General features: G+C 37.4%; 1 protein-coding gene and 1 pseudogene across 6 annotated transcripts; both read right to left on the bottom strand.

The window, feature by feature from the left end:
• Nucleotides 1-1716: 1716 nt before the first annotated feature.
• On the bottom strand, nucleotides 1717-3405 carry LOC308499064 (centromere protein L-like; annotated as a pseudogene). Its single transcript has 4 exons — nucleotides 3172-3405; nucleotides 2832-3025; nucleotides 2249-2450; nucleotides 1717-1788 (listed from the first exon to the last, which is right to left on the bottom strand). The product of its transcript is annotated as a centromere protein L-like (transcript).
• Nucleotides 3406-33441: 30036 nt separating this feature from the next.
• EPC1 (enhancer of polycomb homolog 1) lies at nucleotides 33442-121592 on the bottom strand. Of its 5 annotated transcripts, none has more exons than XM_081049929.1 (15): nucleotides 121299-121592; nucleotides 59830-59989; nucleotides 50966-51111; nucleotides 50288-50494; nucleotides 49765-49913; nucleotides 48737-48896; nucleotides 47981-48157; nucleotides 47810-47899; nucleotides 47577-47725; nucleotides 45690-46039; nucleotides 38421-38539; nucleotides 38254-38340; nucleotides 37283-37424; nucleotides 36812-37175; nucleotides 33442-35020 (listed from the first exon to the last, which is right to left on the bottom strand). In XM_081049929.1, exons 1-15 carry the CDS (start codon nucleotides 121299-121301, stop codon nucleotides 34948-34950), a joined length of 2376 nt encoding a protein of 791 aa, XP_080906055.1. In that variant the 5' UTR covers nucleotides 121302-121592; the 3' UTR covers nucleotides 33442-34947. The 5 variants fall into 5 exon arrangements, with proteins under 5 accessions (XP_080906055.1, XP_080906056.1, XP_080906053.1 ...); XM_081049930.1 differs by lacking the exon at nucleotides 121299-121592 and adding an exon at nucleotides 118934-118984; XM_081049927.1 differs by lacking the exon at nucleotides 121299-121592 and adding an exon at nucleotides 92788-93233.
• Nucleotides 121593-121896: the final 304 nt, after the last annotated feature.

Raw genomic sequence — 121896 nt, forward strand, 5'->3', positions numbered from 1 at the left:
GACACCTATGTACTTATCTCTGTAAAAACTCAGTACAGAGCTCCTTTAACATAAGAGAAGTAATTATTAACAACCTCTGAATATAGGGAAATATTTCACACTTGCACAATTAGAGGTAAAGGCTATTCTAAATTATAGACATAAACACAAAGAAAGCTTATAGCTTCGGTTGTATGACTTCAGCCATGGATCAAAAGTAAACACAGAAATACAAAATCTCACCTGTCCTAATCTCAAAGAGTTCCTTCACAGTGGGCATCAAATATTGGGTTGATTGAATTGAGCTCACAAAGACACAAACAAAAAGACAGACAAAACAGATTCTCTGTCATCTGTCATCCGATAGAGAATAAGTCTCTGTCATCCATCCAACAGAGATCCCCAAATTACCAGACTACATCAGTACATTTTCCAGCTATTGCTGCCATTAGTGGAGAATAACTGATTGGCCTTGCAAGGCAGTTTAATTGCTTGTTAGGTAAGTCCACTTGGACATCTCAACAGAATGACCTCTGAAAGGGCTAAAGTAAGTTTTCAGAAAAGTAAAATCTTGATTCTCTCTCAAACATAAATTCATGCCGAAAATATTATTAAACCCATTAGTTGATGAGATTAATAAGATGTTAAAATTGGCTCAAGGAGCATTTGAGGAGCTGAGATTTATAAGCAGCTTAGTATCTCGCAGGGCCATCAACTATAACCTTTGGCATTCTCTTTTCTGCTGGACAGAAATCATACACATCTGTACTAGACAAAAACACCACAAGTTAATCCGCCCCTATGGAGCTGTAAAATAGTGCAGTCAATACAGAATCGATCAAAAGTGCAAGCCCAGAGCTGCTTTAAAAGAACACTTACAAATCTTTGCCTATTTCTATGTTTCCATGTTTTGTCTACCATGTTTTTCTTTGTTGTAAGACTAGGGTGACAAAAACAAGAAGTTCTCATTTATCATTTATGGTAATAGTACCTTCAGTTATTTAAAATACTTTTCCTTTCATTGTTATTGAAGCTGAGTACTTTTGTAGATTTTTTGTTTTTTGTTTCCCCCCATGTAAACTCTTAATTCATCTACTCTAAAATCGCTCCTAGAATGAAATCTGGGCTTTTTTTTTTTCATTATAAAAGTGAATATTTAATTCAACATTGCAATAAGAATTGAATAATATTAAAAATAAACATATTAGTGGCTTAAAAATGTGTACTAATCCTTAGTTTCCTTTGGAGAGGATTTTTTTTATTGCTAGTTCTGTACAGCAAAAGTTTGCTAGGGAAATATATTTAGAAGATAAAAATTCACTCTGAATACAAGTCTAAACTGCTTAAAAGGGAGTAAAGATTTAAAAAACCCAAATCAGGAATACTCAATATAAGTGATATCTCATATGAATCCTAAAAGTATGACCTAACAAGCATTACATACTTTTTAGAAAGATGTTAATTTTTACAAATTAACAACTCACCATTTTCTGGAGACTGGCATCCCAGATCATCATGACTATTACATGAGCACCTGGCTGCAGTATATCCGCTATTACCTTCTTTGTTCTTCTAGGTCCTTTTTGGCTTCCATCTGGGCAACTCCAAAGGCACGTGAGGAAAACAGATGCAGAGATGGATGCCCATTTCTCCTGCAGTCCCTCTCAGCATAGCAATTAGGCAAATAATCAATGAGAAAAAGGTATATAATTCATACCTTACAGTCCTCACAAGGCTTCACTCAATTTGAAAAATTACCAGTTCTATCAAATATGCCAACACTCCAATAAGGTATTTATGACACAGAACCTTTATTTTTCCATTAGTATGTGCCAAAGCTACAGATGTTGAACCAATCCTGTGGCTGATAAATTTGGAAATGTGAATAAAGGCAGCTCATGAATAACTCAACTTCCTCCTGGCTAACTTCCCCAGGTGTTTTGCGGACACTGTTCCATAAAGCTTTTGAATCCTCTGCATGTATGGTATAAGATACGTCCAGACACTGAGGGGTACAGGATACAGACCAAAGAATTTCAGTAGCAGCGCATTGATTGCTAAAAGACTTAAATAACAGTCAAAAGTTTTCTGAAACCAGGTTCCAACTGTGGCTGTATTAGTCTGCTCCATTTGCAAGGAATAAGGGTAGACAGGTGAAATCTTGTGAAACAGTCTCCAGAAGACTGTCTCCAAAGATACAGCAGAAACAACCAGTCCACGACACTTTACTTTCTCTGTTCTCCGATGGCAATTGAGATTTTGACAGTATTTGGACAAGAAAAGCTTCATGATTTCTTTCATTCCTAGGAGAGAAAATTATTTTGATGTTGAAGTCTTCTCCCACTTTCACAGCAAGTCATTTTTGCTTTTCAGCAGCAATAAATGCACTCAAAAGTTTAGAATACTCTTTGAGATCAGTATAGGAAAATTTATACAGAGGAGCTAAACTATATAAAGTCCATTGCTTATGTGGAAGGTGTCGCACAGGGGACCCTGCTCGCTGCGCCATTTGTCGTGCAGGGTCTCCGCTCCTGCTCCCCACATAAGAACGCAGGACATGGTAAGGCCAAAAAGGAACACCCACGGAGCCATAAGTAGGGGAGTCATATCACTATATTCTCACCGGCGGCATCCGCCTCTCTGCAATCCGCTCTTGCTAGCCCCCAATCTTTCTGCTAGTGTAGCCACAGCAGTTATATTAGTGGCCAATGGCTTACGGGTTACAGCTGACGGCCAACAAGCCACAGCTGATGGCCATCTGATCACAGTTGATGGCCATTTACTACCCGAGCCAGCATCTTTCTATGTGAGGCCGAGAGCCTGGAAACTGTTTTTTGGGGCTTTGTCCCCACAGAAGGAATGCCACCTTTTGAGAAGCAACATCTTCCTGCAACTGTGAACAATGGGGAATTTTCCTTCCCGATGGAGTCAGGACAAATGGAAGTCCCGTTTCCTGACTGATTCTAATCGTTTCTACAGAGGGGTGGCACCTATAGTCTTTAAGGCTTGAGGATGCACTTTGTCTGGGAGTCGATTCTGGCGCATCCTAAGAATCTATGGTCAATAAAATGCTGTGATGACGCTGTCACCCATTCCGACTTCAGAAATCATTCTGCAAGTCTAGATCCAAAACTATGTCGAGAAGTAAAAAACCTGCCCAAATGGCAGCGAAGAGAGGGACGGGAGGCACACCTGGCTCTCCCAAATTCCCTCGTGCTTCACAACAAGCTGGTTCACGAAGGACGCAAACGTGCGCAGTAGAGACCTCGGCTCCCCCAGCGCGAGGCGGACGCCCGCACCCTGGGAGGGGCATTTCCGCCCACTCAGCCGCTCAGCTCTGCGACCCTCGCTCCTGGCTACTCCTCGCGCAGGGGACGGGCAGGGGACGGTGTGTCCCAACTCGCCCTCTCCCCCTGGGCCCCACATGTGCCAAAGCCAGCTGCGAAGAGAAGCGTCACTTTATCCCTCCGCCGCCACAATATTAAACCATTTCCAACTCGCTTTGTGGGCCGACGCAGGAAGCCTCCCTGGCGCCGGCTTCAAGTCAGTGAAGCAACTAAGGTCGCCATGTTAAGTGAGGGCACGGTCAAGCGACCTGACAACCATCGCCCATTTCTTAAGCGCGCGGCGGTTGCTCCACAGCGCTTTTCTACTGGCACAAAGCTTTCCTTCCCACTTCCGCCCGTAGTAAGCATGGCGGCGGCGCCTCGGCTCTGATTGGCTTAATGCCTTCACCGTAATCTTGGGCGCTCCCTGGCAGAGGAGCCCTTGGCTTTTTATTGCCCCTGGCGAGCGGCAGGTGGTTTCGTGCCGTCAGGACTGGAGATTCGAGGTTGGCCGCCAGGTCTGGGAGATTTGAAACGCGAGGCTGAGCTCCTCCCTGTTTTCCGCTTCTGCCGGTTGGGAACCTTCGGGGAAGCGTGGAAGGAAGGGAAGGGCGCGCGTTTGATGGCCTGCCCCTACTGTATCTCAGGGCATTTAATAAACGCTTTCGGTTCTGTTATTTGTATGTTCTTAACAGACAGCTTTTGTCACGTGTATTCTCACAAATGTAGTTTCTTGACTGTTACTTTTCTTGTGACATATGCAAAATGTGCCCCATTATGCAATTATAAATTTTAAAAATATCCAAACATCTTAGGACAGATAATATCTTTCATGTTCTTCATAAGTTTCTCTTTCCCAGTTGGATGAGCTAGTGCTTTATAAATTGTATATGCTGTAATACTTTAGTAATAGTTTGCTGTTTGGGGAGTCAAAACAGTGTTGTGCATCTGCTACCCACCTGTAGACTTCTTTCAACAGCATTAATTAAACAGTTTCCTTTTCCCCTCTGCTATACTAGTCCTGCTTTATAATTCATTAAGTTCATGTAATTGGTGAAGTTAATTTATGGAGTCTTGTGTAGTTTTTAATCCTGAATTTAAAGTAATTTTCTCTTTGTAGTACTCATTTTAATTAAAATTACCAGAATATTTTTTAGAACTTAATAAATTTGTGATGAGGATTATCCAGAAAAATAGCTCTATATGTTTTAATGATGATGTACTCAAATAGTCTCCACTTTGATTTTGCAGTTTTCATTGATTAGCTCTCTTGCTTCCTAAGCTAAATTAATGCCCACGTGTTTTGAGTCTTGTTTTAGCAGTGGTGGGAGTCATTATTGTAAATGAAATCTTACTTTTTAATTATATTTTGTAGCTGTATTTCATTGATACACAGAATGTGGTAGGATTTCTGGTTTCTCATACAGGGGACTCTGCTTATGGCATAAATTCCAAAATGTGACTCCAGGCCCTAAGGTCACCAAGCATCTCCTCCCAGTTAGAGGCAGTATAGAAAAGCAGGAATCCTGAGGTCTCAGTCCTGACTCTGCCACTCCCTAACTGAACTTCAGCCAGTTAATTAACTTCTCTGTGCCTTGGTTTACTCAGCTAAAACATGTATGTAATAATAGTACTTGCCTCATAGGATTGTGAAGAGGATTAATTGAGGTAATATACGTAAAGCTCTAAGACCGTACCCGGCTTATAGTAAACACTCAATAAATGGTGGTGGTGGTGGTGGTGATGGTTTTTGTTGTTAAGGATTACCTAACCCTTAAGTTAGGTGAGGGCAAAGAAATGGCCAAGTATTGCAGAGGATGGGATTGTGATTGGCCCTGAACAGCCAGGTTTGTCTTGAGTATTTAATGTGGAAGATCTACACATACTTACAAGGCACCAAATTGTCAAAACCACCTTCCCCAAATCAGAAAACCTTGACTAGGACCCTTTATGTGATCCTTATTACTGTTTCCATAACTCCATAACCAGTGAAATTTTACTTTTACAATGCAAATTTAGTAAACATTCCTTATTTTGTTTTATGCATTCCACTTTAAAAAAAATTTGCCACGTGTTCCAAGAAGAAAACCCAATTATGTACTCCATGTGCAAGCTGCTGTTATAGTCACTAGTTTTGCCAATGTTTATTATGCATTATGTTTTGATTTAATTGGCATAATTTCATGCTACATTAGCCATATGAGGAGGATTTATGGCAGGTGATATCTAACTGTTTCAATTACCAAAGCTGCCAGGTGTGTGGTGTTAGAAAATCATACTGGGAAGATTCTAACCTTGTTCACAGAGCACCCTACTTACCCAAAACATTATTTTAACATCTGTTCAACTCACATTCATCAGCAGGCATTTGCAGTGTAGTGAATGGAATACTGATTTCCAAAGACAAGGCAATCAACAGTTGCTTGATTTGAAAACTAAATGGTTCCTGTTATTTTACATAAGAGTGTCAGAAAGTGGCTGCAAAGAATGCTGTTCTGGTTTCACTAAGAGAAAGTGGAACTGCCTGCAGGATTATCTAGAAATCTGGTAGGTTTGTGGCGACGGCTGGAGAAGACCTTCCCTTCCCCTCCACATGCCATCCATCCCCAAGTCTGGCTGACTCTTCTGCCTGCCCATTGCTCCGATCTGCCCATCCTCTCCATCAGCTCTGCCCTGGTCTGGTCTGCGCCAGCTCTCACATGGGCTATGGCACAGCTACCTACCACTCTTCTGCCTCTAACCTTGTCCTCTTTAATGGGTTCTCCACATTGCTCCACTTTAGTGATTTTTCTAACACACAAATCTAATTATTTTACTTCCCAGATTAAAGTTACTCAGTGACTCCCTGCTAGCCACATGATACAGCTGAAAGGTTTTTGCATTGCGTACAAAAGTCCTCAGAGTTGCCCCCGCCTTCCTGTTAAGCTCATCTCCCTCTGTCCCCTTCTATAAGCTTCATCCTCTGGAGTATAGAACTGCTTTTGGGTCCCTTCACTCACCCTTGACATTTCTGCTCAACTGCTTTCTCCTGTAAAGAATTCCCTGACGCTGCCATGCAGACCTAGAGGATCATTCTCTGTGCTCCTATAATATCTTGTATATCACTCCACAATAAAAAATAAAGCATTATGGTGTTATTGGTGTTTAATATCTCTCTCCACTAAAATGATAGCTCCTCGAAGTAGAGTCTATTTCCTTTTTTTCCCCCATCTTTGAATTCCCAGCGTCTGGCATGTATGGACAGGCAATATCTGCATACTCGTTGAAAAAAATTTTAATTGTAAAATAAATAATACAAATGTAGAAATTCACAATCATTACATAAAAATATAAGTAAAAGTGTTTTTAAAATAGTAACTATTGAGAAGTCGTATAACTTAAGAATATAAAGAAGAAGCCACTGAGACTGATAAGAGAGATGGAGACATGAAACGGGCCAGTGCCACACCTGTATGTGACAGTTGAGAATTGGGAGGGACATCTTGGCTGTGGAGGTCCCCTTGGAGGAGTGAGCGAACCCAGACCCACACCAGGCTCCACAGCCCGGAGTACTAGTGCCAGAAAGAGGAGCCCCCCCAACATCTGTTTGTAAAAAACAGTGGGATTCCGATTGTCTGGGTGAGAAGGATGCAGGAAGCACAGACGTCATCTTAGAGGGTCTGCGCACACACTCATCTACAGGCACTCACCCTGGGCTCCCGTGGAGGGACAGTGAGTTGGGAGGAGTCAGAGACATACAAGGAGAGACTGACTTGTTTGGCTCAGGGCAAGGGCTGGAAGGACAGTCATCACTTTCCCTGTATAGAATCCTCTTCCAGGGCAGCCGGGAGGCAGATGCCATCTTTCTTGTGTTGAGTCCTCCCCCACATGGCCAAATCTGACTCTGCATTGGCCTAGTGAGCTCTACTTGCTCCACCATGGTGACTCCTTGGGACCCTGCCGTACCCAAATTGTGCGATGCTGGAGGCACTTTTGTAGCCAGTAGCAGCTCCGCATGCACTGCACCTGTGCTTGGACAACTCCTGGGGATCCATGGGCCCCAGATGGATAGCAGCTGGCCTCAGTGTGCTCTGAAACTTTTGCTGAGTAGCTCCAGACTCAGCAGTGGCATCACACCAGAATCTACACTAACTTGGTGAGCACCAATCACTCTCCCACCTTGGTGACTCCCTGAGACCTCACCTCACACAACTCGTGTACCACCCAAGGCTCCATTAGCAGCTGAGCCTTATGGGAGTTGGCAGGCAGCAGCAGCCCTCAGAGTTCCCTGGGCGTTTTGTGGAGCTACCCCAGGCCCAGTACTGGTGGCAGCCATTCTTAGTTCACAGAATGGCCTCTCCCACAGGCTTTCAGGTCCAGAACAGGCAACGACCAATTGTGGATCACTTTGTAGCTCCTACCAGGTAGTCCCCAGCTGGTTATAGGCAGTGGCTGACCTGGGCCTGCCCTGGAGCCCCTCCCAAGAGACCACGAACCAACATACACAGAGGGCTTCAGACCATAGCAGAGCACCACCCAATTAGCCCCATAAGCAGCACACCCAAACGGCGATCTCATCAGGCACCAGAGCCCGCTGAGGTGAATCCTGCTTCACAGGGTGAGCCTGCATAGCAGCCCATAAGCTGTGGACAAATTAGTACAAATAAACAAAATATGAGTACAAATAAACTAAATAGAGTCTAAAAAAATAATACAAAAGATCAATGAAACCAAGAGCTGATTCTTTGAAAAAATAAACAAAATATAGAAACTTTTAACCAGACTAATCTAGAAAAAAGAGAGGATCCAAATAAGTATCAGAAATGAAAGAGGAGAAGTGACAACTGACATCACAGAAATACAAAGGATTATAAGAAAATATTATGAATAATTATATGCCAACAAAAGGGACAATCTGGAAGCAATGGATAAGTTCCTAGAAACATACAGTCTTCCAAGACTGATTCAAGAAGAAACAGAAAATCTGAACCAATACTAGCAAAATCAAATTGGTAATCAAAAAACTCCCAGCAAACAAAAGTCCTGGATCAAACATCTTCACCAAACATTTAAAGAAGAATGGACATTTATCTTTCTCAAACTATTCCAAAAAGTCAAGAGAAGGGAAAGCTCCCAAGCTCATTTAATGAGGCCATCACTACCCTGATTCCAAAACCAGAGAAAGACACCATACAAAAAAGAAAATTATAGGCTGATATCCCTGGTGAACATAGATGCAAAAATTCTCAACAAAATATTAGCAAACCAAATTCAGCAATACATTAAAAAGATTGTGTAGCATGATCAAGTGGGATTTATTCCTGAGATGCAAGCTTGGTTCAATATTTGCAAAATTAATGTGATAAACCACATAAACAAAATGAAAGAGAAACATCATATGATTATATCAATAGATGCAGAAAAAGCGTTTGACAATATCCAGCATCCATTTATGATAATAATTCTCAGTGAAGTGGGAATAGAGGAAACATACTTCAACATAATACAGGCTATATATGACAAACGCACAGCTAACTTTATAATCAGGAGGGGAAAGCTAAAAATGTTCTCCTTAAGATCAAGAACAAGACAAGGATGGCCACTTTCACCACTTTTATTTAACATAGTATTGGAAGTCCTTGCCATGGCAATGAAACAAGGAAAAGAAATAAACGGCATCCAAGTTGGAAAGGAAGAAGTAAAACTGTTATTATGCAGATGACATGATACTATATAGAGAGAACCCCAAAAGTCCCAATGAAAAGCTATTAGAACTGATGAATTAATTCAGTAAAGTAGCAGGATACAAAATTAATATTCAGAGATCAGTTGTATTTTTACACACCAATAATTAACTGTCAGAAAGAGAAATTAAGAAAACAATTCCATTTACAATTGCATCAAATAAAATTTTCTAGGAATAAATTTAACCAAGGAGGAAAAAGACTTGTACTTGGAAAATTATAAGACATTTAAAAAAGAAACTGGAGAAGATACAAATAAATGGAAGTACATACTGTGCTCATGAATAGGATGAATTAACATTGCTGAAATATCCACACTACCCAAAGCAATCTATAGATTCAGTGCAATCTCATCAAAATACCAAAGGCATTTTTCACAGAACTAGAACAAATAATCTTAAAATGTATATGGAACCACAAAAGACCATAAATAGCCATAGCAATCTTGAGAAAGAAGAACAAAATTGGAGCTATCATACTACCTGATATCAAACTATATACTACAAGGATATATTAATCAAAACAACATGGTACTGGCATAAAAGTAGACACATCAATGGAACATAATAGGGAATCCAGAAGTAAACCCATGCCTATATAGTCAGTGGGGTAAAGACAGTCTATTCAATAAATTGTGTTGGGAAAACTTGACAGATACATGCAAAAAAAAAGAAACTAGACCACCTTCTTACACCATCTACAAGAATAAACTCAAAATGAATTAAAGACTTAAGTATAAGACCCAAAATCATAAAACTCCTAGAAAAAAACATGGGCAATAAACTCTGTGAAATTGCTTTTAGTAATATTTTTTCTAATCTATCTCCTTGCGCAAGGGAAACAAAAGAAAAAAATAAACAAATGGGACTACATCAAACTAAAAAATTTTTGCACAGCAAAGGAAACCACCAACAAAACAAAAAGACAGCTTAATGAAGGAGAAGACATTTGCCAATGATATATTTGATAAAGGGTTAATAACCAAAATTTATAAGGAACTCATACAATTCAACACCAAAAAAAATAAACAATCCAATAAAAAAATGGGCAGAGGACCTGAACAGACATTTCTCCAAAGAGGACATACAGATGGCCAATAGACATATGAAAATATGTTCAACATCACTAATCATCGGAGAAATACAAATTAAAACTACAATGATATACCACTTCACACCTGTCAGAATGGCTGTCATGCGGGGTCTCTGGTCCCTCTCCCTGCATAAGAACACAGGATATGGTGAGACCAAAAAGGACCACCAATGGAGCCATGGACAGGGGCTTCATACCACTATAGTCTTGCTGGTGGCTGTGTTGGAGATACGGGAAGCAGGCTCCACATGATGCGCAATCTGCCGTCCACTTCTCTGCCAACCAACCAACCCCCTAGCATAGTCATGGCAGTTATATTAGTGGCTAATGGCTAACTGATTATAGCTGATGGCCATCTGATTACAGCTGATGGCCATCTGATAACAGAGCCAACACCTTTCCATGTGAGGCCGAGAGCCTGGAAACTGTTCTCTGGGACTCTGTCCCCACGATGGCTATCATCAATAAATCAACAAACAACAAGTGTTGTTGAGTATGTGGAGAAAAGGGAACCCTTGTGCACTGTTGATGGGATTGCAAATTGGTGTAGCCACTATGGAAAATGGTTTGGAGGTTCCTCAGAAAATTAAAAATAGAACTACCTTATGACCCAGCAATTCCATTCTGGGTATTTATGGTCTCTCACAGTGCATTGGCACAGATTTGGAGTTGAATAAGTAATTATGGAACGCATGAACAGGATTCAGAGCAGCAAGCAGTGACATCCAAAACACTAATTCATAAAGATATATGCACCCCTACGTTCACTGCAACACTATTTACACTATCCAAGATATGGAATGCCCATCAATAAACGATTGGATAAAGAAGAGATGGTACATATATATAATGGAATATTACTCAGCCATAAAAAAGAGTGAAATCTTACCATTTGTGACAACATGGATGGATCTAGAGGGTATTACGCTAAGTGAAATAAGTCAAACTGAGAAAGACAAATGCCATATGATCTCACTTACGTATATGTGGAATCTAAAGAACAAAATAAGGAACAAACCAAACAGAAACAGGCTCATAGATACAGAGAACAAATTGATGGTTGCCAAAGGGGAGGGTGGTTTGGAAGCTGGATGAAAAGGGTGAAGGGATTAAGAAATACAAAATAGTCTTGGGGATATGAAGTCAGCCTAGGGAAGATAGTCAATAATGTTGCAACAACTTGTATAATGGCAGGTGGCTACTTCACTAATTGGGGGATCACTGCATAAATTATATAAATGTCTAACCACTATGCCATACACCTGAAATAAAATAATATTGACTGTCAACTGTAACTGAAAAAAAATTTTTTTAAAATAAAACAGTTGCTATCTTTTATCACGTATATACTATTTGCCAGGAACTTAGGCAAATACTTTTAATTTTATGTCAGTGTTTCCCAAATTTCAGTGTACACTATTTTGTATAATTTGACTTATTTTTACTAATATAAATGTATTTTAAAAGAAAAAATTTGTGTTATTATGCAGAAAAATAGTATCACTTGCCATAATGGAAATAAAGAAGTAAACCATGTAATATAAACAGTGGTATATTTAATCAATTTACCAAGATGTTCTCTAATGAGGAGAAACATGTTTAAGATCATTTAGGAAACAAAGATATTTAGCTCAACTTCACATGGTTTAAGGAAAAAAATAAGAGGATCTACACTTATGAGAATGTTTTAGTTTTGATGTAAATTTGCACCAGGAATTCTATTCATGTGCATTCATAGTTTGAGAGGTGATTACATATAATTTACTCTTTTGACAGTTCCTAACAAAGGTCATATAAATGATACTTGTTCAAAAAATTTTAGTTTAAAGAAACTATCTGAAGAGATTGTTAGAACTTGTACTTGTGCTGAGTTATTTGGCAATGACGCCCAAAATGACAGAAAAACAACAACATTCCTTATTCACTCGAGGCTGCCAATGAGATTGGAAAAATACTTATGAGAATCTTTTTTATTAAGTCATTTGAGGTCTTTTTAGTTTCAAATTCTCTCAGCAAGATATTTGGCTGAGTTCAAAACAATTTGTTCAACTAACAAAAGGAATCGAGCACACCATATAATCAAAGAATGCCCCTCCCCAGATCTAGTTTTATTGTTATTGGGTACACTTTGCCTCTCCTGTGGAATACTACTGCTTTGTAGGAATAAATTCAAGTTGTTCAGATGAACAAATGCATCTGCAGGTTATGCTCATGTGAAAATTCATCCTATTAAGCCTATTAACTCAGAGAATAATGGCTTTTTTCAAAATGGCTTTCTCCTCATGATTTGGAAGGACACTGGGAAAATGTAAAAGTTTCAATGTGAAAGAGTAGCTGTTTGGAGTCATTGATCATCTCTACACAGAACTGAAAACAAGTGGAGAATTCAGTTAAAAATGGACAAATTTAACAATGTAAACAGCTTTATTAAATACCTAAGTACTTCTCTTTCTCTTCAGACATTTGAGGGCTTCTCTGTGTTTCGAACAGTGGATACATTTAAGATTTTACTTTTGGAATGATAGCTTCAGTATACAAAACAGTATAACAGAATAAATCCTCTTGGATTTAACCTGTCTGGGTTGAAATGTAATCATTGACATAACAGGTCACACCAGTGAACCGGATCCATTGTCTTACACTCTTACACTTGTAAACAATTATGGCAAGAGATTCAGTTATTGAAGGTTTAAAATGTATCCTGTGTGGTGGGCAGAAACGTGATCTTTCAAAGATGTCTGCATGTTAATCCCAAGAACCTGTGAATATATTACTTTATATGGACAAAAAGATTTTGCAGATGCGATTATGGTTAAGGACCTTAAAATGAGAGATTGTTTGAGTGGGTCCAGTGTAATCCCCTGAACCCTTAAAAGTTGGGAAACTTTTCCGGCTGTGTTCAGGGAGAGATGTGACAAACAAAAGAAGGATCAGAGATGCAATTTTGCATAGATCTATGAGACTTGACCAAAAGAATTTTTGATTACTGATTATTATCAAATTATTACCAAGTAAGATAAAGTAATTAAGCCAATAATAATTACCACCCTTTATTCCTCTTAGTTTAAGAGGAAATAAGCCAGTTAAAGTTAATGTAATAGCTTTAGAGGAGATGGACTGAAGTTGAAGGTCGGGAGCATTTTTAAAGAAATGATGCCATGACATCCATCTCACTCACTTTCACCCTGTGATTTCTTGCTCCTCAAGGAGCTGGGGAGCTCAGAGTAGTCAAGACATGGACTAGAAGGAACCATTAAAATCCTCAGCTGTCACCAGCCATACCCACCTGAAGTGAAAAATGCCCGGATTATTCATATGACAGTTTTGGGGTTTGGGACTAGGGGCGAGAGAACAGGGATAGAGGGGGGCAGGGAAGATGCGAATGGTTGAATGTGTCAATTCTTTGTTCACAGTTCCCAACAAATTGGTCTCTTTCCTTTTACAAGGGCTTGGTTCCGAGCTGGACACATTTGATACATGTAGCCAAGTCAGGGAGAATTAAAATAGGCTGTGTATAATTCTGGCTAAGTTGTTCTGAAGTGAAAATGTATTCTTTTAAAAGTTAGAAAATAGCAATAAATGTTTCCAGTGAAAAAAACAGAGTAAGTGGGGACGAAGAAATGGAAAAGGTTGTTATGAAAAAAAATGTATTGTCCCCGCCCCCTTAGGATTTAAGAAATGTTGAGCATATTTATTTATTTAAGAGAAGAAACCAGTGGAAAGGGAGCAATTGAAGACATAAGAAAAAGAGGGAACATTTGAAAAGCCACCTATGAGGAGACAGGGAAATAGAGCCCAAGCACATGAGGTGGGTTTAACCCTAGATGGAGGAGAACCAGCTCTTTTAGAGAGGGCAGGAGCAAAGAAGTTCTGTGTGGGTACAGATACAAACCATTCTGTGGGTCAGGGATGAAGAACTTGTATTCCTGCTTGAGAGACTCCAGTTTCTCTGTGAATGAGTACAACGTTCTAGCTGAGAGCACAGATGGCGAGAATGGCTAGAAGACGTGTGGAGAGGTCTGAGGGTAGAGGTGGAAGGAGCTGAGTAGGAACAGGAAGTAGGATTGCTGAGTTGGGCTCACAATTCGGCTGTGATTATAACCATAGATGTGAGATGTGTCTACATCAGTCAGGACAAGAAACTGTTCTACTCAAACAGCTTCATACTTCTGAGGAGTGTGACAACTGTAGACATTTTATGAAAATTATGAGACTTTGATATACAGTAGTCACGATGTCCTTGAAATTGCTGCTGATTTATTTAGTACTCTTCTGAGTTTTTTGAAACCTCCTTGATGGCGTCACCAAAGTCTGACGATACAAAACTGGGCTGCAACCATAAAAATGGTTGAAGAACTAAGAGGCTAGCATGTTAGAAGTGATACTTACAGGAAATCTCTGAGGATAATGTCTGGAGTTGGAGAGGAGATGATCAGCAGTCTATGAATGAGGGAAGGAAGATAGTGCAGCTGTCAGACAGTGTGGGTCTCAAAAGCGGCTGATTTTTTTTTTTTTTCCATAAAGGTGTAATAGAGGCTGGGAGATGTTTATTGTTTGCCAGCCCCTTGATATGAGGAATGGAGGAAGAGAATATTTATTTAATTTTTAGTGAATCAGAGAGAAAAGAGTGCTATTTGGGTTATATTAATATAGCCACTCCAGCTTTCTTTCAATTAGTTTTTGCTTGGTATGTCTTTTTTTGTTTTTAAATGTTTAACCTGTCTGTACCTTTATATTTAAAGTCAGTTGTATATGGACACAATATTTTTGGGTCTTGGTTATTTTATTCAATGTGATAATCTCTGCCTTTGTCCTAACAAGTTCCAGGGTCCATCATAGGCAGATCTGGCAGGTGAAGAGCCACTCAGTGGGCAGCACAGAGGCAGGACGAGAGATGCTGAACACACTTCAGAGAGAAAATGATAAAATTCTCCCTTTATGATCCTGACAAGGTCGGCCCTGTGTTGAGGGGATATGATGGGGCCATGGAACTGCATGTCAACATGTGTCCATGGCTCAAGAGTCTAAGGAACATATGGTGGGTCCTCAAAATATTAAACGTAGAGGGTTGGCCAGATGGCTCAGCTGGTTAGAGCACGAGCTCTCAACAACACGGTTGCCGGTTCAATTCCAGGATGGGTTGGTGGGCTGTGCCCCCTGCAACTAAGATTGAAAATGGCAACTGGACTTGGAGCTGAGCTGCGCCCTCAACAATTAGATTGAAGGACAACTTAAAGCTGATGGGCCCTGGAGAAACACACTGTTCTCCAACATTCCCCAATACAAATTAAAATATATATGTATGAAACATAGAATGATCATTTGATCCAGCGATTCCACTACTGGAAATATACTGAAAGCAGGGACTCAAACAGATACCGTGTTTCCCTGAAGATAAGACCTAGCCAGACCATCAGCTCTAATGCATCTTTTGGAGCAAAAATTATATAAGACCCAGTATTATATTACATTACATTATATTATATTATTATATATAGTAAAATAAGTATATTATAGTAAAATAATATACATAAATATAATATAGTATAATATAGTAAAATAATATACAGTACAATAGTATATTATAGTAAAATAAGACCGGGTCTTATATTAATTTTTGCTCCAAAAGATGCATTACAGCTGATTGTCCGGCTAGGTCTTATTTTCGGGGAAACATAGAACCTGTACGCCAATGTTCACAGCAGCATTATTCACAATAGCTAAAAGGTGGGAAAAACCCAATGCCCATCAATGGATGAATAAATAAACAAAATGTTCACTTATACTCATACATTGGAATGTCATTCAGGCTTAAAAAGAAATGAAATTCTGGTACATGATATATAACAGAAATGAAACTTAAAGACATTATACTAAATGAAATAAACCAGACACAAAAGGACAAATATTTTATACTTCCTCTTATTTAATGTTTTAGACTTAATTGTATACTCCCAAAATTCACGTTGAAGTCCCAAACCTCAATGTGAGTATGTTTGGAGATAAGACCTTTATGAAGGTAATTAAGGTTAGATGAGGTGATAAGGGGGAGGCTCTGATCCAATAGGATTAGTGTCCTTATAAGAAAAGACACCAGAGAGTGCTCTCGCCACATCCCTTTCATCCCTCCCTCCTCTCTTCCTCTCTCTCTCTCTCTCTCTCTGCCGTCTTGCCATGTGAGGACACAGTGAGAAGGTAGCCATCTGCAAGCCAGGAAGAGAGCTCTCAACAGAAGACCCATGCTGCCACCCTGATCTCAGACTTCCATCCTCCAGAACTGTGAGAAAGGAAAAAGTCTGTGTGTAAGTTACCCAGCCTGTTGTATTTGGTTATGGTAGCCTGAGCTTACTAAGACATATGAGGTACCCAGAGTAGGCAAATTCACAGAGATAGAGAGTAGGAGAGTGGGTATCAGGGGCTGTGGAGAAGAAGCAGGAATGGGAAGTTACTGTTTGATGTGTACAGAGTTTCAGTTTGGGATGATGAAAAAGTTCTGGACCTGGATAGTGGTGATGATTGCACAACGTGAATGTACGTAATGCCACTAATCCATACACTTAAAAATGGCTAAAATGGTTGTCATGTGGGGTCTCTGGTCCCACTGCCTGCACAAGAACGCAGCATATGGTGAGGACAAAAAGGAACACTCACGGAGCCACAGATAGGGGAGTCATACCACTATAGTCTCTCTGGCGGCTGGGTTGGAGACACAGGAAGCAGGGTACACACGATACGCAATCCGCCATCCACTTCTCTGCCAACCAACCCACCAACCAAGCTGTCTGCGCCATGTGTCATGCAGGGTCTCAGCTACCACTCCCCGCACAAGAACACAGGATATGGTGAGGCCAGAAAGGAACAACAACTAAGCCATAGATAGGGGAGTCATACCACTCTATTCTCGAAGGTGGCTGGTCGAGACACAAAAGCAACCATCTGCCAGTACCCCAACAAGGTGTCCTCCTGCATCCCGATCTCTCGCTGGCGGCCAGGCGAGGCACAGGAAGTAGGATCAACAGGATCCGCAACGTAATCTGCTTGCTAACCGCGCTTGCTAACTGCAATCCACAGGCCGCTTCTCTGCCTGCCTGCCTGCCAACCAACCAACTCCCTAGCAGAGCCCACCAGCAGTTATGTTACTGGCTAATGGGTAACTGGTTACAGCTGATGGCCATTTACTACCCGAGCCAGCACCTTTCCACGTGAGGCCGAGAGCCTGGAAACTGCTCTCTGGGACTCTGTCCCCACAATGGTAAATTTTATGTTATGTATATTTTAACACAATTTAAAAAACTAAATTTTAAAAAATAGGAAAAACTCCAACAACAACAACAACCAAAATCTAAGAGACGTCTTATGGCCTTTCTGAAACCCTGATTCTGTGTGATCATCCTAGGTCAAGTTACCACTTCTCCCATCAGCTCCTACGGGACAGGTGACAATGTCCCTTTACCAGGGCCTTTGGAACACACACAGTGCAACAGATAACCTGGAGAACATTTTAAGTTCTCTCTACAGGAGTGAGCTGTAAAGTTCTGCTGTCACTGAATTTAAAAGTCTTTTTCCCAGGAGGGAAAGAAAAATCAAGAAGGAAAAATGTTCGCAGCTGGAGCCTGAATTTGCAGTTTTGTCTCCAAAGACCGGAAAACACCTGGTCCCAGCAGACTTTTTATTGGATTGTATATGGCTTTCAAAAATAGAGTAATTCTTAGCTGACTGGCAAGATTTAGTTATGTTTGGTTGTGTAATAATTTTATCTAAGCTCAAGCAATCACACAATATTTTATTCTATTTTTTTTTTAGCAGGGAGAAGAATGTACAAAATTACCGTCCTATCTTTCCTAGATGGAGTCATAGTTTTGATAACTCAAGAAGCTTATAACAGAGCAAAGCGCGTTATTAGAGAACATACAAATCAGGGTGAACAATTGTAAGTCTTCATACTAAAGAGTCCTGCAGCTCTGGCTGGTTCTCTGACCAGCAACATTAGCATATTCTCAGAGCTTGTTAGAAATGTGGGATCTACCACCCCTACCCTACTGCAGGCCCGACCTGCTGAGTCAGAACCTGCATTTTAACAAAAGCCCTAGGAATGCTGATGAAAGCTTGAGAAGTGCTGCTAGTATAGAGCCCTGTGTCCCAGCGGGTGGTCTTTAGACCTCCCTCAGCAGGATTGCCTGGGAATGCTTATCACAAATGCATATTTCTGGGGCCTGCTCAAGACCTATGAAAATCAGCCCATATGATTTTTAGGCAAACTGGTTTTGAGAACGATTGCTCCAAAAAAAGGTAGTTAAAAAAGCTGCTTAGATGATTTGGATACTCTCCCCTACACCCAACAAGGCTCTCCCTTGGGAAATATGATTCTAAGAATGTGAGATTTCCCAATAACCATGCAACGGAGAAGAGAGAAAGAGAGAAGTGAAACTCCCTGTGTCAGTGGGATTTGAGACGATTTAACTCCACACACCCATTTAGAATGGATTTTTAAAAATGTTTCTATCTTTCTCATTTCATTCTCTCAGTCTCAATTTCTCTGCCTCTCTGTCTCTGTTTCTCTGTTTCTCTGTTTCTCTCTCTCTCTCTCTCTCTCTCTCTCTCTCTCTCTCTCTCTCTCTCTCTCTCTCTCTCTCTCTCTCTCTCTCATACACACACACAATGGGTTGAGATAAAGGGAGTCAGAGGAAGACAACCATTGCATGTAAGTCTTCTGAGAGATAAACTCTAAACTGACTCTGGGGACAGAGCCAGGAGTGCAGTTTCCAGGTTCTCGGCCTCACTTGGAAAGATGCTCACTCGGGTGATGGCCATCAGCTGTGGCTAGTTGGCCATCAGCTGTAATCAGTGAGCCACTGGCCACTAATATAACTGCTGTGGCTACGCTAGCAGAAATGGAAGCTAGCAAGAAGATGGTGGCTGGCAAGCTCGGACTGCAATTAGCACGGCGGAGTGCGGGTTGCAGATTGCAGAGAAATGGATGGCAGGTTTCAGATAGTGTGGCTCCTGCTTCCTGTGTCTCCAACCCAACCGCCAGTGAGACTACAGTGGTGTAACTCCCCTATCTATGGCTCCTTGGGTGTTCGTTTTTGGTCTCACCATGTCCTGCGTTCTTATGTGGGGAGCGAGACCAGAGACCCTGCATGACACCCTGCATGACACTGACACGAGCCTCAGACCTTTCACCATGCTTATCTCTGAGTAGTTGCCTGAAGCATGTCAGGACTACAGGTGTGGCTGTAACAGCTTTCCTCCTGCTTTATGTAGTAGTGAGAATGACCTGGCAGCTTCTTCCTGAAAGGGTTAGCTTTTAATATAGAGACAATTGTGTGATGATACCTAAAGGGCCTGGAAATGTCATCTGACCAGCTTACAGTTGTGTCTGTCACCATTTGAGTGCCCCTATTTCACGCTTCATACTGCGTACACGCAGATGTCCTGGGAGCACCACTCTGCAAGCTATTTCAGCCAACACTGCACAGTGAATTTGTCTATTCAGGTCTTTCTGAGCCACGCACCCAGCTGAAAGTATAATTCTATTGGCCCGATACAAAGGCAAAGAGCCTGGGAAGGGAGAGACTGGCAGTATTGGGAGGTCCTGTGGGTAAGAGGAAAAGGACACCAATGAGAGCTGTCACTCACTTCATGAGTTCTGAAGCTCAGCCTTGGTGGGCTTAGATAAAAGCACGTAATGGAGGCCTACTTCTCACCCCAGCACACCAGCTATCTGTGGGGCCTGGATAAAGGTGACCGGAAGTTAACTGAACTGGATGCTGGAGCCGGGAGAGACTGGGCAATGTATCTGTTCTGCCCATTCACTTGTTGACATAAGAAACATCTAAGCCTGTGGAGAATTTTTATAAGTGTTTATTTGAGCCAAACTGATGACATGTTAGGGATCAAGATCTCAAATGCTCTGGAAAGTAACAGTTTATTTTATGCATTTGAGATTACGAAGGGAACATAAGGAAGATTACAGGAAGGTGGGAGAAAGCAAGGCAGGGATCAGATTACAGGGTAGTTAAGATTATGTGCTCTCTTGCACAGTTTAGGAGGGGACTGAAAGAGGGCATTTCAAAGGTATGTTAACCTAGATGCATGGAAACAATGGACAGGGTTTGCTTAAGGCAAAGATAAGCCATTTAATAAAAAAGTTACACGCCTGGGGCGTGACTACCCTTCATGACCTGCCCAGTTAGGAATCTATGATCAGATTACCCTGTGAGGCTACTTTCCATAGAACCCCTTTTTTTCATCCACAAAGCCAGAAAATAGGGTCTATAAGAGCTGAGTCCTAGTCTTGCACATAATTGTAAAATTTACATATGCAACCAGATGGTAGGCAGTACTTTAACTAAAAGAATGAGCTTTAGCATCAGATAGACAGGGGTTCAAACCCAGCCTTTCTACTTATTTGTTCATAGGACATAGACAAATGATGATTTCATGAGTTTCAATCTGTACGTCAGTAAAATGGGAATAAAATTATCTGGATTGTAATGTTGGAAGATCTGATGAGGTAATATGAGTAAAGTTTGCTGTCAATCTTGAATGAGTGTATGAATTACCTGGGACTCTTGTTAAACTGCAGATTCTGGCTCAGTACTTCCTGGGGGTTGCTAAGAATCTTCATGTCTAACAAGTTCTCAAGCGCAGCTCACGCAGCTGATCTTTTGGCCCACACTTCAGATAGCAAGGATGTAAAGTACTCACCAAATGGGAGACTGCCAAGCAGGGTGTCATGCGGGGTCTCTGGTCCCGCTCCCCACACCAGAACACAGGACATGGTGAGGCCAAAAAGGAACACACACGGAGCCATAGGTAGGGGAGTCATACGACTATATATTCTTGCTGGCGGCTGGGTTGGAGACACAGGAAGAAGGAGCCACATGATCCGCAATCTGCCGTGCACTTCTCTGCCAACATACCAACCAACCCCTCTTGCTAACTTCCATCCGCTCTTGCTAACTTAGCCACGGCAGTTATATCAGTGGCTAATGGCTAACTGGTTACAGCTGATGGCCAACTAGTTACTGCTGATGGCCATCTACTACTACCCAAGCCAGCACCTTTCCACGTGAGGTCGAGAGCCTGGAAACTGCTCTCTGGGGCTCTGTCCCCACAGAGACTTGAAAATTTTTTAAAATTTGTAACTTAAAGTTTTGAAATAATTTTTTTTACTTGCCAAAAAGTCACAAACATAAACAATGGTACAAAGAATTCCCAGGCTCCCTTTTTCTAGCTTCCCCGAATGCTAACTCCTCATATATAACATAGTATAATTACCAAAACAAGGAAATTGACATGGAAACTATACTATTAACTAATCTTCAGACATTTTAAAAATTTCATCAATTGCCCCACTAATGTCCTTTTTCTGGACCAGGATCCATCCAGGGTTACATATCATATTTAATTATCCTGTCCCTTTCGTCTCCTTTGATCTGGGACAGATTACACGAGAGACTTTCAGTGATAGAACATATATGAACATAGAAGAGCAATGATAGCTCACCTGAATTTCTTCCTCATCTTTGAATTCAAATGGCCCTCAGACATAATGTTCAGCAGAAACACCTGGGGAGCTTGTTTTACAAGTACATACCTACAGAAATGAAATCTGTTGTGTTTGGATGATGTTTGGGAATACGCATTTTTCTCAGCATGCCAGCTGACTCTGATGCAGGTGGTCAAAGGACCAGACTTCGAGAAATGATGCCCAAGAGTGGTTGGCACAGCTTCAGTTAACACTCGCTGTGTGAGTTCTCCTTATACAAGGACAAGCTGTCTCTATTTCTTAAAAACACTTTTAAAGCATTACATTGACATAGTACCATTTCCTGAGATACTATAGACCTGCTTCCCCATCTCTACCCCTTTCATGACACAAGTGGAAGTATCACAACACGCCCTATTTGCCCTTTGCTTTGTTACCTAACACGCCCTTTCATTTCCCACGGCTTATGGGCAGTTCTGGGTTCTTGTCTTCTCAAAGTTTGACACTAGGGGGCACCAGTGACTTCCTCGTAGTACTCACAGTGCTAACCAAGTTGCCAAATTAGTAAGCAATTAGCCAGTGTTTGAATAGTCTTAGAATGTTTTATCAGCCAGACTTTACTACCGATGGCCTCAAAGATCTGGATCTTTTACATCAGGATGAATCCCAGAACCGCTGACTTTGGGCCACTGAAAATAATCAAAGAGATTTATTTGCATAGAAATGAAGGTGTGCCCGTTTGGGCCAGGCCTGGGGATTTCTGTTTGAGGGGTTTGGTCTGGGCTATCCTGGGCAGAAAGGACTGCTGTGAATAATGCAGAAGTTTTGTAGAGGCTCAAAAACAGAACTGCAGGCTTACCATACTTTCCCCATCAAGTCTCCTAGAGATCTTTCCCACATCTCTTTCTCTTGGGGCCAGTGAACAGAAATAACACTCTTCATGTGATGTCAACGCCCACCGCCATCATCCCCTAGCACTGTCAAGGGGCTTAGAAAGGAAGGGCCACCCTGTGCTGGTGATTAGTTTATTGTTCAGTGGCAGAGAGGGCTCAGATCTTTACCTGTGCTAGACCTAGGGGTGTACTGGTAAAATTTAACACCCAGAACTCCAAACAAACAAACATTTTTAGTGTTTACCAATTTCTGTGGAGGTAAATACTCCCATCATGGCTGATTTCAAGCTATCAGTGTGATGTCATTAAATGTCCAGCTGGGAAGAGATGGTGTAGAAGCCCACCTGTATGTGGTATGTCTACCATATACATACAATAGATGTAACTTCAAAAGCATAGAGTAAATACAATAAAATTACTAGGAAGTGATGAGGTTTGAGTGTTTATTATCTTTGTGTGTTTTTTTATTTTTAATTTTTAACTTGGTAAAACATACATGACATAAAATTTACCATTTAAGTGTACATTTATGTAGTGTCAAGTATATTCACGTTGTGCAATCAATCTCCATCCATGTAGCATGTGACAGGATTCACTTCTTTTTTTAAGGCTCAATAGTAATCCATTATCTGTATATAATACATTTTCTTCATCTAGTCTGTGTCGATGAACACGGCTGCTCTAAATATTTTATTCTTTTTGTTGCTTTTATAAATAGAATTATTTTTTTAAATTTATGTTTTTAGATTGTTCATTGTTGGTATATAGAAACACCACTTATTTTTGTGTGTTGATTTTGTATCCTGTGACTTTGCTGAACTTGTTCATTAATTCCAATTATTTTGATGAATCTTTAAGGTTTTCTACATATAAAGCCATGACATCTGTGAAAACAAACTATTTTACTATTTTCTTTCCAATTTGCCTGCCTTTAATTTCTTTTTCTTGCCTAATTACTCTGGCAGGGACTTCCAGTACTATGGTGAATAGAAGTGGTGAAAGCAGGCCTCCTTATTTTATTTGTAATCTTACAGGAAAAGCTTTCAGTCTTTGAGTATGATGTTAGTTTTGAGGTTGTCATGTAGGCCTTTATTATGCTGAGATAGTTTCCTTCTATTCCTAGTTTGTTGAGTGTTTTTATCATGAAAAGGTGTTACATTTTGTTAAATGCTCTTTGTACATCAATTGAGATAAAAATGTGGGTTTTTCTCATCGTTCTGTTAATGTACTGTATTATACTGATTGATTTTTACATGTTAAGCCACTACTGCATTCCAGGAATAAATCCTACTTGGTCATGGTGTGTAAATCTTTTAAAGTGCTGTTGAATTCTGTTTGCTAATATTTTGTTGAAGATTTTACATTTTCATCAGGGATATTGTTTGGTTGTTCTCTTTTTTGTATTACCTTTGTTTTTATATAATTTATTTACTTGTATGTTTATATAGCTTTCTTTTTAATAATGGCTGTTTAACAATCAGTTCATAAAATTCCTGAAAATTTAACAACTGATTCTCATGACTCAGTGTGAGCTGGCTCCAGCATATTACGGGCTAACCTTTTCATGTCTCTTTTCCTCTTTCAATTTGGGCCTCAGTGAATTGAGAGACTCATTTAATTTATCATCATAATAAGAAGGGAAGAAATGAAGAGTACATTGTATGTCAATTTATTTGGCAAACAAACAGAAAACCAGAACAAGTATTAAGCTGTAAATTATTTTCCTAGTCCCCATCTGTCTGCATCATCTTGACAGCATGAAATTCTATTCTTTTCTTTTTTTTTTTTTTTAGGGGAAGGCACTATATTCTTTATCTTTTTAATTTTCTTTTTTTTAAAGATTTTATTGGGAAAGGGGAACAGGACTTTGTTGGGAAACAGTGTGTACTTCCAGGCCTTTTTTTTTTCCCCAAGTCAAGTTGTTGTCCTTTCAGTCTTAGTTGTGGAGGGCGCAGCTCAGCTCCAGGTCCAGTTGCCGTTGCTAGTTGCAGGGGGTGCTGCCCACCATCCCTTTCGGGACTCCAGGAATCCAACTGGCAACTTTGTGGTTGAGAGCCCACTGGCCTATGTGGGAATCGAACCGGCAGCCTTTGGAGTTAGGAGCATGGAGCTCTAACTGCCTGAGCCACCAGGTCGGCCCATCTTTTTAATTTTTAACATTGGCCTGAGTGAGTACTGTACTTGAATGATCTCACTTAATTCTCCAAACGATGAAGATATTATTATTTTCCTCATTTTAGAAATAAAAACACTGAAGTTTAGAGAGTTAAAGTAACTCATACAAAGTCACACAGCTAGTTAGTGATATAGCCAGAATTTGAACCAGAGCTGCCTGGGTTTCAATTGTCATCTGATCACACATTGGCACATGCTAGGGTACACATTGCCCCATCTGATCCTTGGTTGTTGATACATAACTGTGTTCCTTATTTTCTAATGCACAGTCTTACAGCTCTGGCTCTATCTGACCTCTATTCACACCCTCTAAGAAGCATAGGGTAAATTTCAGCTGCCTTATAATGTCACTTCTGGACCATAGGATAGAATACTATGTAAGTATCTCAAGCATTAACCACCTACATACACCACACATTTGTTTTTGGGGTGATTCCTATTTGGTCATATGTAGGATTCTTTGTGTATATTGTTGCAGTTGATTTGCTAAAATTTTTTAAAAGATTTTCTTTGTATTGATGATCATGAGGCACACTGGTCTGTAGTCTTCTTTTGTTGTAGTTTAAAAATTGTTTTTTAAACATCTGTTTCTTCTAGAGGGAGCTTTGGTAATTTGTGTCTTATAAGGAATTTTTCCATTTCAGCTAAGTTGTCAAATTTATTGGCAAATAGCTTTTAATATTTCCTCATCATTTTAATTCCAATAGAATCTGTAATGATGTTACCTCTCATACTCCTGATATTAGTAAATTATATTTTCTCTCTTTTTATTCTAATTATTCTGGCTAGAAGTTGATCAATCTTATTGATCTACTCAGAGAACCAGCTTTTGGTTTCATCGATTTTCTCTATTGTTTTACTATTTCCCCCTTTTTTTCCATTCTGATTCTCATCATTTCCTTTCTTCTGTCTACTTTAGGTTTAATTTGCACTTTTTTTTTCTAGTTTCTTAAGGAGGTTTAGGTCATTGATTTATTTCTTTTTAGCTATAAATTTCCCTCTACATTCTGTTTTAGGTATCTCTCACAACTTTAATATGTGTACTTTCATTCTCATTTAGTGCAAAATATGTTCTAATTCCCCTTTTGACTTCTGCTTTGACACATTTGATATTTAGAAACTTATTTAGTTTCCAAATATTTAAGGTTTTTCTAGATTGCTTTCTGTTGATAATCCTAATTTAATTCCATTGTGGTCAGAGCAAATACTTTGTATGACTTAAATACTTTTAAATTTATTGAGACTTGTTTTATGGCCCACAGTATATCTTTGTAAATATTTCAAGTACATTTGAAGCAAATACGTACTCTGCAGTTGTTGGATGGAGTTTTATGAATGTCAATTACGTCAAGTTGATTGAAAATGTCCTAGTCAAGTCCTCACTGATTTTTCTGTCTACTTGTTCTATCAGGTATTGAAAAGGGGGTATTGAAATCTCTAGTTGTAATTGTACTCATATATTAGCCTATTTCTCCTTTGAATTCCATTACTATTGTTTCATGTATTTTGAATATAATTAGATGCATGAATATACAGATTGTCTTCTTGATAAAGTGATCCTTTTATCATTATGACATTCTTTAATCCCTGGTAATATTCTTTGCTGAAATTTACTTTGATATTAATATAGTCACTCTAGATTTCTTTTGATTAGTGTTAACATGGTATCTTCCTCCATCCTTTTACCCTATTTGTGTCTTTGATTTACAGTGGGTTTCTTGTAGGCAGTGTATAGATGGGTTTATCTTTTTTAATGCAATATGACAATCTTTGCCTTTCAATTGGGTTGTTTAGACCATTAGCATTTAATATTATTATTAACGTGATTGGGTTTAAATCTACCATGTTCATATTTATTTTCTGTTTACTCTCTCTGTCCTGCTTCCTTTTTTGTTTCTGCTTTCTTTTAGGTCAATAAATAATTGTTTATGATTTTAATTTATCTTCTTTCCTGGCTTTTAGCTAGAGCTCTTTATTTTCTTATTAGTGGTTGCTTTAGGACTTTGGCATACATCTTTAAATTATCATAATCTAACTTCAAGTGATATCATACAACTTCAAGTATAGAATAAGGTCCCTAGGTCCTCTCCCATCCCTGATCTTTGTGCTAGTGTTATCATACATTTTCTTCCTCTTTATGTTATAATGCCATAATACACTATTATTTTTGTTTCAAAAAGTCAATTATCTGGGCCGGCCCGGTGTCTCAGGCCGTTTGAGCTCCATGCTCCTAACTCCGAAGGCTGCCGGTTCGATTCCCACATGGGCCAGTGGGCTCTCAACCACAAGGTTGCCTGTTCAACTCCTTGAGTCCCGCAAGGGATGGTGGGCTCTGCTCCCTGCAACTAAGACTGAACACGGCACCTTGAGCTCAGCTGCCGCTGAGCTCCCGGATGGCTCAGTTGGTTGGAATGCATCCTCTCAACCACAAGGTTGCCGGTTTGACTCCCGCAAGGGATGGTGGGCTGTGCCCCCTGCAACTAGAAAAACGGCAACTAGACCTGGAGCTGAGCTGTGCCCTCCACAACTAAGGCTGAAAGGACAACTTGAAGCTGAACAGCACCTTCCACAACTAAGATTGAAAGGACAACAACTTGACTTGGAAAAAAGGCCTGGAAGTACACACTGTTCCCCAATAAAGTCCTGTTCTCCTTCCCCAATAAAATCTTTAAAAAAAAAGTCAATTATCTTTTAAAAAGATTAAAACGGAAGAAGTTTTTTATATGTGTCTACATATTTACCATTTTGGATGTTCTTTGTATACATCCAAAATTCAGAATAATCAAACTGTTAGATGTCATTTATGCCTAAACTATTGAATTTCCTGCAATGACCAACAAGTCACACAAAGATTTATTGCTTCACTTTACCAAAGGCTGGAGAGTGTGAGAATTTTTTCCACCTTCCAACTTTATGAAGAAAGAGGGAGTTTCCTTTTAGAAATAAAGCCTCTTCGGTTTTCGTAACTCTTAGCTTTGAATATACTATCTCCTCCATGTGGTTTGTATTATTTATGTGTAAGTGCACAATATTTTGCACTTGTCCTCACTGAAATGAACCTGCTACTTAAACATATGGCCTTTACTTACCGTGTTCCCCTGAAAATAAGACCTAACTGGAAAACAAGCCTTAGCATGACCTTTCAGGATGACATCCCCTGAAAATAAGCCCTACTGCATCTTTTGGAGCAAAAATTATTATAAGACTCGGTCTTATTTTGAGGGAATCATGGTACCTATGTGTTTCAGGAGTTAAAATGGTTTGGAGTTATATCCTAGCTGGACAGGTTACTTTTTCCCTGATTTCTCATCTGTAAATTGGTTTTTTTTTTTTTTTCTTTTTTTGCTGTTTGTATGGGGCCACATACTTAATAGTAGCATAACCTGTACAACCATACCCAGTGGCCTTGGTTATGAGGATTACATGAGATGTGAACAAAGTGCATAGAGCAGTGCTGGCTGGCACTTAGTAAGTGCTCAATGTTAGCTGTTATTAGGGCTAGTGTGTTATTAGGGCTAGTGTGAAGAAGTAAGGGGCCAAACATGGTCTTTGTAAACTATGTGAAGAAGTTTAGAATTCACCTTGAGGGCATTAAATATAATCAGATTTTAGTTTTAGAAAGAATGCTCTGGCAGCAGAATGAGATGGGGAAAGGTTTAGAATTAAGGCTGGCAGCAGGAGAGCAGTTAGGGACCTGTAGCAGTAGTCCAGAAGAGAGATTATGGTGGCCTACACAAATGTGGCAGTAGTGGAGACGGACAGAAGTGTATCAATTGAACACATATGGGAAGTTAAAAAAAATCATGTTTGTCTGATGGATGTGGAAGGTTAGGTCGAAAAAAAAACTAAGGATGACTTGGGTTTGTGGCTCCCTAAGAGGAATACATTGTGGTACCATTTGTTAGAGAACACTAGAGAAGAACCAAATTGCATATGTAGGTTCTGTTTTAGGGGTGAGGAGGAAGAGTAAAGTTGACTTTAGTGTGGAACATGTTGAATTTGAAGTGCGTTAAGACATCCAAGTAGAAATGAGCAACAGATACATATATACATATATATATATATATGTATATATGTATATATATATATGTATGTATGTGTATATATATATGTATGTATGTGTATATATGTATATGTATATATATGGCTTTGGAATAGCACTGTGCTATAGATCTTTCTGCAGTGACATAAATGTCCTGTATTTGTTCTGTTCAATATGATGGCTACTAGGCAAAATGACTTTGGTCATTTGAAATGTGGCTACTGTCCCTAGGAAACTGAATCTTTAATTTTATTTAATTTACATTTAAGTATTAATGTGATTAGTAATTAGCATATTGAATAGCATAGGACTGGAGTTTAGTCAAAAGTGCAACTCATAAACAATAAAATCTAACTTGAGTCAAATCAGATTAGTCTAAGGGAAATTAAAGTTGGTTTTATGATGGCTACCTTATAAGTAAGACTTACCTTAAACAATCCCTAGTTTGACCATAAATAGCATATCAATTTTATTATGTACATTAAACCTGTTGTGAAAGTTTTACTTATCTAACTTCTAAACACAGTTGGTACCTTAAATTAATTCACTGTGAACTTGCATAGTTCTTCCACCAATCATAAATACTTTCCCAGAATCAAGTATGTATGTGGATGCATGGGGTCAGGAGGCTCTCATTTCTAGAATTTAAATATTTTAACAAAATCAATGATCGCTCTATCCTTTGTAATGACTTTAGTCATAGCCTGTCCATCTTTCCAGATTAGAGACCAAATGTTTTGTCTATCCACAATACAATTCTCTTCTCTCCATGATCATTCGAGATGCTTTTTCCAGAAACCTAACAATTTTTTTTCTTGAGATAGACAAACCAAAATTAAGAAAAAAATCCAGCAACGTATAACAATGGCTTGATACAAGGTTAAACTGTTTCTGTATTTTTTTTTAACTATCTTTTGTTTAGATATTTGGAGCTATGATAAGTATAGTATAGTAGCAAAAATATGTGCAAGTCTTAATCCCAAGGACTGTGACTATTACTTTGAATGGCAAGTGATGTGATTAAATTAAGGATCTTGAAGGGTTTCTCCTGCAGGCTCCAGGTGGCCCCAGATGCAGTCACATGTATCCTCACAAGAGACAGGCAGAGGAAGGTTTCAGACACACTCAGAGAAGGCAATGTGAAGATAGACAGGCTTTGGAGTGACGCCACCATACACCAAGGCATGGTAGGCAGCCACCAGAAGTTGGAAGAGGCAAGAAACAGATTCTCCCATAGAGCCTCCAAAAGGAGCACGGCCTTGCCGACATCTTGATTTCAGCTCAATGAAACTTATTTTGGACTTCTGGACTTCAGAACTGTGAGAGAATCCATTTCTGTTGTTTTAAGCCATCATTTGTAGAAATTTATTAGTAGAGCCATGGGAAACGAATACATGTGGTCAGATATAAAGTCTTTAGTAAAGACTAAAGCCCTACAATACTAATAGTCTACAGACCAACTTTTTATTTTTAAATAGACTAAAAAAGTAGGGCAAATTATGTAAGACTGGATTCTCTTTCAAAATGCACAATTTTACTTTTTGCCTATATGAAACTTTTCTTTTTTTGGCCTTTGTACCTAATTTGTTCAGAATATACCCTTGTGAGAAAATACTGGAATTGTCCTCTGGTTCTTGCAATAATGTTTTCCGTAATTTCCAAAGCTGTATAAATGTTAATTTTAATCATCTCAAGTAAGATGGCTCCAGTAGACATTTTATCTAATGCTAATTCTAATTTTAATATTGTTTGATTTTGTCTAGCCTATTACTCAGCACATATCCTAGAGAATGCCAGCTATGTGAAGGCAGGGACTTCCAGCACTGCCGTGTCCCCAACATCTACATTAGTACCGGGCACACAGTTAAAAAGTATTTGTTGAATCAACGTGCAATTTGTCTATTCATTCCTCTATCGCTGTTCCTTTCCAACTGTTTTAAAATAGCAAAATCCTTTTTTGGAAAGAATTTATGTGGAACATTAACACATAAAATAGATAAAAGTAGTTCTGCTCTACTAAGTATTAATGAATGTGAAATGCTGCTTACCTCTCTGTAACATATTATATATTAACACTGTAGTATATTCTACATTGTTACCATATTCATGAAAAAACCTCCTAAATTTGGAGTTCAGAAAACATCTTTTTTTTTTTTTTAAACAAAATTTATACTTAGGATAAAAAGTCACAGTTTGGGAGTTTTTTTGGGCTTTTGCTCATGAAATGGACAAAAGCACAGTAATCCCAAAGTAACAGAATTTACAGTACCAATTTCTTTAGAAACAACACAGGAGCAAATATTACTAAGAAGTTGTATTGAAACAGCCCTGGTTGGGACCCCCATAACAGAGGCCTTGCGAAGATCCCAGGCTCAGCTTTCCATAACTATTGCTTAACAATAGATCATCCCCCTGCCGAGTTCCCAGTCCGTTTTAGAAAATTACCCTTAAATTTATGATTGCTATCCTTAGGCTAATTGATCACAATCTCAATGGCCTACTAGGCTACTCCCATCATTGTTCCTTGGTTGCTGACACCACTGGAGAATCCCATTGCCAAAGGAAAGCCTCCATGCAGATGCTGGTAGCTTCTGGAGGAACGCCCAGATTTTCCCTTAAACACTGCAAGCCAGTCTGAGAACGTTAAGGCAGCTTTTGGAGGTGTTCACCCAGTCTTCTCAGACCATCAGTGCTGATAATAAATGCTTCTTCTACAGCCCAACTCCTGTGAGCGGCGCCTGGCACTCCTGTGCCTGGCTGAGCGGCGCAGGCAGCATGAGTCCCAGACTCGGTTGGTCTCTGGTTTCAGTATTAGAAATCTATTTCCAGGCTTATTCACTAAGATGGGGGATGCAAACAGCAGCAGCTTTGGAATCTGATCTGGCGGAGTTCAATCACTGTATAACCTTGAGTGAATCTCACCTACAGTATGGCGATAATCCCAGTACCTACTTCAAAGGGCTACTGTGAGGATTAAATGAGATAATTACCAAGCATAGGATGTTACATTGTAAATGTGGGGTAGTTACCGTGTTTCCCCGAAAATAAGACCTAGCCGGATAATCAGCTCTAATGCGTCTTTTGGAGCAAAAATATAATTTTTATGTTAATATAATAATTTTTGCTCCAAAAGACGCATTAGAGCTGATTGTCCTGCTAGGTCTTATTTTCGGGAAAACATGGTATTAACTAGATGAGATGTCCAAGTTCCCTCCTTTTCCCTAAGATCTTAATGTTTAAATCGCTTTTGTTATCAAGTCCTTCACTTCAGGCTAATTACAACATTGATAGCAGGATATGTGGGAAAATGGCAAGAAATGTAGAGGCCAAAGTCGCAGTTTTGAATCAAATTCCTTATTTTAAAATGTGAATAATTTATTTTTTCTGCATCTCAGAGTTGGTATGGTCAAATAACCGAGTAGGTGTCAACATGGGTGTTGACCATCACTTGCCTGTCAGCCACTTCTCTACCCCCGTGCAATTCATTTCAAATTTCTAACTGGGTATGCTGGATGAGGACTCCTTTTCTTGTTCCCCAATCCATTTATAAATTGGTCTGTGGACAACAGGCATACTAGTCACTTTGGGGGTCCAGGCGTCATTCCCTTTGCTAGGTTTCCTTTAGAAATTTTAATCCTGATTATTCTTGAGTACATTCAAGCCCGCATTTAAAATTTTTAGTTACACTGACCAATCACTAGAACTGAAAAGGCAGCTTTTTATCTTTTCTCCTTAAAGAATGTAGAACAGAATAAACAAAAGTGGTTATCCAAACTGGAAATCCGTCCCTTTGAGACAGGGAGTTCTCTTAAAGGTAAGAATAACTCTACAACACCCAGTCAGTGATAGCTGTATTTATTACACCAAGATTGAATTCCACTCTCTTGGTGATCTCGCCCGGATTCATGGCTTTTAACATCATCTATGAAGATGACTCAAAGTTTTGGTCGCCAGCCCAGACCTCTTCTTCAAATTTCACTTTTATATACAACTGCCTACTTGATACTTCTAGTTGGATGTCTAATGGAGATCTCCAATAGTCCCAAACTGAGCTTCCCCCCAAACCCACTCCTCCCACAGTGCTCTCCAACTGTGGCGAGTTGCACAGGCCAAATACCTTGGAATCATCCTTAAATCATCTTTCTCTCCTGTACCTCACGTCTATTCAGTGAGCAACGTTAACTGGGTCAACCTTTAAAATAGAAACAAAATTCAACTACTTTTCACAGCCACCCTTGTCACGACTGTCTCTCACTTGGATTACTACCATTCACTTCTAAATAGGCTCCCCCTGCAATCTGTTCTGAACACCAAAGCCAGAGGGAGCCTGTTCGGATGGCATCACTCTTTTGCTTCAAACTCCTTTCTCAAGCAGAGGAAAAGCCCAAGTCCTTAAAATCACCTACCAGGCGGTCCGTGAGCAGGCTCCCCACTACTGCCTAACCTACCCTTCCCTTCTCCGTGGCACCAGCCACACAGATATTGCTTAGTAAACCAGGCACACTCCCACCTCAGGATCTTTGTACTTATTCTCTCCACCTGCATGCTTTCCTCTCAATTTCAGGTCTCTGATCAGATGTAACCATCTCTGTGAGCCCTTCCCTACCCACCCTCCACCTGATCCTGGCACTGCTTCTTCCCATTTCCTTGCTTTACTTTCCCCCCTGATACTTACTATAATACCATTTAAATTTTACTTATTAATTTTGTTTTTATTACTGAAATTATAAACTCCTCGAGGGCAGGAATTGTTTCACTGTTGTAGGATCAAAAACAGTCCCAACCAGAGTGATCGTTCAATAAATAATGGTTGAAAAAATGCACTTGAAGTCATCACTCTCATTCCCATGTCCCCCTTTACTGAATGATTTTAATTAAAGTCACACAAAAGTACTTGGGGTGAAAATGAAAGCAAAAGACCACTAACACATTAGTTTGTCAACATGTAATGCCCTGGGTTTATTTTGTGAGAATTCTATCACAATTTTTCCAGGTGGGATTAAAAACCTTAAGGATAATGTATGCCATTGGACTGGGCATTCAGACTTCGGTACTGACAAAGCACTAGTAGTAGTCTGTTAAGTACCATTCTCTTCACAGAAGAGAGGTCAAATATTTCCAAAGGAAGGCACCCGATATTTGTGGTTCTGGCCTTGCAGCCTTCTGGAGAATCTTAAAAGGAAAAAAGCTGGCTGGCTGTTTTTAGAAACTGGAATGATGATACACGTACAGCAATTACTGCATTCTTCTCCCTTATATCCTTTTTGTAAGAACAAGTAAAGAATGAAGTCTTTTAAACAATTCGACAATAAAAAAGTACAATTTTTTTTTTTGTGCTAAAAAAAGGGCAAGACAACATAAACTCCAGTTGTAAGGACTCCATTTGCATACTTGATTTAACACTTTTTGGTGTGGAAGGAAATGGGACTACGGGGCTGTTTGTAGAGCAGCAACATAACATTAGTGCTTTAAGTACCAGAAACTACCCACAGCTTTGTGGGCAAGTGGGGATGGGAAGATTCAAGAGACTTCATTTTTAGCTTGTTACTTGTCCTAATGATAGTAGACCAGGAAGATCCCCATTTAACAGTACATTCCCCATTTTTTAAAAACTGATGCCTTTTTTTTCTGTAAAATTCTGTATGTATGTCACCATTTTTTTTTCACGTGATACACAGAAAACTCAGGGACCCAGAGGGGAACCAAGTTATGTTATACCATTTACAAAATACCAAGGAGTCCACAGCTACCTAACACATTTACTACAGCACAGGAACCAATGAAGGTACAGTGTACAAAAAACTGTAAACACGGCACAATAAATAGATAAAACAGCAGGTTCCGCACCATGCACATGATGTGATGACACTTCATCTCTATACAATCTCACATCTCACACTCTTTGTTGCAATTTATTTCCCCCCACCCCCCACCCCCAAGTGCAAAGCATCACAAATGAACATTTCTGTATTCAAGTAACGTATATACAAGGTATTACAAAGATGCAGTACTGTACAGATAATTGCTGTAGTCTTAATTACAGGTGTTGATTTTTTCCTATTAACAGTAAGAAAAATTGAAGCATGAGAGATGAGCACTGCTGTCAAGTCCCCACAGCTGCCACAGAAACGCATGTGCTGCATTCCGTCATCCCTTGCATTCAAAATGCTACTGATGCATAGCACCTAATCAAGTCCCCAGGTCCGTCCCACTCCCGAGGAAGCTACGTCACCTCCATCGCTACTGTATTGTCTGCTATGTTGTTTAGCGCTGGCTTTTCTGATTCATGATTCTCCCTGTTGAAAAAAGAAGTTCAATAAATTACTTTTCTGCAACAAATTGAACAAATCAAGACTATCTTCCCGATAAAAAGTTTACATATTTTTAATAATAGGAAGAAATTTGACTCATTTGGGACAAGATGTCAAGTAGAGGAATATGAACCTTTTAGTTTATTATCAGGAATATACAATCAGAAGTCAGGCTTATCAATTCCAAGGTCAACTATATTCCTAACAGAATTGGAGTTAGCACCCAAGCAACCTGCATGTTAAAAACACATTAAAAAATCCTTCAGTTTTATAGTTTCAATTTCCTCCTCTACTAAACCATTCATGACAGTTTAAAAAAGGAACAAATGTGACTGAGGTTCATTCATGTCAGGACTTGAAGCCTGGTAGCGTGTGTGGAGTTGGGTAGGACAGCTGCCGAGCTGGGGGTCAGAAGCCAGGGCCTTAGTTTGTTCCAGCACCTAGACTCTGAGTGTGCTGGGAGAAGTCAGTTAAATTCTTTGGATCTCAGTTTCCCTATCTTTAAAACAAAGGGACTAAAAGAAGGAACATAAAAAGTTTTCCATGCACTGTGAGTGTTCCATGATTATACAATTCTCTAGTACTGCAAACCATTATTTAAGAACTATAATTGCTTGATGAGCTATGACTAGACCCAGAATACTAATAAGAATGGATTAGTAATGAACAGATAGTGATTATTAAGTTCTGAAGCAGACAGGGATGTATGGGTTTGGAAACTAAAGGTTAGTCTGTTGCTACAAACCCTGCTCCTCCTCTTAGGCCACCATCAGCTGAGGAAGTCTAATGCCTCCTCACCATTCCAACTCCAACTACTAACCTTCTCAAACCTCTAGACAAACTAGTTCACTTGTTAACCTCTGAACACATTTGTATTTCCCCAACTGTCTTCCTTGTTTCTGTCCAACCAAGATGAAATCTGATCTTATTTTGCAGAAGATTCCCAGAACACTCTTGGTGTGAAAAGATGTTACCTTATATTGAAATTATAGCTGTACTCTACAATTAATTTGACACGCATATAATGCGTTGTGATACCTCTAGAATGATTTTCACCTATTATTTACAATTAACATTATTTATCACACTTTCATGCTTATCTTCTAATTAAACTGAAAACTCCTTGTCTTTCTCTTTTTGCTTCCCCCATAGTCCTTTGTCAACAGCAGGATTTTAATTACCATTAATGTTTAAAACAGAATAGAGCCTGAGCAAACACTCTAAACCGTCTACCGAAACCCAAGAAGGCAAGTCAGCATAGAAAATAACGGTGTGACTTGCCACGAATACTATAAGCCACGAATACTATAAGCCTTTACATTATTAAGAGCAGCGTAGCACACTAGCCATGGGGAAGTCTATCATTTCTGTCTCCACAAGAAGCTGTGGGAAAAATCATAAACAAAAGAAGCACTCTAGAGAGAACTCCTTCCATCCAAAGGTGGAAGAAAAATGAGAGCATTATAAGCTTTTATACTAAGAAAATGATGCCCAAATCATATATGCAATATTCACTATACCATTTAGTTCAAATTCTCAACAATACTGAAATGCATTTATCTGTTTAGTTATTGAAAAAATAAGGATTTCTTATCTATAAATTTTAATGTATAAAGAAAAGAGCAAAAAACCACAAAGAAATAAGTAGAGAGCAATGCCAGAGAATTAAAGTTAGATCTCGTATTTTTCAAACTTTAGTCTTAAAGTAACTTACTTTAGTTAAGTAAGTTACTTACTTACTTTAAGACTTACTTTAGTCTTAAAGTAACTACTCACCTTGGGACTGAATCTACAGAAGATGAAGATGGAACCTTGGAAACTTGACAGTTTGCTGCGGCAGCCAGCTTTAAGGCAGACGATGGAACAGCACTTAAAGTCCTAGGTATATGTCGTGCATTTATGGGAGCAATCGAGTTTACAGTGGCAACTGATGAAGGTACAGTTAATCGAATGTTGTTCCCAATCAGAACCTGAGTTGTTGCAGAATTGGCAGCAGTTACTTGATGACTCAGTGCACTGTGGGAACTTGAAGTCTGTGTCATGTTTGAAGGCTGTAACAAAGTTGAACCTGCCGTTGATGGACTCGTATGTACAAGTGCTGTTGGTGTAGTACTACTGAGGTGTAAGCCCTTGTATACTCCTAGAGAAAAAGAAAGGAGCATCTAAACAATGTGCAGTTTGGCTGTTTATTCCAGATATATGTCACAAACATTATCAAAACCATTTAAGTGTCTTAAACAACCTTACCTGAGGCTGGAAGGACGCCATTCACCCCAATTCCAAGCACCACATCATCCTTCATCTTGAATCCCATTAGTTGTTCCGATGTCACCAAAGCAGAAGCAGCAAATTGAGCACTAGCAGAATCCAAAGTCTTGGAAACAAAACCCTAAAAAGCAAATACAAAAATCTAATCAGCGTCTCTTAGTCTCAGGTTAGTATTAAAGCTACACAGATAGAGCAAAATCAATTTGAATATAAACAAAAATGGCAAACCACTGAAATATCTTTATCGCTTTTGATAATCTTAAATTTGAGAAATGTTCAAGTCATCTTATAACTCAAGGATTATGAATTGTGATCTTCACATGTAATAATATATAACACAGACAAGTCAATTACCAAAATAAACCTCCTATAACGTGGAAACAGTAAACCTCCACACAAAAGTGTTGGACAAGAAATAAGCTAGTAAAACATTTCAGTGACTTACAAACACATATAATGAATAAATGTATAGGTAAACTTCTTTCACCTTACTTGCACACATATATACACATAACCAAAGGCACTTTTGGGATAGTAAGATAACTGTCCCTTTAGAATGGAAATAACAAAATATCGTATCATAACTTAGTCTAGAAATTAGGAGGCCCTTGAATTATTTTAAATGAAATTTTCTTCCAAGACGCTTAGAGATTCAAATCTCTCAGCATTTATGCCTTAAATGTGTTTAAATGGCAAACATCGATCATGCTTTAGGTTTATAAGAGATTTCTTCTAAAAAGAGGTTATTTTAGTATGATAATTTTTACTAAATTTTGACAGTAATTAAAATACCCAAGATAATAAGCTAGGTGTAGGCAGGGTTACATATTAAAGAGGTACATTCAAAGACTACAGGTCAGACTTGAAGACAGGGTCTCCGTCTCATTTAATTATGCTTTTTAGTTTTACTTTTAAAAATAGGGAGCAGAGGCAACAGCTTCCATACTCACCTGTAATGTTCTTTCTAAACCCTGTATAGAATGGCTATGATGTAGATTCAGGCGAAAGCCACTTTTCTGCTGGTTAGATGCAAGGTTCTATGACAACAGTTGGTAATTAGAGATGAACTCTGGTGGGAAACAATGAGGGATAATCATAAGACAGACAAATCCCTCACCTGTGAAGTGTTGGTGGAGGAATTACTATTTGCTTGCTGTTGCTGAATTTGTGCAAGCTGCTGTTTCTGCATTAGAGCCAGTTGCTGTTGATGTTGCTGGTATTGTTCGGCTGTAAATGCTGAACATAAAACGAGGAAATACTTTGTAATAACGCACAGATATCATACACATTTTACAATACGAAAGTACATTTCAGCATGAACAAAATGTGTGCAGAACTAAAGTATTTGACAAAAGCTCAAGGTCCTGCTAAAGGTCCTTTTCAAATGAAACTTTCAGCATTTTTTCAACCCACATTTAACAAGAGTGGCTTGAGTCTAAAGAAAAACAAAATTAAACTTCCCGAGTTAAACATAGGAAAGAGAAGTAAGTGCTCACTCCCCAAGTTACAGAACCGTTATTTTTGTAAGCTGCGACACTTGTGCTAGACAGTGTAAAAAGGTAATACCAGCTTTTTCATCCACATATTTGGAATTCAACTTTGCACTGAGCTTGAGAAGAAATCTGATAATTACTATTTGGTTTCTAGTTTACTCTATTACTGCCCCAATGCAGTCAGATGACCCCTAACAGTTCTGTGTATAAATACTAACTGTTCCACATACTTTCTAATTTTAATCGTTAAAAACATTTCCTCTGCATGAAATATATTAAGGTTGTCGGTTTATTACTTTTTTTTTTTTTTTTTTTTTTTTAAAAACACTCATTGTTTAAGTTTAACAGGAAGAAAAGAGGCTCCAAATTTCAGGTTAATTATTTTTCCCCACCCAATTAACCCACCTGGAAAAAATCCAGTCAATAAGAACGAAGTTGTTTATGTTGATTTACTGTACAGAATGATGTCTGAGGAAAGACACTGTGTTATGCTACTTATGTTTGTCTATGGAGAGCTCAGTTCTAAAAAAAACAAACAAAAAAATGTTCATTTATTACCCCCCAAAAAGTGTGTGCAGTTTTTAAAAAGGAAACCTGTTTCTTTTTTTTGCCAATTAAAAAAAGGAAAAAGATAAAAAGCACATACAATTACAACATGTGACCTTAAAGGCTTCTTTAAGAAGCCTGTGATGATGTTTGGGTAAGAATTATTTCAAAACAAACAAAAAAAGTTATCACGCATCCCTGGGTACCAGGGAATCTACAAGTCATGCAAATTTCCTCAATCTCAAGTTTAATGTTTTCAAAATACTGCCACCTAATTTGTTGTTGTCTTTAATTGCATTTTGATAATTTAGTTAGAATATCACTTCAACAAGTTTGTAACTTTCACTTATAACTCATGAAGAATCTTTATCAGGATACTGCTTCCACCTTATACAACTACAAAATGTTTAGGTAGAAATTCTGTATTTTGGATGAACCAGAAAATCGTGAACTAATATTTAAGAAAACCTCAGAAGTTAGTATCTATACAGGCTCTTATATTGAGTTGAGCTTAAGTTTTTGGGCTGCAAGAACAAAAAAAATTTCTTGTTGGGAAAATTCTATTGATTTTAAAATTTTTGTGTTACAAATCCGTTGAGTTGGTATTTTGTTCTTTCATGAGATTCTTTTCCTATGAAATCTTCAAATCTGATTTCTGTAGGGAAGACTTTTATTGATAATAAAATAATCCCTAAATATTGACAAAAAGTAACTTTCCCCCAACATGACCATTTCCATATAACAGAAATAGGTTGAATCAGAATTTGAAAAAAATCTACAAAATTTAATGCAGCCCTGAAAGAATGTTTATGATTCACATAATATTTATATTTAAAAAAATCCATAAGAAGTAATTATTTAAACCTAAAGATCCTTAATTTATTAGTTTTGCTAATATATTTTTGAGGTTTATACTTTAATTTCCCAAGTTTGAGGGAATTGCCGAAGTCTTGAATTTCCTAATAGAGGATGCTCAATATATATTTATATTTTTATAAAGGACCATTTCTGGAAGGTCAGGTAATTACAGATTGAGAAAATCACTAATTTAGCATTCACCGAAGACCTGTATAAAAAACTCCATTTATATGAATGGAAATATTCTGTTGTAGAACTTTGCTGGTGTTTGTGTGTTTTACTAAAAAAAAATTAACAATAATAATTTAGAAATTGATTAAATAAAGGTTCCAAGTATTTTTGCCCTATTTAAATCAACATTTTAATCCTTGGTCTCTGAGGATCTTATGAATTTCACTTTTTAACAACTGTTAACTTCCCCCTAATACAGATTTAGGAATAAAAACGCACCCAACGTTTAGATCACTAAAACTCATCAAGATTTTAGGGAGAATATGAGATCTTGTTCCCCAGCATGCCATCAGTTTGGCTCAAATAAACTCTCACAAAAATTAAAAAAGATTTTAGATCACTGTGGTAGCCTATTTCTTAGATGTCTCTAGAGTCTAGTCATAGAATTTTCCCTAGACGTTTTTGATAAATGATCGAGAAGAAATGTACAGAGCAACATAGCTGGAAGTGATGGTACTCAGTAATGTTCATTGAAAATATGAAAGATCAAATTATGCGATCACTGTAGTCTTTTTCAGCCATGAGATGCTAAGATTTTACATTTTTTCTAAGAAATAAAATTCCAATCCAAAGGCTTATCAATGAAAGGAAAGCTTGGTAAGGTAGTATACTGGGGCAAGTACAACCTGAATTGGGTTTTACATTATTATTTATACAGAAAACCAAGAATACCTCAATGCCACTGTAATTCAAAGTCTAACCAAATGCTAAGTGAAAATAAACATAAAATGACCTAAATCTCTTATTTTTCTAAATTTCTATTAAGGTAGAAAGTTTTTAGGTTGTATGTCTACATCTAGATATCGTGTGTTAGTTAAGTTTGCAATTCATGCAAAGATGGACAAGATGGGTTTTGTGGACAGATGACCAAACCTAGAATCAGAATCATTTCACAGAACCAAAAACTTTTAAATCAGGAGGGATCCTCGGTGATTTCCTCCTACAACCTCATAAGAGATGAAAAAACTCACATGCAGTCACAAAGATATTTACTAGTGGAAGGGGGACAAAACACCACCCTGAAACTGGTGAGATTTTTAAATATAAAAAGAAATAGACAAAAGTTTATTTCAGATTTAGTATTTTTAAATTAGAAATAATCCAACTTTTTATGTATGAAGAATGTGAACCAAGTTCTTAAAAAAAAATCTCATACATACAGCACCTAACAAACATGAATCTAGGCTGTGGAAGGACACGCTTAAAAGCTGAGAACAGGGAGGAGCACGACAGGATTCTGAATATTTGAAGGACACTACCATGTTGGAGATCAAGGCAACTTATTCAATGTGCTTCCAAAGGCAAAACAGGAACCAGAAGATTTAAATTTAAGGAGGCAGCTTTTGTTCAATATATGGACAGACTTCTAAACAAGATGCCCAACTGGAGAATCATCTGATTAAGAAAGTTGTTGAATTTGTCCTCACAAGAGGTGTCTAGACAGAGGTCAGAAACTTCTGTTTGGTAGCTTCTTATAATTCTCTGAGGTAGGAATTTTGATGAAATATTCTGAGATTTTACAAGTCCCCTTCGTATACGAGGAAATTAGCATGTGGCACACCAGCACCGGGCATAGCTGCAGCTCAGGCTGCTGCTCTTTAGGTCACATTCCTACAGCTGAAGCAGATCAACTGAAATGATCAAAGAAGTGCAGCTGGGGCGGCTGACAGGTATTTAGGAAAAAACAATTCAAAAATTCAGTTTGAGAAGATGGATTCTAGATGACCAAAATGTGTGTTTTGTACACAAACAAACAAAACTCCCTACAAACCCAAACACCTGTTTTAAAAACCACCCCTCAATTAGAAATTTTTTTGAGCAGTAAAAAGGCAGGGGATTCTTTTAATACAGGAAAAAGGGTAACTTTAAAGAAACAAATATAAAATGAAAGGACTCCAGACAATATTCAAGTATGACCCCTTAATCAGTAAACTTGAATTGATAGTTTTGATGGAAGCTTATGAGCATTTATCAGCCATCCAGAAACCCAATCTGCAAACAGAAGTTTAATAATTCACTTGATGGCAAAACATGACCGAACCTGAATTCATTTGACTCCCAATGACTTGAACAGGAGATTGCTTGTGGTCAAACCTTCTACTTAGTGTGAATATTCTTGCACTTCACTATAAAACCGTACAACCATTAATGTATTTTACTCCAGGTGCTACTCCAGCCTCTGCTGATGATGTAATTCTGAATTTTGAAACACATTTGGATAAGGATTAAGGACCTGCAGTTTTACAAAATCCAACAATGAAAATATTCAGTGCTCAAATCCAGAGTTCCTTTTCTATGGTAAGATTAAAATTTTATGTTACAAACTGAAGTAAACTGCACTAAGCTACAGATATTGAGACTAACATTCTAGCTACATATTTCCTATTCACTTAGGAAATAAAGCAAATTTTTAGTGCAGATATGCAGATGAAATTTCACTGGGAACTAGGAATTCAAATCCTAAACATATAATGGTGGTTTTAAAGTCACTTTTCTGTTTTTAGTCTTTCTGAATTAGAGTTCTAATTATGAAAAAGGGTATTAATTCTGACATCTGAGATCCGCCAAACCCAAACATATGCAAATGATACTCAGTCATTGAAAAAACACTACATTTTCAGAGATGCTTTTATGGATTAAAAACAAATAGAATAATGGATTTGGAAACTGTCCAAATCACATATTAACTAAAGACTATTAAAAATACACAATTTATACTAAAATCTAGTCCAGGAAATTCTGAAAACACATATAGCTAAGTCTTCCCAAGTTCCTCCACATTGTGTTATTCTGCTATATAGTATCCAGAGGACCAAGCACTCTAGTAACTAAGCAGTCTACCATTTGGCTACATAACTATACAAAATGGCCAAGACTGAGAAGCAAGCAACAAAAGATTCTGTGCATTTGAAACAGAGGCTACAAAAGTTGGTATGTTAAAGCTCATTCCCTTTATTACAAATAATGGGCTCTTGGTATCTTATTTAGAATTTCCTGTTTGAAAATGAGAATAGGCCCACTTAGATGATTTTTAAGAAAAAAGAAAATCTGTCTAGAAGGCATCATCACGTCACAGCACACATCTAAATATTAATATTCAAGACTGACAGAATAATAAAAAACGGCGAAATCAAAACCTCCATATTTGGCTTAAGCAGCAGGCAAGTATATCAATTGACTCATATCTCATACAATGGTTAAGCTCTAAAGTCAATATAGTAAAAATTAAGCCTTAAAAATTCCTTTAGAGTGTAACAATACAGACCCATCTCTTTCAATAAACCCAACACAGCCAGTTTCCCCTCTGACATCAGACTAGATCGGAGCTTCTGTGGCTGAGTACTAGGTGATGTGGTATTTTTGGGCTATGCTCTATGAAAAAAAAATCTTTAAAACTATAATTACACTGCCTGAGGTGAGATGCTTAACCTATAAATGAAGTGGCAGTGCCCCAAGGGGAACAATAGATCCACTTGTCCCATGCCCACAGGGGTCCACTGGGAAATACATTTTAGTAGAATTGTATTTAGAATCCTATATGACATTTGAACTGCTAAATTTTAATTTTTTTCCCTCAAGGGCCTATAGTTGAATTCACTTAAAAGTACATATAACTCCACTGTAATACACTTTATAGAGCATAAAGAGAAAAGCTTTAGGTTTCTGGATATTCACAAATATGAAAGAATAAAGTGCTACTCTACAGCAATCTGTAGGCATTTATTCTCTAAGTATAAGGGAAGATCTAGTAAAATTTAAGGAAAAATTGAAAACAATTAAGTGCGACAGAAAAAAATATTGATAAACCCATATTTTAAAAAGTTGTATCACATATATAGGGGAAGAATATGATTTAAAAGAATATTACAGAGTTGTTAACTCTTTTTGTTCTAGCTAAATTTGTGGTAATACTACTGTTCAATGTTCACCTTTTAGTATTCTTTGGCCAGCACAAATCAAGTAAGTTTTACAATATCAATACTTATTTAAGTTGTATAGCAAAACAATTTACAAAAAAAAGTCATTACAAGATTCTTAGGATAGTTACACAATTCAACTTCTCTATCTTGAGGTGGAGGAGATGGGGATTGATGAACGCGCCAATTTTCTATGAGAATTCTTCAAGAGTTTTATACAGCTTATAAATCTTTATCAGGGAAAACAAATCCCAAGTATATACTTTTAAAATCTCTACACTCACACTATAAGTCCTCCTTCAGACTGAAAAGTTCATTTCGATTAAGACTACAAAAATAGAGAAAGTGACTCTTCATGACATCGACTGAAACTGATGGGATTATAAATAATCTGTTAGGCCTCAGATAATTTAGATTATCTTCTAGCTGATTTCCGAAATGTGATTATTGTTCTTACAAGCTGAAAGACTTCCACTTCATAGAAATACTGTTTTTCTAACCACAAAGCAAATTAGTTTATGAAATCTTTTCTGGAGGTCTTTAAGAATAAGCATATTTTTGTATTTATTAGGTTTTACTGTAGCCTTACCAGATGTTTAGGGAGACAGAATAAATATCTTTCCAGTCTTTTGAACATCTCTATTTAAATTATCTTTACCAAACTCTGCAGTAACAATTTTAAGAATGGATTTCTATAATCTACATGCCTCAGATAACAGATTTATGCTTTAAAATAGAAAGCTAGAATTTTAGAAATATTTTAAGTAGACAACATTTATTTTAGACACATTACACAAAGTAGCCATACACAATGCTAAAGTAGACATTATCTAAAAATGTTTCCAAAATTATTAAAATAATCCTTTTACTTAAATATCGTTCTGTGAAAAATTAGTTTCTCTCATAAATTACTCTGAATTACTGTGACAACAGATAAGATTTTGCAAATCTATCTATTTGCTAGTCTACTTTTAAGCAGTCTAAGTAAAAGACTAGAGAAGAGTTCAAACATACAACAGCAACAATTTATGGTCCATATGGTCCAATTCTTTTCATATTATTTCGAAGATGTAATTGCTGAATCTTGTGGTTCTCAGAGTTCATCCAGGAAACAAATGTCATAGATTAAATAGTAATAAACCACCTTTGTATATAGGTATGTTTAAATGAAGACACATGTACAAACAGGATTCAAATAAATACTTAAACGTAGGTCTTTTTTTTTTTTTAACTATTTTGAGAATAAAGGACTTCTGGCCATAAATATAATAAACCACATATTCAAAAAATTGATGAACCTGACATTTGTATAGAAATGTACATCAGAACAAATAAACATACCAAAATGTGCTGAACCACTGCTACTTTTACTTTGCGTAGAGGTACTGCATGTCTGGGTCCCAGGTTGTGCTGTTCCTGTTCGATTTATACTCCTATATAATTTTCTACAGGAGAGTTCATCATTGTCACTGTCATGTAGGGATGGTGTCCGAGGCCTAAAATGCCGCCATCTACATGATTTGATATTGACTAGTATCTGACTGAGGTCTTTAGAGAAAGATTTGTCCGAGGTATTTGTTTCTGAGGTATTGGCAAACTGATTGACTGGAGAATGTGGTGAGGAAAGCATTTCCAAATCCAGATGGCGAAACACACTGTCACAGTCTGAGTGAGCTCTGTCCATTAAGACCCTATTAAAAACAAGGCAGGAAACATGTATATAAAACAGCTATTCATAAATTATGTAAAAAAGGTTTTTCTTTCTCTCCCCAACTCCAAAGAGACATCTCATACTGAATATTTAAATGCTATAGTTTTGATTATTTCAGTATTTGGTTCTATAGGCTAAAATATCAGTATCTGATAAAGGTTCTTTTTTTATGTTATAATGATTTGATTAAAGAAGAGAGTAATCCATTTCACAGAATGAGGTAAATATTTTACAACAGGGAGTTTCTAACAGTTCTTCGGGTTGGTCTACCAATGTAAGTTACATATATGAAAGTATTTTTCTTTTCAACCAAAGATTTTTCACTTTCATTACAAAGCAGCAAGAATGTTATGAAATGCTGCTAGCATATACACCTGTCCTCTATTTAAGGAAAAACTCTTTTGTGGTGTGTGAAGGTAGGAGAAGGTAGGCGAAATCAGTAAAAGCTATGTGATCTTTGGGATATGTTATACCATTAAAATTTCTAACAAAATATTTCATCCATTACTCTAGAGGATATATTTTTGTTACTAATATAAACTTTATAAATGACCCCATCTTAAATGCTAACATTGATATTAAGCTGGTATAGAATAAAATATAGCTAACAGAGAATTTTCACCACTACTGATGTCAACATAACGATGTGAAAAAAAGCACTAAATAAAATGTATTTTAATGCCCTGATAATTCTAAACTAATGTTTAAGTGGTAAAAACTGCAATTACGATTAAAAAATGAAACAAATATATGTATAAGCCATTTATTTATTATAAATTATACCCTTAGGTTTCTCCCTGAAAGTACTGATATTATCTGTTTTGTCTTTTAATTTTTTTCACATTTTACATGAAGTCTTCTTTTTCTTTGCTTTTATGCGTTCTGCAATTCCTTCCCTGCCTCCCCGCCCCCTCAACACACACACAACTTCTCACACAAAGGCATTTAATATGAAGGATAAAGGCATTGTGTATGAAGAATAAAGGCATCAAGTATGAAGGAGTTCTATCAGATTTAACCAAAGCAAGAAGAGCAGTTAGACCCTGACAAACTGGGAAGTCAAGATCAGGTCAAGCATGGATCCTGGAGGCTTTTTACTGGTGAGTTCAACAACTCCGTATGTCGTATACGGCATTTCTTACCCTAGTTAGTCCTTTCTTCCCAGTATCTCCCAGAACTCCTGAAACAACCTGTATTTTCTTTAACTTAATACAACTTATGCAATCATGATTTACTCTTGCCTTTATCTAGTACCTTTTGTCAGAATTCTATCCACAAGGATAGATATCTGAGGTTTTCAAACTTGGAAAGGAAAGCAGATCCATTAGGGACCCATTAGTTATGTATTAAAAACTATGTTTATATAAGAACCAGGTAGCAAAATATTTCAGTCTAAAAATTAGTTAAGAACACGTGGGAACAAATGAGCTATAAAGGATTACCTCAGTTTAAATTTTAAGTTCAATTTATCCTATTGTCTAAAATATCGCTATGCTTCGAATACAGAAATACCTTACCTTCCACCGCGCCCAACCCGTCTTCGTGCAAATCCAATACACCTTTGGGGTACGGTAAGGGTAGTTAAGCAGTATCTATATCGCACATCCCCTAATCCTCCATCTTTAGGACTAGTCCAAGGCCAGTTGCCAGTTTGGTCTAAGTGAGGCTTAAAAAAAGAAAAAAAAATCCAAGTTATTTTGTCAGTTATGGGTAAACAGTTTGTAATTTAAAAAGGAAGCCTGAAACTTACAGCATAGTACTGACAGCCTGCTTTCCTACGGAAAGCAAAGGGACCATCGGGATCATTCTCTTCCTCAGCTTCTGAAGAGCCAGACAAAACCTTTAAATAAAATGAAGTGGGTCAAGACATGTGACTTTCTACATTCCTCCTCTATATTCATAGGGAAATTCTTATATTTACCTGGGAGAGAGGTTCTTCGTCTGAGCTGGGAAAGTCATACTGATTTAAATCTTTAGCATTAAACACTGGCAGTGCAGCGGGACTCGTCTGTTGAGGAGGAGCAGCAGCAGACGATGGTAAGACTTTGGGCTTCTTTTCATATTTACGTTTAGGTCGGATAAGATCAGCTTTATCTTGCTGCAATAAAGTCATAAGTTAATCAAACACTAGGAAACCATGTTCGACAAACCTGCAGTTTTAGGGAAGTTTTAAAATGAAGTTTACTGCTAAACGAAGGCATTCAAACTCATAAGAGATACAAGACTCTTACGTTTTACCATCTTATATTGTCAAGTCTTAGAGATTGGTTGGTCTCTGTGAAAACATTAATATGCTCCTACAACCTAACCATAATCTCATAAAGTATTTTGTTTCAATTAAAGTAAAGGAAAAGAATGAAAGTTTTCCAGCTTCTGAAACCCTGTAACTGCACTTAGTATTTACCACTGGCTCCCGTATCTTTTTCTTAATTTTCTACGAAAATGCAGCAAAATAAAAAGGGATATCTAGTCTTTATTCTAAAGAACTAACAAATAAATACAGGGAAAATAATAATGAAACTAATTTTATATACACACAAAGCAGACTACAGATTACCATTAACATTGCAGCATATTTCGTGGTAGGCTTTCTATGTATTTTTTTTATTTTGTTTTGATTTTAATGATAAAATACCACTCCATTATCAGCCACTATCATCACAGAATTTTTATTCACCTTATTAACTTTAAATTCCTTCACATCCATTGCTTCCTGATGTTTAAATTGACTGCTATTAGTAATAGGGATGATGGGGATGGCATAAGTAGGTTTCACTGGTTGTCTCTGTGCCATGACCTCAGACATAATCTCTCCATTGTAGTCACCCAAATTATACCTGAAATTATAAAAAAGAAAGTTTAAAAAGTTCTGTTTGTAAGTACTTATCCTTATTACTATTAATAACCAACTGAGACATAATTATAAACACTGATTAGACTTGGTAAAATTAGTTAAAATTTGACTAATTTGCTGAATGCTTATTAAAATTAAAGATTACATAATTATTTTGATTTCTTCCTTTTACTTTTTGACTTATAGCATTATCTTGGCACCACAAATATATGATTTGGAGGACAGGGGGGGAAAGGTTCATATTTTAACTCAGCAATTCTGGTGAAAGAGTCGGTGGAGATGTTGAAATTAATGCTTAAAATGGTGCTGAGGAACTTTCTGCCAACTTGAATTGCCTGTGCTATAAAACTAATTTTTCTGTAATGAATCACAAGAAATTTAATAATGGTTTTCTTTGGGGATAAGGACTAGGAAATGGGAATAAATCTTCAAGTTTTCACTGTGTACCTTGCTGGATGCTTATTTGAATGTTAAGATTATAAACCTTTCCTCCTCCCTTATGCTTTTTGTTAAATCAGTACCATCTAGTAGATAAAATAAAAACCTTAAATTGACAAATGCTCTGTCCCTCATTGCTCTGCACACACTCACATAAGGACAAAATAGTAAGATTTCAAAATGGAAATACCTGGCATATTTTAATTTTACTGAACTCAGTCACTTTTAAAGAAAAGAGAAGAACATATATAACATTATATAAAGTATATCATACCACACATTTAAATAGTTTCTAATTATTATTAAAAGAAGATATTTCTGGAGTTATAGATAACTGCTTAAGAAATAAATTAACTCAATATAGAAAATGCTAATGGTACCATACTTCCTAACATTATTAAAATATACTTTACCTCTTTTCCATAATTTCCAGTGTTAAGTGCAATAGCTCCCTTTTACTCTTTTCTCTTCTTTTTATCATCTCTAGAATAGTAACAGCCCGACTTAGATCTCGACGCAGTTTAAGCATTTTTTCATAAGAGGCTTCATCATTTTTGCGATTCTGCAAATATAAAGTTGCTTATTTAATGTCAGTAAGTATTGCTAGCTAGTGGCATTCTGAACATAATAGCTATTGACATATTTAAGAACATATATATTTGAAGGGTTAGAAGAGAATTTAAAAACAGTGAAAGGGGGCATGCATCACCAGGAAATCAATTTTGTGCATGATCTTAAATGGATTAACATTAAAATATATCAACAGCTCCACAATGAATCTTACGATGGATTAATTTTAAATTAGTATTTTTCATTATACTGTAAAGTATTTAAATACAAATTAAAACACAGGCTTCAGATATTGATATTCACAACTATAAACAATTTTTCTTACATCAAAAAATAATTACCACCCAATTTCCCAAATTTACTCACTTTTCGAGTCTGCATTTTTTCAGTACGTCTTCTAAAAGCCACATAAGGATCATTTGTGCTGGAACCATCTCGCTTTTCTTGTTTTACTGATGGGATAAGAGATGGCCCTCGACAGTTTTTTCTCTTTTTAATCCAGTATTCATAAACTTCTCTAATTAATTCATCATCTTCTTTTAGCAGCAGTTTGGCTTCCTGCAGACTGACTGGCTAAATGTAAAATTATGATGTCATTTTCATATAACACATATATAAGGTTCAAAAGCACTTCTAAATTTAAATTACAACCATCAAAATAACAACAGTATTTACAACAGCAAACATGCAGAGTAGCTCGCATGTGTCAGTCATTGAGCTAGATGCTTTATATACAATATTTTATTTAATTTTCACAACCATTCTATCATCTCTATTTTGCAGATGGGAAAACTGAAGCACAGATAAATTTAAACATATTGCTCTAGACAATACAGGTCATAGTGGGCAGAAATGGGATACGACTTTGTGCTGGTTAACTCCAGAGCCTGCTCAAGTCCCTTCCGCAACATTATACTTTTTCCATATAAATGTTGATATTTATATAAATGCATACAAAACACACACACACACACACACACACACACACACACACACACACACACTCTCTCTCTCTCTCTTTTTACATATATAATTAAGTTGTACCTGCTGACCACTGCCTTTTTCTAGACGGTCAATCATCTCCTCAAATTGCAATGGGCAGATGTCCATTTTCTTTTTCAGTTTATTCACGAATACTTCATCTTCAGAATCCAAATCATAATCAGGCTGTTCAGCATCCAAACTAAAAGCTGACAGAAGAAACCATAAGCAATCATTCACTGTGTGAATCCACTGACAAAAACCGTCATCTTAGAATCAAAATTCTATGAAGCCCTTTTTGATGTAGCCTGTCCAGTCTCATCAGTACTTTATGATCCAGCAACATCCAACTTTATGCATCTAATGCAGCAAGCTATTTCATGCCCTCAGGCCTTCACATTAGCTAGTTCCTGCGTGCCCACCTAGCAAATGACTATTCTTTTCAAAACCCAACCTGACAATAACTCCTGTGGAATCGTTTCATGACTGCCCCCTACAAATAAGAGATTCCTAACTACTTTTATCTTTTTTGGAAGCTATGAACCTTCTACCCAGAACAATACTGTATAAACATACATTTTGCATAAATTACAAGCAATTCAAATATTAAAAGCTTCTGGTACCAAGGTTAGATCACTTCCGTTCTTTTGTACTGTTTTCTACACATACTTTATAATCTACATGTTAAGCATTAGAATATGATTGATTTCCTCAAGAGGAGGCATTGTGTCTTCTTATTTATCTCTGACCTCTAGTGCAGATAGTAAGCATGTTCATCCTGCATGCTAACTGTTTGCAGTACTTTCCAGAAAAACATTCTGATACTGCATCTAGTCATGTGGGGGAAAAAATCTGAAAAAATATGCGGTCATCCATGAGTGGTATCTATGATAGGTACAAAAGGGGACTACCATTTGCCCCAAACCTGCCATCCCTACTTCAAATTTAATATAGTATCTGGCCCAGAAGAATCCAATAAGTATTTATAGAATTGAATATATTATACCATTATGTTTCATTTTCTATTTTGACCCATATCACATTTTTATGTTTCTTATTAAAAGTAAATGGATATTCAGACTCCATAAAAATCTCTGTATGTTAACATCTTTATAACCTGATAGGTAGGCCCTCCAATGATTTTCGATCATCTAATTCTGTTTGTTATTGCTATGCAAACAGAGTTTTTGGAGATCTCAAAGTGGATGAAAACTTTGTTGGATTAAAAACACTTGTTTTTTGTCCCTAACCAAGATAATTCATATTTGTGTTGTTCAATAGGGTAACCACTAGCCATGTGTGGCTAATTAAACTTAAACTTAAAAAAAGAAATTCAGTACCTCAATCACATTAGCCACATTTCAAGTATTAAACAGTATGTGTGGCTAGTGGCTACCGTTGTACCAGACAGCACAAATTACAGAATATCTTCATCACCACTGGAAGTTCTATTGAAGTCGTGATCCAGATAATGCAGAACACCAACTAGCAATGTTCTGACTTCTGAAGGCTATATTTTATATTTTTAGGGTCTCATTTTTATATTACTTTTGCATCCTCTAATATAAAAAATATTTTTGTTTAGATCAAATCACATTTACAAAGCTTAATAATTCATAAAAACTAAACAAGCTCACCTAATATCACCTTACTTTTGCATCATCAAAATACATTTGATATACTTCTGGTATACATTATATCATCAATGATAAGTCATGTCCAAAATATCAGGGAACAAGAATCATGACTGGAAAGGAAAATTCCTCTCCTAGGGAGCTCAGTGGTTTCCCACTGAAGTTAACTGAGAGACTACTATTGCCTCTGCAAGAAGTTACTTCTCTTGGTGCAAACATATCTAAGACCTTAAAAACATAAGGAGAGCCAATTCTTGTTCAGTTACAAAATATTAAAGCCCTAGAGAAAAGGTAACATGAAAAAATTCACTTTAGGATTTCATTTGACCAAAAAATCCACAGGCAATGATTAAAGTGTAATATCGCTTTATCCAAACCTGTAATTCCAATTGACAGTTCAAGCACAGCTAATACAGATGTATTTATCATGGTCATAGAAATGGAGTTATCTTCAAATTTTCTGGGCCATGTAAATGAGTGTTCAAAGGGTATAAAGAAAAACAGGCAAATGTGTTGCCTCTTCTAATTAAGTTCTACCAGTTAAAATGAGACCTAGCTGGCCAATAATTGTTAAAAAATGGGAGCCATACTATACAAGCTGACTCCTTTAAAATTTTTGCTAAGGATAAACACAGATATGTATATGGTTAAGCAAAATACAATATAATGTACAGATGGAAAAAATAAATTGAAGCAAGAACACAAGAATACACAGTTGATTAGATTATTTTAAACAGAGTGGTACAAACCATGGTACTTGCCCCTGGACTTAAGAATCCAGTGAGAGATGAAACGTATATAAAGGTCTACGTAACAAATGCCATACTACGGCTCAGACTATGAGTGTATGGGTGGGTATGTGCATAACTCCAAACAATATTTTAAAAATACAAAAAGCAAATAGTGAAATATTTGGATGCATGAAATAGCACAAAATGTGGATTAGGGACAGAATATAATCCCTGATTGAAAAGAAGGCACATTATCCAAGGTTGAGGAGAAATTTCTCAGACCAAGAATGGTAAACAGGTTTACCAACTCAAGCACTAATTCTCAATGACTGGAATATCTACTTGTAAAACTCCTGGAATAAATTTTGAGCAGCAGAAAAGACTGTCATAATAATGATATTTACTATGGGGTATTAGATATTTGATATCTTTTCCTTAGACCTGAGAAGACAAAGCTTTCACTGGCTAGCTAGATCAGGAAAATCCTTCAACTTCTTTACTAGAGACAGAGCTTAGAGTTACTTCTAGAATGTACCTGGGGAATCCCAGATCTGACAGATCTGAAATTCCAGATCTGAAATTCTTTGTAGATAAAGTTTTTTGGTTCATGCTATAGATTTTAATGTCAGAAAGTAGTACCAGAAGAATAGTAGTAAAAATGGCGTAAGAATGTATGTTGTAGTGTGATGCGGAGACAGGCAAAGGGAAGGAGAAAATGCAGTCTTTCAGAATGAAGGCATAAAGACAGGACACATCTACTCTGAGAGGTAATAAAAAAAGTAAGTTCTATAAGGATCTATTTTTTAAAAATATTTTTTTAATTTAGGAGTTCAAACTTACAAAAGTTACAAAATAAAAACGGTCAAGGAACACCTGCATATCCTTTACCCAGATTCACCCAGTTAAAATTTTATTTCATTTGTTTTATCATTTGCATGTGCATCTCTCTCTCTCTCTCTACACAAACACACACACATACAATTTTCTGAGCCATCGAAGAGTAAATTACATTCATAATGGCTCTTTACTGCTAGATACTTCACAGTGTATTTCCTAAGAAGAGCGAGGTTATTTTATATAATCATAGTATAGTCATTAACTTCATAAATTTACACTCATACAATTTAATCTTCTGCCTATCTTCCAATTTATCAGCGGATCCAATAATTTATAACATTTCCCCGCCAGCACAGGACCAGTCTAGGATCAAGTATTATTTTCATTGTTATCTCTTTAGCCAACTTTAATCTGGAACATTTCCACAGCTTTTCTTTGTCTTTCAAGATATTGATATTTTTTGAAGACAACATCCCTCTTCCCAAGACTTTATTACTGTTATCATCATCATCATCATCATCACATTTCTCACTTTGTGCCTGATTTTCCCCCACTGTAATGAGATTAAGCTCTGTTACCTGGTACCCTGCAATACTCGACTGTCTTAGTCCTCCGCAGGATATGACATGTAGGGCACACATGTTCCTGTTCCTCATAAGTAATGATAATTTTGATCACCAGTCAAGACATTGCCTGATTACTCCACTATATTTTTTCCCATCCTTTTAACTAATAACGCATTTTGTGAGGAGAGCTTAAGACCATGCAAATATCATGCGCCTCATCAAAATTTCCTCTTATATTGAGCATACATTGATGATTCTAGTGTGATTCAATCTTGATCATGGTAATTGCAAAAATGATTTCCCAGCTCCCAGATTCTCTCTCACATTGTGCCATCCAGCTCTTGAAATTCTACTCTTTTCCACCATTTATCTATTTATTATCAGTATTGACTCATGAATTCCTACTTTTTCAATGGTTTACAATTCATTATTGAACTTAATTATTCCATTGTTTCAATTGTCCCAGAATTAGCCAACTGAAACTCCTGTGTCCTTGTGATATGTCTATTTTTTTTTAAATTTATTGGGGTGACAATTGTTAGTAAAATTACATAGATTTCAGGTGTACAATTCTGTATTACATCATCTATAAATCCCATTGTGTGTTCACCACCCAGAGTCAGTTCTCCTTCCATCACCATATATTTGATCCCCCTTACCCTCATCTCCCACCCCCCACCCGCCCTTACCCTCTGGTAACCACTAAACTACTGTCTGTGTCTATGAGTTTTTGTTTCTCATTTGTCTTGTTCTTTTGTTGTTTTTGGTTTATATACCACATATCAGTGAAATCATATGGTTCTCTGCTTTTTCTGTCTGACTTATTTCACTTAGCATTATACTCTCAAGATCCATCCATATTGTCACAAATGTTCCTATATCATTTTTTCTTACTACCGATTAGTATTCTATTGTGTATATATACCACAACTTCTTTATCCATTCATCTATCGAAGGACATTTTGGTTGTTTCCATGTCTTGGCCACTGTAAACAAAGCTGCAGTGAACATTGGAGCACACTTGTCTTTATGGATATTTTCAGATTTTTTGGGTAGATACCCAGGAGAGGGATTGCTGGGTCATATGGTAATTCTATTCATAATTTTTTGAGGAACCTCCATATTGCCTTCCATAACGGCTTCTGTTATTTTTTTTTAGAGTGCTTAATGCCTGGCATTCAAACTGTTCCAGGTTTATCCTGTTATCTACCCGGCCCCAGCCCTGGAACCAGCCATTTTTCTCACCAATTCTTGGTCCTATTTAGTGGAGAATGGATTAGAGAACAGTGCCAGGTGTGCTCATTGCTACTGAATATATTTGCTTCTTGGCCCTTCCAGTGTACAGAACTATAAATGCATATATCTATTAGGTTGATACAAAAGTAACTGCAGTTTAAAAGGTTAAAAACAATTGCAAAATCGCAATTACCTTTGCACCAACTTAATATATCTATGCATACACATATATACATATATAAATACACATCAAGACTGCTCTTTTTAAAAAAGATTTTTATTAAAAATATAGCTAACATACAATATTATATTAGTTTCAGGGGTACACCATAGTTATTCAGCATTCACATATCTAAAGAAGTGATCACCATGATAAGTCCAGCAACCATCTGACATCGTATTGTGCTATCACAATATACCCACCTGGCACTATACATAGTTATCACCATATTATTGACCATATTCCCCAGGCTTTACTTTACATCCCATGACTATTTTATAACTACCGATTTGTACTTCTTAATCTCTTCACCTTTTTCACCCTGCCCCCAACCACCTCTCAAGACTGCTCTTTTAAAAAAGATTTCTTCTGAGGATTAACAGTAGAGCTTTGAAGCCCAAGTGCAAGGGGAAGAAGGAGACAGAACTAACTGTTCCTGTCTACTACAGTCAGAGCTGTTCTGTCCTTTCTTCCAGTATAAATAGGAAAGGAGAATTCCTAGCTGTATAATCTAGAAGCTTTACAGATGACCAATCAAAAGAGAAATACCGTCAAGACCCTTTGGATCAGGAAATGTGAGTAGCACGCAGTGAAATAGCTTAGGAGATAACTACAGTGTGGAACTAATGAAGGGGATAATGGTTTTAATATGGGTTTCTTCCTTCAGAGCTCTGACTAGGATAAAAAGGAGTAAATTGTGATCTCTTTCCTAAGCCTGTTGAAGACAAGAATAGAGATTTTTCAAACCAACGTTCAATGAAATGTTAACAGATAACAGGTAATAAATATGTTTGGAAAATGCTGGGTTAAAATAAACATAAACTTTTATTTATTTATTTTTAACTGTAAGACTCTAAGAAATCTATAAACACAGTAATATGCTGTATGATTCTGGGGGTGGAGAGGAGAATATAACATGCAATAATTCTAACATGCTTGGTCATTGTTTTTCAAAGGCATACTAATTAATATCTCAAAAACACTAAAGAACAGTTTGTGTAACTTTCATTTAAGAGCTTTACACAACAGAAATTAAGAGAACTGAAGTGAACCGGTCCATATATATAATTGGTGATGTACCCTTCATAGGCAATTCACTAGACCACCTAGCAGTCAAGATTCAATGTTAACTCTGCCGAAATTTATACTATAATTAACTTTTTATTTATTCTAGTACATTAAAAGCCAATACCAATTTTTAAAGGATTAACATCAATTTTACACAATCTCTTCCAGAAAACAGAATAAGAGGGAGCACTTCCCAACCTGTTTTATGAGGTCAATATTACTCTGATACCAAAACCAAACAAGACAGTATAAAAAAAGACTACTACTAACCAATATCTTTCATTAACTTAAGATGCAAAACTCCCCAATAAATTTTAGCAAATTTCACCCAACAACATATGAAAAAACCAATACACCACAGCCAAGTGGGATTTATTCCAGGTATGCAAGGCTGGTTCAATATTTGAAAATCAAGCAGTGTAACGTATCACATCAACAAGCTAAAAAGAAGAAAAATCACATTATGCTATTAATTGATGAAGAAAAAACATTTGACAAAACTCTTTCATGATAACAACTCAGTACACTAGGGACAGAGGGGAACTTCCTAAATCTCATAAATAGCTACTACAAATAATCCTACAGGTAACATAATACTTAATAGTGAAAAACTGAATTCTTCCCTGTAAAATCAGGAACAAGGCAAGGATATCTGCTCTCACTACCCTTCTTTTAATATAATACTGAAGTTCTAGCCACTATAATACGGAAAGAAAGAGAAATTATAGACATACAGATTGGAAAAAAAACCAACAAACTGTTTCTATTTGCAGCCTACAACATGATTTTCCACACAGAAATTCCAAAGAATCTGCAAACATCTCCTAGAACTAGTGAGTAATTTTAGTTAAGATCACAGGACATAAGATCAAGAAACAATTCAATTGTATTTCTTCTTCTTTTTTTTTATATTTGCAATTATTCTGTAATTCTTTTTTTTAAATTTATTGGGATGACAATTATTAGTAAAATTACATAATTTCAGGTGTACAATTCTGTATTACATCATCTATAAATCCCATTGTATGTTCACCACCCAGAGTCAGTTCTCCTTCCATCACCATATATTTCAATTGCATTTCTATATACTGAAATGAACAAGTGAAAAACAAAATTTAAAATGCAATATCAGTTTAAATTGCTCCAAAGAAAATAAAATACTCAGGCATAAAAGAAATAACCCCCCTCCCTAAAACCCTCCACAAAACAAAAAAACCCACACCATGTACAGAATTTGTATTGTAAAACTTATAAAATGTCAACAAAAGAAATCAAAGAAGATCTAAATAGTTGGAGAGTCATACCATGGTCATGGACTGGAAGACTCAACACTGTAAAGGTATCAATTCTTCCTAAAATGATCTATAGGTATAATATAATTCTTATCAACATCTCAGTAAGTTTCTTTGTAGATAAAAGTTTTTTTGTATTATTTATATGGAAAGGTCCCAGAATGCCCAAAACAATTTAGACAAACAATGAGGAATCACTCCCTGATATTAAGCAAAATTATCATATAGCTGTAGTAATCAAGACAAAAACACCACCTTGAGATAAACACAGAGATCAATGGAACAGAGCACAGAACCCAGAAACAGACCCACATCAATATGCCTAAACTGATTTTTGAACAAGAAGGAAAAGCAACTCAATGGAGGAGGGATAGTTTTTTCAATAAATGGTACTGGAATAACTGGACATCCATAGGCAAAATCCCCTCAAAAAACAAAACTCCTTGATGTAAACCTCACATTCAGAATTGATCATACACTTAAATGTAAAATGTTAAAACTTCTAGAACGAAACATAGGAGAAAATCTTTGAGACCCAGGACAAGGCAAAAAGGAGTTCATACCAAAATCACAATCCCTTAGAGGTTGGTTCAATATTTGAAAATCAAGCAATGTAACCTATCACATCAACAGAGTAAAGAAGAAAAATTACATTATGCTATTAATTGATGAAGAAAAAACATTTGACAAAACTCTTTCATGATAACAACTCAGTACACTAGGGACAGAGGGGAACTTCCTCAATCTCATAAATAGCTACTACAAATAATCCTACAGGTAACATAATACTTAATGGCCAATACTGGGTTGCCATCTGTTTCTGTCCAAGTTCTACTGGAACACAGCCATGTCCAATCGTTTATGTATTGTCTATTGCTGATTTTGCCTTACAAGAGCAGAGTCGAACAGTTGTGATAAATGACAAAATGACCAACAAAGTCTAAAATATTTACTTATCTGACTCTTTACAGAGAGTTTGCCGACTTCTGACTAACACTAAGAAGTTCTTTAAGGCTACTACTATTACTGTTTCTGAACAGTAAGAAAACCATTATATCTTAGGCACTGTCGTTATCCTATCTGTCTAAAGTAATATTAGATCCCATGCAGAGATGAAACTGAAAATCTAGGATGAAAATGCTATCTCTTTTTGTCAGGCAGAAATCTCAAGCCCAATTTTAAAAGTTGAAAATGGGCTCTAGTACTCTCAATTCATTGATGTTGGTCACTGAAATGGGTACTGAAAATGGCCCTGAATAGATAAAAAAAAAAGTGTCAAAAGTTACTTACATAAGAAGGTAATAAACAGACAAAATATAATTATTAAAAGAGTAGTTACTTACGCTGTATGTGAATTAGCTGCTTTGGCATCTTAAATTCCCCGGGATATATAGACTCATAGTAAGCAATATTACTTTCTGCCTCTGGGACTGGAATAACCATATTATCCCTCTTCTCGCCATACACCTGCTGTGCTGAAATAGCCCGCTGAAGATGGTGTTCCTGAAAAGAAGGAAAAATAGGTAAGTTTATGTCTTAAAAGAAGAGCCAACAGAATGTATAGCCTTGTGAAGAGGTTTTTGTTCATCGTTTTAATAGTCTTGAAAGAATGCTGCCAACCATACAGTTAGTGGTGGAAACATTTTAAGTAGAAATGAGATTTTGTTACATTGTATATTTCCTCAGTTTATGAAAAGGTACTACACTGAAATTAAGAGGTAAATTATAAAAAAGATTTCAAAAAGTTGACTGAAACTGTCACTTAAAATTGTACTTTACAGATGAGATTAAAAGGGTTTAAACATCTGAACTTATTGTATGAGGAAAGCAGGCTATGGATAAAAAATATTTATTGACTCTAGTCTCCTATTCAGTACATTCACGCAAATATCTTTTCAAAGAAGGGTAGGGATTATTATCCCTATTTTCAGTTGATGAAATGGACACAGATTCAAACACTGTCTTATTTCTTGAGTAAAAATTTTTTTTAATGACTTTTCAGACCCTTTTTGAAGAGTAATAGAGAAAGTATCAGGGGTTGAAAGCAAAGGCTCTGGAGTTTGTGGCTCTTGGGCAAGACTTCTAAATCTTCTACAGTCTTCTAAATCTGTTTCCTCCAGCAAGAAAAAAACTAGCATTTACTTTATAGGGTTGGTTGGAGATTTAAGTAGAATATAGGTGCACAAAACGTTTAGTACCGTGTTTCCCCGAAAATAAGACCTAGCCAGACAATCAGCTCTAATCCATCTTTTAAAGCAAAAATTAATATAAGACCCAGTATTATATTATATTGCATTTATATTATATTATATATTACATTATATTATATTATAATGACTGGGTCTTATATTATAGTAAAATAAGACCGGGTGTTATATTAACTTTTGCTCCAAAAGACGAATTAGAACTGATGGTCTGACGAGGTCTTATTTTCGGGGAAACACAGTATAATGCCTGACATATAACAGGTGCTCAAAATAAGATTTGGTTTAATCACCAAACAGGATTATTTTGCCAGTTTGTGAAACTACCAGCTGCCATAAAAATATCAGTTCTCACCCAGCCCCATGATCACTGAATTTTGGTAAACATTTATTAAATGTAAACTAGTTTTTTAAAATTATATAAAGTTCAAGGAAGAAAAATATTCCAATAGTATAAAAACAAGAAATTCCAATCTTCAGCAAGTAGCCTCTATTAAATACCTACACATGTTTATTTATATTTAAATTTACAGTTAGGATTTTACTACATAACATATAGAGTTTTATCCTTAGAGCTTTGGTTCCCTTGATATATTCTGGAGATGGTTCCATGCTGATACTTCTACAATTTTCTGCAACAGCTGCACTGTATTCCACTATATATAAATGAAGTATAATTTATTTAACCAGACACTGATAGGAAAAAAAAACCCTTGGAAACAACCTAAATGCCTATCCTTCTCCCCGAATACTGGAAAAACCACTCCTGTACAATTATATATACAAGACATTTTTGAGGACTTGTGAAAACATCTATAGGGCAACTACAAATGGAAGTGCTGAAGGGGTATATGAGATTACAACATTTTATATATATATATATATATATATATATGTGTGTGTGTGTGTGTGTGTGTGTATATAAATATATATAAAATCTTATGTATGTAGTAACTTAACATCCCTTTTGAATCTTAAATTCACCCATCTATCTTGTTATTTTAGGTTAATTTCTTTACAATGATGTTTAAGTTTTTCTGACCTTAAATGTTGCTGCATTTTGCTCATCGCCAACAGTGCAGCTTTTCTTTTCTCACTGATGCTTAAATACTCTGGATTTGAATGTTGGCTCCACAGTTTACTAGCTCGATGACTTTGGGATTTGTAACAAGAATTTTATCCCGGCAAGTTTTATCATCTGCAAATGGACATTTGTGTACCTACCACAAGTGACTGTGGTTAAGATAAAATGCCTGAGACATACTAAGTACCCAAAACGTGGCAGCAAATGTATACCTTTCAATATTAAAGAAGCTGAAGAGTTTTCCATATACTGAGTTACCATTTTTATAGTTTTTCTAGTATGAACAGTATTCTGTAGAAAGATTTTTCTTTATGTTTATATCCATTTTCCAAAACCGAAGTCAAATTTGTGTTTATCAATATTATAGTGAATACTTACTGCTTAAAAAAAAATCGTATTTGTGGTTTTTTGTTTTATAAAATATTTCACACAATTTCCTCAAATCTTTAACAGTTAAGAAAATGATTTCCCTTTAATATATGGCCGTTAAAGGTGAAGTGTCAAGATATGTCCAACACACTTTTAAATGGTTCAATCAAAAACACTTTCTTATTATAGAATTTAAAACACTGCAAAACATTAATTAAACATTAATTTAGGTTGAGAGTAATATAGTTGTTCACTGTATTATTCTTTCAGCTTTTCTGTAAGTTTGAAATTTTTTTATGATAAAAAGTTAAATAAAGGATAGGGTACTAAGGACCCAAGACGTATATAATATACAACAAATACGGTTAAGTTCTTCTCTAAATCTTAAAAATCATTCCTCAAAACTGGGACATAACTGTAACCTTACATATCCCTATTTACTCTCTCCCCATGCATGTAACGAGGACACCAGGACAGGAAGGAGACCAGAGAAGGCCTCTGTGGCTGGGTGGGGCACAGGAAGTGCAGGGGGAGAATGACAGATGCACGTGCACAGGAGGTCAGCAGCAAATCATGCGGGGTCAGGGGTCATGTTAGGGGTTTGTCCTTTTGCTGGGAGAATAGGGCCTGTAGGGTTTTAAAAGATCACCCTGGTTGCTGCAAAGGAAATGGACCACAGTCCATAAAATGGAATATGTCTAGTCTTTTAATGGTTCAGGATAGTATTTAATGATATGAAAAACCCCATCACTTTATTAAACAGATCTAAAAATTTTATGTTCAGGATATCTGTGTTTAACCTTTTCTAAAAGAAAAAGACACAACTGAATATATATATATATATATATATATATATATTTCTAAAAGTAGATGTGCCTATGCCAAAATAGTGTATACACGTGACCTGTATTCATCTTATGTTATCGGTATACATTGAGTATTACAATTTTAATACAGTTTTTTCCTTTCTTAAAATGTGTATACATTTTTTTGGCACCCTCTATATATAACAATCCTCTTTATACTCCATATTCCTTTCCCTGCTTTATTTTTTATAGCACTTACCATCCTCTGACACGTCATATACTTGCTTTATTTACTGTTGTCATCCTTACCTCTCCACCCCAATTTAGGCATCATAAGAGATTTTTGTTGTTTTGTTTACTGCTACATAGCCACCCTAAAACTGTGCTAGGCACAAAACATTGTCTTTAAATATCTGTTGAAGAAATATGTATGTATGTATCTGTGTATGTACACACACACACACACACACACACACACACACACACACACAGTTTCAAAGTATATACACCAAAAACGCTAACAGATTATCTCCAGGTGGTACAACTTTTAAATGCTCTTCTGTAATTTTATTTCCCTTATTTTCTAAAATGTATTTGTAATGCTTTTTGACAAAAAATTTGAATACATTTCACTAAATAATTTTCTAAGATACAACAATAATTTCTAAAAGACATATATTATGTAAAACCTTAATGTAAAACCAGTAAAACCAGTAAAACCTTTCCCATTTAAGTCAGTTTAGTTTAAGAGTAAAACATTAAAAAAGAATGAAATCTTGCCATTTGCAACAACATGGATGGACCTAGAGGGCATTATGCAAAGTGAAAAATATCAGAGAAACACAAATAACCTTACGATTTCACTTATATATCTGGAATCTAAAAAAACAACACAAACGAACAAACAAAACAGAAACAGACTCATATACAGAGAATAAACTGATAGCTGCCAAAGGGGAAGGGGGTGGGGGATGGGTGAGAAAGGTGATGGGGAATAAGAGATACAAACTTTCACCTATACAGGGAAAATAAGTCACGGGGATATAATGTACAGCACGGAAAATACAGTCAACATCTTTGTATGGTGAGAGATCATTACCTGATGTATTGTGGTGACCACATTGTAAGGTGTATAAATGTAGAATCACTATGCTGTACTCCTGAAATTAATATTATATACCATCTATACAGTAATAAAATAATATAAAAAGTAACTATTAAACAAATGAGTAAGACATTATACTCGTAGCTTTCCAGGTAATGAAAGTATTTTTAAAACCTCAAACTATATACATCTATTTCTAAGAAACAGAACATTAAATTATATAATAGCAACATTAAATTTTAAGTGAAAATGAGATTTTTGCTTCCAGTAGGATAATAAAGAATGGTGAAGCCAACTAACAAATGAAATAAATCAGAATAAGTTCTGAATTCAGTTCAATTATTTATGGAATGTCTTGACTAAATACCTAAGATGATCCAACTGTAAATTACAGCTATGTAAAAGGTTAGATGTTCCCTGAAGATAATACCTGTCGATAAAATTTCAGAAAAAACGTCAACTTGCAGCATTGAGTATACCAGCATTCCCAAACTGTGTTCACTAGAATACTTAATTTCGAATTATCAACATAGTCCAATAAAGAGTTTGACAGAAAAAGGCAGAGAAAGCTGATTCTAAATTTAGATTTTTTTTTTTTTAACTTTAGGACTTCTGAGAGATTTTAACATGCTAATGTAAACTGTGGTTGATCATGAGGGTGGATACAATCATTCCCACATAATCATTTTTTCAGAAAATATCTATAAATAGTTCACGGAGAACTTTTGTAATAACTTGGGAAATGCTGGCATAGAACAAAAACTAGAGATATGGAGCAGAACATCTAGGCTTAAGTTTGTTCATTAATTAACTTAGTTTATATTTACTGAGCACCAACTATGTACCTGGCATTGGGAACAGCAATGGTAAATAAAACAGACACAGTTCCTGACACTGCAGAGCTTACACTTTAGTAGGGTGGAGAGATACAAATAAAATAGTCCTGAAAATAACTTGTAAAGTGTGATAAGTGCTATGAAGGAACAGTACAATGTGTTAAGGGAAATATAAATAGGAGAGGGATTTCAAGGACAGTATCACTTTCACTAGTACAAAGTGACATTTGTACTAAGATGTTCAGGAATGAGAGCTATTAATAGTTAAAAGATTGTTTTAAGAAAAGGGAATAAGCTATGTTTGAAGAGCTTACTAGTTTGACACCTTAGCTGGGTACAATTTCTTTACATCAAAGAATATTTATAAATAATTAGACTCAGTTGCCAATTTAAGAGTTAGGTCACCAAAACACCAAGAATAATTCAAATTTTTCATAAAATAACAGAGGCATAAACTCAACAAGTCTCATCTCACAGGAAACAAAGCAAATAAAATGAAATAATCTAAAGAATTCTTTAATATTTAATATTATATAAAATAGAATCAGATAAACCATAATTTATGATTAAGCAAATAACTTAAAAAGCCTCTTGTACTGCAAGTAATTACAGATGTTTTCTATAGATGCAATATGAACAATAAAAAAGAGGATCTCAAACAGACTGAACAACGATCTTTAGAAAGTGCAGAGGCACACTTTCGGGTCTCCATGGACCTTGCGATTGTGCTGTGATCCAAAATTACTCACTGGTGTGACTTCAGCCAGCCCAGTGCATTGTGAGAGCGTGGGTTTTGACACAAAGACCCAAGTTAGCTTCCCCATCACACCCCAAGTCCAGCAAGTCACCTTGCCATCTACCCATCATTACTGATTGTGTTATAGAGAGAAATATTTTTTTCTTACCTATCTTTCCCTTTCTACTTTCCAGCAGTTCATGTTTGTTTTACTCTCCTCTTTGTTATTTTTGCACACCCTAGAAAAATTATGCTTTTTCAGGTGGCTTTTTATGGTCTCTTTGTTAAACGCATTGGTAGTTAGTTACAAAAGAATTAACTGGCTCAAGAATCAACAGGGCATACCACTTATATTTGAGAAATCAGATAATATCATTTTTATTGATTAAATAAGAGTGGCATTAGCTATCCGTTGATAAAAAGCTATCTGAAGGGACAGCATTGCAAATGTGTCTTCAACATCGGCTCTGTGCCTTTGCTCACGTGGATAGGTAGGTACCTCTGCTGACGTTACCATTCACCATGCCCCACCTCACAATGGAAAATTCCCAATTGTTCTTCAAAGTCTGATTTAAAATGACTACTTGTGTCGCCTACTTTGTGCTCCTATAGTATACATTCTCTACTTAGAAATTGTGCTGTAATTATTTATTTGTGTAGGTACTGATCTCCAAAATGTGAGCTCTGTAAGATTAGACAGAAATTAAACTTTGAATCTTTTCCTTTAAAATATATATTCTCTGGTAGGATTTGGGAATTCCAAATTCTCTTAAGGATAAGGACGAAATAAGATTATTCTTGTGCTCTACTCAGCATCGAATACTGTATTCTCCTTTATTGCAGATTCTCAATATTTTATAAAACATCATTACAGAAAAATGAGAAGGATCAGTCTAAATACAATACGTGAAAAAAATACAAGATACTTCTACTTGCTCTGTAGTTAAGTTCTAATAAATATCACCAAACCACGAAAGGGCTATTCAAGGTTGTATTGTGAGAATTCATAAATATTAAATTTATATTCATTACATTTTTATTTAAGCAAATAATGACCTTAACACTTAGCCATAAAACAATTAAGATCACATTTAGACCTTTTGGGTTACTGAATTAAAAACAGCTTATTAAAGCAATAATAATGTATAAAATTCCTTATGGGGAAATAAGTGACGACTACTAGTAAAAAGGCACTTAAGAAGTTTAAATTCCTGATTATTTATGCATGTAGAGCTAGACTCTGCTGCTACTTGAATGAAAGAACTGAGCTGAATTACTTTCTAATGACATTCCTAAGAACCAAAACATAAATACCTTTTTAGGAACATCGTTCTAGCAACTACTCCCTAGTTTTTTTTTTTACATCCAAACACCCAATTCTTGCCTGGCTCATTGTAATAGCATCATAACTGGTTTCCCTGCTTCTTCTTCATAGAATAATCAGAGTAATTAGTTAATATACAACTCAGATTACACCATTCTTCCATTCAAAATATTCCAGTTATTTCCCACCTCACTCAGAATAAAAGTCAAAGTTCTTAAAATTGCTTTCAAGGTCCACCATGAATTGCATTCTTCTTTCCTTGTTACCCCTCTGACATCATTTACTATTCTACTCTGCACTCACTGTGCTTGTCACACAAGATTCTACGCTCTTTGTCAAACTTAAAAGAAATAACTTCCAAAGAAAGGAAGGGAGAGAGTGAGGGAGGAAAAGCGAGCTCTTCCCTCACCTTCAAGTCTTTGTTTCAAAGTTAGCTTTGCAGACAGATCATTCTTTACCAGCTCTCCCACTATATAGGCACTACAATGACTAAAATTGAAAGGCTGATATCATCAAACGATACTGAAGAAACCAAATAACTAGAAATCTCATACATTAGTGGAAAACAGGTGTGGCAGACGTTATAAAACCAAACATACATCCCACATGGCCCAGCACACCTATTCCTAGGTATTTACCTGAAATAAATGAAAACACAGCCCACAAAAAGGTCTAAATAAGAAAGTTCATACAGCTTAATTCATAATAGCTTCAAAGTAGGAAAAAAAACCCAAATGGCCATCAATAAGACAGATGAACAAACTGCGGTATAGTAACAGAATGGAACACTGCTCAGCAACAATAGGAACAAACTAGTTACACATGTAACAACACAAGTAAATCCCCAAAACATTGGGGTGAGTAAAAATAGCTTTACACAAGAGAGTCCATACTTTTTAGTCTATTTACATAAAGTTTTAAAACAGGCACAATAAATCTATGGTGAAAAGAAATCTGAACAGTAGGTGCTTCTGGGGCGTGAAGCAAGGACTGACTGGGAGGGGAATGAAGGAATTTTCTGGGATGATAGTAATGTTTGCTCTTGATGGGGGCTGGTTTATACAAGTATATAATTTTGTCAAAATTCAGCTAACACATTTGTGAATTTCTTTGAAAAAAACTCAATCTCAAAAGAAAAAAGTAAACAAATACTGAAGTCTTTAATTATATATATGTAATAGGTATATATATATATACCCCGAAGTATTTAGGGAAACATGCTCTGATATCTGCAATTTATTTTGAAATGCATCAAAAAAATAAGTGGATTGATGGCTGGAGAGATGGATAGATGCACGATAAAGCAACTAGAGTAAAATGTTAATGGCAGAATCTAACTTGTGGGTATATGGGTGATTATGGTAAAATTCTTGAAACGTTACTGTATGTTTGAATTTTCATAAAATGTTGCAAAATAATATGGAATCTCTCCTCTCTCAACCCCAGAACACTCACTCTACGCCCTATCCTACTTTATTCTCCACTGTAGCATTTACTGCTTTATATACTGAATTATGGTTTTATTTATTGTCTGTCTTCGTTCCCCACAATATAAGACCCATGCAGGTAGGATGTAGCACTGTGCACAACACATCCAAGTACCCCCAAAATGTGCTGAACAAATGCGCCAGTGAATTGTATTGGTTATTTAAGGTCCACAAACTGTCATGGTTTGGAATAGACTTCATAAAAAACTAAGATTAAATTTCACAAAAGCAAAGAAAAATTAAGATGAACACATTTTGCTTTTGCATTTAAAATACTCAAGGGTAAATAATTAAAATAGTTGAAGGACAGGATGTTTGGCAAGAAAAAGAACAATTCAATACTTATTTTCCACAAGAAATGAATGGTAAAAGATCCTAAGGCTATTACCCTCTACCCCTCCTCCCACTGAAACTCAGTACTTAGAAATTACTTTTATTTGTAGGGTAAAAAACAGTAACGGAAGACTATTGCTAAGGTATAGGTGAAATAGTCCAGTCTTGAATTTCTCTTCAGTGTGAAATATGTCAATTTAATACTTTCCTTACAAAATATTCAGGATTTAAAAGTTACTAAGTAGTATGGTCAAAGACAGTGCTAGGAAACATCAAGTTTCATTTGACCCTTGACTTCTCATGTTCCTTATTTGTGCTCTACAACCCTTTACACATGACTTGTTTGTGCTGTACTTATTAAGCGTCTGCATGCCCAACCTGATGTTTGGCAACGTGGAGGAGAAAGAACTAAAATTAGTTTCTTTCTACTCCCATAAAAGTCAGTCTTATTGGAATGTTTCCCTAAAAATTAAATTTAAAAAAGCTCAAAAACCTCTTGGTTATAATTTTTATTTCATTTTAAAGATTTTTATTAAAATACAGCTAACATACAACATTCTACTAGTTTCAGGGGTACATCATAGTTATTCAACAGTTGGTTATAATCATCAGGCTGATGATTTCTGCACCTCCAAAGTCCTCCTGAGAGCTAGTCATTTGCCACTATTTAATACATTTTAACTCAGGCAGTCAAATAAAATTCACATGTTGTTTCTCATGTTTTTTTGGTTAACACCCTAAAGCAACAGCTTTGAATAAACTGAACATCTCATTTAAACGTATCTAAAACTAAACATGTTTAGATAATCTAATACAAATAAAAGCTGTACCAAGACAGTCCTTAGCCCTTATACAAACTCAATTCTTGCGATTCCATCCACTGTCATGGCTTTCATTACCATTTGTACGTTGACGACATGATTCAAAATCTTAATTTCTAGCCCAAATTTCTGCTAAATTCTAGACACATGTATGAAGACCTCTTACGAGTACATGCTCCACAGACATACTTCACATAACACAACATCCCCCATCCGCTAAATCGCCAAATCTGTTCCTCCTCCTATTTGACCTATTTCAGTAAATCGAACCATCATACAGCCAGTTACCTAAGCCAGAAGCCTTGTCTTTTTCCAACGCCCTCTTGCTTCCTACTTCCCCATTTCCAAGTCAGGCACCAGATCTTACAGATCTCATTCATTTTATATCTAGAAATTATTCAGTAACTTTTTTTTTACTAGCCTTTTTACATCTAGTGTTACACTATTCTCCAACTCCCTTCTGCAGCTACTGCCACCAGTCTTTCTAAGAGTGTGATCACACCACTCTCACACTTAATCCTTTGGCTCTCTATTGCCTTTGTGATGAAATTCAAACTTCTTGACACGGCCAAGAGGGTCCTTCATGATCTAGCTCTAGCTAATTCTTCCAGTTCAGCACCTTACCACTTTCTACCCTGAATTCTACACTCTGGCCATAGGGAGCACTGAACAGAACTTTCTAGTAAAACTTATAGGTGATGTCTTTAAGTCCATCCAAACCTCTGTGTTCTTTATAATTCTACAAAGATGTCTACCCCTCTTTCTAGAAAGTCTTTAACAACTATTTCATAACACTGTCACAATGGTAACCACAGAAAACAGGTAGGGGTGATTTTTTAAATGTCTATTTCATTGATATTCAATTAAAATCCTTACGAAATTGAAGACTAAGCAAATGAGAATCCAGGGGAAAAAATGTCCCGATAGGGTTTTAATCCCTAAGTACTCGCCTCACACACACCAGAAGGGGCGGGGAGGGAAAAACACCAAGAATTTAAGAACAAGCTCAATAATTAGGTATTTTCAAAAAGAATTCATCTTGGATAAAATAATCTACTTGGAAAAAAATGACTTTGTGAAGTCCTTTTTGGGTTATAAAGCCTTAGGCTTTATTACTATGCCTATTAATTCATCTTTCCAGAATTAAAATAATAGCTAATGTGTAACCGAGCATTTATCACATGCCAGGCCTGAGCTTCACAAATCTTATTTCGTTTAAAGCTCACAAAATATAATATCTACCTACCTACCTACCTATATAGAAAAAGAGGTGGCAACTATCATCCCTATCTCACAGATCAGTAACCTTCCCTAGGTTCATCCAGTTAGCTGGATTCAAACCCAGTTGTGACTCGAATATGAGCTCTTAACAATTTCCCTATATTGACTCTCAAAAAGTTGTAGGTTCCCCCATAGATTGCTTATTAGTTACAAGGGAAAACTATTAACTATACAGGGGATAAACTGGACCACACCTTAACTGGGTGATCAAAATTAACATTACTAATGAGGGACAGATAGATGTATGTGCCTCCAGATGTGATGCCATGAGAACATAACATCCCTTATGTAATAGTCTAGCTGGCCATGCAAAACCTGAATCTGAGAAAACATCAGAAAACCCCAAATGTATCCCTCTATTTAAAAAAAAATAAAATCAAAGGGACTATAATGTTAAGAAATATCTACATCATAAAAGATTAACCGCCCACTGAAATATTTAGGGTCCTGATGTAGGCAATTTACTCTCAAATGGTTTGGGAAAACAATATGTGTGTTTGTATGACAGAAAGAGTATGAAAAAATAATAAAGCAAATGGGGCAAAATTTTAATAAGTATATATGGGTATATTAGTCTTTTTCTTGCAACTTTTCTGTAAATTTGAAATTATTTTCAAATAATAGTGTTTTTTTAAAGCTAACAGAAAAAGGAAACTTACGAAAAAAAGAGTAGACTGTAAGCAAGAAGAAGAGATGCAAGTACTTCCTCCAGAATTGTTGACAAGTAACTGCATGATCTTTACAAGTCAGTTAAGTTTCTGGTTCTTAATTTCCCTATCTAAACCAGTTAGTCTTAGAATACTGTCTTCTGAGGGGTAGTTGTAGGGATACCATTAGGTGTTACGTGGAGTTCTGTGAGTAAATGATTTGGGGAAATGCATAGACAGGGATAAACAATATTGAACAGTTCCTTTACAGAAGAATCATCAGAGATTTTTACATAGCTAAAATGCACCATGTTTTTCCAAATGAATGACACGGAAGTCAACATTTCCTAATTATTCACTGAACATTGTTAGTGTGATTTATCTATAAATGTTTGGTGGGACCAAGTCTTTAATTTTCAGCATAAAAAGTATAGTAAGCATTAAAATGAAGTTGTAATGTGAAACTGGAGTGTACAAAATCTCTCCTACAATAATAATTTATCATTTCTAGGAAACATAATCTTGTGACTCTATTGTTCAACTCATAGAGAAGTATTTTTTTTATTTTAAAAAAAGGGAGGGGGGCTGTATTTAAACTATAAAATCTCTGACAATAGAACTCCCTTTATGGACATGAACACAGATTAGGGGTTAGCGAACCATAGCCTTAGGGGCAAATTGGCCTACCACCTATTTTTGTAAATAGTTTTATTAGAACAAAGCCATACTCGTTTGTTTACATATTGTCTACGGCTATGTTTGCCCGATCACAGCACAGTTGAGTAGTTGTGACATAGACTGTAAAGCCTGCAAAGCTCAAAATATTTACTGTTTCTTTACAAAGTTTATAGACTCGATACATAGTTATTTATGCTGTTTAATCTTTAAGATTCAGCAGTCTGGTTGTGGTAAGGTAGACCACTGGCAGACACTAGACCGTGTACTACTATTTACATGATGAGAATGACAGAGAGAAAAGGGAAGTTAGTTATTAAGTAAAAATTTTAATTATTAGGTTCAGACCCTATATTAGATACAATATGCATTCTGAAGATGTATTATTATACCTATTTTATAGGGAAAGTGAAGCTCAGTAAGATTAATTAAGTCACTTGCCCGAAGTGGAGGAAGTAGGATTTGGATATAGGTCTAACTCCAGAACCTCATGGTCTTTCTACTGTAGCTTAATTTCTCCTTCTTGTCTTCTTTTGCACTCAACATGTATGGCTGAGTTCTGGCTAATACTCAGGGAAGGACTCAGAGTACTAAGAGAAACGCAGACAGGACTTTAAATAACTGAAGAGATGAGCAATAGCATCATGGCTACAAGGATCAGATAAATTAAGGAAGTCACAGCAGATTTCCTAAATTCTCTCACAGGATTCTCCTTAGAGTGCTTTACCACACCAGGGTTCATAAAGCTTAACTGCTGATAATACCCAGGCACCCTGGATATGAAGGATGGAGCTGCTGAGGAAGATTAAAAACCAAATATGCCTTCTAGTGAGATATTTATATTTTTATTATAATCGGACCAAACTATAGAGTGCAGAATAGGTTAAATGTGGCCTACTGCAGTTATACCTCTTACCCATCTTCACAAATGTCTTCCAAAAATGAGGACAGTTAGCACACTGCCAAAACGCAAGGAGTTGTAGAATTTAATCTACAATAAATACCTTCTTTTCCTCATCATCTTTCCCTAATACACAAAGATGAATGTTGAAAGTGTAACACATAGTCTTTAATTCTGTTCATCAAATTATTTCTGGCTGCCTTCCAGGCACAAAGTATAATTATGTTTTCTGGCCCTGGTGTGGTTGGTGGCGCTGGATGACTAATTCTGGCAAATGAGTTGTGAGTCAAAGCATCTTATGTTACTTCTGGACCAGAGAATTTAATTGCTGGTCAAAGATGTGAAATCCTTCAAAATGCTGCTACCACCTGTCACCATATTTGAGATGTTAACTGCTACAACATCCTGGTTCCCCAGCTGATTCATGAAAAAATGTGACATTAATAAGAAATAAACTTTTGAGGTTGTCTGTTACCAGAACATAACCTAGTTTATCCTGACTAACATAAACTGGTCCCAGAAGTGGGGTACTGTTATAACACAAAGAGTAAAAGATATGCCATTAGTTTGGGGGCCAAGCAGCAAGGAGATTTCTCAAGAGGCTGGAAGGATGGCAATGCATATTAGGCAGTACAAAATATCTGGCATAAGTCAGTTACGATATCTTGAAAAGCAGGTAACGTATGTTAACAAACCTGTAGCTCTAGGACTGAGGTGTCCAAACTTTCTTCAATGTTTTTTACCAAGGGCCATATGCGGTAAAATACACAAACAGCCGGGCCACTCACTCGAGGTGAAGTACTATTGCCTCACCTGGTTTATTTAAGTAAACTAAATATATTTTTGGAATTTGCTGCGGGCCAATTACCAATGGATTGCGGACCGCAGTTGGCCCACGGGCCGCAGTTTTGACACCCTTGCTCTAGGAGAAGAGGTTTAAAAAATGAACAATAAAATGGTGTGGTCCTTGCCCTGTGTTTGATATTACAAGAAAACACTTTTTTAAAAACTGACCAGTTTGTAAGCAGGAATGACAGGAAAGAGTCCAAAAATTTTGGGACTTGCAATGTTTGAAGCAATTTAAAAATCAAGGCCTTTGACTAACATAGAAAGAGTAATCAATCTTGAGGGTAAGGTTCAAATCAAGGCTGTGGATAATAGTTAAAACATCTGAATGGATTAGAATCTCAGAGCGGAAGCGCAGTTAAAACTGCGACACTCAGTTAATACTGCCCAGTTGAACAAAATTTTCAGAGGAAAAATACTAACAGAGACACTAAAGTGTAGCTCTTCCAGCAAATTAATATCGTGTTTTCCCCAAAATAAGACCTAGCTGGACAATCAGCTCTAATACGTCTTTTGGAGCAAAAATTAATATAAGACCCAGTATTTCTATATTATATTATACTATACTATATTAATTATACCCAGTCTTATGTTATAGTAAAATAAGACTGGGTCTTATATCAATTTTTGCTCCAAAAGACGCATTAGAGCTGATTGTCCAGCTAGGTCTTATTTTCTGAGAAACACGATAGGTATAATATTAGTATTCAGGACACAGACAAAAAAATCACTGAGTACGTACACTTAGGTCTCCAACCTTCTACAGGTAGGAAGCAGGCTATAAAGCCCCCATATCCAAAGGGCATATTTTCCAATAGCTATGTCAGATAAGGCTAGGGAAGATAACAGGAAAGGAACAATCTCCCAAATATCAATGCCAAGAGCCACAACCAAAAATGGACTGGGGAACCCCTCCAGGAGAGTGAACTTAGTACCTAAACAAGAACATTCCCCACATGCAGAGGAAGGGGACCCTTTATAAAGCCAGGCTGGTGGGATTTTTGAATTGCTATGGATTAGGGATTGCTGTGTTTCCCCTAATCTTCTATGATCCTAATGGGCTTTCTTCTCAAATCCCTGTTATTCCAATATATATTGGGTGCGTGTGTGGGGGGGTGGGGGTGGGGGTACAGATAGTATAGTATTTTCATTCACAGGTCTCCAGATCAAGAGGAGACACACGCAAACCCGATGGAGAGAACTGTGTATATATTATTGCCTGGAAATCTGTAACTTTCAAGCTTGATGTTCTGTAGCTGGGATTTTCAGATTGGATTCACGAGGGAGGAGATGAGTGTACTTTGTGGAAGAGTGATCCAAATCTTTGGTTTACCAGACGACAATCATTAGCACTGATTGCCAAATATTTTTCTTCTTTGCCTTCTTGTCAGATGGTAGGATTATACCTCCTGCTCCCTTTTTGGTTAGGTGGAGCTATATGACTTGTTCTGGCCATCAAGCTTTGAGCTGAGGTGACATATAACTTCTGGACAGAGCATCTTGTATCAGTCAATACAAGACATGAGGTACTGCAGGGCTCTTTCCTCTATTCCAGTGTCCAATGTTCAGGATAGAGGCTGCTCTGTCAGCTGGATCTTGGAGTGAGGACATGGAGAACAGAACCCCCAAAATTAACCCAATGGGCAATGCAGTGTTAGGAATTAATCTGTTATAAAGCCACTAAGGTTTTGGGATTGTATATTTACAGCACAACTTTGCCTAGCCTATCTGGTAAGTGGAAGGAAACCCTTAATGTCATTGAGTCAGAGGCAAGCTTATAGATCAACTAGTTCAAGTTCCTTTTACAAATGATAAAAGGTCCAGCAGTTAAGTGACTTGTCTAATCACATAGTAACAACATGGTAGAATTTGATGGACCATCAAATTTGATGGAACCATTATATCCTCAGATAGTTCTAACTTAGAATGGGAGTTATGCTCCTAATCTTTAAACACAGCTCTGGGATAGACTGATCTAGAAACATACGAATAAATTAACAACAGGCCAATCCAGTCATTCATTCAACAAATAATGAAGGAATTAAGCTCCGAAGCTAAAAGTACCTGGAGTTTACAGTCATGTGGTCAAGACTAATCAAATCATCGCACAGATGAAATGGAAGTTTAAACAGCAACTGCTACGTAAGAAAGATATGATTACTATGGGAGCATGTAACAGACCTATCCTAAAATACCTAAAGAAGTGACCCGGAACTGAGATTTGAGGGATCAGTGAAAGATTTCAAGCCAACCCACAGAGGAATATTACTTCAGTACATGGGAATAAATCAGAGATGATCCTGTGGTTGGAGGAAACGAAGGCTTTGGAGGAACCAAAAGGAGGCAGGGGCCAGATTACACAAGGCCTAGTATATGAGCCACTTTGACAACGTAACATCAGTATGTCACATGTTTATATAACTGGCAATACTTTCAGAAGCTATACATATTTAGGAATATTGGTCTCCCTGTTTTATATTCCATTGTTTCCCAAATGATAAGACAGGCTATCTAATGAAAATTTTCTAGAAATCTTAGAAATCATAGATGTTTTTCGTTCAGACTTAAGAATTATTCCAGGAAGGATTTAAGGTAGCTGAGCCCTGAAATAAAGGAACATTACAGTTATTTAATTGGTTTCTTACTAGTGATACAAAGTATGAGGCATCCTTGAGAAACAGGTTTTAGATACAAGAATTAAAATTTTTATATGAAAAACCCAGTCCTAAAAATATGAAGGCCAGAAAAAAATATTAATTCCACTATTAATTCCATCATTTTATTCTGCCCCATCTTCAAAAAAATTTTTTTCATCACTACAAATGTTAGGAGGAATTTCTTAAGTATATTCTACAAAATCACAAAATAAAAGTTCAGAAAAAATAGAGTTCAACAGACGTTTTTAAATAGTGTATAGAAAAACCCAAGACAAAGGAATCATGGAATATAGTTTTATGGAGTTGATTGTACGGTACACAGAAAAAAAGAGTGCATTTATTTTACTGGAATTGCATTATAAAGGAAAAATTCAAAAGGGGAAAATTCATACAGAATTCTCCTATATAGTGTCAAGATGCTACTTACGATAGATGAAAAGGAAACCTCCAAGAAAGTAACAAAAAGGTCCCTGCAACCACAATCTTGCTTTTCAAAACACTCTAAAATCAGACAGAATTTTAATGTAAAAACTTTAGAGTAAAATAATACTGATTTTAGATTATTTTACTTATATTTATTTCAAATGGGGAAAAAAGGATGATTTTCCAGGAACTTAATTTCAGAAGTTGGCTTACACAGTTTTATTAGACTTTGAGTGATAACAAACTACTCAAAGTAAAAATAGGTAATTCTGATCTATTACAACAGGGACTTAAAAAGATTGCCTTAGATTATGGTTTATCACATGAATTGTAAGGCCCTCGAAGGAAAGACCTGTCTGTGGCCCCCACAATATTTAGTATTATACTTTGTAAGTTAACAATTATTTGATAAGTCAACACAATATAAGTACTTTTAGCACAGTGTTTCAAAAAACATAATTTTGGAAATGCCATGACATTTTCTCTGGCTTAAAATTTTGGCTTAATTATTAGAGTGTCTCATGTCCTCCCCCATCTCACAAAACCACAAAAATCATAGCTTAAATACTACTTCATTAGCCTCATCCAAAAGCTCAAAGTCAGTTAAAAGTAGGTATCTGATTACCATTTTAGAACACAAATAGTCATAAAGTACCTATATTTTTCCAAAACTATTTAAACATTAAAGAAACATTTGTGCAAGAACAATATGAAGTCTTTAAGATATAACACTGTTTCTGCTTTCAGCCGGCTTATAGTAAAAGAAACAATCACATACATGAATTTGTTTTCTAAAGTGGGCTGCTGTCACAGGGCTTGGAAAGGGCAAGTCAAGAGAGTCTTCATAAAACAGGAGCTTGCTCAGTGAACATCTGGAAAGGAAAGGCATTTGGGGCAAAGAGGGGTGGTGTAAGCAAAGGCAGAGGGGAGGAGCCAAGAGAACACCAAGTACATTTCAGTTTGAGCAGAGGGCTTGTGGTTGCCAACCTCTAAGATGGCCCTCAACGATTCTTACCTCTTGGGCAGTGCCCTCCCACACTGTACCAGCTTGGTCTGGATGACCAACAGCATATGGCAGAAGCGCTGGTACCTCACATTCAAGGTTAGGTAATAAAAGACTGAACTTCTGTCTTACGTGCTCTTACTCACTTGTACACACCCTTTCTCTTGGATCATTTGCTCTGGGAAAGTCAGATGTAAGGACACACAGGCAGTCTGTGGAGAGGCCCGTTTGTGGAGGAACGGAAGCCTCTGGCCAACAATGTGAGTGAGCCTGGAAGCACATTTTCCAGTTGAGACAACTGCAACCCTGAACAGTCTTCTACAGACACTGATCCAGAACCACCCAGTAAAACTGCTCTCATATTCCTGATCCTCAGAACCTGTGAAATTGTTGTTTAAGCTGCTAAGATCGGGATTAGTTGTGCAGCAATATATTAACACATATGTTGGCACTGAGAGTCCTGGCTGTGTAACAAAAACCTAAATTGTTGGGATGGCTTTTGAACTAGACCATGGCCTTTAAGGCCAGTATTAGTGAGCACGCTGTTAATAAAAGCCTCATGGTATTTTACAAAGCTGTAGGTCAGGGCAGAAAAGTGAGGCAGATGTTATTGGAAACCAGAGGAAGGGTTATCCCTGTTAGGAAGGGGCGTAAAGTTTAGTAACACTGTCACCTTTAGTTATGTGAAAAGTAGAAAATTTACCTAATGAACTGGGTGACTTAGCTAAGGAGATTTTCAACCAGAGTTGAAAGTGTTGCCTTTTTTCCTGTTATATATGGGGGGAAAACAGTGAGAATTAGTTAAATGAAGCACTGTTAGAGGGGCCAAGACTTGATTTTGAAAATTTATAGTCTCTCTAGATTGAGAACGCTAAAATTTAGCAATGGATTTTGAGCCAAGATCAAATCTAGGGTACTGACAGAAAAAACATGATCTAAAACAACGAAGCCCAAGGAGTGATTAAAAATCTTCTGTTAAGACCTCGGAAAGATCAGAGATGGTGCCTCAGAAGAGTACTGTGGTACCACTGGGTCAGACAAAAGGCCTGCTGGAAAAGACTGTGTGCCTCAAAGGTTCTCTCAAACAACAAAGATACATTTTAGAAAGCTTAAGAGTGTTTTCTCTCACCGGAAGCTCTAGGTAGTAAAAGGCTTACCTCAAAAAGATTTATGGGTGTGGCTTTCAACTAATGGAATGGACCCCAATAAAGTTCACAGACTTACGAAGATTTTAAAAGAATTATATACTTAGCAACATTGCCTGCTTGGACTGCAAGAGACACGAGATGATACAAACTAAAGAGGCCTTCCCCTACCTTTCATGGAAAAGGAAAGGTGAGTAGACAGCAGAACCAAATGCACAAAGGCCAAAGCTGAGAGCCTTGAGTGAAATATACCCAGGAATTGGTAATCAAGGAACGACCACCATTTGCCTGACCGGATTTCAGAAATGCTGTGCCAGGGACTCCCTTGTGGCTACCATCCCCACGCTCTGCCTTCCTTTGAATAGGAATGTTTTACAGCTGTTACCCTAAAACTGACCCAATATCGTACACTGTGTATGTGCGGGGGGGGGGGGGGGAGAATGGGCAGATATCTCTCTTTAGGTTCTTAGGCTGAAAGAATTTGTGCTTAAGTAGTACTTACAGAACTACATCTGAGAAGCCTCAACTGTACCTGAGACCATCCAGATGGGATGCTGGACTGTGAGCTGATACTGTAATGGGATGAGACTTTTGGGGGCTTTGGCAGGAGGTGAAAGTATTCTGCATGTGGGGGCTGTGGTAACCAGCCCCCACCTCCGAGCATTCACAGCCTTGTGTCGTCAGTTCTCTCTTACATTTAGCAGGGTTGGTTTGTGTGACGGATAGTATATGACAGTAATACATAACTTCCAAAATTAGGTTATAAAAGACCTGGTTTCTGTCATTTGTACTATTTCTTTTGTATCACTCCCTCTGGGTGAAGCCTCCTGCAATGATGACAGGGAGACAGCAATGGAGACGCTCATGAACAGAGACCTCCGGTCAGCAAGGAACTGACGCCTGCTAACAACTATGTGAGTGAACTAAGAAGTGGGTCTCCAGACTCAGCCAAGTCTTTAGAAGACTGCAGCCCTTAGCAAGAACTTGACCGGGACCTTGTAAATGACCCTGGGCCACTGTAACCCAGATACGCTGCGCATAGATTCCTAGCTCTTAGAAACTGATACAATAAAGTGTTTTTTGTTTTAAGCTGCTAAGTTTGGGAGTAATTTGTTATGCAGCAATAAATTGTTAATACAGGGGTTAAGAAAGAGAAAGGGAAAAGACTAGAAATGGAGACAGAGGTTAGTAACCCCAAAGGAGTTTTTGCATGTTATTCTATTACCAAAAAAAAAAAAAAAAGGATTTTTAGATATCAAAGTAACAACCACTCACATTTTTAAAAGATCACCCTGGTAACTTTGAGGGGGTGAGAAATATGAAAACTAGAGTGGGGAGACCAGTTAAGAATTACAAACCTTTCAGAATAAAGAGGGCATCCTAACCTTTTAACAGGAATTCTTAGATTCAAATGCATTGAGATTTACATGAAGAACTAAAGATCGCCAAAATGTACAGAACTCTAAAAAAGTGCAAAAAATAAATGCTGACAAATTCTTCCAAACACACTTTATGTATCTCAGGTATCCACTGGGAAACCAAGCATGCATTTGAGAAAAAAATCCATTTGTGTTGACATCCTCCTCTACTTAAGGCGATGTTTTTTGATACCTTGCTTAGCAGCTCACATGCTATCATAAACACAACTAAATATAAAAACCAGTATTATAAAATTATAACAAAAAACCAGTATTATAAAAACCAGTATTTACCCACTATCTAAACACTCCATAACAAAAATGTTATGAGGAAAATTTGTTGAAAAATTTTAAACCTACCTTAAAAACAGATTTCTATCCTTCAAGTGCTAAAAGTGAAACTAAAATAAGTTAAAAACACCTGAGCACTTATTAGGTATAGGTAAGACACCACGCTACACACTTTACACAGGATCTGGTTTAATTCTTACATCACACTTAGAGAGACTTGGGGTAAGAAGCACAACCAGAACTTTAACTGACTCCATAGTTGATGTTTTAAATCCAGTACATTAGATGTTCTTAACCCTATCAGACCCAATGCTCCCTCTTTTTTTAAATCCTTCACTATTCTACTTATACACGTTCTTCAAATAATCAATCCAAGGACTAAATTGCAAAACAAAACCAATAAAAGGAAAGTAATTTATAATAAAATATGTATTTCAACTTGTAAAGCTTGGGGTATGTATCCAGAACACAAAATGAAGGAATCACAGGTTACATGTCTACAGAGAATGCCACAGTTGAAAAAGCAGACTTTATGCATGCTTATACTGCTATTAAGTCAAATACCACAAATGGTATTGTTGAAGTTATTTCCAAAATGGTCATAACATCTCCTGCAAAAGTTCTAAACAAAATAAAGTACAACATTCCCTTATTTTTTATTTTGTTGCAGTCCTGGAAATTTTAGGATATATCGAACTGTATAAAAACCACATGTAAAAATGGAATTAGGTTCTAGATAGACTCAGGTAATTTATAATTAGAATCTGACCTACTGGGATGTTCTGTGGGAAAGTCAAAAGTCACATGGGCAATTCTTTGTTTTGCAGGATTATCCTCTGCATGGTGGAATTTATACTGCTCCTGGCCCCAAAAGCGTCTCCCTGAAAGTGTTAACAATCAGAAGCACCCCCACAGTTTTCCAGAATGTCCTGAGAGTGACAAAATGGCCCAGTCCCTGTTGAGAACCAATGCAGAGGAAGGGGAGTTCTCAGATGTTCAATAGCAACCCTAAAGGTCCATTTACTGGGTCTCAGAACAAGTGCAAAAATCCTTCAAGGTAAAGTCATCTATACAACTGTGCCATAGGAGTGACAGGTACTTGTTGGAGTTCATCGAACCACCAGTTTCTACCCAGTGGGGGCTGCCCTTCCTTCAGGCCCCTCTCCAGCTGCAGGAACGGTCCTGGGACAGTTCAGTGTATCTAGGAGAAAGGTTATCTAAAACTGTGCATCTAAAGTAGGCTGGACAAATCCCATCATTCTTCATAGCCATTACCAACCAAGTCCAAGACTTCACAGCATCGCCCTGGTTCTTATCACCCTTCTCATCTCAATATCCCTTAATCAGACTCAATCTTCCACCTTTCCCCACCTTCCCAAACTCTGCCTCTGTTCTTTAGAATAAAGATAGACCAATAAACTCTTTATAGTCTCACGTTCTTCCACTGTTCTCTCTTCTTCTTGTCCTACCTGAAGCCTGGCAGTGTCTTCCCAGAACAGTACTCCCTGTAACCCTTTCAAGCAGAAGCTGTTTATCTCCCCACATTGCACGTACTTACAGGTGGGTTACGTGCTCATCCTCCTTGCTCCCCCCGCTCGTTCCATACCACTACTCCTGTGTTGTCTTCGAACTCATAACCCCTCAGAAGTTCACACCGACACTTTCTCCACAGCGGTCACATACACTCTTGGTCACAGGCACAGAGCTCGCAGTCTTCTCAACCGCGACTGCGCTTCTGGCATCACTGTCAGCGACAATATCTAAAAGGATGATACATCTCATATCATGACCTTCTCCCCCGCACTAATCTTTTCTCTACCTCAGCCACCACTCCTGTGGTTTATACTCTAGATCAGGGTGTCCAAACTTTTTTCAACGTTTTTCCCCAAGGGCCATATGCGGTAAAATACACAAACAGCCAGGCCACTCACTCGAGGTGAAGTACGTATTGCCTCACCTGGTTTATTTAACTAAATATATTTTTGGAATTTGCTGCGGGCCAATTAACAATGGATTGCGGGCCGCAGTTTGGACACCCCTGCTCTAGATCTTGCCTTCACTAATAAGTGGCCACCCCTGAAATCTAAATTCAAGCATATCACTCTTTAGCTACCACACTCCTGACTTAGTTTCACCTATCACAGCACTCCCACTCTAAGAACTCTATTCCAGAGCCTTCTATTCCAGTGAGTCCTACCATTTCCGCACTACTCATCAGCTCCCTGACGTTTCTTTCCCTGCTTAGCCAGTTTAGATGTCATGGTCTAGAATGACAATCTACTTCACAAATACTTTAAATCTCCTCATCTCTCTCTTCCTCCTTTGTAAAGGAGGTTTGCCCTCCTTTGCTGAGCAAACCTCAGGAAAAACCGTTTTATACCTACTTTGTGCTCGTATTCAAATAGAATGCTTATATTCAACTGCCCAAGGGAGCTGACTGGTCTTGCTTTTTTGACCCCTCAGCTAGTTAGTTCATCAACATTACTACATTTCTCTAGTCAGTTTGCTTTCCCACACATACCATTCTCTCTTAAGGTTCCTCCTCACTCTGAGGTGATGACCTCACCTCACACTTCATAGAGAAAATAAAATAATAGGATCAACTATCTCATCCTCCCACTGCCAGCTCTACCAACTGATTTACCTCTTTTCTCATATATCGCCTTCCCTACTTTTAAAAAGGAAAAAGTATTTCTTCTCTAATTAGTATCCATCCCCTCCAAGAAACTGACCCAGAAGACAGGAAATAGTCTTCAGGAGCAAAGTCCTTGAGTAGGAGAAGGGATATTGTACTGGTTCTAATAACTCTTATCTTTAATAGCTATTTTAACATTTTTTAATCTACTAATTCTATTACCTGGGTTATTTCTATGTCTATTTTTGTTGCCATTTTCCTTAGTTATCAATTATATTTTCCAGCTTCTTTTCATGCCTGCTAAATTTTTTACTGGGTGCCAAACACTTAGTTTTGTGTTGTACGGTCTTTTAGTATTCCTTTAAACATTCTGGGCTTTATTCTGGGAAACAGTTAAATTACTTGAAATTAATTTGATCCTTTGGAGGCTAGTGTTTGATCTTTGTTAGGGTGAGTCCAGAACAGTCTGTAGTCTAGAGTTAATTGGCTCCACTACTAAGGAAATAACCCTTCTGAGAACTCATATCTGATGCCCTGCGTATTAGGAGGCCTGTCTTTCTACTCTGGCTATGAGGACACAACATATTCCCAGCCCTTTGTGAGCCTCCGGAACTGTTCCTCCTACTTCCAGTTGCCTTTCTCCCAGCCTTGGAAGTTTCCTCACAGATGTTTTCAGCCAGAGACTTAAGTGGACCTCCCTGTGCATCTCTGGTGCCCTGCTCTGAAGCCACTTCAGCCTCCCAAAACTCTGAACTCTGTCTCTCTTCAACTGAAGGAGGCTGTGAGGCTCTTTTTGGGATCTCCCTCACCTACACTTGCAGCCTGAAAACTCTCTAGATAGTGACTAGGGCATTCGAGAGCGCAGCTTTGTTTCCCTCCCTTCGTTTGTGTCTGCTGGAACTTCGTAACTCATTTTTAAAAGAAATCATTTGTTGATCCCGCAGCTACGGTGTTATTTTTGTTTCTGCTCCTTTTCATGGAACTATTGCAAAGAGTCATCTATGCTTGCTATGACCCTTTTACTTATTATTCATTATTTCTTCTATTCCAATTCGGCTTTTCTTCCCACCACTTAAAATAGACCAAAAGCACACATCTAATCAAATTAAATAGTCACTCATCTTTTCAGTGGACAGTTAACCCAATATCCTTCCGTCTTCTTTTTTTAAAGTCAAGTTTATTGGAGCGAATGTCCTTCCTTCTTGAGACACTTTCAGCTTCATTTTCTTCCTGCTTTTCTAACAGCTCCTCCTCTACGAGAGCCCTGGGGCACAGCTTTAAAAACCATTTATACCCCAAAGTCTTTCTAATTTATAGTACCAGCACAAGACTCCTAAATAGTACACCTCTAGTGCAAACTGCCCTAATGTACTACATTCTTACATATCCAATTAAATATGCACGAGTAACAGGCACTTCAGACTGAACAAGTCCATCCCTCCGATACCCTAACCTCCTCCAATTTTCCGTCTCAGTAAGTGGCCCAGTCACACATCTATCCAGTGCTCAAGGTAAAAATCAGAGGTTAATCCTTGATTCTTTCTCTCCATCTAGTACATTCAAATGTATCAGCAAGTTCTGTTGGATCTACCTTCAAAACATACCTCAAATCCACCCATTTCTCGTCTCCACCCTAGTTAAAGCCACTCTCACTCTTGCCCAATACGACTCCTTCTCCACATGGTAGTGAGAATCATCTTGAAAAACCATAATTCAGATGTCACTCCCTTGCCAGAAATTCTCTAATGGCTTACTGCATTTCAAAACAATCCGAACTCCCCGAGGTAGCCTGTAACATCTTACCAAATATGGACCCCCCCTGACTACCTTGACTACCTCTACGTCATCTTATACTCAACCCGTTTTTCACTAAATTCTAGTCATACTGGTCTTCTGGTCCCACCTCAGGCTCTCTGCATCTGTAGGTCTCTCTGCCTGGAATATTCTTCATTCAGGCCTTTACAGGGCTGGCTCATTCTCACCATTCAAATATCCTTGACCATCTACGCAAAGAAAACTATATCCTCCTATTCCCATCTAAAATTTTGTATAATCTTGTTCCACTGTCACATAAGAGTTGTGTTATATGTTTTCACTTTTATTCATTTGCTTTTTGGTTTTTGTGTTTTCCCATGAGAATTTGGTCATTCACTGAAACAAATCTTGAACACTTAACTATGTGCCAGGCACTGAAAACACATCAGTGAGCAAAGCAGACAAAAACTCCTGCCCTCATAGGGCTACGTTCCAGAATGTAAGATCTATGAAAAAAGGAATCCTGTTTGTTCACTGTTGTATCCATGGGGCATTAACAGTCGTTGGTTCATAGCAAATATGCAACAAACATTTGCGAAAAAAGTGAATGAAAATGGATTTGTCTGTATTTTCTCAGTTTTTGTACAACATGCCTCACCTCAAATACCCTCACTTAGCTTTAGAACAACGATCAAATTCTTGCTTTAGACTTCAAAACAGCCATATTTATCTTGTGTTCCCCCTATTACCTTATGGGTAAAGCACAAATTTGCAACCATCACTACAAAATTCCAGCTCCAATATCAAATTCTCATAACACTAAAAATATTTGGTGACTACGTTATCCCTTTATATTCTTTAAATCCTTTAGAGCCTTCCTAGACTAAACTGGAACCACTTATCCATGCACCCAGACTACTTTAGTTCTGTGTAAACAAAGTTTATATAATATGCAAGTGAAGTCATTAACTAATTTAAGATTTAATGATTATCCTATATACACATAAAATACATATGAAAATATTTAAATATACTGATACCATAATATACTCATCACAACATGAGACTATCATAGTTTTACTTCATTTTGCAGTTAAGAAAACCTGGGTGAGTGAGAGCATGCATGCACACACACACAGCATTGGAATTTGGATGAGGCCTTAGGTTTAGTAACTCCCAGTTTCTTAATAATTACTTAATTTAAAGATACAAATTTTCACAATTATATCACACAACTGCTTAAGGACAGAGAACACATCTAACATGTTTATCTCAGATGATTCCAAATACAAAGGATTGTATAAATGTAAGTAGTTTTTGAGCATCAACAAAAAGGCCATTCTAGAGTATTTGGCAGTACAGCATGTTTACATATACATACTGCCTTATTCACTCCTCGGAGAAACCTCCTAAGGTAGGTCAGAAGACTGTTAAACACACGAAGAGACTAAAGTTCACTTAGTAAGGTTAACCAACATTTTCTCAGAGGATATACAACTGCTACCTGTGATTCCAAAATTATCAAAATAATTCATTGCAATATATAAAAACACTTGAACCTATATTAAATTCCATAGCACATTTAATCCTCAGAACATCTCAGCCCTTGGATTCACTCCAAGACCACGTCCTCTGAGGAAGGATTTTAAGGAACTGACTGTATCCCCACTCATCACAGCTACAACTCGCAACAATGGGTCAGAATAGATTTATTGACTACAAGTTTCTTTTTGTTTTTCATCTACCTACTATGCAGTGGGGCTGGTGGATGAAATTCACTTCATACATCTAAAGGTGCAAAGATGGGTGTCCATTATGTTTCAAATACTGTAATCGCTCAAAATTACTATCACAGGCCTTAAGCTTATAAAATTAATCAAGAAAGATCGGCCACAATTTATAAACGTGCTATAGACAACATAGTTAGCTTTAACTCATTGAAAGTAGTTCTAGCAAGTTGTTTAAAACATCTATCTGAATCACTTGTTTTCTCATTGATTTCCACATAAATTTATTCTTACGGAATAGTGTAATATATTAATGAAAATCAGTCTTCAAAAGACACTCTATCTAGTTCTGTCTCTATTAAGTATTTCATTATTTCATACCACTTTTGCATTTAAAGACTCACAATGCTTTTAAAGACTCACAATTCATTTTACTCCCAAATTAAAACATAAAATTCTCATTTCCTTGTGGGTTGACTTCTTTTAAGAAGTAGAATTACAAACTATACCATCATTCCATGTATTACTGCTCCTTTTAAAAATGCTACTTTGTGTTTTGAAATTACTGTTTTAACCAACTGCTGACAACAAGTACCTTTAACTTTCCAGGAAAATTGAATCATAGGATCCACATCTTCATATATACAAACAGACCTCCTGCCATTACGTATGTGTGTATACACACACATAGATTATCTTCCAATTGTTTCTTTATCATTACTACTACATACCAAGATGTAGTAGAATGCAAAAGGTAAAACTGAAACCTAATCCTTTTTAAACATGAGTGGTTCATTGAATATTTAATCCTAGCCACAAATTCATGAACTTGTGGGCATAGGTTATTCCTTGTTTACAAAAGTTAAGCTACCTTATATTTAGATGGTACTTTTAGTTAAGTCCTATTGATTAACAGAAAGAAAAGGTAGTTTAGCACAAATTCTGTTACAGATCACAAAGCACACATGAACACCACTGTATACATAAGACCGTTAGTTTTCATAATTATTGTTTTATAAGAAAATGAAGTCTAAGTACAAATGATACTAATCCAAATTTTTAAACCAAAATCAAATAGTACACTGAAACAAGACCTAACAGTAACACTTCAGGTACCTAGGCACTATAGTTTTCAAGAGGTTCCTTTTGTAGTTGAGTCCTCAGTCTCTTCCTGAGCCTTTAATTTTTCAATTATCCTTCTCCTAGTAAGTCTACGTAATAACTGACATTCTTATAAAACCAAAATGACTGAAACTTCCAGGACAGTAGCTCTTAACTTTGAACTTTTTGTGCTCCTCCATTACCAATATCTCAGGAAACTGACAGATATGAACTTTCTCCCTAGGAAAATAGGCCACCACAAAATTTTACATGCATACCGTGGAAATTCAATGACTTCCAGAATCATTTCATTGTAGCCCTTAAAACCCCAACTTAGAAACTTGTACTCAAAAATATCTTGGGCATGGTAGAAAGTTGAAACTAGATTTTATCATTGCTTCTTAATTACCTGTGATTTTATCTGGATTAAAAAATCTTGGTTTACAAAATTTTAAAGGAAAAAAAGATTATTTTTCGAAAATGAGAAATCAAAGTTTAAACTTATTAAAAGTAATTTAAACTTATTTTTATAAAAAACCTAGATTTTTTTTATCATTTTGAAAATGCAATGCTTATTTTTCTCATTATCAGAGATAAACACATATATCCAATTTCCCCCTAATTAAAAACAAAAACCTGTCTACTTTATAAACGATCCTTAACTTGCGTCTAATAAGACTGTACACTCAGCCAGTAATGAACGATACAGTTTTAAGAGAGAAAAGATAGGTGTATGAGACTCTTTCATCTGGTTAGAACCCTATTAAAACAAGGTATTGGATTGTGATGGTTAGACCCTGATTCTAAGTCTCAAAGGTGGCTTTGTAGGTAATGTCAACATATTATCATTAACATCTTAATTACATCACATATTCCACCCAAACCAGACTAAGAAAAGAAAGGTTAATTTTCTGTCCCATATAATAAAATGGAGCCACATACCCCAGCCATCCCAATGAAAGAAGTTAAACTACTATAGGAACCATGTAGCTCCAAATATCACTCTAAGACCAACTTTTTCAGAATGTTTTTCTTAAAGTGAAAAGTATTCAGAAAGGAGAATTATAACTTTACATAAAGCTCCAATTTTAACCGAAATAAATCAATTTTAATAAAATTAATAGTACTGATATTTTATAAAAGTTACCCTTTTCAATTAAAGGTGAAATTGTGGCACTAAATGTAGTATTCTAACATTTCTAACTTTAAAGTTAAGACCTTAAAATCAACATTGTAATCTTAAATAAAAATGTTTATATAATGGTGCAACATCTGTCCCTCCACGAGTGCTTAAACTTCTGATATGTTTAAGCCCTAAAGAGACTCGTTTATCTCATATTTAGAGCTGACAGTCTATTGATTTCCTATTTGAAAATTACTTCTGTAATTCAGTGAATCAAAACCTTCATCAATTTAAGAATTAGAATCACAAACTGTATCATCATTCCATGTATTACTGCTCCTTTTAAAAATGCTACCTTGTACTTTAAAATTACTGTTTTAACCAATTGCTGGTAACAAGTACTAACTTTTCAGGATAATTGATTTAGCAAGTTACAATGTACATAGCAAGTTACAATAATTCAGATATTTAATCCCTAACATCAACTGGTGTTTCCCCGAAAATAAGACCTAGCCAGACAATCAGCTCTCAAGTGTCTTTTGGAGTAAAAATTAACGTAAGTAAAATAATATAGTAAATTAATATAGTAAAATAAGACCGGGTCTTATATTAAGTTTTGCTCCAAAAGATGCATTAGAGCTGACTGTCCGGCTAGGTCTTATTTTCGGGGAAACACGGTATGACTCAATCAAGTCCTTCAATTTATCATAACCTGAAGATACTTTTCAATCCTACTACAATAATCAAGAAATGACTAACAAAGTTATAAAGTTGAGAAAAATTAATTCTGGAGGAAGGAGGAAACTTCTAAAATTGTTTCTTAAAAATTAAGAAGCATGCCTAATTAAGTCAGTGTTCAGCTTATATTATAAAAATTGGTTACATGGGAGTATATTAATAAGTGTTCCTTTCCCAGAATTTCTGTCAAGTTTACCATAGAAACAAACTGTGGTAACAATTGCCAGGTACAGTTCACCTCACAATTTTGCAGATACATTTTGATCATGGAATGCTTTCTTAATGAAGAGGTGTATACAAAACTGTTCTCATCCAAAAACTGTCCCATCTTTCATGATCAATATAGGATTATGCTTTTTCTAAACGACACTCAATTCAGGTTATAGGTCACTCAACCTAAGAGACACCCCAACTAATGTGTCAAAGGCAAAAGTTTGTTTTAACCCTTTGTCTTTATAAGTAAATCATGCTTCAACAAATTATTTAAAAAAATTTGTTTCTCTAAGGTTTAGTCAGAATTCAATTATGTTTATTAATGCTTGTTATACATTTTCTTAATTGTGTAACATGATACTTTCAATATTGTGATTTATATAGCCACTACTACCAGCATGAACCACAGGAATATAGAACAGCTGTTTACCTGGTACTGTTTATATTCTTCTATTAAGTCCGGTATCTATTCCTAAGGTCTATGCTTCACTGATCATAGTTTTGGTTGGATGTGAAGTGAAACAGAGGATAGAAAAAGGTAGTGAAGGAAAAAAAAAATCTCTATGGCCCGCAAAAAGACTCCACGTGTGTTACAAACTAATGAGATCCACTGCACTATAACATGTCAAAATATTTCAGTGAACAAAAAAATTACCTGTAATATTTAACAAGCATATGGCTACCTGAGTTGATATCAGCTTTGATTTCAGGTTGTAGCTCTTGGTCCTCTCCAAGACTTAACTAAAGCAAGACTTAAATAAATTTCTATAGTGTACTGTAGTGCTATCTTGCTTTTACCAGGGTTCTTCCCTTCCTTGGCTGCAAAACAAGAACTACAAATTAATTTCCAGGGCAGTGTAACACCAATACCCAAAATTTCAAGTATTATCTGTAAAACTTAAAAATAGAAACAAAAATAAAACCAAAAGACAACATTCTGCAGTCACAAGTACTTTAATTTAAAAAAAAACAAATCACTTGATTTAAAAATGAACAAATGGCACCATTCTACTCTAATGTTGATACAAGTAAATTAAGAGTTCTGTCTCATAACGCGCTGCAAGTCGGTACTACACCCGACAATCTCAACTACTACATACACTTATCACTTAGCTTATCTGTAAAGTTAGATTTCAGACACTACTCTCAAAAGTAACATTCGACTGTCACAACTATTTTACTTTAAAAGGTTAAACAACCCAAACAGTTTAAACAGCTTTATTTTCAAAATCAACATTACAGAGCATAATTTCTACATTTAAGATTCTTACAGGACCAATAGAGGTATTACAGTACAATTTTCCACAACAAAATTGTAGCACACAAATCCAGCGACTCCTCCACTTCCTTGAACTGTCAATACACTGCACCCTGTTTAAATGGCTGTACCTGAAAACCAAGGAATGCAATTCCTTAGGATTAGAAGTCATCAAGTTATACTGTCAAGGATCTGGGGGAAATGAGAGGAAGATTCTATTATCCTCGTGTCTGAACCCAACTTGGATAACAAGGTAAAACCACAGCTATGATCAAATGTCTATTCGCTGTAAATATTTAAGTCCCGAAACCCACCCAAATTAGATAATCTCAACGTTAAGATTTCTGTGAATGAATTCACGTTAGTTCGGGTCTGGATGAGAAAAGTCCCTCTTTCGAAATTTAGATCTGTAACATCTACCTAAATTGGGTGTTTTCTCTCCCCACGTTGAGAAACCAGAAAGCATGCGAACTTCAATTTTATTTAAAAAAAAAAAACACCCAATAATGAAGTTACATGTTTTAGAAGAGCCACGCACTCCAAAAAAAAAAAAAAAAGAAAAAAAGAAAAAATCTGCAACATACTCTCAAGAATCAGAGGCAAACTCAGGGACGTTTATATATCCTCCTCCTAACTAGACTTGGGAAGGGATGGATGCAGAAGTCCCAGAACGAGGATACAGAAAATAAAGTCTTATATGTTATGAAAGTCAGTCGTCTGGGCAAACAGGCAGTACCCTCGACATTTCGTTGCAGGGAGGGAGACACGAGCCTCGAAGACCTACAGTCGACATGACAGGCCCCCGTGAAGCTCCACGTGGGGGCCGCGCTGAGCCTCCCGAGCTTCCCCGCCACCGGGAACACGTACCCCCACAGCGCACGGACCTGCGCTCCCCGGCGCCGGCAGCGCGCGAGGCCGAGGCGGCCCGAGAGCGCCACCCAGCGGCCCGCGGAGCGGCCTGCAGGCGGGTGCTCCCCGGCTCCCGGATCGCCGCACCCCCACCGCCACCCAGCCCGTTCCTCTCCGGATGCACAAGGCCCAACCCAACAACTGAGACCACAAAATGGCTGCCGGCAGCTTCGTCACGTGACCCCTTTGTGCCTTTTGGGTTCCCGAACTCCGTGGGACCCGGGTACAAGTGGCCGGGGTCGGCGGGTGGCCTCAGTGGAGACCCCGCCGGGCCGTGGCGGCTGGGGGTCGAGGCCGGGGGAGGCGGGGTAAAGGCCCGGCCGGCGACTGAGAGTCGGCGGCGGAGAGAAGATGGCGGCCATTTTGTGTGGGTTTGCTGCTCCGCCGCCGCCGCAGGCAGCAGAGGGAGCGGGGCCTGGCGGTGGGTCGGACAGGGGAGTTAACACGTACCGACTCCTCTTCCTTCTCCATTCCGGTGGGCATCTGCGGCACGGCCCGGTTTATCGAGGCGTATTCGTGCAGGTCGGGCAGATCCTCACAGCGGAAAACCGGCAGCGGCTTCGAGGCGTCTAGCGCCCGCGCCCGAAACGACAGTTTACTCATCTCAGGCGCAGCAGATACCTCTCCGCTCTGGGGAAACGGCCCCGGCCAGCGGGATCATGGAGAACCGGGGGTTCGGTCCCCACTCGCCTACCGCTGCCGGGGACTGGAGGGGCGGAGCGCAGAGCCCGCGGTCCGGGCACTAACAGCAGCCGGGAGGGTGGGAGGCTGTGCCGCTCCGCTCCTCTCTCGCTCGCTCTCTTCAATACGCCATGGCCAACATGGCGGACATTAAAACTCCACTGTGCGCTCTTCAGCCAACCCCAGCCATTCCCCACACTGCATCGCGCAGCGGCGCGGGCACGCGGGCGCGGGGGGGGAGCGCGGGCCCGAGCGGGCGCCGGCACGGAGCGCGCGTCCCGCCAACCCCCGGCGCCCGCCGGCCGCGCCTGGCTGCTCGAGGCCCCCGCCCTCCGCGGGCCTGCAGGCGGCCGGGGCGGAGGGGGCGCTCGGACGCCGGGAGCCGAGTCCCCGCGCCTCGTCCGCTGCCCGCACTCGCTCCCTTTCTCACGCTCGCTCGCTCGCTCCCAGCGCCGTTTGCTGGCAGGCGAAGGTGCAGGGAAACGGTGCAGCGCACGCCGGCTTTCCGAATGGCCATGGCGGGAGCATTGGCTGGGCGGCGCTATTGCCCGGGACCGGCGAGCTCCGGCACCTGTCACCCCCGCGCGCAGCCGGGATGGGCGCGGGGGCGACGCGGGAGGCCACGCCGCGGGCGGTGGGGTTCGGAGCGGCGCTCCGGGGGCGCCGCGCGCCGAGGGCGGTCTGCGGGGGATACATAGTTACCGCTGCGTTTTAGGTCCTTAAAAATGCAAACGAAATTAGGGGCAAACTGCTACTTCAGGCGAACTTTTGCCAGCAACGATGTTTACGTCTAAGGAAAAGGGATGATAATATTTGATAGGCTCCGCAACAAATCACTGGTCAGTTCCCACCCATCGGGCTCAATGTCAACGGTTGTTACCCTACTCTGATACAAAGTAGGGTATTTTTTTTTTTCATCCTGCATTTTATCTACTCATGTTCACTCTTTTATTACAATTGGAGCAAAGGGGGTATTTATTATCAGATAAATGTTTAAGAAAAAAAATTAAAGCAAGACCGTCCAAATTTTAGAGCCAGTTATTTGTAGCTCGTGATTTTTGTTGGTACTGAAAGAAAATGCTAGTTGAACATAGTCAATGAATTGACACCATGTATTCTCTGAAAAACTTTATAAAATTGAATCATACAATGAGCTGTAGTGCTCCTGCCACACCGAAAAGGAATAAAGGAAAAGCTGTGTCAGAAGAGATTTAGGTGCATGTGATAGATTGTTAATAATTTGGTTTATATTACACACGAAAACGGTTATGCCCAGAGAGCTCTTTCCAGCAGAGTATTTTAAAAATCAGAAAGACTGTTGGGATGGGTTTAATCAGTTAGGCAGCAAAATTTCAAATGTTCACTGAGATACAAAAATGTTTCTTTAAGTCTGCTCTTCTCCCTGGAGGCTACATAGCAAAAATAATCATTACTCAAATACTGGGTTGGATAGGAACTGTTACTAGCTTACAGCCCGTAGGCACACTGCTATCTTTCAGGTTGGTTCAGCTACACCTTGGTGGGGAAAACGCAAGGTGAGCAGAGACTGGAGTTCTCCAAAATTATCCTAAAACTCTAATATTGACAATTCACCTCTGTGAGGCAGAGGGATTTCCATTTATACTTCCTATACTAAGACTGTGCACTTAATCATTCAATGAAAAACATTTATTGGGCCCTCATGGCCTAAGTATGCTGCTGGTTACTAGCACCCATGAGGCTCCTGGAGGAGCTTGCACAGTGGGAGAAGGACCTGTGGATGGCAACTGCCACACCTGAGGTGAGGCAATCGTGGGAACAGGCAGGAGTGGCACCCAATCCATGGGGAGTGGCTCTAATGAAAGCGTTCAGGGAAGGCTTTTTGGAGGAGATGATATCTGAGAAAAAAATACATCGGATAAGTACGGGTTAATCTTGCAGAAAAATGAAGAGATGAAAGGTATGTTAGGCAAGGGAAGGAGCATGTGCAAAGACTCCAAGTCATGAGAGACAATGTCACAATCTGGGATCCTCAAGAATTGTCAACTGCACTGTGGAATAAGACACCTATCTAGCCAGGTTTAACAGTTTTGAAAATACTGGCTGAATATTAGCACAGCAGTCCTCTTCAGCCGACAGTATTAGATTTCTGAAAATCCTACGAGTTGAATTCGGTTGATTGAGGAACCTAAGACTTTATAGAACAAAGTAGTCTTAAGTCATGAGTGAACCACCAAGGAAACGAACATAGATTTTTTTAACCTTCATTAAAATAACAGCCTACAGATAACATGTTCCACACCCTGCATTAGTAATAATGGGCACTATACAACTAAGTTTCTTGTTCCCTAGAAATTCTAGCATCACCGTGCACAGCAAGTTGAGAGATATGCTTGGTTACAAATTAAGCTTGCCCTTTTTTCAGATAACATGCCTGCTAGGAGACATCTTCTTTCTGCACTGGTTCCTCATCCAGCTCAATGCCCTGGATTTCTGACTTCCAGCTCCTACTGAGTTCCCAAGGACCCAAAGACCCAAAGGCTGGAGTCCCAAACCTCTTATATTCAGTTTACTTCCCTTCCTTCTAAGGGGCAGGAGTGCAGCAATAAAGGTTCAGGTTTAATTTTCTTGAGCTTCCTTTATCTAACCAAAAGATTCCTTGCACGAATGGCTAATCCTGCACAGTCTTTCATGTTAACTCCTTTTATTCCCCTAAAGTTCCCTCTTTTTTTAAGTATCTCCAACAATGGTGACATAAAATTCTCAATGTTACAAAAGGTGCATACTAGTGTAAAACTGAACACACTAACCTGTCCTCAAAGAGAAACTCTTGGTTGGGAAGGAATTTGCAGTATTTAAAATACTTTTGATTCGTGCCATAAATATTTACTGAATACCTAGGCCACACACAGTACCATCATTGTAGGGGATATAAATAAAAATACTGATAAAGGGATACCCAGTTAATCAAATGACCAGAACAAGGCAGTATGGTGAAATGCAGTCAGGGAGTTCAGAAGGAAAGCAGTCAGTTCTAGCTGGGTTGATCAGACATGGAGAAGAGAGCAGGTGACGTGGTTGTGAAGAATGACTGAGATTCCAACTGGTAATGGGAATGAAATGGTAGGAGAAAGGGTAGTCATGGTCCAGATCAAGAGTATGAACAAAATGGTGGGAGGAGGCAACTGGCAGGTGTGCTTGAAGATGAGAAAGTTTATTTGGCCAGAGTTCATAGGAAACTCCAATAACAATCCGGGTAAAACTGGTAAGAACTTGAGTGGAGGGAGTAGGAGTAGAAAATAAAGAGACAGAAGTTTTAATGGTAAAAATAACTACTTATAGTATCATTGCCCTGAAATGTGATTCATTTCAATGTGTCAAATACAGAACTTCTGCTTAAACAACAAAATAGAATGTGTCAAATGCACTGCAGTTTGCTGCATATAATAAACCTGACATATGGCTCTACATGTTAGTTTATGTCCAATATGTGCCCAAGTCCTTTTATTTCTTCTTAGAATTGTTTCTGGGATTTGACTCATTATTTCCATTAACATTGTCTTAGTTCTCATCACGTCCTACCTACAAACAACCTCCAATCCATTTTTTAATTCATTACTTTGATAAACCTTTATTAAGCTCCTATTTTACAGGAAACTATGCTAGTACTTTCCTAATAGTGGCTAAAGGGAACCCACAGTGGCTAGTACAGGCTGTGGGTCCCTGGGGCTATGAAGAACACAGTTCAAACTGCCCTTCGGGGTTTAATAATGCATGCCACCAAATCCAATTCCCAAATCCCCACCTCCATCTGTATCCTCCCTTCCCCATGTCATTTATTTATAACTGCTCTTTATTTTGCCATTCCATAAAGCCTTTTTTTTTTTTTGGTATAGTTGTCAAAGCCTCATTAATTTTGCCTCGCTCTATGTCCAACAACATTTCTCATCACCACCTAAGACAAGCTCCTCATCTTTAGAAATCAGCATGTCTTTCCTGCCTCCAGGTTTTTATCCATTCTTTTCTCTCCATTCTTCCTATCTGGCTGCAGACCATCTATTTCTACTGAAACACGACCTCACATTTTTGAGGATTAAATAAAACAACCAATGTAAAGCATTTAGAATGGTCTCTGGCCCACAGAAAACATTCAGTAGATATCAACTATTGTTATTATCCCTCAAAATCCAACTCAACTATCACCTCCTTCATGCAACTTTCTTTGACTACTCAACCTCTCTGAGTCCTAATTTCCTAATCTGAAGAATGAGTGAGTGGGTAGGTGAATTCAAAATAATTTTTAAGCCTATACCAATGTTTTTCATCTCTGAACTCCTATTACACTTTTAATCAGTAAGAATAATAACTACCGTTTTTGAACATTTACTATGTGCCAGGCAATGCAGAAGTACATTTTAAATGTACCATTTTTGTGACAGCCCTACGATGTGTGTCCTATTAGAGAGGTTGAGAGAACTGCCTATGGTCACAAAGCTGGTGGGAGGCAATGCTGAGGCTGGAATCCCTGGCGTCTGGTTCCAGAGTGGAGCCCAGAAACCAGATTATAAAGTGAGGAATGAACTGGAAGTGAGGAAAGAGAGATGTTGAGTGTAGCCTACTCTTTCAAGAGGCTTGGCAATGGGGGGTGGGGGGTGGCAGGGAGAAGGGAGAGGGAAAGGGAGAAGGAGAGGGAGGTGTAGCTATTCAGGTCACTGGTTTTGTTATTTCTGAAGGTGGGAGAGATGTAGGTATGCTTGTATACTGAAAGCAAAGAATAAGGTAAATGAATTAACTTTAGGATATAGATCTATATCATATATATGACATATATATGAGATATATGAGATATATGATATATAGCTCATATATATATCACATATATGCTAGTTTTGGTAGCAGGAGTCTAGATTCTTCATTCCTTCAACATTCAACAGATATTTATTGGATATGTACTAAGAGCTAGGTAAAGCAGTTTGTGCTGGAGAGCAATGATAAACAAGACATGATCTCTGTGGCCTCACAGAGCTCACAATAAAGTGACATACTGCATTTTACTTAATTGGGAAAATGTGAAGTGAATTTCTTTAAAATGTGTGAATGCACAATGATCTCAACATTAAAATGTAATAATTTAAAGCATTGTACAAAATATCTAAACACTGAATATATTATCACTTGAAGTTATAATTTTTCATAACTTTTTGCTTTTTATTTTCATAATAAGCTGTATAAAAAATGGCATCAAATAATTCTTCCAATATAACATTTAGAAAAATAAGAACTGGCAGCTCTTTATAATGTGTTTTTTTTCTTTCCATTTATAAATTGTTGGAAAGTGAAATACTGCAATTGCATTGTAATATATTTAAGAGAGTCACAGTAACAATATCTGAACTACTGATTTCTCTACAGTTGATTTATGTGTAGAATTCTGTATATAATATTTAAGAACTATGTCTGATATAAAATAAGATAGCTCAGAATATTCCCAGTCATCTCTATCTTAAAAGAATAAAGGGCAAATTACCAATCCTAGCAAACTATAGCAGTATGGACTCCAAGTTATTTCAGTTTAACTGTATCTACAATATACACAACTAAAACAAATTGGACCTGAGAAGGGATTAGAATTTTTAAAAATTCACAAAGTAATTCTAGTACCATTGGGATTAAAAAATAAGTTAATAAAAGACAATACGTCTTATTGTATAATGTAAAATCCTAAATTTATAGGAAATCTGCTCTGAGCACAGCACGGATTTTGCCAAACTTTAGCAGTCCCCACCCACCAGAAAAACAAAGGTGACTGGTTAAGTTTGACAATTTTTAGGACTTGCCTTCCTTAATTCCCAGTTGCATGTATTATCTGATCTTTCCCTCACTATCCTAGTAGGCAGTTGGTGAGAACTCTGTGGAAACATTTTAATGAAGATGCTACTGGATGCAGCTGGAGAAGTTGTGGGAGGCATAAATAGGAAATCGTTTGGAACTTGAACAATAACAATATAGTACTTAAGGAATGTCATCCATTCCAACAATTAATTTGCCAGAAGAATAAAGGTCCATCTTAGAAAAGCAGAAAAGTTGAAGAATTCAGCCATATGTATTTAAAAATATTTGGTAGTACTTATCTAAAAGGGATTTTGTTTAATTACTGTTACCTTATTTAACCCAATAGCTGGCACTCACTGTCACACTACCGTGTAGCCTGGTGTTAGTCCAAGGTTGTAAGGGGCAAAAGGATAAAAATGAGAGGGTGGGGAGAGGAGGCAGGGCAGAGGAAAAGGGAGGAAAAGGGAAAAGTGGTAATCTTTAGGTGCCTTACAGTTTTGAGCACATAAAACACACTACTTGAGCTTTTGTTTTACTAAGTAGCACATACAAATCAGCATGGTATAAGTGGTACATGAAGACTGAAGGGATGACCCCAGGAAGGAAATTATTTCTGTTTTACTTCTGAAACAGGATTATCCTTTTTATTATCTAATAAGTTAATATTAGTGAATTAAAAGTTTTACTTTTACTATATTTATTCTTCTTTATATTTTGAGTAACATTGTGCCAGTTGCTTAGGTAAGCACTCTGAATCCAGTTCCTTCTCTCTTTCAGAGTAGGGAAGGGAAAGTGAATGATTTCAAACCTGAGCAGTGAGATTATAGGTGTGAAGAATGATTCATGGAGTGAGAGGAGGAGGGTACGGGAGAAGGGAGCCCCAGGGAACAGCAACATGTAGGAGACAACAGAAGGAGAAGAGCCTGAAAGAGAGAAGAGAGATGCTGGGAGAAGCATGGAGAGAAGCCAGGTGAAGTCAGTATTTCAAGGAGATGATCAATGGGAAGGACAAAAAACACTGAAGATGTCACTGGAAATCACAGCAAGCACAATTTCTAAGTGATGCCATAGGTGGAAAATATACTATGCTCATTTGAGACAGGAATGAAAGGCTGAGTGGTGGCTGAATCATATTAATCATTTGGCAGGCAAGCCACAGCCATGTAAAATTTTGAAGTGATTCCCAGGGTTCTCCTGTGATACTTTTCCAGGTACTTGCTCACAGGAGTGAGAGCATGTCGTGCAGGGTCTCAGCTCCCACTCCCCGCCCAAGAACGCAGGACACGGTAAGGCCAAAAAGGAACACCCACGGAGCCATAGATAGGGGAGTCAAACCAATATATTCTCGCTGGCGGCTGGGCTGGAGACACAGGAAGCAGGATCTACATAATCTGCCTAACAGCAGTCCGCGCTTGCCAGCCACCATCTTCTTGCTAGCCCCCATTCCTTTTCTGCTAGCGTAGCCACAGCCGTTATATTAGTGGCCAATGGCCTACGGGTTACAGCTGACGGCCAACTAGCCACAGCAGCTGGCATCTGATCACAGTTGATGGCCATTTACTACCCGAGCCAGCACCTTTCTATGTGAGGCCGAGAGCCTGGAAACTGTTTTTTGGGGTTTTGTCCCCACACTCCACCCCTACAGGGTCTCGCCTCACAATCTACGCGACAAGCGTCTTCTGCGAGGGGCCCTGTGCAAGGAGCCTGGAGGTGAATACACTATCCTGAACACAGCCAGGCTCTCTGGGCACAGCCAGGTTTTCTCAGGGCACCACCACAGTACTTCTGGGCACAGCCAGACTTCCTGGGCTTCTTAGGGTACCACCTGTTTCCCCGGGCACAGCCAGGTTTTCTCAGGGGACCACCACAGTACTTCTGGTCACAGCCAGACTTCCTGGGCTTCTTAGGGTACCACCTGTCTCCCCGGGCACAGCCAGAGTTTCTCAGGGCACCACCACAGTACTTCTGGTCACAGCCAGACTTCCTGGGCTTCTTAGGGTACCACCTGTCTCCCCGGGCACAGCCAGAGTTTCTCAGGGCACTGCCACTCTCTCTGGACACAGCCAGACTTCTTGGACTCAGCCAGGGCCTCAGGGCACTGCCACTCTCTCTGGACACAGCCAGACTTCCTGGACACAGCCAGGGCCTCAGGGCACTGCCACTCTCTCTGGACACAGCCAGACTTCCTGGACACAGCCAGGGCTCTCAGGGCACTGCCACTCTCTCTGGACACAGCCAGACTTCCTGGACTCAGCCAGGGCTCTCAGGGCACTGCCACTCTCTCTCTGGGCCTCTCGGGGTACTGTGCTGGAACAACAGCGGCTCACATCAAGGTGCTTACATATTATCAATGGCGGCCAGTCAAGACACAAAAGCAAACATTCTCGCCAGTCCCACTACATGGTGGTATGTTCCCAAACAGTCAAGTGTCCAATAAATTAGGGATGGAAGGCAATTCCCCATAGTCCATAGTCATTCACCAGAGCTGTCCTGGGGGTGAGGGATGACCTTGACCTCGCCCTCATCTCCCACGGAGGACTCAGCATGCATTTCCTCCTGGGACAAGTCCCGCATCCGGGCTGCCTCAGCAAGCAGTTCCCAGCCCACAGGGCGGCAACAACCTTCGCTTTCTCCGCTTTCTCCGGCCTCTGCTGGTTGGGGAACCATCCACATCTTTCCACCCCTCCACGGGAATCGAGCTCTCCGGCAGCTGCTCCTCCTGGTCTTCCTCAGACTGAGCTTTCACACGCACAAACTGCTCCACTGCCCTTCGGAAAGCTTTGGCCAGCACCGTATCCTGCCGACTACGCCATGTGTCGCGCAGGGGACCCTGCTCGCTGCGCCATTTGTCGTGCAGGGTCTCAGCTCCTACTCCCCGCCCAAGAACGCAGGACACGGTAAGGCCAAAAAGGAACACCCACGGAGCCATAGATAGGGGAGTCAAACCAATATATTCTCGCTGGCGGCTGGGCTGGAGACACAGGAAGCAGGATCTACATAATCTGCCTAACAGCAGTCCGCGCTTGCCAGCCACCATCTTCTTGCTAGCCCCCATTCCTTTTCTGCTAGCATAGCCACAGCCGTTATATTAGTGGCCAATGGCCTACGGGTTACAGCTGACGGCCAACTAGCCACAGCTGCTGGCATCTGATCACAGTTGATGGCCATTTACTACCCGAGCCAGCACCTTTCTATGTGAGGCCGAGAGCCTGGAAACTGTTTTTTGGGGTTTTGTCCCCACAGAGCACTTTGAGGATCAAAATCAGTTTAGCTTCGGGACACAGCCAGGGACATAGGTAGCTAACATCATCAGCACCTCACGCATTAAACATCAGAAGAAAATACATTTCATTATTTCACAAGTCTTCACAATACCCTGTTGACAGGAGGAAGTAAAACATATCTTCCATCTTCAAAGTTGCAGAAACTGGTAAACAAAAGACCAACCTGACTTGTTTAAGTGAGTTGCTCTCAAGGGTCTAAGCCACATCCAGATCTTAAGATTTCTTTTTAATTAGGTTTTCCAAACACTAGACTCATAAACCAAAAAACATGAGTACCCTGTGGTAGCACATTTATGTGGAAAGATATTTTGGTTTTAGTTGATTTACTCATAATTAGGTTAACATTTTGGTGTTTATATTCTAGTTTTATCTGCTTTTGTTTTTCATTTGCTTGTTCTATAATATAAGAATAATTCTGTATATTGTTTTGTGGTCCTCAATATAATTTGAGAATGTTTCCACCTCATGAAATACCCTTACAGGATGATTTTTTGACAAAGACACTTATCCTATCCTATGTATATACCATAATTTACTTAAGCTTCACCCTCTCAAGGGGCATTTAGAATGCACTGACTTCTCTTTATTATAAAGAACACAAGTAATCTTCATAGAACATTTAAAATAAAAGAAAAAAAGCGTTTCAATTTTCATGGTTTAAGACACAGAACAAATGTCTGCTGTTCTTTGAATAACAATGGTGCCAAGTCTACACACATGAAGGTTGGCAATTTTACTGTCAATTTGAGCTTATGGCAAAAACCTAGATTTTAAATGTCAATATTTCTTCCACGATATGAGCTTAGCATTTTTTCAAAAGTGTGTTCCATAAAACACTAATCCAGATGTTACATTCTGAAATGAGTTACATAAAAAACCAACAAGCTAGGGAAATACTGCCTATTATAAATTTCTCTTTAAAATATGTGTAGAGTCATAATGTATAAGCTCAAAAAAGTCCTGCAGCAAATAAATTTATTTACTGATGTTTAGCATGGTATTTTCCAAATTTATCTGATCATGCAACCCCTTATCATGTACTATCTATTATTAACATTAGTTCAATAAAAGCCCACTTTGGGAAATTCCAGTCTAGGCAATTCAGAGAAATAGAAGTTTTTCTGAACAAGTTATCCATTTAATTGTTTGAAAAGTTTGACATGTAAATTTTGAAAAAGCATAAATATCTTATAAATGTAAAGTACTATATTACCACTTCTTAAGATTTTTATCCTGCAAAACACAGTGCAAAAAAGACATTTGAATATAAAACTGAACAACATTCTAACAAGCACTAGAATTGAGTGGATTTCTATATTTTAGCAATATATTTGGTGTTTAATACCAAGTTAACTATAATGTCTAACTATATTTCTTTCCAGAATCGTCTCTACTAAAAAGACCATGCTGAACTTTGATTCAGAGATTTTTACTCTAACTTAAGCTCTTGGAACTACAGTTTCTCCATCTGAAAAAAGGAATCAAAACAAGCTATTACTCAGGTTGTTATATGGATTCAATGAAATCATTAATCAAAGCATTTAGCATGGACCTGACACAAATCAAGCTCAATAAACGTGACCTATTTTTAAGGATATTTTAATTCTATTTCTTTGACTAGATCATTTTACTTTAATGAACTTTGTTTTTTGTAGGTACAGTATAAAACATGACATTGCAAAAGCTTCGAAACTCATAGCTTAGGAAACAAAACTAAGAAGTCCTCAAATGAAACCAAAGACCACACACACACACACACACACACACACACACACACACACTTATATAAAATATTATACTCATCTTCTGGAATCCTTTTGTTTTGTTTCTATTTGGTAGGTTTGTATCTCTCCTATGTTTAAAACTATAAGGAGCTTTGCTGCATTCCCCCCACTTCTCTACCCGCCCAATGCCAAATGATTCATCAGGTGGTTGCCCAGTGACTGCTCAATCTCCGTATCTGGTCAAGCAAACTGCCAGGGGATCAAAGCGTCTCTGCACAGGTTGCTACTGTTTCTCTCAGGGTGAGTGCTTTGTGTAAAAACAGTCAAATGAAAAGTAACATTTTGCATTTCAAGTAGCAATATAGTGCAGTATTATGTACTGGAAGGAATACTGGCTACCATGTTTGAAGATCTGGAGTCTAATCTAACATTACTAGCAGTATGACTCTGTAGAAATTATTTAATTTCTGAGCCTTAAGTATCTCATATGCTTGGTATAAAGAATACTTGTTCTCCCTCTTAGACCATTGTGAAGAACAAATGAGATAATATAGTGAAAAATCTTTGACAATTTCAAAGTGTTATTCAAATATAAGGAAGAATATATTCTATTTCAATTTCACCATAGCAGTTTTAGGAAGGTCATATATACTATATAACACTTTGTAACAGAAAATCTATGACCTGTTCAAATCATGCACTTGGTCACAGAAGATTTCATTGCTAGACTAAGGCCCTTTCGACATTTCCTTAAATAGCAAATCTTTATAAGACAACACCAAAATTCACCCATTTTATTTATTTTTCACCCCTTTTAATTTATCCTGCTCTATTTGTTTGAATTATTCTAGAGTGTCTAGCACAATATAAATGTTTAGGAAATCTATGATAAGTTTGAATTATTTGAGAAAAGAAGTGTACCTTATTATCATTTTTACAATGACATATTTTTATAATTTCAATATAATTTCTCAAAATTTTTTCTTATTACTTTATTTAGAACAGAAAATCAATAAAAATGTTTTCTTCCTGAATTTTCTTTGCTCCCTAGTTTCCCCCTTTTTAGAAGCAGCATTCAAGGTTGCCAACAGATGATAAGCAGAATCTTTAAGAAAACAAATTAGTGAAAGATAGAGTATAATATAGTTGTTGAAAGTGCTAGCTCTAGAGCCAGATATGATTTGGGTTTGAATCTCAACTCTGTGTTTCCAAGCTCTGTAAACTTAAATAAATTCTTAACTCCTTTGAGCTTCAGCTTCCTTTCCAATAACGTGGAGATAATACACATGTCCATGTATTGGGATGGATAAACAATCCATATAACCAAATTTACTGAGTTCTTACTTTGGGCTGGGTGCCTTGCATGCGTTATTTCATTTAAGCACTACAAAATCTTACGAGATAGCTTCAGTACCTATAGTAAGATTTCAGTAAGTAGTATATATTATTATTTCACAAAAAAGTTGAGCATTTCATTTATTTTTCATTGCAATTGACATTAAATATTGGTTTATATTAGTTTCAGGTGTACAGCACAATGGTTAGATGTTTATATAAAAGATGCTTATATACAATTTACTAAGTGATCCCCCAAATTAGTCAAGTACCCACCTAACACTATACAAAGTTATTATAATATTATTGACTATATTCCCTGTGTACTTTATATCCCCACAACTATATTGTAACTATCAATTTGTACTTCTTAACCCCTTCATCTTTTTTATCCAACTCACCTCCCATCTGGTAACCATCAGTTTGTTCTTTGTATCTATGAGTCTGTCTGTTTTGTTTGTTCATTTATTTTGTTCTTTATATTCCATATGTAAGTAAAATCCTATGGCATTTGTCTTTGTCTGATTTACTCCATTCAGCACAATAACCTCTAGATCCATCTATGTTGTTGCGGATGGCAACATTTCATTCTTTTTTATGGCTGAGTAATATTCCAGTGTATATATGTACCACTTCTTCTTTATCCATTCATCTATTGATGGACACTTAGGTTGCTTCCATATTTTGGCTATCGTAAATAATGCTGCAATGAACATATGGATGTATACATCTTTTCAAATCAGTGTTTTGGGTTTCTTCAGATAAATACCCAGCAGTGGAATTACTGTACCTTTTTTTTTTTTTGTCTCTTGTTATAGCCTTTGTTTTAAAGTCTATTTTGTCTGGTATACATATTACTACCCCAGCTTTATTTTTCGTTTCCATTTTCATGAAATATCTTTTTCCATCCCTTTACTTTCAGTCTGTGTTGTCATTCGATCTGAAATGAGCTCTTGTAGGCAGCATAGGTAAGGGTTTTGTTTTCTCATCCATTCAGTTACCCTATGTCTTTTGATTGAAGCATTTTATCCATTTCCATTGGAAGTAATTGTTGAGAGATATGTAGTTATTGTCATTATTCATTTTTTTCATTTCTTTTTTCTTAAAGAAGTCTCTTTAACATTTCTTATAATACTTGTTGGGTGGTGATGAACTCCTTTAGCCTTTTCTTGTCTGGGATGTTCTTTATTGTCCTTCAATTCTAAATGATAGCTTTTCTGGTTGGAGTAATCTCGTTTGTAGGTCCTTGCTTTTCACATTTTGAATATTTCATGCCAATCCCTTTCTGGCTTGCAAAGAAATCAGTCATATGGGAGCTCCCTTATAGGTAACTAACTGCTTTTCTCTTGCTGCTTTTAAGATTCTCTTTGTCTTTAACCTTTGGCATTTTGATTATGATGTGTCTTGGTGTGGGCTCTTTGGGTTCACCTTGTTTGAGACTCTCTGGGCTTCTTGGGCTTGTATATCTATTTCTTTCACCAAGTTAGAGAAGTTTTCTGTCATTATTTCTTCAAATAGGTTTTCAATTCCTGGCTCTCTCGCTTCTCCTTCTGGTACCCCTATGAATGCAAATGTTGCAATTCTTGATGTTGTCCCAGATGTCCCTTAAACTATATTTATTTTGCTTTTATTGGATTCTTTTTTCTTTTTGCTATTCCTATTGGGTGTTTTATGTGACTTTGTCTTCCAAATTGCTGATTTGATCCTCTGCTTCATCTAATCTACTCTTGATTCCCTCTAATGTATTCTTCATTTCAGTTATTGTATTCTCCAATTCTGACTCGTTCTTTTTTATGGTTTCTATGCTTCTTTTATGCTTACTATCTCTTTGTTGAGTTATCATTAAGTTCCTTGAGCATCCTTATAACCAGTGTTTTGAACTCTGTATCTTGTAGGTTGCTTGCCTCCATTTGTTTTAGTTCTTTTTTCTGGAGATTTCTCCTGTGCCTTCATTTGGGACACGTTTCTTTGTTTCCTCAGTTTTTCTGCATTTCTGTGTTTGTTTCTATGTATTAGGTAGATCTGCTACATCTCCCAGTCTTGGCTGGGTGGCCTTATGTAGTAGGTGCCCTGTGGGGCCCAGTGGCAGTCTCCCTGGTCACCTATGCTGGGTGCCCCAAGTGTATCCCTTGTATTGTGTGTGCCCTCCTGTTGTAAGTTTAGCCTTGATTGCTGTTGGCAATTAGGACAGTAGAGGGGATTGACTCTCAGGCTGACTGTGTGTGAGGATTGGACACACCCACTGTGTATGAGCTGCTGTGAGGGGGTGACCCCACAGAGCAGGATTCACCCTTGTGGGCTCTGCAGACAGCCAACACCACCCTTTGGGTGTGCTGCTTGTGGGACTAATCGGGTGGTGGTGTTCTGTTGTGGTCTCAACCCAGACTCCAGGTATGTTGGTTCTGGGGCCCCTTGGGAGGGGCTTCTGTGCAGGGAAGGTCAGCTGCTGCCTTTGACCAGCCTTGCCTACCTGGTGGGAGGTAGGAAACAATCCTCAGTTGGTTGCTGCCTGTGCTGGAACTAGAGGTGTATGAGAGAGGCCACACTGTGAACTGAGGCCAGCTGCCACCAGTACTGGGCCTGGGGCAGCTCAGTGTACGACTGAGGGCACCCTGAGGCCCACCATAGCCTGTCCACTGCCCGTAAGGCTCAGCCACTGAAAGAGCCTCAGATAGTATTTGAGTGGAGTGAGGCAGGGTCTCTGGGAGTCACCAGGGTGGATCCAGCACATTTCACCAGGTCAATGCAGGTTCATATTTGGCCGTGTGTGGGGAAGGCTCAACACATGAAAGATGGTGCCTGCTTATAGTTTGCGTGGGAGGAGGGCAAAACACAGGGAAAATGGTAGCTGTCCTTTCAGCCCTCACCCTGCAGCCCCACAACTCAATCTCTCCCTATATATCTCTGGTGACTCCCGAGCCACTATCTCTCTTCCAGAGCCCAGGGTGAGTGCCTAGGAGCGAGAGTCTATGCGTGGGCCCTTTAAAAGAATGCCTGGGTTTCCAGCAGCCTTCTGTCTCACCTGGATGGACAGAATCCCTGCTGATGTTCACAGCCAGATGTTGTGGGAGAGCCTCTTTCTGGCTCTGGTGCTCTGGGCTGGGGAGCCCATTGTGAGGCTGGGACCCTTTGCTCCTCTAGGGAGACCTCCTCAGCTGAGCTATTCTTCCTGATTCTCCACTGCCACACGTAGGTGTGGAGCCAGCCCATTTCATGTCTCTGCTCCTTCTACAAGTTTTGACATGGCTTCTTTATATCCTTAATTATAGAACTTCTGTTCAGATAGTCTTCCGCTGGTTCTACAGTTTGCTTGTTCTACAATTTAGTTGTAATTTAATGTGGTCATGGGAGGAGGCAAACACCACATTTTACCTATTCTGCCATCTTGACTGGACTCTCTTCGCTGAGCATTTTTCTTAAAGGAAGATTAAGGAATAGTTTCCAGTGTAGGGTGGAAAGATGGTTGCCCCCAAGTAGGCTGAACCAGGTCCTCATTATCTTCATTTTAACATTAATGATGAACTGGGTTTGCACTAGATGTTCAGTCTTTCTTTGCCTGGAACAAAATCACTCAAAACCCAAACTTTGAAAGGAAAGAAATGCTATCTGAATAAAAAAGTGTTCCTTCTTGAACAAATCCCATCCTTTCTTCTTCCATGCACAAAAACAATGTGTACACACACACACTTCTTTACATCAGGCTTATAGGGGACACTGTTTTGTGTCTGTCTCTCCAGTATCTAGTTGCTCTTCTTCCATCTTAACAGAACTCTCCTTGACTTCATATTCCTGGGTTATTCCATAATCTGTGCTTTTTCAAATAACTAAACTTTCATGGTCTACTTGAAAAATAATGGTTCTCCACGATTAATTTTGAACTATATTCTGTATAATGGTCTTTCTTAAAATTCTCTTTTCTTAATTCTCAGTGGGAATAAAAAGAAAAACAGTTTTAAGTGTACAGAATAGGGTCTAATTTTATAATGGTATTGCCTCCATCATGGGAGTTTTTAGGACTATTTTAAAAAGCAGAAGCTTATAATATCATGTTACATTTTTATAAGTGAATCATCATGAATTAAAAAATAATCTATGCTTAGCTATCTCACTTGTATTAAACAGTTATTTGTGAGCACTTTATTTTTAAAAATGTAGGTTCCAATCCTGGTTCTGCCACGAACTAGCTGTATGATCTCGATCTTAATCTCCCTGGGTCTCAGTCTCCTCAACTTTGAACAGAAGGACCAAGACTTGGCGATCTGTCCCAATTCTTCCAACTCTCAAATTTTAGATTATCTCCCCTTTTCTGTAGTTGGTAGAACAAAACAGGGATACACGAAATTCTTTAAATATAAAAAGTTAAGACAGATATTAAGTTTGCAATATATGCTTTCTTTAGAAACTATGCCTTTAGGTGTTTCCTGACTATATTTGTCATAAGTGTGATCAGATATCATCTAAGAAATCCATATAGTTACAAATATCATTATAACTGAAAAGTGCAGCTTCAGAATTTATATGAAAAGATGCAAATGTCAAAATAAAAGCTGAGTCAGAAATGACCAAAATTATGAAATCTTGTAAAAAAAAGACCTGCAATTAGTCTGATATTCTCACTGGAAAAGTGCAGGAAATTTCTATATAATAAATTAACAAAATAATTAACACAATGGTATTGTCCAGGCACTCCAAACACCACCATCAACAGCTATAGGAACAATTTAACCAGTTTAACAATTTGAAAAGTATGATGAGGGTATGAAGAGTACATTTAAATCTTATATCAAAAAACTAGATTATGTTTGACAAACTTCAGTAAGTTTTCCTAATGTTGTTTCATTTATTGGGCCCCACCTCTGTGCAAACATTGTATTATCAATCATGGGAGATACCAAAGAAAAAGGCGAACTTAGTTCCTGTAAAAACAAACAGGGTATGTCCTCTGTGTATACCTTGGTAATCTTGGTTTGAAAGGTAACTTTTAAGCAATTTATTATCTTTATATTTTCAAATTTACAAATGATTGAAATAAAATATGCAGGAAATGTTTCATAAATTTACCTTACAAAGTACTTTATTTTCACCTCTTTTCAGGACATTTAAGAACTAATTTTTAGGTGAACTATCTTAGACCAAAAGGTTACTTATCATTTCAGGTTTTCCTTAGTGATGTTGAAAATCAATATTCAACAATTATGGAATAGTCAGCCATCAATTTATGTCACATTTAAAGTCATAAGTATGAGGTATTATGTCAATACATGGAAAGAAGCATAAACAATAAGGTGAAATGAGGGAATGAAAAGCAGCATATGAAGGATGATTTACACAGAGTTCAAACCTCCTAAACACGTATGACGGACTTTGAGAGAATTATGAAGGAACAATGAGAGGGAAAGTTTCTCCCTAAGTATGCAGTGCATGAAGCAGTATGATATCTTTCTCACATACTTGAGAGAGAGAGATTTTGTGGTGGGTGTAATGTAGCATTCACAATGAATTCCAAAGTTAAAAAAATTCCAGAGTTAAAAAAAATCTACATGGAAACTTCCAATTTTCCACCCTTAACATCAGTAACTATCCAAACTTTTAAACCGGTTAGTGAGAGGTGAATTTTATCAGAAAAATAGGATGAAATTTAGTACAGATAGTCTTGAATTTTAGATATAAAGAAAAAATTTCATTTAAAAGTCAAAAATTTTTATAATCATAAAGAAACAAAATTTGCAATTCCATGTTTGGTATATAGAATAGAATATATATTAAAAATTTTATTATTTAACTAAAATTTTATTTTCAAGTGTTTCTCACTTTTTTTTACTAGTTCCTTTAACGTAGTATAGCTGAACAAGCATACTTTAAAAAATGCAAAATCTTAAGGAGTCATATGAGGTGTGTTTTCCAATTTAAATTTATAAGTAACTTATAGATATAAACTCATAATTGTCAAGAAATACCATAGAAGCAAATCCCTTGTGCATTCTTTCAACTTTTAGGCGCCCTCATGCTGCCCCCTGCTGCCCAGTGTCCACACATCCTGAAAATTGTCCCAAACTTGCAACTTTTTCTGCTTCATTTTACTCTCCCCATCAAAACTTACCTGACCAGAGATCCAGACCATCGGAGTTTTCCTCTAGCAGGCTAATGGGTAAACAGTTTACTATAAATAAGAGGTAGTTCCCTCCTATTTACCCCATCAACATTTTCTGGCCAGTTACAAGCATTTGAATTAGTGTTCTTTGGGTAATAAGTGACATCCTAGCTTGGGGTTCCTGATCCTCCCTGCGCTGGTTCCAGGCTTCTGTCACCAGTTTCTGTCTCCCAGGCTCTAATCTTACACGTTGTATCTTCCTCGTTACCCACACTGGACTTGTAGCCGCTATTCCTAAATGTCATGTTTTCTCTTCTCCTTGCCTATGCTCGTGCTACTTTCTTTACCTGGGAGGTCTTCTCCATTTCTACACATTGAAAGCCTTCCTGTCTTTCAATGCTCTGGTCAAAATGACTTTCTCCATGAAGTTACCCCAATTCTCAAATGCTTCTCTTCTGTTCTCTCTTTAATCCTTTACGGCTCAGCATAATGTTTTTTTTTTTTTTTTTATAATGTTGTTTTTTAATGTAGTAGATGCTCATTAAAGATTTAATAAATAACGAAGAAAACTTAATTCTTGGGCAACCTATTTGACTTGTTGATTTTTAAGAGTACCTGGAGAGGATGATGAGAGCCTGTCTAACACTTCAATATCCATGCACCTGAGTGGGTGAACTTTTTAATTCCCATCACACTGTGTAAGGCTTATTTTGATTCCTGCAATCAGGGGTGTCTATGCAAAAAATAAACTTAAAGCTGATACTGAGTGCTTATGACATGTCAGGCATGATTCTAGGTGCTTTAAATGCATTAACTCACTGTGGCCTCACACCAGCTAGGTGAGGTAGGTAATATTACCTTGTTTCATAGAAGCGGAAACTGAGGGTCTGGACAGATAAGTAATTGGCCCAAGGTGATACATGTAGTAAAGGGTAGAGCTAGGAACTCAAACAGACCAGTTAAAGCTGTGTACTTAAAGTGTTCTCATAATGTCTTCAATAGAAATGTGTATGGAGAGGCTTCTAGTCAGCTATTCTGGAAGTTAAAAAAACCTTGTCTATAGAATATACTTGGGAATTATGACCACATAGTCAGACAGTGCCATGAGAGCGATTCAGTATTAACTGAGTATCTGTTAATATCTGCAAGAGTTGCTCTACAAGAAAGAATGTGAAAGAATGTAGGATTCTGCCAAGTTCAAAGGCCTCTAGATTTAGAATAAAGGACAGTTATATATTCTAGAAGATTAAGAAATGAAAAATCCAAATATTTGTCAATTGATGTAGCTAGCCACTAGCGTGGGGACCAAAGATTTCTAAACTGGCTTTAAAAAAAGGAAACATATGACTCAATATTTTTGGCAAGTAAGTTGTGAGAATTCTCTCTCTCTCTCTCTCTCTCTCTCTCTCTCTCTCTCTCTCTCTCTCTATGGTACAATGAATGTAAACAAGGCTCAGTATGTCACATCAGTGTCTCAGACAAGGGTCTAATTGTGTTCCAACCAAACCTCTGCTCACCAAGAAATCTTAATAAGCTGTGAAGGCAGACAAAAAACAAAAATTCACTTGGAATGACAACGCCCCAAGTTGTTTGGTTGCACATAACTGTTTTCCACATAGGTATGACTCTTTCAACATCAGAAAGATTTAGAATAAGTACAGAAATGTTTTTTAGTGTAGGTAATTATTCTGTTTAAGAACATTTGATCTAATGGAGTACGAGGTCAGCCTATTAGACTTTTAATAGAACTCCTACTAAGTTATATGTAGTGTTGAAACATTAAAGGGAACTTAAGAATCACCATGTTTAGAAGTTAAAATTATTCAATATGTATGACTTTCTTAACTTCCTGACAATGTTTGCTAAGTAACAAAGGAGGCAACTGTGTGTAGTAAATTTATAAATGCAGTATAAAAAGTGGGGAGGTGTTTAATAAGTAGTGCTATAAATGAGACCACATTTTAAAGAACCATGATTTCTAAAATTTGCAAGATTTATAAATATTGTAAGACTTGTAAAATAAATTCAAAAACATAAGAATTACCTTTGGATGTGTAAGTTTAATAAATTTCATATTATTTTTTAAAAATTCAAATTAACTTTAGAACAGTCTTTTAACATGCAAGACTCACTCTTGAGGACATGAAGTAACTTATAACGTAAGAGCAGCTATTGGGCTGTTTTCTTCCAGCTAAAGTTGGTGTTCATTAAGCAGCCAACTTAATGTTTCATCACATAGAACTTGGTTTGGCAGCTCAGTTCTTCATTTTGGTTTGAACTTTGCTCGCTTCCTAGGAGACAAATTGTAGTTTTTGAAAACTTGAAATGGGAAGTAGCGATACTAATTTACTGATCTCTCAAATTTTAGGTTTAGTGGCTGACTTCAACAGTGTAACTTAGCAATTCTTAAGTCCAGCAGCATATTAGAATCTGATGGACAGGTTTTAGAAAAGACTTATGCTCAGATCCCATCCCAGACCTCTGGGGATGGGGTGCAGACATTTTGTTTTTAAGTTTCTGGGCGATCGATCCTAAGTCCAGGTGAAGTAGAGAACCACTGGCGCAACAGTGTGAGCTGACCATGGCGAAGGACCAGTGCTGTCCACTAGAACTTTCTGCAATCATGGAAAGTGCTATAGACTAAATGTTTCTATACCCCACTCCCCACCCAATTCATATATTGAAATCCTAACCCCCAACGTGATGGTATTTGGAGGTGGCACCTTTAGGAGGTGATAAGGTCATGAAGGTATGGCCCTCATGAATGTGATGAGTGCCCTTATAAAAGAGACCCCAGAGAATTCCCTCTCCCTGTTCGCCATGTGAGGACACATTGAGAAAATGGCTGTCTATGGACCAGGAAGTAGACTTTCACCAGATGCCAAATCTACTGGCTCCTTGATCTTGGACTTCCTAGCCTCTGTAACTGTAAGCAATACATTTCTGTTGTTTATAAGCCACCCAGTCTGTGGTATTCTGGTATAGCAGCCTGAACAGACTAAGACAAAAATGTTGTATAAATTTGTGGTTCAGTATGGTAGCCACTAGCCAGGTGTAGCCACTGAATTATTAGTTTCAATTAATTTAAATTTAAATTTACATTGCTACCTGTGGCTAGGGACGACTGTATTGGACAGCACAGTCCTAGCAGTTTTAGGCCATTTTAAATGATCATTAAATAGGTACTAAATGACTCTTTGACACTAGACCATGCCAGTCCAAACTTACTGATTGTTTTTTACTCTTGCCTGTTCTGGGTATTTCACACTAACTTCTTGGACAAGGGCTCTAGTGGTATGGAAGGATAGCTCGATTGAATTTGCTGATTGTTTTTTACTCATTTATGTTGGCAGACTGTTTCTTGGGATTTATACTTGAAATGAAAAATGAGCAAAGGCCTTTAAGAACTAAAAATTTCTTAAGTTTCAAAGCAGTGAAGCAATTAAACTCTTGGAAAAAGTCCCCTTTGCTCGTTGGCACATTACAGTGTTTTTCAACTGGAGGTTCTGACTTTGGTCTTGGAGGATGGCGAGTTTCCAGTGGATTGGGGCAGAGTTTCAAAGCTAAATATAGGTCATTGGCATGGCAGCCTCTCTTTCACAGTCTCATCGAAGCCGTGTCCTGTTAATGAGTGCAGGGCATTTAGTGGTTGGTGGGATAAAATCTTGAGAAAACCCAGCAAAATGCCACAATATAAAAGTCTTTTTCAGATGTAACTTGCTATTGAGCACAACTAAATTCTATTTTCACCTGCTTTGAAGAATAATTTACATTATAGATTGCTATTTTTTAAGAGGTTAAAAATACATACATATACAAATTGTTGGCAAATAAATCTCAAACGTGATATTCATGCTGAGACTTAAGAAGAATCCTCCTTCAAGTCATAGCTGAAGTCTCCCTTTTTCATTGAGCCGATCCTGACCACCTTATTTAATATTGCAATATGTATTTATTCATATATTTGCCAAACATTAAATGCCACCCCCTAAAGTTTGGCATATTGCAAAGCCAAATATTTATCATGGCAAGCACTCTCTGATTCTATAGAGCAATGTCTCCAAGAGTGGTCCATGGACCAGCAGCATCAGCATGACCAGCATCATCTGGCAGCTTGTTAGAAATGCAACTTCGTAGGCCACAACCCCGAACAAATGAACCAGGAACCCTAAGTGTATGGACTAGAAATCTGTGTTTCAGGTGATTCTGGTCCTTCTAATGTTTGAGATCCACTGATCTACAGTACGTTGAATCCCTCCAAAATATCCCAGAGTCTAAAACTTCCATATGTCCCAAAGTTGGTAAAGATCGAAACATGTTGTGTATAAAAGTGACCTTGTAAGTTGTGAAATAGAAGCCAATATTTGGACCTAGTGATGTGAATCACGTGTTTATCCACTTCAACAAAGCCTCACAGAATCTCTAGTCTTCGATCATTATTTTCCCTGTGCAAATTCAACTTCTGAAAGAATTTCATGAGATATTCCTGAGGAGATGCAGTACAAGTGTTTCCTTAGCAAATTCAATATACAAACATTCAGATATGTACAAATTACATGGGCAATTACTCATTCTATGAAAAGATTATTAGATTTATAAAATAATTCACTAGAGAATTCATTGAAACAATGACATCACACAGTACATTTAAAATATCAATTTAAACAACCTAAATTTGCAAATATCTAATGTAACAGTGGAGAAGAGCAGGTAAGTAAACAAGCTCTGATTTCAGACTTCCTAGGTTCAAACTTGAGCTTTTTCATTTACTGTGCAAGCTGGGCCAAATCTCTTTAAGCCTCAGTTTCCTCATCTATAAAATGAGTATAGTAATTGTCCTATTTCCAAAGTTTGTGTGAGGATTTCAGGAGATAAGAAGGGTATTTAGCCTACAGGCTGAAACATAGTAAGCTCTAATTAAATGTTTGGTTTTAGTTTTTTTGTTTGTTTGTTTTTGTTTTTAAATTAGCTGCATCTGTGACCAGTTTGGTCTCTGTGAAAACAGATATTCATGTTTTATCAGTCAAGAATGTTTATACAAAGCAGTTGAAGTTTATACAAAGCAAACAAGAGCTAACCATATTGAGCACTGGATACTCAGCAGGTGTTCACCCTTCCAAGAGCTCTTTCCTAGCCAAACCAATCGTGGTAATTCCAATCTCCTTCTCAGTGACTGGTTTTGGTATGACTATGTCCCACAAACTGGCCAATGAGCTGTAAGAAATAGTGTGCTGTGGGCCTCTGGAAAGAATTTCTTCACTTATAAAAAGATGCATAAGAGAAAGTATTCTCCCTTTGGAAAATTTTCTATCAGGATATGATGCTTGGAGCTACAGCAACCATCTTGTGACTGTGAGGAAAGACATCACTGACATTATGGCAATGTTAAACAACAAAACCTACTAAGGAACTTGATAATGCTATTGAGCTATTGAACCAAACCTAAAACTGGCTTGCCCCCTGATTTTTAATTTAGTTAAAATAATCAGTGTCCTTTTTTTTTCCCCTAATGTCACTATCAGTAGCATTTTGTGTTACTGTGAAAGCAAACTAAATGACATAATACATCTAGCTAGGATGGATTAATCGGCTCTAAGACAAAATGATTTTGTGACTTTATTCTTAAACCACATATAGAGAATCCTTAATGAATAGTTCCTTCTCTAATTCAGCTGTATGTAACAGCAGTCTTACTTTCCTGCTCCATATCTGATGTGCTTAACTAATCAACCATTAGCTAAATGTGTCATTACATTATCTTCGTAAATTAAAGTGTTTGTTTTTATTTCTAAAATTTCTGTTATAAATATTATTAAAAATTATTCCACAAGATTTCAAAATAAAAATATTTTAATTCTGATAGAATCCTTTAACACAGTAATTCTAGTTCCCTGCGTCATTTCACAATTTATACTTACATTGGCATTTATTACATGAGAATGTGAGCAAAATGTTCAAAATGAAGCTCTACCACATTTTAAAAAAGTTTTCGTTAATGGACTTCAGAAGGAAATATCCAAAAGTTCTATTACCAGAGTGATCTTCTCCATCTCTCTTTCCAAGAAAATAAGTTAATGTTTTATTTCTATTTCTCACTTTGCAATAGGAATTTGCATTAGGTAACCATCTATTTATGTAACATCTATTCGGGCCATATCTAGAAACCGAGGGCTACTTTACCCTCAGTGTGTGAATATTTGGTACCTAAACAACAAGTGTCCTTCAATTTTATATAAACAGATTTAAATTAAAAACAAAATTTACTCCAGAGATCTTATTTGGCCTTCATTCCCAAATGAGACCCTCCCACATCTAAGACCTTAGATTTAAAGTATCCTTCCTTAGAACTTTCCACCATATTAGACTATAAACTCCATGAGGTATCCATCCCTCATTTTCTTAATATTGTATCCTAGCATCTTATCATAATAGCACATAATAGATAGGAGGAAAATCTAGAGCAAACAAACCCCCAAATAAAAATAAATGTTGCACAAATCAAGTATAAAGTACACCTCTTTCATCTTTTTCATAAAGAAACCATTATCTTTGCTTTACTTTCCCCTTAGATTCTCTATTTGAGAATATTTTTGAAAAGAAAAGAACAGTCATAACACAAACACCCACTTTGTCTATTATTTTCCCCTTTTCTTCCTTTGCAAAACCATGCTGAGGACAGTAGTGAATGTGTGTAGTCTTCTGGAAAGTAGTGATACGTGCAAGAAATAGCAGAAGTAAATATGTACAAGAAGTGGGTGGAATTAGAAACATACACATTTTAGGTCTGTATTGAACCTGGTTTTCAGAGGACAAAATTTTTAGCTATTTTTCCTTCTTCTAAAAAAGTTAATTCCAAGGTATGTTAGATTGGTCCTGGCTAAAATTTTCAGCATTTTATGTTAGGTCATCTTAATATCTCTATAAATGTTTCTTCCCTTTGTTACCTCATCTTTCCTAACAGGTTTGGCTAACCTGAAAATTTCCTCAATCTTTAGCAATATTAATGAATACAAATTAATAAATTAGGAAATTTTATTGATTCATTGCATTAAGTCTTAATAAAATTCTCAGTTTATTTCTGTTATTGACCAATCTCCATAATTTCAAGTTCATTTTTATGAGATTTATTGTTCAGAATTTGATTTACAGATTCTCCATGTCTTTGGTATCATTTGTTTCTTCTTTCTGCAACCTGTTTTTTGGCCATTTCACTACTCATTGACCCCTCCCTCTATCAGAGGGATGGGCAGGGTGAAAAAAATGACATGATACTTTAATATAGTTAATTTTGCTACTAGCTAAAATCTCTGATAAAATCATGTGCAAGAAAGAAATAAGTAATTGTTGACTAAAATGACATTTCAGGATTTTAAATAATAATTCTTTATTGCTCATGATCTAGCAACTGTTACAGTGGAAAACTGAATTCTCCATATACTACATTTAACAAATAAAGATTTTTTTCACAATGAAAACATAGTTTATGATAAAACGTCTAATCACAATCACACCAAACTCATGAACTAAATGCCTAGAAAAATGTTGTCAATTAAAAAAATTCAACATCCCCAATCAAGAGCTAAAATGAAGCACAAGGTGGATTTAAAAATGGAGAATAATATAAAATAATGAATTGTTTTTGCCTCATAGACTTGAACCTCCTTACTTACATGGTGATGTAAGAGCACAGATAGAAGAATATCTTTGATATAAATATCTATGGATGATTTTTTAAAGATTTAACTATAATGGTTACTTCATAATCAATGATGTAATAGGCAATGATGTAGGAGAACAAAGAGCATTGCATAGCTATATATGGACTTCACAGCATCAGTTTGTTTTTAAAAGGGGGGCTAAAATACATAAACATTTTTCATTTTCACAGATTAAAATATCACCAGCTGAATAATAGAATATTTTAGCAATAAACATACTGGCAAGTATATTTTATTCAGTAGATCAACTTTAGAGAACTAAACTCTCCATCATGACCAGAGGGTTAGATAATATATTTATACCTGCAGTATTTCATTCTATAAATAATCTATATTGTCATAACCAGCCTTGATGGGGGCATTTAAATTTTACAAAGAGATAAAATGTCACACTGAATATTTTCAAATTTTTATAGCATAATATAAACAAAATATAGGCATAATAATTATTTTTGAGGTTCAAGGAAAGGATCCTAAACAGGTAAATTCTAGGGACACAAGAATCAGAAATATATTTCTACTCATTGTCACACATTCTTTTACTTCAGAATTTTAAATGATTAGTCAAATGAGCACTTATATATGTCAATGTGAATAAAAATACTAAATAATAACTCACAGGAATTTTTACTCTCTCAAGAAATAATTTATTCAATCCTATGGAAAGGTGGTCTAGGATATTATTTCAGTTGTTTTCATTTTATTTGGCAAAATAATATGTTTTTAGGTACAACTACTTTCTTTTTGAATGAAGGATATACTTATTATCTTCATAAACAATTAAAATGTCCACAGAGGCCAGTAAAACCTAAGTCATATTGTAATATACATTTTTGTTCTTGTGAGGCTTTGGGCCTAAATCCCATATTCTCTAACCAGATAATTCTCAATAAGAACAAAGATGGAAAAGATTTATCCTACATTCAGATATGTGATACCAATATTTAAAAGTTAAAAGCAGTTGCATACATATTCTTAAAAGAATTATTCCAAAAATATTTGATCTTTTTAAAGTAAGGATATACATTAATTCAATCGAAGTATCATTTCAAAATAAACAATAATACAGGCATTGTTACATGTCAAACTACTAGAAAATTCCCAGGAGAAACTTAGAATAGTTATTTAAGAAATCCCTAGGTTCAAAATGAAATTCAACTTTTACAATGTTTAGTGAACTAAAACTCAGACCTTTTGTTAAGACATTAACATGTGTAATATCATAATATACGGAAAACACAAAACGTTACTAAGGAAGGAGAGGGTAAACCGACAGCTTTATTATTAAAGAATTCTGACCTAGTGATAATCATATCAGATAAAACACAACTGCAAACTGCATGCTTGCCCCCAGTGCTCCCTGGACTGGTTGTGACGACATGTCTGCTCTCACCCACAGTTCACAGTTCACAGAAAGCATTTAAATCATACATCTGAAAAATTTCTTCTGACTAAATTGAACTTTCTTTAAGAAATAAAGGGATAAGATAATAGATCAAATCTTGCCCCACCTCTTCTTTTTCATCCTTTTTTCTTTTAGTGAAACTGACATAAATTGTTGAGGAGCACGACAGCGCCACCAACACAGATCAATGCAAAACAAAAAAGATCTCCCACCGTGTGCAAAAAGAAAAAAATTAGAAAAATGCCAAAAATTACAAAATGTCTCCCAAATGTACCTTTTTGGAGAAAAGCAAGGCAGATCTGCAAAGATTATCTGATGAAGAGCATTAAAGAATTAATATCATGGAATATAAGTTTAGATCCGATCAGCAAATAAAAGACTCACTATTTAGTAACAGCCATAACTTAATATAAACCGGGTTATGTCAATCTCCACCTTCATTATACCAAGGGCAGCTTTTCTGTAGTTTGTATCCAAGTAATCCATCAAGAAAACCACAATAGGCCTTAAAAAAAACAATCCAAAACTACGTCCATAGTTTGCCTGCTGATAATTTAGTCCTGGACAAATTAGGTAATATATAATTTTTATAAAGAGGATATGCACATATTTGGCATTACCAACATTGCTGGCACAAAACAAGTCCATCTTGAAATAGCTGAGTTCCTCCGTAGTTCACAGTAATTAAAGTATAATTTATATTATAAATATTTAGCTTTAACAATGAAAAAAAACTATTTTTTTTCTTTTGGTAAAAATTAACCAGACAAGATTAAGTGGAATGTGCAGATCAACGCTAAAGAAAAATACAAAGATTGGTTTTGTTAGAAGAAACACAATGAAAATCCTTTTTATCTGGTAGCTCGTTGAAAGATTTAATGACATAAATGTTTAAAATTACATTAAACTTACCATTAGTGTAGGCAAAGAAGAAGCCAGTTCTTGAAAAATAATTGTAACAATATAGGCTGGATACTTGTGTCCCTAGAAACAACAGCCTCCAGGCAGCATATGGATCTTGAAACATCTTTAAAATTTTTGGTAAATAAAAAGTAACACTTTCTTCCATGATCGGTGGCTGAATGGGGTGCCTTCCCCCAGGATCTGTGGGCGTTTGGGAAAAATCGGAGAAATATCCACGGAAGACTAAAAGCAGAGGAGACAGCGGCAGCCAGAAGACTCTGGGGTTAACAACTTTGCGATGGCAAGCAGGCGTGCTCTGATTGGCTAGGAGGGCAGTGTCCCTACAGTCTGCACTATCCCCCGCTCCCCCCACCTCCTGCAGCTCGGAAAAAAATGCAGTGTGTGTGCCATTTTACACTGGGCTTTTAAAAGCACAGCCACCCAAATGACAAAAGTCTGAGCTCGTTATTAAGTGACACTGCAAAACAATAGCACCCACGACTGCCTGTTAGCTCAGGAAAATGCCATTTTCACGTCTCAAGGAACCCTCTTGTTTCTTACATGGGGGTTTTTACGGAATACAATGCTTTTCTTAAGCAAATTGTTT

This window comes from Rhinolophus hipposideros (assembly GCF_964194185.1).
Source record: "Rhinolophus hipposideros genome assembly, chromosome: 1".
Lineage (NCBI taxonomy): Eukaryota > Metazoa > Chordata > Mammalia > Chiroptera > Rhinolophidae > Rhinolophus > Rhinolophus hipposideros.

Excerpts from the sequence above, each read along its gene's own strand:
- EPC1 (XM_081049927.1), bottom strand. The coding sequence starts at position 92,940 with ATGAGTAAACTGTCGTTTCGGGCGCGGGCGCTAGACGCCTCGAAGCCG. Across the intron at positions 59,990-92,787 it reads TGGAGAAGGAAGAGGAGTCG|GAACACCATCTTCAGCGGGC; the intron begins GTACGTGTTAAC and ends CCTTCTTTTCAG. Across the intron at positions 51,112-59,829 it reads GCAGCTAATTCACATACAGC|CTTTTAGTTTGGATGCTGAA; the intron begins GTAAGTAACTAC and ends TTCTTCTGTCAG.